Consider the following 144,179-nt stretch of genomic DNA (forward strand, 5'->3'; position numbering starts at 1 on the left):
AAAATTGTTATGATCAAGGACACTATTCCGGCCACCTTTCCTGGCGCTGACTTTGCCTGCCCCCCTCCTAATGCCCTCTCCCTCACTCACCTCCCTCCTCTAGATTCTAAATCTCTGGCCACATTGGCCGGGTTAAATCCGGCTCTCCGGACGATTGCTGTCCACCCTCCATATTACGGGACATCTGTCTCCGTCTTCCTGATAATATTCTTCCTCTGCTGAACTCTTCTCTTTCTTCCGGCTCGGTACCCAACTCCTTTAAGGCAGCCGTCCTGGTGCCCTTACTGAAGAAACCTGGAGTGGACCCCGCGGTTTTGGCGAATTATCGGCCTATCTCCCTCCTGCCCTATTTCGCCAAAATTCTGGAAGCCCACGTCACCGCCTGTCTCTCTCAGTTCATCGAGAGCTCCAACTTCCTCGAAGCCAACCAGGCCGGTTTTAGACCCAGCCACTCTACGGAGGTTGTAATCTTGGCCGTACTGGATGCTCTTCGAGCCGGCGTCGACAGGGGCACCCCTCAGGCCCTGGTTCTTTTAGATCTGTCGGCCGCCTTCGACACGGTGGATCATAACATCCTTCTCCACTGTGTCGAGCAGGCCGGCATCCAGGGCCTGGCGCTGACCTGGGTCAAATCCATCCTGACTGGGAGGTCTCAGACTCTTAGCCTGGGCCCTTTCAGGGCACCTAAGGAGCGCTCACTCTGCGGGGTCCCTCAGGGCTCTTCCTTATCTCCTCTTCTTTTCAATCTGTATCTTCAACCTCTTCTCTTCTCTCTGAGGCAGTGGGACGTCACCGTATTTAACTATGCTGACGACCTGCAACTCATCTTTCCTCTTGACTCTTCTTCTGCTATTTCTAACTTTCAGGCGGTTATGTCCCACATTCTTCAGTGGATGAGCCAGAACCAGCTTAAATTAAACCCCGGGAAGACGGAGCTCCTTCTCCCCGGTAAGAGCTCGACTTACTGGGGCCCGCACTTTTGGCCGGGAGACCTCGGCCCTCCTCCCACCCCGTGGCCTCAGTAAAGAGTCTCGGGGTCATTATTGACTCCGAGCTATCTCTTAAACCCCAAATAGGGTCGGTGGTCTCTTCCTGCATGTACTAGCTGCGCAGGATTAGAACGGTGGCTTTCCTCCTGACGCCCGAAGCCCTGACTCTAGTCATCATGGCTCTTGTCCTCTCCCGCTTGGATTTCTCGAACTCAATCTACCATGGTCTGCCTAAGGTCCTTATTTCGACACTGCAGATCGTTCAGAACCAAGCGGCGAGACTGGCCTGCGGGATTCCGAAATGGCAATCTGCCAAGCCTCTCCTTACCAAACTTCACTGGCTCCCTATTTCTTCGAGGGCAGCCTTCAAGATCGGCTGCCTCACTTTTAAATCTCTTACCGGCACCTGTCCTGCCTTCTTGAAATCCCTCATCAGTCCCTATTGCCCCTCACGTAATCTCAGATCCTCTACCCTTCGCCTTCTGGTCGTTCCTTCTTTCAAACTCTGCAGAATTGGTGGCCGGAGATTTGTTCTCCTTGCCCCCACACTCTGGAATTCTCTTCCTTCCTCACTCAAATTCTCTAACTCGCTCATCCAATTCCGCAAATCTTTAAAAACTTGGCTTTTTCCACAATCTGGTTAACTCTCTCTCCCTTTCGCAGTGTCAGACCAGCGCCAGGAAACCCACGGTGACAGAGCGCTTTAAAAGCTCCCCTTAACATAACATAACATAACATAACATAACATAACATAACCTATCCTGCCCTTTTCTGCAGTTCTCTTGCCTCTTTCTGTACCTCTGTTGCTTTTTTCTGCAGTTCTCTTGCCTCTTTCTACACCTCGGTTGCTTTTTTCTGCACTTATCGTGCTTCTTTATGCACTGATCTTGCTTCATTCTGCACTGCTCATGCCTCTTTATGTACCCTTTTCTGCACCTGTCTTGCCAGTTACTGCACCTCTCTGCATCTTATTCTTTCTGCAAATCTCTTACCTCTTTTTGCACCTCTGTTACTTCTTTCTAGATTTTTCTTGCCTCTTTCTGCAACCCTTGTCCCTCTATCTCCATGTGCTGCCTCTTTCTGCACCTCTCTTGACTCATTCTGCACTTCTCTTGCCTCTTAATGCACCTCTGTTGCTTCTTTCTACACTTCTCTTGCCTCTTTCTGCACCCTTCTTCCCTCCATATACACATGTGTTTCCTCTTTATGCACCACTCTAGCCTCATTCTGCACTTCTCTTGCCTCTCTCTGCACTTCTGTTGCTTCTTTCTGCATCTCTCTTGCTTCTCTATATAACCCTCTTGCCTCTTTCTGCACCATTCTTCCCTCTTACTGCACATGTCCTGCCTTGTTCTGCACATCCTTTGCTTGCTTCTGCATTTCTCCTGCACTTCTCTTGCATCTTATTCTTTCTGCAAATCTATTACCTCTTTTGCACCTCTGTTGCTTCTTTCTGGACTAATCTTGCCTCTTTCTGCAAACATTGTCCCTCTATTTCCATGTGTTGCCTTTTACTGCACCTCTCTTGCCTCATTCTGCTCTTCTCTTGCCTCATTATGCACTTCGCTTGCCTCTTTCTGCACCTCTGTTGCTTCTTGCTGCACTTCTCTTGCTTCTATCTCCACCTCTATTGCTTCTATTTGCAGTACTCTTGCCTCTATCAGCAACTCTGTTGAGTCTTTCTGCACCTCTCTTGCCTCTTTTTGCAGTTCTCTTGCCTATTTCTGTACCTGTTCCTTCTTTCTGAACTTAGTGTGCTTCTTCATGCACCTTTTGCTTCATTCTGCACTTCTCTTGCCTCTTAATGCACCTCTCTTGTTTCTTTCTGCCCTTTTCTTGCCTTTTTCTGCACCCCTCTTCCCCTATATACACATGTGTTTCCTCTTTCTGCACCTCTCATGCCTCATTCTGCACTTCTCATGCCTCTTTCTGCACCTCTGTTGCTTCTTGATGCACTTCTCTAGCTTCTATCTCCACCTCTATTGCTTCTTTCTGCAGTACTCTTCGCTCTTTCTGCACCTCTCTTGCCACATCTTGCTTCTTTCTGCAGTTCTCTTGACTCTTTCTGCACCCCACTTCCCTCTTTCTGCAATTGTCTTGAGTCTTCCCGCACCTCTCTTCCCTCTTTGTGCAGTTCTCTTGCCTCTTTCTGTACCTATGTTGCTTCTTTCTGCACTTATCATGCTTCTTTATGCATCGCTCCTGCTTCATTCTGTACTTCTCTTGTCTCTTTCTGTACCCCTCTTCCTGCACCTGTCAGTTCCTGCTCCTTGCTTGCATATTTCTGCAAATCTCTTGCCTCTTCCTGCACCTCTGTTGCTTCTCTCCGGACTTCTCTTGCCTCTTTCTTCACCCCTCGTCCTTCTAGCTGCACATGTGTTGCATCTTTCTGCAGCTCTCTTGCCTCATTTTGCACTTCTATTGCCTCTTTCTGCACCTCCGTTGCTTCGTTCTGCACTTCTCCTGCTTCTATCTCCACCTCTCTTGCTTCTTTCTGCAGTTCTCTTGATTCGGTCTGCACTCCTCCTCCCTCTTCCTGCACCTGTCTTGAGTCTTTCTGCACTAAGCATGGGCGTAAAATCCGTTCCGCTCGCGGATTTTGCGGATTTTCGGCAAATTCGCAATCCGTGAACTCTCGCGAATTTGCCAAAAATCCGTGAAGTCGCACGCGCCGGATTTTTTGCTTGGTGATACAATATTGCGGCGCGCGGCGTGGTGCACGGCGTTCACTTTCCGTCATTCAGCGTTTGCCGAGTTGTTTTTGTCGATCATATTTTGCGAGTGCTGCGCCATTTTGGATCTTGCTGCGGGATCCCGCGGGAGTTTGGCGCCCGCGAATAGGTAATCGCGGCTTGCCACCTTGCAGAGCACGCCTCGCGAGAGTTCGCAATTGCGAACACGTAGTTGCGGCGGACAGGAACAATCTCGCACTCGCGAAATAGAGATTTTGCAATTCTGCACAAGAAATCCACCAGCAAACAGCATAAACCTTCAGAAAATGATGATTTTTATCAGAATCACTCCTCAGGTTGACATTTGCATGCCCTTTTTTTTTGCAAGGAGTCCATTTTTGGGGGGGGGGGAAGGAAGTTCCCCACAGTCTCCAACTTCCTGTTCCTGTCCACCAGGCTCCTCCCAGTGCTTTCTTCATGTGCTGGTCACTTTCATTTGGACCTTGACCTGGAAGGATTACTTTTTGTGGGTGCTGCTGGATATTTGGATTTGAGGCCTTTTTGACTTTCTTTGGATCACTTTTGGATTAGAAATCAACTTTCACAAGTAAGTTTGTTTGGGGCATTACAGTTGCTGCAACTACAATTTTGGAACTTTTTCAGAACATTAAATAAAATATATTGTGGGTAGTCAGCCACAGTATCCAGAAGGACCAGGGTTGGTTATGGGTGTGTTCTCATCCTTTATCTCAAGACCTTCATTCCAGGTGGCAATCACACCTAGGACTTTCCCATGAAAATGAACAATGGACAACTTTACTGGAAAATGTAGTTAAAGGTGCAGAGAGACTTGTTTAAAATGTTGTATATTTAAAATACTTCATGACTGGCACTGGTCTCCGGTGAAATTACATAAAGCAGACCTACTATCGCATACTAATTGTTGGAGATGTAATGCCTCTGGTTGTGACATTGTACATATCTAGGCTATCTGGTTTTAGGTTTAAACCTATAATGACTGATAAAACCCAACCGAAAGGAAAATAGCCATCACCGGTGTAAACATATAAACACTGAAGAAACACCTTTGTAACCACAAACTAAGTGCCATTCATGAAAAGGAAAAGATGAATAAAAGAGTCATTTTTATTGCTTCCTGAAGGGGCCAATACAATGCAACTTTGTCATACAAGATAGCATCAAGAAAGACTGGGCTAACATTATTCTGCTTGAGTTTTGTTGTTCAGGGATGTAACTAACACATTGTCTCTTCGTCCTTCTGCTTTTTCAGTTTTGTGGTCTTTGCTCTAAAGATGCAGTGTTTAGAAGCATGTTTTAGGTCCTATTTAGTTATTTTATAAACTGTAGAGAATCAGGAAATACAGAAATCAGATTTGAAATGTTGGCTACATTTAATTTCACTAATAGGTAAAATGTCTGGTTTCATAAGAATCTTTCCTAATATGTACATCACATTTACCCGCAGACAGAGAATGGGTAAAATCCTTTGATACATCAGCCCCCTTTTCTAGTGAGTCAGTATTGATTGTAAGTGAATTGCCAAACACCCAAGTCTTTAAACATTCAATGCAAGATGTAGTGACAGGTATATGTGAAAAGAATGTTGTCACCAAGCATCTGAGATAGTGGTGAAAACATCACACCAGGTGTTTGGTAAACATGGAATGCAGTGTCACTTTGAATGCTGCTGAAAAAAATTCCATCCAAGTTCAATAAATATTGGAGTGATATAGTTTGAACTTGCAGTAATACAGCTACGTATAGGAAAAAGTTGTATGATGGTCTGTCAAAATTGATACCTGAGCTGAATGGCTTCCCTGTAAGAGATCCTTGTCACTTGCTAGATGGTATGCTGATAACATCTTTACAATCTTCAGAGTTAATGAAGAATGCTATTAACTTTGTAGTCTGGTGCAGTAAAAATGTATTTGGACCTCATATACCCTGTGCATATGCTACCTATACACATTCACTATCAGCGCAGAAAGCAAGCAATAATTAAAATTCCATAAACACCGGAAAAACACTGTTTCTGTTTCCTTTAATGGCACGAAAATGTGTAACCTCTGATAAACACTTTTTTTTAAGGTATTGAAAAAAACTCCACCAGAATTTACCAAAAACGGAAACTGAAAACAGGAAAGCCTATACATATCATATGTAAATGTACCATGGTGGAAATGTACTGGTTATATATAGGTCGATTACTGTGTTACACCGTCCCCTTACATTTACCACTCTCACCAGCAACAATTTTACTGCATGATTTACAAGATTGCCCTACCCTCTCCAAACCGCAATGTCGTCTAGTCCAGACTGCATTAGCTACTGCTAAAAATTGTATGTTAAGACAATGGAAATCCTCATCTCCGCCATCACAGGAGACATGGCTAGCATCAATGATCCAATCTGCCTCACATGAGAGAGTCATTTATAACATTCAAGATCAAAGTGAATTGTTTTTACAAGTATGGGACCCTTTCCTACAGGTAAAAGATATATCTGTTGCTCACCTTACTTCTTAGATTACTACGTTCATTACACTGAATTGATCTGTGGGTACTGATAGTTTAATGACTTATGACTATGCTGCATTCTATTCAATTAGTCAACTTTTTAATATTATATTTATACATACTACCAGTGTGATTCTGTATTCTTTATAATGCATTCCCTTTTAATATTTCAAATCAATTCTTTTAATGAAATATATAACTTATGTTTTACTAGCTTAACATTCTATCTTTTTCAGTTTTTAATGATGTGTTGTCAAATTTATGGTTTAATGCTTTAATATTTTATATTCACTATTTAACATTTAATGATATCTGTATTTATTTTATAAAATATGTTTTGCCCCTAATTTCCGCTGTTCTATGGATTTTGATACATTTACTTTTATATTTATAATTGTATTCATTATTCTTTCACTACTATTACGTATTTTAAGATATGCAATGTTATCATATATTTCTTGTACCATATTTATGAAATGCTAATAAAAAATTATAATACAAAATAAAAGGGTTGTTGCATATGAATAAATAAACCTCTGAGGCCTGGGGTGACCGACCAGCCCGTGTTGGCTCCTGGGCTAGGCAGTTCTTGGTAGTGAGTGGGGGGCTTAAGTAGGACACATTTGCAATTTTAATTGTCACCACATACCCCCAAACCTGTTGGTTGTGGGCTGGGCAGTATTTGATAGTTGTGACATCTTCAAGGGTTGAGTGTTAGCAGATGTGGCTTGTTTTTAGGTAAGGTAATACATGTTGATCTGATTTGCGCACTTGTAAATTGTCAGTAAGTGGTTGAAAGGCATGCATTAACTGATCATTGTGTTGTGTGTGGATGAGCTGTAGTTGCTGGATGTCCATTGAACAATACTTGTTGGCTAGGACTGTGAACAGGCCGGTGCGGTGGATAGCACTTGGTGGCTTTGGGTTGGTAACCAATACAGTTTGGCAGCATTTGTCTGTAAGTCGGGAAGTATTAGTTACTTGGGCACACAGTAAATGATGAATAACACTTTTTGGTTATCATAATTATAAATGGGGGGGAGGCCGGCAGAAGGTGTTCGGTGTTGCTGGTGTAGTCCGAGTACTGTTTGTAGGATGGGCTTTAGGAGAAGGAGACTAAACTGCAGGGGCTGGTGGTCGTACTTGTGAAGTGTGTTGGGCAGTTGTGAGACAACCAGAACTTTTACTGTCAGTGTCTGGTGGCAGCGCTCTGGTTTTGTGCAATTAGCAGCAGTGTAAGTCTTTGTACTCACGCTCTTGTCCAGCTCTATCTTGACTTTCTTCTGTGCCATGCACTTCTGGATCCTCCTACTAAAACCTGCGCTCCCTGCAACGCGACAGCAGTGTTCTCCTCGCTCCTCCCACAGACAACAAATCTGCCCCCTCCAGAACCAGGGGCAGTGTTGTGTCCTGCGAGACACGTTCTATGGGAGTGGGCACACTGACACCCCACACGCATCCCTCACAGGCGTCACATTTGGCGATGAGCGGGTCTATCCTGCGTGTGGGTGAAGGGGGAATGTGCATCCCTTTGGAGAGGGCAGACCCTGAAGCAGGTGATCACGTTATTGAATCCTCAGCGGGGCGCGTGAAGGGTCCGATGGTGAAGTTGAGGTAGCGGGAGCCCACCCCGCGTAAAACTAGCCTGCTGCCCCTAAGTTTGACGAGCATGCAGCTCCTACCACGGGCGTGAGGTAAAGTCCTGTGAACGCAGAATGAGTGCGGGCGAGGACGGACTGCTGAGGAATAAGTGAGCCAATCCTGCGATCGGGCCCCGGTGAGCCCGGGATGGCGACACGTGCTGGGCTGTCATGGAGCCTCGCAAAGTAAGGGGAATCCGCCGTTGCTGACCCGAGAAACACTGGTGTACAGCAGTGTCCAGCAAGGACTGCAGGGATGAAATCCGGCCGCTGTGCAAACAAGAGGAGCGGGAGTCCATCCCACGTCTGACCCGCCTGCAAAGCCCGTGGGCATAAAATGAGCCCTGGCGGCGGGACATCGGGGGCAGTGAAGAGAGCGTAATGAGGGGAGATTAGGAAGTGGAGCAGTGGGCCGCTCCGTCACCCCCTCGAAGAAGACAATGAATGCCCCACACCGGCAGCACCACCAACCCGCCTGTGAACTGCAAGGCTGTGGCGGTGGCAGGGGTGGAGTGAGGAAGAGACCGTGTCCCGCCAGGGGACGATAGGAGCACCGCAAGTGCAAACTCAGTCCAGACGGCCTTCAATGAAAACTGCCGAAGCACACGAGGGCTGCCGGGCGCGAGAATGATTGCAGCTGAGGTGCCCAATGCAAATGTGGAAAAGAGAAACCAAACCGCAGTATGCAGGGTGGCCGTGGAGCCACGAGGAGCGCTGGTGCAGTGCACCGAGGCCCGGGGACATCCAGGTGTGGCTGCAGCTCGGTGGGCATCAGGGCTGTAAAGAAGGCAGCACCCACCACAAGTTGCCTGCCCACCATGCCACTGCCCCATCGAAGCCAGTGAGTACAGGACAAGCAGCAGCATCACGAAACCCAGCATAGTTCCAAAAGGAAGGACAAGGACTGCACACAGCTATAATTTGCCCTGCAGTGCCATCTAGTGGCCGTTTCGCGCTACTGTGGCTAGAATAAAGAATCATATGGACAAGCATACAAGAAAAGGGAACACATTGCTGCAGCATGCAATAAGTACCAGCCAAGAACGTTATCCATGCGTTATAAAATATAATAAGTTAGAGAAAACAACCAGTGCCAGCAGCAGCACAGAACTGGTTCTTGCAGCACAACACAATTGAGGGACAATGTTGCACTAAAAAAGAAAAGAAAGGCAACACTGGACAAGTACACAGTGAGGACTGACAAGTGCACAAAGTGTGTGCGCAGGAAAACCGCAATGCCAGAGTGACGCCAAGCCACTACACAGCTTTAAGGATGAAGAGATAATGGACAGCTAGGCACCAGGAGTTCAGGATCACAGCGCCATGCACGTGCGCAGCAACACAGTGAGTGCATGAAGTAACACAACACTGCACCTAAAACAGCAAGCGCCCACACCTACTGTACTGGTAACTGCGCAGCCCAAACACAAGGAGAGGACAGGGCGGGAGACACTGAGCAATGGTCAAGACGTCACATTAATAGACGGATCAGAATAGTGCCACCTGCCCCATGGACTGCATATCAGGTTGACATAGAGAAACTGCTCACTCTACAGAAAGCCTGCCCAGGCACCGTCACCTTACATCCAGCCAAAGATGAGAGGCTAAAAGTCCACAGCAGCCACGCTGACAAGAATCAGTCTCAGCAAGGTGTTCACTGTTCGAGCAACAGGTCAAGGGACGCTACTCCCGCCAAAATTGCAAGAAAAGAAAATTCACAGAAACACGCCAGAAGTTCAGGGCACAACAGTTGAAAGTTTGCAAGTAGCCCAAAACTGCCTCAGCTACGAAAGACACTGCCAAGAAGCCCAGAGAAGCATCAAGGGGCCAAGTAAGGTCCAGTGAAGGTGATAGGACCGAGAAGCACTTAAGCTCCATGAAGGCACAAGGGAAACATTTGCAGAGCGCACAACCCCAAGTGGCTGGGTGCCCAAGAAAAATACAGGCATGCTCAGTTCAAGGTGCCTGACAAATGCACCCAGAAGCGCGTAAGCATGAGTGAATGCCCAGGAGGAAAAAAGACCCCTCCAAAAGAAAGAAGCACTGCTGGAGACAGCAAAGAGATCCTTTACATCTCCACAGCCGCACAGACCCCAGAAGGGGCCAAACGCAGCACAGTGTCCTCCCTCACACTGCCTCAAGCAGGAAATGTCAGTGACCGAAGGCAGACGTGAGGAGAATCGCCCACCACAAGTGGCCAGCTGAGATCACAGACCTCTACTGCCCATGGAAGCCATTCCCTGGAGTAGGAGCGTCAAGAAGCTGCCTGAAGAAGGAGCACCCAAGAGGAGTGGCTGCTCGCCATGCAGCCGAGAAGAGCAACTGAAGTTTCGCCTGGATGGTCAAGAGACCATTGAAGTTGATAGGCCCATTGGCCTTGTTAGAACAAGGTGCATGTGACTCCACCTGGAGAAGAAGAGTGGATATTGTGTCACCCAGAAGATCTGGAAAAACGCAGGTGTGTCAAAGACAACGAGAGAAGAAGCACGAGAACTCGTAGCTCCACCAGTCAAGAACACCTCCAAAGACACCAGACAGCCACAAAGACAGACCGACGGCCCTGGGAACAGCACCAAGGAAGAACCACACATGAGCAGCAGCAAGCGCAAACCACGTTGCTCCCATCGCTTCGCAGTGTGACCATCCAGCCCGAGTGTCAGCAGTTTGAGTCAAACGGCATCCCTGGCCCTGACCGCAAATGCCAGAGGTGCAAGGGAAGAGTCAGAAGAGGTGGTCACGTAGCTACGATATCTATTCCGAGACTTCCTCTCCTAGTTAATCATCGCCACCTGTCATCCAAGCCCCATGGCTGCGACGTCATCAGTGCCATGTGCATGACACCGCACTCAGCAAGAAACATGGAAATGTTACTGGAGGGTCTACACCAAGAATCGGACAACCGGCTGAGGTCAGAAGAGGAAGTCGTGAGTGGCAGGGCCAGACAATGAAGAAAACCCAAGCTACAACAAGAGTGAGTCCTGACACAGTGACAGCAAGGGAAGAGGGGGATAACCCAAGAAGGAACTGGCAACCGTACAGCGAGAGTCCAATAGTAAGCCACACAGCCTGCGCAAACTGAGTCTCAAGTCGTACGTTCCTCAGCATGTTTATCACTCCTCCGTCATCAAAGTCCCAACAGGCCAAGAAGTCAAAGTACATGAATGCAAGTGCCTCCCCAGAGACCATGGAAGTACTAGGCCTCTCCCTGCCTAAGGTGATCGACTCCAGACTAGACGCCTGCATCCATCAAGGCAAGTCATCACCCACCATTATACCGATTCAGTACACGACTGGCGATGCTACCATGCCAGCCCTCATCAAGTGCGTCTACCGACACCGTCTCAAAGACACATGGATTGGAGTCCTTCACTAGTACCAAACCAGCCATCAAGAAAACTCAGAGGCTAACTCCTAACCAGAACTGTGGCAGAGAGAGCATGTCCTGACCAAGACCCATACACCCTTGAGGTTTGTGCGAGAGACTGGCTACTGGCTCATCAGCGGTTTGCAGCTGCCCCCAGACGGCACATACGCAGCCCCAATCACAGCCTATCGGCAGTCCCCTGGCAAGCCCGAAGAAGGCCCTCCCCAGGCGGGAGAGCTGGAAGAGACATTGCCCCACTGACAGGTCACCGGACAAAGCAAGACAGCCTAAGAGAGACTTCAGGTGATCCAGAAATAATCCAGTGAGCTTTCACCATGGACTCCAACAATGATCTTGACGCACCCAGTTAATGAACTGGTATTAATCACCACATACCATCCTCAAGGTCCGCAAAAGGAAGCCAACTGGGACCAAAGGGCATACATCCTCCAGCATGTTACAAGAGTGCAACGGACATCTCCAAGCAAGCGTTTGTGTCCTGAATTACTCAGGTTAAATGATGAAGGCTCGCTGAGATCATCCTGCTACCGTCTGAGTCACCCGTCCTGGTCTGCTGTCTTCTGGATGCCTGACCAGAGAAACTGATGAACCTTGTGGTGTATATTTCATTGTTATGTCTCCCTACAGGTTGAACTATTGAGCTTTTGTTTTCATTAAACGTTGGGAGGAATGTTCTGTCCTGCGAGACACATTCTAGTGTCTCGACAGACACAGAGTTAGTAGCCACTCCCCTATGGGAGTGGGTACATTGGCACTCAACACGCATCCCTCACAGGTGTCTCGAGTGACATGAGCCTGCTAATAAAAGGGCCCGAGTGCACGTGCTCGAGGCCAGTTGATGAGCGATAGCCAAGGTGTCTGCGTCAGTAATTAATCAGCATGTGGGCCTAGGCCCACAACATAACAGGCAGGGAGTTCGGTACCCGCAGCATGCACCTCCGTCTTGTCGCTGCCATCCTCAGCCACCGAAGCAGGAAATCCATTTATATTTCAACGTGATTTAGCAAGATGCACATCTGCAAACTGAGCAGAGCACAGAACTCATTCGCATACAATAGGTGACTGGGATGCCAGTCTGCTAACGGTTCTGCACCGTAGCACCCTTCTCTCGCTGCGGCTCTGTTTTTGAGAAGTTGCTTCGGAGCAACGTCACTGCACCTACCAAGACACTGGTGTCCATAGAAATGCATCGTGAGTACCAGGAAGCAGAGGGACAGCCAGCCGTAGACATTAAAAAGAGGCTAACAGTTCTAACATTACTGTTTCAAATTTCTGTTTGCGGCTGAAGAGAGTAGATGGAGACTGAGGGGTTCAAGCGCTTTATGGATTAACCCAATAGTATGTTTTTATTAAGGTTCTTTTACAAAAGACAATATTGATATGTATAAACGTTCCAGTTAAAGTAGGAAAAAATGTTTCGTTCCTACATGTTGCCATATTTTTTACGGCTTGTGGAAAGGTATATCAATTGTATGCCTTTCTTTCACCCAGACCGTTTCCGACCGAAGGCAGGAAGGAGCAGTTGGACCGGAGGTAGTATCGGTTAACCCGACGTACGGAACAATCGGAAGCGAAGGAGTATCTTCAGCAGAAGGTGCTGAGACCACTCTACTACCTACTGAGCGGCCCACATCAGGGGACTAGCTGCTAGAATCATTTCCGCCCTCTGCTGTTGTTGTTCTGATGGTTTGTTGCTGCCTTGCTGCCCTGTGTCATCGTGTTGCCACGGGTGGGGGTCCGCAGAGGCTCTTGTTGTCCACCGGCTTCCATGCTGCATTCACCATGCTTCTGAGGGGGGACTACATACCCCGGAAGCCTCTGGTGGCGCTGAACCAGCGCGTCATCGATTAGCACCAGGAGGCGCTTAAATCCACCGGAGCCTCCACGCAGTGCGGGGCTCTTTTCTCTGTTTTCACCCAGAAGATGGATTGTTGCTGCGTTGCTGCCCTGTGTCATCGTGTTGCCGCGGGTGGGGGTCCGCAGAGACTCTTGTTGCCCACCGGCTTCCTTGCTGCATTCCTGGCGCTTCTGAGGGGGGGACTACATACCCCAGAAGCCTGTGGTGGTGCTGGACCAGCGCATCATCGATTAGCGCCAGGAGGCGCTTAAATACACCGGAGCCTCCATGCAGCGCGGGGCGCTTTTCTATGTTTTCACCCAGCAGATGGTTTATTGCTGCCTTGCTGCCCTGTGTCATCGTGTTACCGTGGGTGGGGGTCCGCAGAGGCTCTTGTTGCCCACCGGCTTCCTTGCTGCATTCGCTGCGCTTCTGAGGGGGGACTACATACCCCAGAAGCCTGTGGTGGCGCTGGACCAGCGCGTCATCGATTAGCACCAGGAGGCGCTTAAATCCAGCGGAGCCTCCACGCAGTGCGGGGTGCTTTTCTCTGTTTTCACCCAGCAGATGGTTTATTGCTGCCTTGCTGCCCTGTGTCATCGTGTTGCCGTAGGTGGGGGTCCGCAGAGGCTCTTGTTGCCCACCGGCTTCCTTGCTGCATTCGCGGTGCTTCTGAGGGGGGACTACATTCCCCAGAAGCCTCTGGTGGTGATGGACCAGCGCGTCATCGATTAGCGCCAGGAGGCGCTTAAATCCACCGGATCCTCTACGCACGTGGGACGCGCACGGGCGGGCCTGGGCACTGCCCGGGCAAAGGCAGGCCCGTCCGCGGCCGTCAACGGCAGGCAGAGGCAGGGCTGGGCCACCCCCCTTACATCCTCATCTTGGACACGAAGTAAGCTGGCTGGCTAACTTTGACATCAAACATAAGGGGGATTCTGTTGCTATTGTATTGTATTGTGCGATAAGAAACTTCAAACTGCTCCAGCCAGCAGGACACTTTAGTGAACTCTCCAATTCATTTTAAACATTGTCTCCAAGGACTGTGGCTAAGTGTGGCTTAGTATTAAGTATTTCCAGCATGAACAAAGATAAAGGCAGGACCGTGGTGGGGACACTTGATGCCTTCTTGGTGAGGGCTGAATCTGTCCTTGTTTGTGAAATTCAACTTACCAAGCGTAGGTTGTCATTAGAACCGTCACGCCCTCATAGCAGACTCTCCCTGACTCCTAATCTTATGGCACCGAGCACAGACTCTAATAATGTGTCTCTCTTATCCCCCGAAACTATTGCTTGTCCCCCACCATTAACCGTAACAAATTCACCTGAGAACCCCGTTTCCCTAATATATCCGGAACATAGCCCGATTAGACACACTGTCACAACGAGAGGCCAACAGGCTAAATGTAAAAGTCAACACACACAATTCGGAACTTCCTTCTACTTCTGCTAAGGCCAAAAGGAAAAATACCCCTAAGCAGAGCAAGAATGCTATCTGCTCAAAGGGGAAGAAAAGGAAACTGGCAGAGGGTGTATGTGAGTTGGGCAGTCCAATTAAGCAGAAAGAAACAGCTAACACTTCAAATTTATTAGAGGACGATGCATTCTGGTGTAAATTGAATTATATCCTGGTATCTGCCTTGGAACCCATCCATCTAAAAATTTCCAACATAGAATCTCGGTTTTCAAAGTTAAAGGAGCTGGCACAAGGCACCCACCAACTGGTACTGGTCTCCTCTAAACCAGTAGTTTACACATCACCCGGCATAGGGAAAGAGCCTACTGTGGGCTCATCTTTTAATGTGGCAAGTTCAGAGCTAACAAGGAATAAGACCGCAAACTCTATTATAACCACCAATCACCCTGACTGCCATGAGAGTACGGTAATTGCAGGGGGGAAGGAAGGGGGAGGCACTGATGTTGCCATCACTGACAAATATCAGCAGGGATATTACGAGATTCCTTATGACTCCTCACAAAACTTAAATCTACCCCCAGAAGCATCCCCGTACACGGTGATTTGACCAATGTCCCCCAATTGGCTACCAATGCGTTCGAACACTGGTCAACCTTAAGGAACAAGGCCCTCCATTTTTTGAGTTCGAGGACAGGCTTGAAGGAATGCCTCTTCTCGGAATTCAAAATGGTCCTCAGGATTGGCTGTGTGGGCCCCTCCCCTAAATTGCTAAGAGGAGACTGCGTAGTTATAACCTTTAGGGCCCTACACCTGGTACGCACCATTTTAGAGAGGGGGCGGAACGGGTCGGTTACTTCACGCGATATAAATATTCTACCTTTAGGATATTTCTATCGCCCCTTAGAACCTGCATTGAATTCTGGCCTCAATCGTTCTCCAGAGAGACACTGGGAAATAAGACAGCCTAGTCACTACCTACCAACTTATAATCGTTTTGAGGTATTTAGTGGCCTGGAGGATAACGATTGACTTAACCATGCGCCCTGTGTTAAATCTAAGGAATAGTGTGGAAATGGTGATTTACAGAGTCTGCATGACAAGAAGGTCATATTGACCCTGGCCACGAGCTTGTACATAGTAAACACAACAGTTGTAATAATCCAGTCCAATTTGTACATGTTACCATGACTTCAACTGAGGACGCAATCCCCCTTGTATCACTTGCACTAGCTGATGAGCACCAGGAATTGTATCTTGGAACATTGCTGGTATTGGTTCTAAATTAAATGTCCAGTTATGGTGGGACTTTGTTCGACGCTATGAAGTCCTCTGTTTTCAGGAGACCTGGGTTGAGGAAGCCATTCATTTAAACGGGTACAGGACGTACCATATTCCTGCTGTTGAATCTCGGAGTGGTAGAGCAAAGGGTGGTTTGTGTGTGTATGTGTCAAACACTTTAAGCCTGAAATCGATCACTGAGCTTGCTAGTGATCCTTATCATCAATTGCTCGTCCTTGACTTTGACTCAACATTTTCTTTAGCTTTGGTGAAATTTTATAATAATATTCCTTCAGGCTTACAGCGCACCGTATTCGAGAATATGCATAAATCATTGAGTTTGTTAAGTACAAGTAATAGGAAAGATATCATGCTACTTTTGGTGGGGGGGTTTAATTGTACTGTGTGTGTTAATGCTGGAACTAATCTTTGTGGGGCTCTATGTAAAGATGGTGTTTGCTCTCTACATTTTAATCATTCTGTTCTAGGGGACTCACTGAATGAATTTATTTACAGTTCTGATCTTGGTTTTGTTAACGAATTATGCTCACCACCTGTCCCCATGACAACAACTTTTAGCGGTCGGGGCTGTTGCTCTACTATTGATTTTATGCTGGCCTCTAGTAGTCATGCTTCTAGACTTCACTCCTTCCATGTCTCTGATAATTTTCTTAGTTATCATTTCCTGCTCTGTCTAACAGTCACATTGCCATCTAAGAATGTTGTAGCTATTAATAGCAGAGACCGAATGTTAGAGAATCTATCTATTGCCAGCACTAACGGTTACTCTCTGCGCTGGGCAATTGTGAACCAGACAGAGATGCTCAAACAAATTATAGTCAAATCTTTTACAGATATAGAGACATGCCTTAATGAAGACACTACTTCCACGGTACTATTAATGTCTTTTCAGAAGATAACCAAGGTAATTAGGGAATATCTTAGCAGACAACACAAGGCTAAGAGGGCACGGGGGGTGGTTCGAATCAAAGTGTACCAAGCTACACTTGTTGCTAAAAAAAGTAATTCATAAGAAACCAAGGATTGCCTCAGAAGTTAAGAGAGCTAGACAAGCCTATAATCAAGTCCTGAAAGATAGGAAGAATATACTTAGGAATGAGGCCTGGGTGGCTCTTCATCTAGCCTCAGTAAACAATGACAGTGCAGGCTTTTGGAAGGTAATCAGAACACCCTTTTTATCCAGCGATATTAACCCTACTATAGAGTCAGCTATCCCGGAAACCCGATGGATTGAGCACTTTACCCAGGTATATGGAGGATCTGAAGCTCCAGTAGGGATTCAAGTTTTAAGTGATCCTCTTCATTCTATGTCCTTAGCTTTTACCCTGAAGGAGGTCCAAAGGGCCTTACATGCCAGTCTGGGCGGAAAGGCTCCTGGACCAGACGGATCCCCATTGATTTGTTCAAATCAATTACATCTGTGTGGGGGCCTCTTCTTGTCCAGGTCCTCAATGCGAGTTGTAGCGCTGGACTCCTACCGACCAGGGTTGAGTCTGTAATCGTTCCTATATTTAAACAAGCATTTGCAATGCAATAGGGCTCGCATTAGTAAAGTTTGAGGGATTATTATTGTAAATGACAAAATTGTTTTTTTTTAATTTTAACTTGTGGAAAATTCTAACTTTGGCATTTACAATGCTAATAGTGTTAATTAGTGGAAATGTGACAACTTCTGTTTGGACTTGAGCACACATTGCTTCCTATTAAAGATGGCAGTAAATGCACTGTTTTTTATTTAGCTATCTTTGAACAGTACACCGAAGGCTGCAAAAACTTGCACTTATGGTTGAGCGCTACGTTCGCGCGTTTCCTGCCTTTTCATATTTTTGGAGTGATAGTGATGCTGAGTGGGTGAGTGGAGCTGCGTGTCTGAGTGGAGCTGCATGGGTGATATTTGCGTTGCGTGGGTGAGATTGAAGTTGCGTGGGTAAGTGGCGTTGCATGGGTGAGTGACGTTGAGTGGGTAATTTGCGTTAACTTGCTGGGCGTTGCGTGGGTGAGTGGTGTTGCATGGGTGTGAGTTGCACTGCGTGGGTGGGAGTTGCGAGGCATATGTTAGAGTGGCGCTGCATGGGTGACTGTGGGGACTTGCTGGTGTGATAAGGGCACGTACGTGTGTATGTGAGTTGTGCACGAGAGTCACGTTAGAGGGAGCAGAGCGTGATGGGAGTTGGCGTCTGTATTGAGAGATGAAAAAAATGAGAGACCGAGTTAAGGGGGGACAGAAATCATTTAAAAAATATCATTGAATCGAAGGAAAATTACATTTAAGTTGAATAATGGTCAAGGAAAGACGACCTTTTAAAAAATTACGTAAAAATCTAATAAGAAATGGGATTAAGGAAGGAAATTTTCACGGCGTGCGAATGTGAAGGGGGGATGTGTTTTAAGGTGTGGTAAGTGTCTTTGCGCGCAGTACATCAAATGTACCAAAATAATGAAACTTTCCTCTTAGATTTTGATGCAAGTACGTAAACAGCAAAGACCAAGTCGGGAAAGAACATTTACAACGTCTGATGTGACTGTGGAAGTTCCGTAATTTCTTGTCCATGAGTTCCTATTTGCAATTCACAGGGGATGTCCGGCAAGAGATAAGAATCTTTATAGCTCAACTTGAAGCACGCCAGTATCCTGGTGTGGTTTCGTGACCGACGTCCCCATGCCTCCCTTAAAAACATGATGTCCCACCCACACATTTGCAGCTGATGTTTGCATCTCACAGAGGATGCCCGCCAACAGATAAGAATCTAAATGGCTGAACTGAAAACACTCCAGTCTCCTGCTGTGGTTTTGTCAACACACTCCCCCAGGCCTCCCTTTGAAAAAAAAAACATGATGGACCACACAATTGTAGATTTATTTTGTGTTTGTTTGTTACAAATGTTCAGTGGTTAAGAGGACATAGTGAGTAGGTCTAATTTTTTTTTTTAAAGAATATTAAGAACACACTGTGAATGTTTTGTGCATCAGAGTAGGGATGTGGATGTGGCTGTGGGTAGTGTGTGAAACGAGACAAAGTGTGATGCCAGGGAATGCTAGGGGGAGAAAGTCTGCGAGTCAGACAGATGGCCGTGAAGTGTGACATGAAACGACTGCAGCAGGGCCTGTAAAAATAGAGGTTGCTTGCCAACTCTGCTATTCCAATTCCAATTCCAATTCCAAAAATTCTTTATTTCGGCCACATGGGCCATAAAAGATGCAGTAAAAATACATATAGATAAAACACAATATATACAATAAAAATCCTACTGGACCTGCAATGTTAGAAAATACAAGGTAATATGAATTAACCAGACATTTTCTTCCTTATTATCCATGCTGCCATTAAGAATTTGGAAACCGCAAACACAATGTGGCCCAGGGTGTTAGTTTTCATAACCCTGTAGGCCTGTAAATACTTCCTGAAGCCCAGGTTCCGACATAGAGGAGCTAACCAGCGCCTCCTCGGGCTCCGGTAGGCATGGCAACAAAACATTATGTGCAAATCGTCTTCATCATTAGCTTTACAGCATGGGCAGAGCTTGTCACCCCCTAGCGTCCATTTATAGGTAAAAACTTTAGTAGGGAGCGTGCCAAACCTCCATTGCAGGAACAGCTTCCTCGCCAAAAGAGGATAAATTAAATCCATAAAAGGTTCAAACACAAAGGAATTTTTGGATACTATAAAACGTCCCGTCAAGGTGCCACTATCATAAGCATTGTCCATATCAGCAAGGCTTTTGTTCTTGTAGAGCTGTGCGAGGGTTTTACGCGAAATCTTTCGGCAGCCCTGAGCTGGATCATCCCATAAATCTGGCAAATTCAGGCTAGACAGTTCCGACTTAATAAATGCCAGCCAAGGGATCTTGCCGTTAACATCCAGCCTCATGACGTGTATAAGGTCCTGCCTATAGTGATACAGTTCCTCGGTGGTCCATATCCGGTGCCAGGACTTCACAGGTTTCGACCGTAGGTCCTCTGCAATTGACGGAAGGCCCAGGTCGAGTCTTAGGGGGAGGAGTGGTGTGCCTTGCGGGAGAGCAAGTAAGCGTCTGAGAAAACAATTTTCCACCCCTGCCATGACCTTCCCAGCTTTATGTCCCCACAGCTCACTGCCGTAGGTGGCTGCTGCCTTCGCCTGGGTCCTATACGTTTCCAAGGCCGGACTAACAGGCTTGAAGGTGGACTTATTGGACACCCTCAAGAGTGCGCCCGATAGCTGGGAAAGTTTCAACCTAGATCTTGCTACCTGGGAGTCCCATGTCAGATTTTCTTGGAGTGATACCCCCAGATAAATAAAGGTCGAGACCCTTTCAAGGCTAGTTTCCCCCAGTTTTGGATTGGGTCTGGTTTTGGTGGGGGGGTTGAAGATCATGAACTTAGTTTTTTCCGTGTTCACCTCCAACCCATGTTGTCGACAGAAATGGCCAAAACCGTCCACAATCCTCTGGATCCCCATGGGGGATTTGGAAAGAAGGAGGGTATCGTCGGCAAACATAATTGCCGGGACCCTCCTTCCTGCCAGAACCGGTGCATCATTGTCCCCAACAGCGTCAAGATGTTGAATGACGCTGTTAATGTACAGACAGAACAGTGTCGGAGCCAAAACACAGCCCTGTCTGACACCTCGGCGGACCGGGAATTTGCCCGAGGGCTTACCATCCCTCCCACACCTCACTTGCGCAAAGTTGTTCTCATGCAGCCTAATGATGATACTGAGGAGGTGGGGGGGAACTCCTAGCTTCTGCAGAACCTCCCATAACTTCCCCCTGGGGACCAGGTCAAAGGCTGACCTCAGGTCCACGAAGACCATGTACAGTCGACCTCCCTCTAGCGTGACCGTCTTCCAATACAGCAGAAGGAGGCGAAAAATTTGGTCCATGGTCGACGTGTTCTTCCTGAAGCCAGCCTGGAGGGGGCTCATGATGTCATTATCCTCGACCCAGTCTAGGAGATGGTCTAAGATGAGGCGCGCAAAGAGCTTTTGGGGCACATCTATAAGGCTTATAGGCCTGTAGTTGGCGGGGAGCAGAGTAGAACCCTTCTTATGGATGGGCACAATCTCTGCCCCCAGCCACGACCCAGGGATCGCCATACCTCCAAGAATGGCATTGAAGAGAATGAGAAGGTATGGGCCCCAGATGTCCGGGTGATGCCTAAATAGATCCCCGGGTAACCTATCCAGTCCTGGCGCCTTCCCCACTGATAAGCGTTCTAGGGCAAGCTCCACTTCCCCCAGGGATAGTTCCATTCCAAAATCCTGAGTACCCAAGGGCAGTTGCAACTCTGCGTCCGGGCAGGAACTAGTATCTTGGTAAAGAGCCCCAAAGTGGGCCTCCCAGACCGCAGGGGCTATATTGGGCTCGATTGCTTTACTAAATTCCCCTGTCCCATTGTTTACAAGGGCCCAGAATTTCCGGGAGTCCCTAGCTTTTAGGGCATCATGAAGATCCTGCCAGTGGTTCCAGTCCCACTCGGTCCTTGCAGTCGCCAGCACTGATTTATAGTGCTTCCTAAGGTCACGTACATTGGCCTTATCTGACCCCTCTTTTATTGCTGCAATGAGCTCAGATTTTGCTGCCCTGCAATCTGAGGTGTACCAAGAGGGAACAAGGGTCCTTTTCTTTCTGGTTGGGACCTCCGGATGGAATACCTCAGCCAAATCCCTCACTAAATCCTGGTGTATGTTTCCCAGTTTCTCGTAGTAATCTGGGGTTCTTAGTTCATTCAGGAGAGCATCCACCTCCATGAAGCAGGGGAGTGCCAGCTCATATAATTTCTTAATGGACTCTTCCGAGCTCACCAACTTTCCCCACTTGACCCGGCGCCTATTTGTTGTGAGGAACAAATCCCCCGGATCTTCCCCTTGGCCAACTGGGGATGAATCCGACATAGGCAGGGGGCACAGGATATTTAGGCAAAGGGCATTGTGATCACTATCAGACCTCTTAATTACCCTGAAGTCAAGCACTTTAGGCCAGAGTGTAATGTCCACCATGATGTAATCTAGCCTCGACTCATGGCCCCTCCTGTTGAAAGTACACACTGAGGGGGCATCGGAAGGGGTACGACCATTACACGCCCTCAGTGCGCAATTCAGGGTAAGGGACATGAGTTGTAATGCTAGAGGGGACCAGGCTTTAGGGTGAGGAGAAGATGAGGGTGGAACCCCCCAGTGGTCATCCTCGGCCGTAGGGGCACCATCCAGTAGACCTTCCAAAGGTTCAAAGTGGCAATTGAAGTCTCCTCCAAGCACCACCTTGAGGTCACCCGGAAGTTGGCCCAAGAAGGAGGCCAAATCATTTAGGGTTGGTGATTCGTTTGGCGAGGCCACTGGTCGCGAGTAGACGTTGACAATGGCCCACGGAGTTTTACCAGGCCATGTGAGCCGCACACACTGGATGTCCTGCGAACACGTGTAAACCTGCTCCGCCTGGCACCCAGTGTGACTCGCAATCCAGATTGCCAAGCCACCTGATGGCCTCCCCCTCCCAGCCCATTTGGCAGGGATTTCGAATACATCAAACCCTCTCCTAGACTGGGTGGCCCTCGCCCAAGTCTCCTGGAAGAGGAGTATATCACATCCACCTACCAGGAAATCCCATTCTGGAGAGCCTTCCTTGTTTGCGATTCCTGCCAAATTCCAGGAGAGAATTCTCAAACCTGGGTCAGGTGGCAGGTTGCCCTGGGCTTCAATAAGAGGTTGCGGAGTGACCATGGATAAACCAGTGTCTAGGGAGCCACTTCCGCAGACCGCGATGGCGGCAGGCCCGGCCAGCTCCGATGCCCCTGTTTGCAGAATATGGGCAGACCCGGTATTAGGTGAGGGTCCCACTTGGCACAGACTGTTGTCCGTGTCAGCCCCTCGCTCATTCGCGGTATGCAGCCGGGTTAGTTCCGTCGTAGGGACTATACCCGATCCTACACGTCTTTGCACGTCATCCACCATCTTCCCATTACCACACAGGATTGCCCTGGTTTGTGGTCAATCGACCTGATCCAAACAGGAAAACCTGTTATGATGTATGAAATTTGCCTGGGCAGTTGATAAGGAGTGTCTTGGTCTGTAGCGGGAGCCATCTACAGCAAAGCCCACCCTAGTCCACCCCTTCTCACTCCCTCCCACCGTGTTGCTACCACTAGGATAGAAATATGAGAGGGGTACAAGTTCTATTTTGGACTTATCAGGCCTTACAAGCCAGTTGCAGATATAGTTTGCAACGTGTGGGCTCTTGAAACTTAGAACGATACAGTCCCCTGCCCTGTTCTTTATAGTAGGGCCAATCCATGGAATCCTCCTTACCATCAGAACCTCACCTTTCAAGTTTGGGGGCAGCGGCCTATTGATGCTGAGCCTGCTTATAACCTTATTGCGTAGGGAGTCTTGAGTCTCCCGAACACCACCAGTTAGCTCAGGAACTCCCACCATGATTGCCGTATATGGAACAGCTTCTGGGGGCAGGTTAACCATCCTGCGCCTATCAGGGGGGGGGGCAAGACCATCACTCGGGGCATTTATAGGACCCACTGTCGCCCTTGACTGCGGCGCGAATTGCGGCGCAGGGGGTAACTTGGATCTCCTGGGAGCCGGAACAGGGGGCCTAGGTGCTGGAGGTAACAAAGTGCGCGTCTGAGAAACAGACGCACCATTTGTACTCAGCGATACCCTACTGGAGACCTGGGGCAATGTGGAGGGAAGTGAACTATTCCCAGGTGGTTCCCCGGTAGCTATAGGAGCTTTTGTAGCTATACCAGGGCTTTTCCTAGTATGGTTATTTTCCCGGGACTGGAGTAGATTCTCTATAGCCTCTAGTCTAGCTGAGATGGGGGTTAACAGATTCTTAATAATAACTGCGAGCGAATTAATTATTATATCTGTACTATTGGAGGATACCCCACCAAAGATAAATGGACCCGCCGCTGCTGATGATAGCACAGGAGCTGGCGAGGCCACAAAATCCGGCCCAGACCCAGATAGAATAAGCTCAGGTATTATATTTTTAAATCCCACAAGTGGGTAGTGTAAAGCTGTACTGCATTGACATTTATGCCATTTCTTCATGTCGTGTGCTCTACTACTGTGGGCTCACTAAAGCACAACTATGCGAATTAATTTGACAAAAGGAGGAGAACACATGCAGAGTGGGAGGGCTGGGTGGCATGCTCTCACATCTTAAGTGCCAAAATTGCGAGCAATAATAAAAAGTGGCGTTGCGTGGGTGAGAGTGAAGCTGCATGGGTGAGTTGCGCTTCATGGGTGAGTGTGGCACTGCGCGGCTGAGTAGAGCTGCGTGGGTGAGATTGGCGTTGCGTGGCTGAGTGGACTTGCGTGGGTGAGTGGACTTGCGTGGGTGTGATTTGCGCTGCGTAGGTGAGAACTGGGCTGCATGGGTGAGAGTTGCGCTGTATGAGTTGCATTGCGTGAGTGAGTGGTGTTTTGTGAATGAGTGGCGTTGCGTGGCTGAGTGGTGTTGCGTGGGTGAGTGGTGTTGAGTGGGTGAGAGTGAAGCTGCATGGGTGAGTAGCGCTTCATGGGTGAGTGTGGCGCTGCGTGGGTGAGTAGAGCTGCGTGGGTGAGATTGGCGTTGCATGGATGAGTTGCGTTGCGTGGGTAACTGGACTTGCGTGGGTGTGATTTGCGCTGCGTAGGTGAGAATTGGGCTGCGTGGGTGAGAGTTGCGCTGTATGAGTTGCGTTTTGTGAATGAGTGGCGTTGCGTGGGTGAGTGGCGTTGCGTGTGTGAGTGGCGTTGCGTGGGTGAGTGGGGTTGCAAATTTGCATGTGTGTGTGATCGTTAAAGAGTACACAGATATGCTGGGGTCCAGCTGGACGGAGTACACAGACATGCTTGTGGTTAAGAGTGGCACTGCGTGGCTGAGTGGCGCTGCGTGGGTGAGTAGAGCTGCATGGGTGTGATTGGCGTTGCGTGGCTGAGTGGCGTTGCGTGGCTGAGTGGCATTGCGTGGGTGAGTGGACTTGCGTGGGTGTGATTTGCGCTGCGTAGGTGAGAATTGTGCTGCGTGGGTGAGAGTTGCGCTGTATGAGTTGGGTTGTGTGAGTGAGTGGCGTTTTGTAAATGAGTGGCGTTGCGTGGCTGAGTGAGGTTGCGTGGGTGAGAGTGAAGCTGCATGGGTGAGTAGCGCTTCATGGGTGAGTGTGGCGCTGCGTGGGTGAGTAGAGGTGCGTGGGTGAGATTGGCGTTGCATGGCTGAGTGGCGTTTGTTCATATTAGCCCTTTTTTAACAAGAAATACTTTATTTAGGTGCTTGAAGCAAATGGAGGACAAAGAACTAACTGTGACTCTCAAGGTGCATTTCATTAGTGCGCACTGTGGTTACAGCAGAGCCGGTAAGCGAGGCAGGGCCTGCGGCCCTGAATAAGTGACGGGAGTCCAGTAGCATGTGGTTACAGCAGAGCCGGGAAGCGAGGCAATAAAAGGGTGCACGGATTAAGCGAGGCAGGGCCTGCGGCCCTGAATAAGTGACAGGCGTCCAGTAGCATGTGGTTACAGCAGAGCCGGGAAGCGAGGCAGGGCCTGCGGCCCTGAATAAGTGGCGGCAGGGGGCAGGGCAGAGGAAGCCTTTGATCGTAGCTTCAATTGTGGATGTGGCAGCGAAGCCTTTGATGTGCCAAATGCTGCTGGCAGGGGGAAGGATCGTGCAAGGTCGTCCACGAGGAGCTTGTCACGTGATTCTATTTCTCGTGAACTGTTGGGAATCCGTCTTGAAGAGAGCCAATCAGCTGCCTGAATAGAGCCTTTGGGGAAAGAAGCAGATCAGCGACATAAGGGCTCACCCCTGTTTTCTATTTCTGCGAAATAGAAAAGGGGCGGGCCCTAAAAAGGAGATAGGAAGGAACGACCCGGGCCATTACAGACCAATCTCCCTTCTGGATTCCATCACAAAGGTTGCAGGTCGGGTTGTACTAGAGCGTTTACTCGACTGGGCTGATGATAATTCGATCCTATCTGACCTGCAATATGGATTCAGAGCTGGACGAGGGACAGTAAAACAGGGTCTGAACCTCTCCTTATTGGTGGGTAAATACACAAGGGTTAAGAAAGGGAACTTGTTTTTAGCCTTTGTGGACCTTTCAGCCGCATTTGACTGCGTGGTCTACTCGAAATTATGGAAATTGTTGGAGGATCTGGGGGTTGATGTAAATATTATTTATTTTCTTAAAAGTTTTTATTCCGACGCCATGGCACACGTACGCTATGGGGTAAAGGGCGGGTGTACAGCTGCATTCCTGATTAAGAGTGATGTCAGGCAGGGCTGTGTCCTGGCCCCTTTTATTTTTAATTTGTATATAAATGGGCTTGAAGAAGCTCTATGTAAAGATAACCAGTACTTCCCTCAGATTAATGGTCACCCAATACCAGCCCTATTATATGCCAACGACGCTGTTTTAATGTCACGTACTCAGGTGGGATTGCAACGAGTCGTGAACAGCTTTACCCTTTTAATGAAAGATCTGGGCGTAAGGGTTAATTCTACAAAAACCTTTATAATGCGTTGTGGCACTGGCTTTAGGATTAACAAAGACAATTTTATTGAAGGTAAAAGGATCGAGGATACAAAAAAATTCTCCTATCTGGGCATCCTTTTTCCCCAGAGTGACTCCTGGGTACAAGCTGTGGCTGCTAAAAAACTAGCCCTTTTACTTTCTACATCTGCACTTATCATCTTCGCCAGGAAGCTTGGTAAGCGACCACCAGCAGAACTAATTAAAGTATACAAGGCCAAATGTGTTTCTGCTGTACTTTATGGGAGTGGAATATGGGGGTTTGCAGATCTTTCCCCTATACAGATAGTCGAAAACTCCTTTTTAAAATATATTTTAGCTGTACTGAAAAGTACTTCAGGATGTGTCTGTCATGCCGAACTGGGCATTCAGTTTATGTCTGACTCTATCAGGATAGCGCCTCTGCTTTTATGGCACAGGCTGTGGACAAAACCCCAGACTAACTTAAACAGGGACATTCTCTCAGACATACTGAAATTGGAAGTGGCCATGAAGATTCCCTGGCTGAGTTACGTGCATAATTTTCTTAAAGATATGGGCCAGTTACATTACTACACGAATCCCTCTTCTATTGAAGCAGCATCCAGAAAGGACTTGAGAAGAGAGTGTTTACCGCTGCTTGATACCCAGAGAATGACGGTAGAGATTCTAAAGCCCTCTGTCCTTCATCATCAATTAATTTTAACAACTTTTAATAGTCAACCCTAAACTGTCCTTCGTCTCAGGAGCCTACGATAGATTCTTATTAACTCGCTTTAGGGTGGGAATCTTCCATAGTCTAGTTACTTTCCCTGTGATGAATGACTGGTCACATGATCTCCAACTTTGCCCTTGTGACTCTATTTTCCCCAATCCACGATTAAGGTCATTTTATTTTGCAAGCTTTATTCCAGTGATAGGCAGATGTTACTAGTCCCTTTCTTGAGGAGATCTGGATTACGAAAATGTCGCCCGGCACTGTTAATCCTATAGTTATTAGCCGATGCAAATTGTATTCTGAGAATGTTATCCTTTCTGAAAAAAGTGCTCCACCAAAGGAAATCTATTCTCATCTGAATGCTTATTTTGCACAGTACGATGTTTAAAATTTTAGGATTTACATTGTAATTCCTTTTTAACTTCATTATGAATAATGATTATTACTATGGTTTTTATTGAATTAGTCATGTATACATTGTTTTGTATGTTTTTATGATTGCCTCTACAATCCAATAAAGCTTTCTTGAACTGAACTGTATGCCTATCTACAATATAGTTTTAGATCTCTTTGAAATTGCGCTGTCCACGGTTGAAGATTTACCACTGCATGATGGCCGTTAAACGTATGCCCAAAAAAACTGGCATTGACAGTTTGTAGTTCCGAAGTGGTGGAAAACAACTATGTTAGCAAAAAGGCGAGAGAGCGACTCTCCATCTGTTAAATCTGCAGTAGAAAAATAAGCATTTGCAATGCAATAGGACTCATATTTACTCAAGACCTATTGCATTGCAAACTGGAGTGTGGGCGAGAGGGCACGAATGAGGGGGCGGGAAGGCACGAACAACGGGAGTGGGGGAGAAGGCACAGGAAGAAAATAGTGCTGTGCAACACTCAAAGTAAAGGGGCCCTTAGCCTTGGAAGGATACAAATGACAACATGGCCATCATACGTAGGGACTAACAAGCCTATAAACCAACAGGAAGGCAGCATTTAGGAATCACAAACACACGAGCCAATGAAAAATATGGGAGGGGGAGTGAGCATGGCTTCTTCCCCGTACTCTACTACCAAGGCTCAACCCCAGAGAGGTGCTTGCAAGCTGGCTCAGGGCTCAACCTAAAAGGGACACCCTAGATGCAACCATGAGACCAGACAGAGGACTATCGTCCCCCCTGTCAACTGAAGACATTTAAATATTAAGACTGTTACATGAGTGATCAGCTGCAGGGCTGCACTACAGACACTACACTTGTACCTTTTGTCCTAGTACATCCCACCACTTCCAGAAACATTTGGCAGTGTAGCCAGTGAGTCAAGGTTCAGCGTACCTTCCAAATAAAGATATATTCTATGAAGCTGTGACCAATGAAATATTGAACCTCATACACAGGGTACCGAAAAGAAAGAACATGACAAAAGATCAGTGGGAAGCAATTTCAAAACTGTCTGAGAAAGGCAAGAATATTACCTTAATGAGCGAGAACATATATATATACAAAGGGCCTCATTTATGAGGCCGTGCGTGAGTTTGGCACTTCCGATGCGTCACTTTTTGTGACGCATCGGCGACGTAAAACATGCCTCCTGATACGCACTATTTACAAAGTGATGCATCGAAGCAGATGCGTCACTTTGTAAACCCCTGCGCTACATTATACCTGCGTCAGGTATAATTTATGCAGAGGGGGCGTTCACCCGCAAAAAGCCTCGTAATAGTGATGCAGTGAAATCTATGAGAATTCACTGCGTCACTTTTAGGACGCTGTTGCGTCAAAATCTTGCGCCTGCCTCACAGCAGGCGTAAGACTGACGCACGCCCTTTCACATGGGGCTTTCCCCATGTGAAAGGAAGAATTGCTGGAGTTGCGTCACTTTTGTGACACACTCCAGCAATGCGTCACTTTTGCGCCTACAGATACGTCAGAAATACTGACGTATCTGTAACTCCTTGTGACATGATGCGTCATATTACAAATATGACACATCAATCATGACGCAGGGAGAGTGCAGTGAAAAGTGACGCATCGGTGTTTTCACGCAGCGATGCGTCACTTTTCATAAATGAAGCCCAAAGCACATAGGCAGCTGCGCAACACCATCTGTCATGAGAGGGTTGACAGGGCTACAAAGGAGATATTTTGAAAAACTACAGGGTGTGGTATGATAACCAACATTTAAGTTTGTACTATCAATAGTGCCTTGAAAATACACTACACCTACTATATACCTACTCCCCCAAATCCATAAAAACATGATGAATCCACCAGGATACTTCATAGTGTCCTCAAAAAATAGCCTATTAGAACATATATCGATTTATTTAAATTACTTGCTATTTTCATATGTGAAAGACCTGAACTCATATGTGAGAGACACAAAAGGACACAGCTTTACAGCAAATATTGTTGCCTACTTCAGGAATGCGTTAATTTTGAGAAAAGTTTGCTTTTCTCACAACATTTGTGGCTTTGAAATTTGAATATGTTATTTACATCTTAGCAGACACAGAAGCTTGGACATTTTTTTTACTATGTCAAAGCCTAGTATTTTGAACTGAAAGGTATACGTTAAGTACAAATCTAATGATATGGGCCTCACAAGCACCTTCCCAAGGGTGTACATGTGGCGTAAACAGCCTAAATTGCTCCAGCTTGGAGGGAGAGAGCACGGTGCCATATCACAGCAGATAAAACAGTACCCTGCTGTCTTCAGCCCATAGAATACAGTTAAGCATCTTTGGTTGCTGCAATGGATTTTATGAGATACTTCAACCTCTACCTCTTTCTTCTTTTATGTTTGTTTATGGTTATTAATAAATCACAAACTGCTGCGCTAGAAGGAATATCCAGGCACTGGTAAAAAAAACACTAAGGAAATAAAATGACTTTCCTACAGAACCTTAGCTTATGTTGATGGAGGGAAAATATAGATTTAAAGCCCTTTTCTTAAACTGAGAAGTTTATCTTTTACCAAAGGTGGACAGGTAGCTTATTCCTACTTATTACTGTGACCAGGGAGAAAGAACAGCTTCCAACTTGAGGAAAGCTGAAATCGGGGTACTTCCAGAAGAGACAGAATGGGAGGTGTGAAATTGCCACATAGACAAAAACAAAATTAAGGATTTCTGACAATAGACCCATTAGTAGAGCACACAGCATTTGTGATTTGAAGATATTGTGTTTCTTTACCGGTAAGCACTGAAATGAGGCAGCAGTCTATGAAATGTGGTCTCTGTCTCTGAATCCCAGATCCAATCTAGCTACATAATTTAGGACCATCTCAAGTCTGTGGATCAGAGATAAGGACAGTTGTCCAAATGGATTATTATATACACATTTAAAACCATCATTTTCATGGTAAAGATGGACCAGCCAATAATTTCTTAGACAATGTCCTTGCACACAGAAAGCTGCAAATACATCACCAAGCTCGGTCTTGGATACTAATATCTTTTAAACTATCTAAGATAATTAGTTGTATCAAAGAATGTAAGTGATATAGCAAAATCAGAGCAGTGGGAGCTTGGCACCTGTCCATTGATGTACATCATCCATGGCTGAATTCTACCACTTCCTCTCTGCTGCAACCAGGGCACAAAGTGATGTGTAAAGGGTGCAGCAATGTATTGCCTTCAACAAAGGCAACTGTGTGAATTGAAACCAGTCTCACCAAACAGCCAAGAAAGCCAAGTGTGCGATCTCCCTGTGGAAGGCTTCATTAGTAGAGGACTTTGTCAACAAATGAATCATAGAAGTGAGTCTGAAATCAGCAGGAACCCTTCCATGCAGCTGTAGAGAAAGCACGTTCCATTAAAAGCATATCCCTAACAATCCTAGCAGAAAAGGGATCTGTGGGGGATGCAGAAGGTTTACTCTCATTCATCAGTTTGAAAAAAATCATTTGTACGTCTCCTACTCCCTTGGATACAAGTGAAGTTTCAAAACACCTATGGAAGGGCCCTATAAAAATTCTGACCTTCTCTGACGTCAGTAAAGATGCACACGTACCTGCTTCACTTGGGGCTGCTGCCATATCTGGGCCGGTTGTAAGTGAATGATTGCGTTCTTATCCCTTTACATATAGGTGAATCGAGCTCAGTCGTTATATTTTCACGTAGAGGAAATGCTGCAAAAAGTTGTGACTAGCCACACAAGTGTTGAACTGGACCAGTGCTCGAGAGAAACTGGGAGATTCTGGCTGTGGCCTCTATGAGCAATACAGAAAGTAAGTGAAACTAGTTCCTCTCCAGAGCTCCATGGTGATGGCATTGTCCAACACAACTAACCACAGGAGGGAGGGCGCCTAGACAACGGTGGTCAAAGGTAATCAACAAAGAGCTTGATTTGTTGTGTTTGTTCCCGCACTTGAAGAAAAGATGTGGGATGTGCAGCCTGGTTTCAAACGTACAACTTCTGTCACTGTGATCTTCTGTTTCTGTGTATATTTTACCAGAAGAAAAGCTTGACTTCATATTTTATGACTGCACATGTAGTTCAATTTGATTTACAGTAAGAAAAATGTATTATTTTAACATCTATAACAAGGCTAATTCATGTAAAAACTTAACAAAATGTATTCACTTTTGGCGTTAAATGGAAGAGAGCAAGATCTTACCGTGTAGTCATTGAATCGCACAATTTAAAAGCAGAAAATTTGGGCTCAAATTCTGGCTCCCCATTTGATCTCCATGAGTTGTCTCAACGACTGCCCCTCCACCCGTATACTCTATCATGGCCTCTTGCTCATGGAGCATTCTGAAAACCAGGCTTGAGCGTTTGGATCGCAATAGTTTTATAATTATTTATCCACCTATGCTAACAAAAAATGCATCAAAATTCCTCAAACACAGTCTCCTTAAATCCGATCCAGAAACCCTAATCTTGACCCATACATCTGTTTGAAAAAAGGATCTACTATAACCAATCGTATCTTATACACTAAAAGAAGAGCTCAGTGGAGGAAAGCTTTCTACTCACTACTCAGGCTATGTTCAGCTAAGAAATTCCCATTTAGCCTATGACTCTCTGCTGCTCCTTTCCCCACATACAGAGCGGCTGCTACCATCTCCATTTAAAACAATGAGACTATCCTCATACAAGCCTCAGACCGTAATCTATGTGTCTTTGATTACATTTTCTCTGTCATTAAGAATTTCTTTAGTAACAATGACTCTTACAAATCAACTAGGGATTCTAGCCCGGCTCCCATTCCACATGTTTCCCAAGAAGTCTCCTTACATAGCCCCATTCATTACAAACGCTGCCATGAACAGCAAACATACTCCCATTGCGACATGGCTTCCAGGAAGATCTGACTCTCCCACCGGGACCCAACAACCCAGACAGCAACACAACAATTCCTGTGATAACAGGGGACACAGACATACTTAGCAATGGATACTTTTCTACCACCCCATCCCTATCCATATTCTTAATAAGTACTGGCTTAGATACAGCTAATTTGCCTATCACTCTCCCCAAGGATCACTCATTGACTACCTTGAAGCCCACACTCTCAATCCCTAATAACAACAATATGCCACATTACCCTGTGCTACCTCAGTTCCAGCGCCTGACTTCCGTGATGCCCAAGCTTATACACACTCAAACTCATCCTCACCTCCACTGGTTCCATCTGGCCAGCATCTCACGAACAACACCTTCAGGGCCGACATGTCTCCCTCTTGGCCCCAGACCTACTCCACAACTACTTATAACCACCCATGTCGCGCTTCCAGAATTGAGGAGCTCACCTGGGATCTCCTCAATTCGGAGGACCACATCTGGGACCATATCTTAGAACAGTGGACCACAAAAGATCCCAACTAAAAAAACAGATACACTGGAAAAGATCGGTGCAAAATGCAATATCCCATATTAATATGTCCTTGTTGCCTCTTATTATCATGTCTGACGTCCATGACCTCACTGAGCATTGCAACGGTTCCATGTTAAAATTTCTTGATGCAATTGCCCCCTTACAACTGAAGAGAAAGCCCAACAAAGACTCCAAACCATGGTTCAATGGTAGCTCAAGCTCAGAAAGACGCAACTTGAGACTAGCCAAACGATCAAGGAGAACGGATCACTGACAGAATATCGAAATCAAAAAAATCGACATACAAAAATATCGAGTCAAAAATATCGAAGTACAAAATATCGACAGCCTATCTTCAAACAGGTAAGTACCAAAATATCGACTCCAAAATATCGACTTACAAAAATATAGACTGTAAAAATATCGATTTTTTTAAATGTCTTAAAATTAAGTTAAAAATAATATATATAAATATGTTTAATATAAACTTAGAAATAATTATTAAATAAATGTAATATTAATAAATAATTAATATAAATAAAACAATTATATCACCAAAAATAATACATTACCTACTGGCGGTCGCCAGTAGGTATATATAGTTAGGATTTTTTCTCTATGGGATTTTTGAAAATTCTATGTCTAATAACTTTGGCGTTTGTGGACGGAATTGGCTGAAATTTTCAGGAAAATGGCACATTTTGTTTCTGAGCAGCCCTTGAAAATTTGAGGGGGGGGGTTCGTCAAGGGGGGGCCGAGAAAAAAGGGGGGTCCCAAAACGTGTTTTTAACATTGAGTTTTCCATAGGGCGGTTGGCCTCACTTTTAGCCCGAACGGCTGAATGGATTTGCACGAAACTTGGCAAAATTGTAGGGACTGGTAGCCCGATGTGCCTTTTGTAGGTCTCTATATATGTGCTACAGTGGATTTTGAGAAATTAACGTTTAAAAAAAGATATATATCTGTAACAGCGGACCGGGCAGCGCTCCAGTACGCGTACTTTTCGCGCAACGGAGCTTTGTGAAGCGAAGCTGATTGGTTCTCCGGCGTCTGTAAACATTCCAAACAGTCCGTAGCGGCCGCCATCTTGTCTCTCGGTAGGATCGAGAGAGAAGAGGAGGCCAAAGCGAAGGGGCAAATGACCATAAGGGGGCATAGTAGATCCTCGCTGACCCCCTAGGTTTGATGTGGAGGTTTTAAAAGGGCCCCGCGGGGCAAAAAAAAATAATAATAATAATAATCGAACGGCTGAATGGATTTGCACGAAACTTGGTAAAATATTAGGGACTGGTAGCCCGATGTGCCTTTGCTAGGTCTCAATATATGTGCTCCAGTGGATTTTGAGAAATTAACGTTCAAAAAAAGATATATATCTGTAACAGCGCTCCGCTTCGCGTAACGGAGGTTTGCGAAGCTGATTGGTCATTCTGTCACTGGGCTATAGTTGGGCTACATCTGGCTGATATTTGGGCTACATTTGTTTTTTTTGTCTCTGGCGGCCATCTTTGGGCTACATTGGGCTACATTGGGCTTCATTGGGCTTCATTGGGCTACATTGGGCTACATTTGGGCTCCAACATATATATAGGCCAATGTAGCCCAATATATATTTTTCAAAGTTAATTTTCGTAAAAACCACTGGAGCATATATCTTGAGACATAGCAAAGGCACATAGGGCTACCAGTCCCTACAATTTTGCCAAGTTTCGTGGAAATCCATTCAGCCGTTCGAGCTAAAAGTGAGTCCAACCGCCCTATGGAAATGAAGGAAATGAATGGGTAATTTGTAATTAGCAAATAGCTCATCGCAAACTAGGAATGGTAAAGAATCGCTATTTATTCCTTAAAGTTCGCTATTTAGGAAATGCAAAAAACTTTGATGATACATATGGCGGTTCATCTCTAACAAGATAAGAAGCATAGGGATAGATTTATGATGACTGGCGCATCACCAGGGATGTGTTAGTCATTCTGTGCCGCTGTTCCGTCACCTATGGTGTGCTGCATTTACAATGCGGCGCATCATGGGGCAAAAACAGCACAGATGCGTGATGTATCTGTGCCGTAAAGGTGGCGCATTGCTGGAGTTGTATCGCAAGTGTGATGAAGCTCCAGCAAGGGTCGGGGGTGCCCCTGTCGCAGGGTTTCTGTTCTCACACAGAACTGTGGACAGAGGATTGGAACCTCGGCGAATTAGGGTGTCCCAAAACTCACCTTAGTAATCAAAAACCCTTAGCAAGCTAGGTACAGTGTCACATTGGATATAACAAACTCTCAATGTTTAGACAATCCAGAATATGAACTTATAGTACCTCAGGATACGTGGAACTCATGAACAGTCGGTCGTTATATATTTCTTAGAAACCAGAACATGGAGTTAAGAAGAACACATGTGTATTTGAAATGTTTATTTACTAATGCCGTCTTCTCAGGCGTAGTATCTTAGATAATACAAGTACACATATTATCAGTAGCAAAATTACCAGCATAGTTACTAGTACATAAAAAGCGAATGGTGACAGTATGTTAACATGCTGTAAATGAATAAGAGTTAGCAACACTTATAAGCAGCCGCGGGCCGTGGAGGGAGTTAAGGTGGGGCAGGGAGGCGGGGAGGGGGAGGGGCAGGGTGGAGAGGGCTCCACCCAGCCCCTCCCCCTCCCCGCCTCCCTGCCCCACCGTAACTCCCTCCACGGCCCGCGGCTGCTTATATCTCACCCTCCCTAATACACATATTATATTATTTGCTAAGAAGGTCTCTTTGTGTTGGTTTAGGGCGTGCCCATACTTTAGTGTCTTAGATTTGAAGGAATCACATCAGCATACACCAGCTCTCTCTTCATGTGAACCGCATCAACTGTTGTGTATGTGTGTTCGGCAAAGCAATATAAAACCCGCCTCATGCCCAGAATTGGCAGAACTTGCACTTATGTTATGAGTATGAAGTCGTGGAGATCAGACCTCATAACAATTCTGTATCGTGTTGTTCTTGAAACTTCAGCACTCACTGTACAGATATAGTTTAACAAGCAAAGCAGATAGTAGAGCAATAACATATTATTCTCATGTAAACCACGATGAACTACTAGGTTGAAAGCTAAAGCAACAACTAAGTGTTGTGTGCAGAAGTTGCAAAAAAGGAAAAATGGCGTTTAAACCGGTAATGAGCCCATGCTAACTTAACACGGTGTAAAGATATCCAGGACCTAGATGACACCTCCCCATGATCCGGAAACGAACTGAATAAGATAATAGAAGTGCCATCTCATGAGAGCAGTTTGCAAGTTTATATGTGGACGGTCCGCAAGGTAAAGCATTAAAAACTAGGAAAATTTAATGCTAAAGAAAAATAAAACAGCCAAGTACTTTATCGAGTCTTAAGCCAATAGGCAAGCTAAATAATAAAAACTTGACAAATAAGTCAATGAATTGTCAATGAAATGCTAGTACTCAGCATATCAAACATGAAAAAGGTCTATGACATAACTGTGTATGCAAAATAAGCTGCAACAGCCTCCAATAGGAAGTCACCGTCTTCATCCGAAAAGAGTTCAGCCATCCAATTTAAAAGCGGAAAAGAACATACGTGCTCTCCCAGCACCGGATCCTCTATCACCATCAGAGGACAGCTCGGTGGGTTTTCAAGAAAGCTTTGTTCCAAGAAAGACTGTGTTGCCGCCAGTAAATTCCAGGGACCAATTAGTCCATGCATCAATGCCACAGCCATAATCCTTTCGCCAGGACAAACCAACTCGTGAGTAATGATAGGAGTCATCAGCTGATTAAAGTCGACGTCAGGAGAAACCGGTCCGCAGAGACACAAATCAATGGCCCAATCGAAATCACAGGTCAGGCAGTGAAATACAGGCTGGACACAGGTGAAGTAGGAGAATCGAAAAGATAATCCATATGCCGTGCTTAATATCGCCAACGGCATTGTACCATAATATTCTAGCATGCGATTGAGGAACAGTGTCAGCAGCTGCAGGGTGGGAGCTTGCACAGGAGGGACATCCATATTTAAAAATGTAAAAAAGCACAAGAGCGTCCGCTGGTAATGCAAGTAAAAATGGGAATCCACGAAGCAGAGTGGAAAAAATAGAATGAAAGAAAGCAGGGATGACTCTAAAGATTTTCTCAAATGAAGTCACGAGACCACTGGTAACAACTTTAAAAAAGTGCGCCAGGGCCTTTGTGGAGGACGCGTTAAAGATAGTCCGAACCATCTTGCTGAAATGGAAAGGCAAATCTGTATTGAAAAGGGTCTGCACCTCTGTACGGGTGTTCGCTATGTGAAGCACGAAAGTTTCACGGGCCGAACTCAAGGCCACCTCTCTCTGAGACAAAAGAGCTCTTATTCTTGCCATGCCGTTGAAATCTGCTCCCAAGGTTGGTATTTGTGGCGAGATTGAAAACTCCCTATGTTCATGTGTGGGAGGAAATAGAACATTTCTGCAGCAAATAACCCGTTCACTTACTGTTACGATAAAAGGAATACTTTTAATTAACCCAGAACAATCTTCATTATTGAGCATCAAATAACTACCATTTTCCAACAACTTGAACGTGGGGATGATAGCAGGAACTGGCGTGCCTTGCAACACGCAAGCCATATTTGGTCGGTGTTTGTTGCATGAACCGTGTAACTGTATGTGCCTACACATTAGTGAATGATGTGGCGTCTCAGTGCATTCCTCTCCATTCAGATAAACTTCTTGATCATCTTTGAAACATCTGTATGTGTATGGAAGCGACCAGACCTCATGAAGAAAAGCACTACCTAAAGGTTCATAACGACCTATTGGTATATATTTCATACAATTTGAAAACTTATATAAAGCAAAAGGCAGCGTTATTAAACCGTGGATAAGGCACGTTGCCAAAAAACCCGCAATCCTCTGCTGATGATGTCACTGAGCATGTCATGAATGATGTAATATGTGACATCATCAGCAGTGGATTACGGGTAATAGTATCTCTAGTTTACTCCCTTATAGCTGTCTTTCTTTTAACATAAGTGTCTGTTTCCTTCGCTTAAACGTACTGTTCTTTTTAAAAAAAAAAATTTTTGGTTCACTTCCGGTTCGCGTACCGGCGAGCGAACTGGGAAGCGAACTACGAGAAATAGAGGTTGGCACAGTTCCAAATATTGTACCAATTTTTTAATAACGGGGAGGTAGTTCTGAAAAGAACTTTTTTTTTTATTGTTTTTGTTGTTTTATATTTTTTTTATTATTTTTCTGAACATTTTTTTACTTTTTTTGAATTTTTCTGAACAGTTTTATATTTTTTTGGGTTTTTCTTGGAGGGGGCAATGAAAACGATTCATTGTAAAGGGCTCAACAGGAGCAACAAAACAAAAAAAAAGTATTTATTATTTTGGGCGTTTCGTACAAACTTGCATATGATAGTTAATAGCTCTGTTGATCAGAGTGATGCTTCTTTCTCCGTAGCAAATGAATCCACTGCAATGTACGCAGACGTGTTTTACTTCACCAAATCTCATTTGTATATTTGGCACCATCTCCATGCCCTCTGGTCCCGTTACTTCCGGTACAACAGATCTTCTGGCCATAATAGGGAGATTATCTAGGTCGTTCCGAAACTGTGCAGCACTGTAGTTGTTAGGATGCCACCTAGTCATATGGCGATGCATTGTGTAGTTTCCGAAACTGTATTTTTTCTCGGTCCCTCTGGACAGTCTATCTTGACATATAAGGCAAGTTACGTATCTTGCATTTACTTTTTTCTGACCTTTGGGAATTTAAAAAAATTGCCAAATGAAGTTTTCTTTCCGGTGAGACGTCCTGGGCTCCTCAGGCAAAAACTGCCTCTCTTCGTGCTCGTCGTCCTGTTCCTCTTCTTCCTCTTCTTGTTGAATTATAACTTGAGCAGGTGGTCCACTCTTCCTTGGATGTGGTGGAGGTGGTGGGGAAGCACCAGCTGAAGCTACTAAAGAAGCCATTGCTCACTGGTAACAAAGGGTCTTTCTCTCACAATGATGAAAGTCAGAGTGAGGAAAGAAGGAGGGATTTTCATCATTTGGGAAAAACAAGAGTTCTCAACCAATGAAAAGTGTTCATTTTAGATTATATGACCTAGTCTTACATCATTAGGAAACCAAAAGTGAAATGAACCAATGAAAAGTGTTATTACCAAGTCACATGACCTGCTGTGTTTACGTTAAGCGCTTTGCAGGGCCTCCCGGTTTGCTTCCAGAAACCTGCGCTTTGCGACTCGCTTCGCGTACCAGTTCGCTAACGTAGCACGTCATATGACGTATCACGCGACAACGTGAAACGTCATGCGGACGGGAGGCGTCACGATGTTGTTTTCTAACGCGGCAGTTGCGGTAAAGAAACGTTTACCGGCTCGCGGTCTATTTCGCGGCATCAAGGTCAGCTAACGGGAAGCTTCCCGATTCGCGAAGCGGGAACGAAGAAAAAAAAATATTAAAAAAAAAATTATTCATAAACATATAAAATATATTTTTGGATTTAAAGAAGAATACATTTTACAGCTACAGATATTAGCTGTTAAAAAACCAATGAAATTCACTGAAAAAACCATAGGTTATAGACCATATATAGTTAGGAATTAGCATTTACAAAACCTTGAAAATTCACTGAAAAAACCATAGGTTATAGACCATATATAGTTAGGAATTAGCATTTACAAAACCTTATTTTACTCACACAAAACCATTGAAATTCCATATATAGTTAGTTGCACTAACTATATATCGCGCACCCGCAATCCACTGCTGATGATGTCACATATTACATCATTCATGACATGGTCAGTGACATCACTGATGACATCACTGATGACATCTCAAATGACATCACTGATGACATCACTGATGACATCTCATTTGACATCAATGACCACATCACTGATGATATCATTCATGTGACAATACAATGCATCTCCTCACATTTTAATATAACCTCTGTTTCACCCAGTGTTAAATACAGAGTATAATTTTTGAAACCATTGACACACCAATACTAGTTACTACATACGCACTCACTGATTCCTATGTCTACACACACATTCACTCATTCACCCATACAATCATTCATACATACAATCACTCATCTTTACAACACTATCATATGCACTCATACACCTATACAGACACTCACAGTCTGCCACTCATCCATGGAGTTACTCGAACACCTAGTCAGTCCTGTAAAGAATCAATGACACTTCCATTTTCTTGTCTATACAGTTAAACATAGAGCACCTTACATTTTCAAACATATACTAACACATACTTACCTTCTTATACAATCATTGATACAAGTACACATTGATCTGCACAGAGTCACACACCTCCCAGCCAGCCACACACACACTCAGTCTCCCATACAAATACTTGGACAATCAATCAGTAACCCATATAGTTAATCATATAGCTACTGATCAACACATGCAGCAGTTTACAGAACAACAGACATAATGATGCACAAATTAAGACAGTTTAGTCACTAACCCATGCACTCAGTGAGACACATTTAATCACTCACTCATACATTCAGTCATGCACCTACTAAATCCTTTGTCCAGACACTTATACTTCCACTCATTCTTCAATATGTAAGACACATTTTAACTTTACAGAAACATACAGTCACTGGATGTTGTCATCAGTGATGTCATCAGTGATGTCATCAGTGATGTCATTTGAGATGTCATCAGTGATGTCATCAGTGATGTCACTGACCATGTCATGAATGATGTAATATGTGACATCATCAGCAGTGGATTGCGGGTGCGCGATATATAGTTAGTGCAACTAACTATATATGGAATTTCAATGGTTTTGTGTGAGTAAAATAAGGTTTTGTAAATGCTAATTCCTAACTATATATGGTCTATAACCTATGGTTTTTTCAGTGAATATATATATATATATATATATATATATATATATATATATTACCTACTGGCGGTCGCCAGTAGGTATATATAGTTAGGATTTTTTCCCTATGGGATTTTTGAAAATTCTATGTCTAATAACTTTGGTGTTCGTGGACGGAATTGGCTGAAATTTTCTGGAAAATGGAACATTTTGTTTCTGAGCAGCCCCTGGAAATTTGGGGGGGGTTCGTCAAGGGGGTGCCGAGAAAAAAGGGGGGTTCCAAAACGTGTTTTTAACATTGAGTTTTCCATAGGGCGGTTGGCCTCACTTTTAGCCCGAACGGCTGAATGGATTTTCACGAAACTTGGCAAAATTGTAGGGACTGGTAGCCCGATGTGCCTTTGCTAGGTCTCAATATATGTGCTTCAGTGGATTTTGAGAAATTAACGTTCAAAAAAAGATATATATCTGTAACAGCGGACCGGGCAGCACTCCGGTTCGCGGACTTTACGCGTAATGGAACTTCGCGTAGCGAAGCTGATTGGCTCTCCGGTGTCTGTCAACATTCTAAACAGTCCGGAGCGGCCGCCATCTTGTCTCTCGGTAGGATTGAGAGATAAGAGGAGGCCAAAACAAAGGGGGAAATGACCATAAGGGGGCATTGTAGATCCTCCCTAACCCCCTAGGTTTAATGTGGAGGCTTTAAAAGGGCCCCGCGGGTCAAAAAAAAATAATTTTTTTTTTGTTTTTTTGCGTGGGTAGCGCCCGGTTCGCGAACCGGGAAGCGTTCTGGGCAGCGTACTATAAGGAAAAAAGAATGATAGACTTTTCAAATACTGTATGTTAATTGATTGTTGGTTTTGTTGATTATTTTTTATTTTTTTTATTTTTTAAGCAATTATTTATTATTGTGATTGTGTTTGAAAATGGAATAACATTTCTAACATTTAGTTTATGAATTACATATAAAAATGATTAAAGACTCAAACAATTTTTTAATATTACATACAATTTTATTTTTCAGATTGTTTTTCAAAATTTAATAGAACGTCTAGCATTTGACTGTCCGATATGTCCTCTTGTTGAGTGAACATAAGTTCCCACATTTGACCGTCATCATAATGAAGTAAATGATCCACAGATTCTACACATTGAACTAATTCATGGTCCCGTGATTCATCCATGAAATCTGAGTCATCATTGTCCTCAATATCTTTTTCTGTGTTGTTCTCCAGAACAATTTCGAAGGAAACATGCTGCTCACCTTCCATTTTATTGCTGTAATTTGCATAAAAAATAAATATATCAGTAGAGATAGGGCACTGTTGGGTTTAAGTTCAGACAGGTACTTGTGAGTTTATAACAGAGAATTAATCTATGGGCACTGTATGGTTTCAGGCGTGAAGTAGTACTATTAAAAAGTACCTGTGAAGAAGCCTAAGTAAATTCATAATTATACCACAGAAACCTAAATCAATCCATAATTATAATAAAGAAGCCTTTCTCAATGTCTAACTCTTACAGAGGGATAGTATATAACTATCTGAAAATGTTTTCAAATTTATAAAATAATATCTCACCTTCTAAAAACAAGTTTAAGTTGTGAGTGAAAATGATCTTGCAATGTAGTTCTGGAAGTAGTAGTCAAAATGGCTGTGTTTCTCTCTCTTCCTTTATATATATTCAGGTACATAGCCAATCAAATGTCAGGTAAAAAAAGTAGAAAATGAAAGTAACATTTTAATTGGTTGTCAATTCCAACACTTCAGATGTGTTTTGTGAAGTAATTTACCTCAGGGTATTTAGAGAGGTCTACAGGCTAAATGGTTAAATGGAATTTCAATCAAATTTGTGAAAATGGTAGGCATTGGTATGTAGTATGAGCTAATCTATATTTGGTGAAATTGTCTCCAGTCGCTTTTCTGTAAACTACTTTCCCACCTTTTTTGATGGTGCGCTTCCCAGGGAGCGACCCGGTACGCGAACTGGCGAGCGCCCCGGTTCGCGAACCTTAAGCGTCACGGGAGTCCACCATTTTGTGTTTCGGTCGAATTAAGATACAAGATGGAGGGCAAATAATGTTCAGAATGGGTAGAAGGGGGCACGGTAGACTTATCTTGACCCCCTAGGTTTTCTGAGGGTGGCTGAGGAGGCCCATATGTGCGAAAAAAAAACATTTTTTTAAACATTTAGCGAGGTTAGCTCCCGGTTCGCGTACCGGGTAGCGCCCCAGGGAGCGTACTTTGTTGAAAATTTGTGAAAAATGTTAGAGTAAAATAATAATTGTGAGTGATCAGATGTAGGGTAGCTCTGAGAAGAGCTTTTGGGTTTATGGTACATTTAGGTACTTATAAGTAGGTACCAATGCACAGTCTTAAATTCAGAACGAAAATTCTGTTGCCCTCATCTGAGAAGTGAACTCCATCTCCTCTGTAGATATCTTGCATGTAGTAACGCAAGTTATTGTTGTACAGGGAGCCCATTCCAAGGTCTCTCATGTAAGCTGAAACAGATTTGTTTACATGCTTCCTCGACTTCTCAATTTGTGGACAAAATTGGTTTGACCACCTCCATTTCTGTCTTTGGCATATATTTGAATATACCAAGGCAGTCTGAGGAAAAAGTGCCATTAATTGCTCAAAGGTGTCCTTTAAAAGCATTTCCAGACCTACCCCAGTCAAAGTGCCCAAATCATTACCTCCACAGTGCACAATTAACAGGTCAGGTTTTGGCAAATGCATAAAGGTTTTCACCAATGGTATCAATTGGTGACATTTTAATCCTCTGTGGCCAAACCACTTAATTTCCACATCTTGTAAATTGAGGTTAGGTAAATTCCTGTTCTCAGCATACCTCTGAGCCCAATAGATGTAACTATGTCCAACAATCCAGACAGAAAACATGGTGAGAGAAGGTTCTCCTGCAGTCAGATGAAGTGTGGCAATGAAATGGCAGTTGAAAAAATAAGAGTTTAAAATGAAAAAAACTGTGGAGTTTCTGTGTTAATGAAGCAGTAACAGTGATTGGTGGATTTTGATTGCTGAAAACAGAAAGTTAGGGTGTATGGATGAGTTCTTTGAAAGATGTATTTTGAGTGGTTAAGAAAAAATCATTAAATGAAAGAATGCACTGGGTATGAGGTGCACTGAGAGTTCAGAGTTCAATTGCAACATTGTTGTGTGAACTTGCAAACACCAGAGGCCTTCAAGGAGGTGGTTGCTATGCAAAAAAGGCAGAAAGGGCAGAGGGGGGAAGGGTTTTGATTTGAAAAAAAGTGAGGGAAGAGTTTTGATTGGGTGACATGAGAGATATGTGTGAAGAATTACAGCATTTCTGTGCTTTTGATAGCTGCAGACTCTGGAGTGCATACCTTTTGCTCTGCTGAAGACAAATTGGTGTGTTTCTGAGACTGTTTTGAAACTCTAAGTATTTGCTAAGGTGAGAAAAGATTTCTTTAATTTAGATAGAGAATAGTGTGCTTTAAGGAGAAAATTATGAAGAAAGTTGTGTTTTTCAAATGTTGCTTTGTCTCAAGTGTTTTACAAATAGATTTTGTTTCTTTGAGAAAATGTAATTGGAGAAAATGTGAAGTATTAGTACTGACAGGGTGTTATTGTGCATAGGAGCTGTGGAGTCTTTTCAAATTATGACTTGAAAATCGTTTTTGAGGAAAATGAATGGTTATAATATTTATGACAAGGACATAATGGTGTATGCTTCTTTATAAGGCAATTGAGTGTCTCTGATGTTATTTTTCCCATTTTAATGTAAGACCTTTCTCTGTGGAGCAAATTGCTTGTAAATATGCTCCCACCTGTGCATGGCAAATTTAGATTTTGAATTTTTGCGTTACATAGCCATGTTAAAAGTGACACAACCATGCTGGAAAGGCAATCAAAAAACGCTTTCATGTGTCTTAAGGACATTTTAAGTCATTTCTCCATGTGCAGTGTTTTGAAATTATGATTTGAAAATCGTTTTTGGGGAAAAGGAATGGTTTTTAAATTTATGACAAGGACATAATGGTGTATGCTTCTTTATAAGGCATTTCAGTGTCTCTGATGTCATTTTTCCCATATTACATTAAAAGACCTTTCCCCGTGGGGCACATTCCTTGTAAATATGCTCCCACCTGTGCATGGCAAATTTAGATTTTGAATGTTTGTGTTACATAGCCATGTTAAAAGTGACCCAACCATGCTGGAAAGGCAATCAAAAAACGCTTTCATGTGTCTTAAGGACATTTTAAGTCATTTCCCCATGTGCAGTGTTTTCAAATTATGATTTGAAAATCGTTTTTGGGGAAAAGGAATGGTTTGTAAATTTATGACAAGGATATAATGGTGTATGCTTCTTTATAAGGCATTTCAGTGTCTCTGATGTCATTTTTCCCATATTACATTAAAAGACCTTTCCCCGTGGGGCACATTCCTTGTAAATATGGTCCCACCTGTGCATGGTAAATTTAGATTTTGACTGTTTGAGTTACATAGCCATGGTAAAAGTGACCCAAAAACTTGCAAAGGCTTTAAAAAAACACTTTCATGTGTCTTAAGGACATTTTAAGTCATTTCCCCGTGGGCAGTGTTTTCAAATTATGACTTGAAAATCGTTTTTGAGGTAAAGGAATGTTGTTAAAATTTATGTGAGACATATGCCCCCAAATTTCTTTTTCAGGGGTGCAGCAGGGTGTTCTTGAGACACCCCTGCACCTTTGGAAAAATTCCTAATTTGCGATGAGCTAATTGCTAATCGCAAATTGCACCTTCATTCCTATGGGCCTCCTGGCCCATGGAAATGAATGGGTAATTTGCAATTAGCAATTTGCTCATCGCAAATTAGGAATGGTAAAGAATCGCTATTTATTCCTTAAAATTCGCTATTTTGGAAATGCAAAATAGTTTGATGATACATATGGCGGTTCATCTCTAACAAGATAAGAAGCTTAGGGATACATTTATGATGACTGGCGCAATGAAGTGGACATCACTTACTTCATTGGTAGAGCTTTACATGTATTATCTCCTCTGTATTCTTCATCAAGCGTAACTTTCATCTGCAATCCTGAGTAGGCCTCACCTTAAACAAACCTCTGGATAGGGCACACCTTATCGTCATCCTGAATTAATCATTTAAAATGCTAGGGACAGATTTATGATAGGTGTATGCCTCTTTTGCGCCACTGTGCGTCACTTTTGTGATGCAGCGGCGGTGCAAAAGATTTGCTATGAGGCGACAAAATTACAAATTGATGCATTTAGGCAGATGTGTCATGGTGTAAAAAACACCGTGCCACATGAAACCGATGCAGCAGTGATGCAAAAGATGCACCATGTTGCAAGACAGGCCTCACTTGGGGCCATATGTATGAAGTTAATTAGCATTTGCAAAGGCCGAAGTTCTGTGAATTTCGGCCTTTGCGAATGCTAATTAGACAAATGGTATGTATCAAACAAGTTTGATGCAAAATAAGGAATAGCAAAATTTGCTATTCTTTATTTTGCGATTGCACTGAAGGATTTGCAAATTTTGCGATTCCTTAAATGCAATGTATCAAACAAAAAATATGCAAAAAATGCCATTAAGGATTTGCAAATTACCACCAACTTCTAGTTGGTGGTAATTTGCGAATTCTTTTCAAAAAGCTTTTTTTCCAAAAAACAAAAGGTGACATATGACGCCCATACATGCCCTTAGGGCATGTATGTGCGCCATATGCCCCCAAATTTCTTTTTCAGGGGGTGCAGCAGGGTGTTCTTGAGACACCCATGCACCCTTGGAAAAATTCCTAATTTGCGATTAGCTAATTGCTAATCGCAAATTGCACCTTCATTCCTATGGGCCTCCTGGCCCATGGAAATGAATGAGTAATTTGCAATTAGCAATTTGCTCATTGCAAATTAGGAATGGTAAAGAATCGCTATTTATTCCTTAAAATTCGCTATTTAGGAAATGCAAAATAGTTTGATGATACATATGGCAGTTCATCTCTAACAAGATAAGAAGCATAGGGATAGATTTATGATGACTGGCACAATGAAGTGGACATAACTTACTTCATTGGTAGGCCTTTACATGTATTATCTCCTCTGTATTGTTCATCAAGTGTAACTTTGATCTGCAATCCTGAGTAGGCCTCACCTTAAACAAACCTCTAGATAGGCCACACCTTATCGTCATCCTGAATTAATCATTTAAAATGCTAGGGACAGATTTATGATAGGTGTATGCCTCTTTTGCGCCACTGTGCGTCACTTTTCTGATGCAGCGGCGGTGCAAAAGATTTGCTATGAGGCGACAAAATTACAAATTGATGCATTTAGGCAGATGTGTCATGGTGTAAAAAACACCGTGCCACATGAAACTGATGCAGCAGTGATGCAAAAGATGTACCATGTTGCAAGACAGGCCTCACTTGGGGCCATATGCATGAAGCTAATTAGCATTTGCAAAGGCCGAAGTTCTGTGAATTTCGGCCTTTGCGAATGCTAATTAGACAAATGGTATGTATCAAACAAGTTTGATGCAAAATAAGGAATAGCAAAATTTGCTTTTCTTTATTTTGCGATTGCACTGAAGGATTTGCAAATTTTGTGATTTCTTAAATGCAATGTATCAAACAAAAAATATGCAAAAAATGCCATTAAGGATTTGCAAATTACCACCAACTTCTATTTGGTGGTAACTTGCGAATTCTTTTCAAAAAGCTTTTTTTCCAAAAAACAAAAGGTGACATATGACGCCCATACATGCCCTTAGGGCATGTATGTGCGCCATATGCCCCCAAATTTCTTTTTTAGGGGGTGCAGCAGGGTGTTCTTGAGACACCCATGCACCCTTGGAAAAATTCCTAATTTGCAATGAGCTAATTGCTAATCGCAAATTGCAATTTCATTCCTATGGGCCTCCTGGCCCATGGAAATGAATGAGTAATTTGCAATTAGCAATTTGCTCATTGCAAATTAGGAATGGTAAAGAATCGCTATTTATTCCTTAAAATTCGCTATTTAGGAAATGCAAAATAGTTTGATGATACATATGGCGGTTCATCTCTAACAAGATAAGAAGCTTAGGGATAGATTTATGATGGCTGGCGCATCACCAGGGATGTGCCAGTCATCCTGCGCTGCTGTTCTGCCACCCATGGTGTGCTGCATTTACAATGCGGCGCAGCATGGGGCAAAAATGGCACAGATGCGTGACGCATCTGTGCCGTAAAGGTGGCGCATTGCTGGAGTTGTATCGCAAGTGTGATGCAGCTCTAGCAAGGCTCAGGGGTGCCCCATCTCTACAATGTTGCGTCAAGACCTATGCCTGCTTCAAGCAGGCGCAGGGTTTTGACTTAGCTTTCTCCTATCTGATTGTAAATGCGGCACACCATGGGTGGCAGAGCAGCGGTGCACGTTAACTGGTGCATGCCTGGGGATGTGCCATTTAACATAAATCTGCCCCTTTACATTTAAGTATGTGCAGGGAACACAGAGTCGGTGAGGCTTATCCAAGGTTAAGAAGAGATGAGTCCTGTTCACTGAAAAATTAGACATAGGCTTCACCTGCTCAGCATCGCTGGACATGGCTATATAATAGCTGCAAAATGTTACTCTTGTTAAACAATTTTACTATTATAATCTCTGAGATTTGTCTCTTACTCTGCAACATCTCATTGTTGTTATCTTTCTTTAAAGATAAAGACAACATCAACATGAGCGACAATCAGCAATCAGTTGATTTTGACCTCATCATTGAACTCGTAATTGAAACATCAGTCGATGTTGATCCCTTGGATGATTTAAATCCTGAGGATGAAGAAGAACGTGATGAGGATGCAGATTTGTCCGAATTATATGACATAGGATGGGAAGCTGACGTGCTTGAGCCTATGGAACTATAAACATTTATTTTAAAAATTTATAATAAATAAAAAGTAAAAATGTAAACCGTTTAATTTAAAAATAAAGACACCTTCAAAAACAGGTTATGTGTAGTGTCTTCAATAAAATATTAAAATATGCTCATAAAATTAGATCAGATTCACATATAAAATAGCACAGGTAACATGAATATAAATTCCATTTCTTTTCTGCTATTTCTGTATTCTAAATTTGCCAAGCACTAAAAAATCTTCTATGTAAAAATGTCAAGTAGTGTTTTAAGTTTTTGATTACTGTTATTGATTTACTGTTGGGTAATAGTGGTTAATAACATTTTTTAATATATTTTACCACAGATTCAACTGCAGATCATTTCAAGATTTCACCATGCCAACAAAAGAAAGACTGAGAAAGGCTGCAAAACGTCAAAGACAGCAGGTGAATGAAAAAAAGCAGCAGTCCTCTAATAAAAAGATTTGTCAAGTCACCAAGAAAGCACCGGGTAAGAGTACAAAAACATTCATAAGAAATATTTGTAGTAAAAAAAATATTACTACAGAAAATGTTTCAGTCCAGAAAAAGAGAAGCAATTCAAACGGAAAGGAAAGGCCAATGAAAAATGTTACTGCTAGAGCAAGAGATAACTCTGTGCATGATATTAGAAGGAAACAACAGTTTAGGGACATTCGTAAACGAATGTTCCGCAACAGGATAATTGGCAATTTGTTAAAAAATATTAAGAAAGGTCAACAGAAAGTGGTTTTTTATAAGAGAAAAAAAAAAGTTGAGAAAGTTATTGATCAGGCATTTGAAATTAAACGTAAGTTATTTATTTTGATAATCAATAGAATTAGGAAGCTAAACAAGGCAATTTATGATTTCAAAAGAAATAGTAGATGGAAGAGAATAGTTAATCGTAGTAATTTTTGTGACGTTTTTTCTGGAGAATGGATGCATAGTTCAAGCTGTGAGGCATTTTTTAATGAGGAGAGTTATTTCCAGGATAATGATTTGGTGCATGCAGTTGACACCAGTGGTCGTGCTTATGAAGTGAAAGATGGTTGTCCAGTTGAAAAATAAAAACTTGTGACAACAGAGGCAGAAGAGGTGTTAGGTAATGAGGTTTTAGGAAGACGTGCTAAGGGTCCTGTATACACCTGGAAGTGTAGTAGTATTTGCAGTGTGCGACAGGATTCCATCAATTTGCTTTGTGATTTTGTACGGTCATTTAATAAGAAAAGTTTGAAGCAGAAAATGAGGTTGTTGCAAGAATTAGATCCTTGCAGAGTGAGAGAAGTGACAGGTTTGCATGGTCATTCACTGGCTTGTCTTTCCAGGAGAGTATGCCAGAGTGTTTTTCATCATTTCAGGATGCTAGCAGTGCATCATAATAAAGTGAGGAAATTAGTTAGAATGTTGTATTATGCTAAGAGTCCAGCAATTATGCTTAAACAATTATGCGCTGCTCTTTTGCATGGTTCTGAAATAGATGTGAAGAATATATGTGAAGAAATTGAGTTTTGTTACTTTGGAAGTAAAGAGGAGAATGTTGAAATTGACCAAGAAGAAGCGGGTAATGTGGAAGATAGTGTACAGGTTTCCAGTACAGATAATTTCCAGAGGGAAATTGCGACGTTTCAGGTCAAATCAAGTGAGAGGCCAAATTTCACTTGTGTGTGTTGTCGACGCACTTATTATAAGAATCAGACTAAGTTAGTGGATTTATATGCAAAAAGTGAAAGGGAAAATAATAGTGAATGGAAGGATTTCACAACATACTTCATGGCAGAAAATTGTTTTGATTTGGGATTGGATCAACGTGTGTGTACTTATTGTTGTTGCAAATTAAATCAAAACCAGATGCCTGCTAGAGCAGTTCATAATAATCTGGAATTGGTTGAGATTCCTTCTGAATTGAAGGATTTAAATACTTATGAATCTATTTTGATTCAAAGTATCCATCCCTTTCAGGCTATTGTAAGAATGGAGCCAAAGACAGGGAAATTGCCTCCATCAGATTTACAGAGAGGATTAAAGGGAAGAGTTGTTTATTTGCCTCTAGATTTGAAGAAAAACATTAACACAATTGGAGTAGAAAAAGTGGAAGAGGAACCTCTGGTTATCTTAGTTAATGGGGTTCCGACAAAGAATAAGAAAATATGGCAAGATTTAGTGGATGTTAGGAAAGTTAAAAAGGCAACATTGTATTTGAAAAAAAATAATAAATACTATAAGAATGTATATGTTGCAGAAGAGGAAGTAAGTGAGGAAGAGGATAGCGATTTGTGTGCTGGTCAAATTGAGAAAGTAGAACCCTCTACTAGTGAAGAAATATATGAACATTATAGTGTTCATCCTTTGCATTCCAAGGAAGTCATGGGGAATGCTATTGAGTTGTTTCAAATGAAACAAGCCAAAGGGAGTCCCATTAGTGTTTGGGAGGAAAGTTTGGAAGCTCGGTGTTTCCCACAGCTTTTTCCAACAGGTCAGGGAGGAAGATATGATGAGCGACCTCATCAAATTCCTGCTTCTGAATACCGGACTTTGCGATTGTATGCAGGAGATGCTAGGTTTCGACAATGCATTCCTTATTTGTTTCATCTCCTGTTTGAAAGCGATCTGTCTGGACTGTCATATGCAGTGAACCACATCTTGAAAAGTGGTATACACATGCAAAACATCTCGGCAAGTGACTTTATGGATAAAGTTAATGTCCAAGACAGTATTTTGGATTCTCACCTGATTAATCTCATGGCGTGTCAGCGTGGTACTAATGAGTACTGGTACCGTCGTCATGGTGATTTAAAATGTATGCTGAGGAACTTAGGAACTCCCACATGGTTCCTCACTCTGAGCTGTGCCGAGTATGGCTGGGAAGACTTACTTGAATTTCTACGAGAGGCAAATGCTAACGTAGAAAACATCGAATTCAAGACACCCGGAGAACTGTGCTCTTTGGATCCAGTCAATGTATGTAGGTACTTCAATCATAGATTTGAAGCTATGATGTCTTTCATCATGAATAAGAAGAATCCACCTCTTGGAGAGGTGTTGGATTTCTTCTGGAGAAAGGAGTACCAAGCAAGAGGTGCTCCTCATATACATATGTTGCTGTGGATCAAGGATGCACCTAAATTTGGAACGGATCCAGAAGACTCAGTGATGAGTTTTATACAACAGTATTCTACGTGTGCTGTTCCAAACGCAAAGGAGAAGAAAATCCTAAGAGAAAAAGTTCTGCGTTTCCAAAGCCATCGATGTGGAAAGTACTGTTGTCGTAAATTCCGAAACAAGGACAAGTTCTACACCAAATGTCGTTTCGGCTTTCCATGACCGGTGATTTCTAAAGGAAGAGTAAACAGTTTGATGTCTTCGCTGCGACATAATGTGATGAAGAAATCACCTAAAAACACATACAATTTGAAGAGGAACGAAGAGTCCAAGTACATCAACGACTACAACCCGGTGATTTTGTCCATGTGGAATGCTAACATGGATATACAGTTTGTGGCTGATAACTGTATGGCTGTGGCTCGGTATGTGACATCTTACATCACCAAAAAAGAGAAGACAGAATTGAAGGATATGTGGGAGGACATTTCCCATGAAAAGAGCCTCAGCAAGAAGTTGTACAGTTTCAGTCTGAAGATGTTGTCGCATCGAGAAATCGGAGCGTACGAATGTTCTGACCGGTTGTCTTCAGCAAGTCTCTATGCCAAGTCCAGGAGTATTGTTTGGGCGAGTCTTGGTCTTGCTGCAACGCGTAATCGAGTTCTCAAACCTGTGCAGGAAATTGAGTATTTGGCGGAAAAGGAGCCAAACAGTACCGACATTTGGAAGACCAACATGTTGGATACATATTATCCAAATCGAAGCATTCACCTCGAGAATGTTTGTCTGTATGAGGTTCTTCAAAATTACATATTCAAGAGGAACATCAAAGAAGATACTGAGAAAGGAGTGTATGCTGTAATAGGAAGTGAGGGATGTCTGGTCAAGCAAAGAAAATGCCACTTGGTAAACCATCGAAAATTGAGTGGCAAATCTCCTGAAAAAAAGGAGTTTTTCTATTTAGCACTTTTGCAACTTTTCAAGCCTTGGCGTGCAGAAGAGGAACTGCTTGGAGATTTTCTCTGTTACGAAGACTCTTTCAATGCCGCCAAGGAGACCATAGAATGTCCTGCTTTTCCCAAATATGTAGAAATGTTGAATGCGGAAATTGAGCAGGAAGCAATGATTGCAGCCGAGATTGCCAGAGACAGTTCTCAGGACAGTCAGAGTTCTGCTTCATTGAGTCAGGATCCACTAGGAGGACCTGTTATCGAAAATGAAGCTGCCACTGCTATGAATGAAGTGGAAAGAGCCATGGCACATGCTCAGGAGGATGCGGTTAACTTAGAAGAGTTGTAAAGACAACTCAACGTTGAGCAGAGGAAAATATATGACGAAGTTACCATGCAAATTGATCCTGGATTAAGTCATGACAAGAAAGAGTGCTCATGTATGTCGTTGAAGCCTGTCCGACTGTACGTGAGTGGAGAAGCGGGAACTGGAAAAAGTTTCCTTATTAAAGCAATTTCATGTTATTTGCAGGAAAGGACAGAGTCATCGCTGTCTTGTGTTGTCACCGCTCCAACTGGACTGGCAGCACATAACATTAAAGGGATTACTTTACATCGTTTACTGATGCTGCCAGTGGAGCATGACAACAAATTACAATATCACAAGCTATCTGGAGATGCTTGTTTTGAAGTTTCAAGAATCTTTAGGAAAATGAAACTTCTTATCATTGACGAAGTAAGCATGGTTTCCAATGTCATGCTTGCCTTTGTGCATTTGAGAATGCAAGAAGTTCTCAAAACAGAGTATGATGTGTTATTTGGTGGCAAACACATCATTGTTTTCGGAGATCTTCTGCAGCTGACACCAGTGAAAAGGCAACCTGTGTTCAAAATGCTCACGCATGAAGATACCAGGAAGTGCCTAGGCAGCATTGGCAACGTCAATATATGGTTAAACTTCAATTATGCTGAACTGCATGAAAATATGCGTCAGGCGAAGGATGAAGTTTACAAGACTATTCTACAAGATGTTAGAATTGGAAAAGTGACCGAGCATGGGAAAGAAGCTTTACATGCACGATTACTGTCAAATTTATATGCACAACAAGATGTTGTGCCTGAGAATATTTTTCAGAAAATTACTGAGAAGAAATCTGGAATATGTTTGATGCCAACTCTTGCAGAATGTGCCAAATTCAACAACAAAATGTTGCATTTAGAAAAGCAAGAGATTGTGAAACTGGAAGCTATTGACAGAGTAGAGCATATGGGATCAACAATTATTTTGTCTGAGAATCTGAAAACAAAATTGGATTCATTAGAGAAGAGTATATCTAAAACTGCAGGTTTTGAAAAGACTCTGAATGTGTGCTTGAACTGCCGTATAATTTTAAGAAGGAATTTACATGTTGAAAGAGGTCTGGTAAATGGATCAATGGGTAATGTTGTTGATTTTGTAAAATACAGAAATAGAGATGGAATTGAATTTTTAAAAATTAAATTTGATGGCATTGAGGAAGTACAGCTAATTGGTCGTTGTTCTGCTAGATTTTTGCTTGTAAAAGACTTATATGTTCGCCGTAAGCAGTTTCCTGTTTGCTTGGCATATGCGGTGACAATCCATAAATCGCAAGGTTTAAGTGTAGACAGTGCATTGGTGAATATTGGCAGTTCTGTGTTCAAGGAGGGTATGGCATATGTGGCATTGTCAAGAGTTAGAACTGTATCGGGATTGTACTTGATTGAGTGTGATGTCACAAGCATTTGTGCGGATCTAGATTGTGTTAAGGAATACAATAGGTTAAGAAGAGAGTATGCGCCACATTTGCCTCAATATCCTTTGTTTGAGAAACGTGTGGTAGGCCGGAAACGAAGAAATGTGACCAATACTGGGGAGGTTGTAGCAAAAAGACGAAAAGTCGATGAACCTGAAATTATAAGCAGAAACAAAAAGGATTCTGTTGAAGATGTTGTTGGTTTTCAATTTGAAAACAGTTCTGGTGTCAACTGCTATGCTAATGTAGTGGTTAATGTTTTGTTTTCTCTAGAAAACTTAAAAGAAGAGATTGTGGTCAATTCTGATCAAAGATTTTGCAGTTTGTTAAATTCTGTCTTAGAAAAATGTAGCACTGATAGAACAAACATAGAAAGTGTGTCTGAAATTTGAAATCTGTTAGACAGATGTTCAGGCCAAACACAATTCTCTCAAAATATTCAGCAAGATTGTCAGGAGTTTTTAATGTATATGCTTGATGTATTGCATGCTGAAGGTGTAGATGTAGATCAGCTGTTTGGGCTTTCTTATCAATGGCAGCATGACTGCGAGAACTGTAGGGTATCAAGTACTACTAGTGTAGACTCAGAAAGATTTATATATTTAACTTTGCCAGACAGTAAATCAGTCTCCTTTAATAAGCTAGTAAAAGCAGCTGATCACAACATGGAGTGTAGCCAATGTAAATCTGAAATGATGTCCACATTATTTATACGAACATATGGCCAGTATGTCATTTTAATGTTCCAACGATGTAGGCCTGATGGAACAAAATTGACAACTTTAATTAAAAATGTTGTGGCTTCACAGTTGTCAATATCAGGAAGGACTTTTGTAACTGCAGCAATTATATATCATGACGGTCCTTCAATAACATCAGGACATTACACAGCTTATTTAAAGTCTAGAAATGGCTGGTCATTCTGCAATGATTCTGTTTTAATTTTCACAAAAAAATTGCCGTATGACCTTAAAAACTCTTACCTGGTGTTTTTAAAACCAAAATTTTAGGGAAAGAATGTCGGGATGTGCTCTGAGGAATTTCAAGAAGTTCTAATGGCTCCTACACGATTTGGCCTTGAGGATAAGTGTAGTTCAGAGACATAACTTCTAACTATAAGACTGGACGTCATGGAGAAATAAGTGCACTTTGAATGAGTTCAGAAAAACTGTTTCTTTTTATAAGCTAATTGAAGCAGCCAATCAAAACATAGAGTAGAGGGAATGTAAGTCTGCAATGCTGTCTACTGTTTTACATTGCTTTGTGATTAAAAGTGATGTAGAGAATTAAATAATTGTAGTAGTCATAGAGGTAGTGTAAGTCTGCTTCATAGTAAGCAGTATCAGTGTCATAGGAAATGTAGAACATGACTGAGCAAGAAGGGGAAGATATTACTAGTCCAGGATTGTGAAAATGATCTTCAACATTTTAATTGTGAAAGTTGCGGAAATACAACATGACGGGATTGGCTTACAAGAATTCCAAGAGTTATAAATGGCTCTGACACGATTTGGCCTTGTGGAAACGTGTGGTAGAGAGCGAGAAGTCATTTATTGTATGTAACATGTTTTTCAAAACTGTGGTAAATAAATAATTTATTACCGGATCTATTTTTCAGAATAATCAATAAACAGGTAGCTCAATAAATAAGAGTCAAGATTCGAGGTAGCTTGAGTTTACAGGCTTTAATCAGGCATAAAGGACAGGAACAGGACAGCCTGTACGGGAATAGGATGGCAGCTGCCGGGGGCAGGAATAGGCATAAATGCGCTAACTTTTAATAACAGTGCACAATATATATAGTTAAACAAAATACATTACATTCAATACAGTAGGCGTAGCAGTAGGCGTGGTTTCGTAACAGTCGTGAAAGATAAGGACAAAATGAAGTAACAAGAAGGCGTGTACAGGGCGTATACATAGACATGTGATGTAAACGTAACAGAATATGTCATAAACGGGGCGGAAACATGGAGGGGGCTACCTAAGCAGCTGGGACCTCTAACCTAGTGGTGCGCGCAAACGGGCAATGACGTGTTACCAGGGAGAACTGGGGGCTATGACTTCTGCGCTAGAAGAGGAGACTAAAGTCTGGAGTGTCAGAGCAACATGTACCCAGGCATATCTAGTATCTGGTGTTTAGAGTACATGTTGATAGAATCCAAAAGTTATCAGGGCAAAGGCTAATAGACATTAAGACTGGTGCATGCATAATTCTATATGTATTGTGTGTGCGAGGAATATTCTATGAATATTAATACAGTATTTCTCTTGCATGGAGACGTAAAGGCTAGACTATGACGGAAACTATTGATGCGATTCAGTAGCTTAGGAATGCAGAGAAGGAGGGCTGAACTCATAACTAGAAACATAACATATTCTTGGCAGACTGGGAGGCAGAGCCAGGCCCGGCCGGGCACTGCGAGGCATGAAGTAAGCTAAGGGTCAGGGATACAGGTGGGGGCTGTATCGCTCCTCGGAGAGGGTTCAGGAGACAGGAGCTGAATCTGAGTCCGGGCCCTTTTGAGGCCTAGAAACGGGGACAATTCAATGAATTAACGTGCACACTGTAAAATGTGGCAACGTAGGTTTACATAGGCCTGATATTCGTTGTTTTCACGAAGACTGGAAACTGGCATACTAGAGATGGACACAACTGTAATTGCGTCTTTAATCGATCAGAGGGGAATACGTGCATATCGATCATGCACATATAGCATAAGATGGGGAACACGTAGGCACATATAACATGGCAAAATTTACTTTTCCACATTCCCTCCTTGTGCCCTACGTTTCCATCAGGAAACATCAATATTCATGATACCATCTATCATTTCATATAGCATCATTTGCTCGTCTCGAATTGTCTTGGAACGGGATTTAGGACTAGGAATACAAGAGGTAGCACACATGCCGCAAATCGCAGGGCCACATTGTATACAGAGGCAGCAACTGAATATGATCATTACTGCAATACCCAGGAATGACAATACTTTCCATCCCCAGGCAGATATAATACTCCAGAGCCAACCGGACCATGTCCAGGTGCCTGGATTCTGGTGTAACTGATGGGCAATTTTATGAAGACTGGTTATAGCTGAATAAACAGACGGCGCGTTATTAGGAATGAAAATGCAACAACTAGATCCGATGACTCTACATGGTCCTCCTCTATCGGCCAGTATGACGTCAAGAACAAGACGATTTTGGAGCACAACAAATCTCATAGCAGATTGCTCTTCGGTTAAGTTACCTAGGGCAGAAGTAGTCTCATTCACTACTGCTTCAAGGGTTCTGGTTAACCTACGTATTAACTTACTATTCTGGACAGGTCCTATAAAGAAGAAGAAACCTTTATTAAAGTCTTGATACTGTTCTAGAGTAGTTTCAGTTTGATCGACAATTGGGGACTCGATCTCCCTTCTATGTCTGACGTGTACTAGATGTGTATTTCTGTGATAATCAGATGGGGCTAGAAAAACTGGTGGCAGTAGGAAAGCAATGTAACATGTTCCATCCCAATCGAGGGGCAGACGAACATATGCGGTCTGACCACAAACAAAATAAGAATGACGTGAGGCTTTGAAAATAGATTTTCCACTGTCACCATACTCGACAGTAGTAGTACAATCACTATGTCCTACATGTGCGGAACCATTCTTTCTGACACATAATTCGCCTTTGACTGGTAGTACTGAAATAGCAGGCAAATCTGGAGTAGTATCAGACTGAACATTCAGGACCATGAAATTCGAGGAATAATTACCTAAATCATATACTTCATTTTCTAGATCTAACCCTGTTCTATGGGGGAGACCTTGCTTGTCTGGAAAACATGTTCTATTCAGAAGGGACATATCATTTGAGGATGACGTTAACGTGGACCATGCTCCACACGAACCATTATGTGAAAACGGATAAGGAAAGAGTGGCAGAACTCCCTTCGGAGTCTGGAAAGGGGGGAGTCGACCACACACCCAACAATTAGTGGCATTGCTGGTCTGGTGTGAATAATGTAACATCCTAATGAATGTATTATTTCGCATAGCAAGATGATAGGATAGCTCGTGAGGAGGCAGATCACTAAATGTGTGCTCTACTGTAGCATTATAAAACTTATTTACATGTGAACTTGGAAAACATAAATGTAATGCATAACTTGTGCAGGTAACCATTAAACTTAAAAACAATAAGAAACTTAGAACAATGATACATCGTATAGAGTTTTGACTAACTCTCTCACTGTGGGGGTCTATCTCATACATGTCAGGAACCTGTCTAACCGTTTCACCCGAGAGGGACTTAGACAATTAAACTGGCTGACTTATTTTACTAGACCTGAGTTTTAATTTATACTCCTGTTGCGGAGTTTTCTCTAACAGAGGAACTTTATGTTCAGAATCAAGTTCGGAGTCTGTTTTTAGGCATTCTTTAGAAATTTGGCAGTCCTTAGCAAAAGATTTTTCACGAAGTCCATGGAATTTTTTGACGTGGGACAGGTGGACCCATCCTTTCCTGCCCTCTAATTTCACTGCTGTCCTTGTAGTTAATAAGACTAGGCGAGGCTCCTTCCAACGGGGTTCCAGCGGACTTGAACGATCAAAATTCCGCACCAACACGAGGCTTCCTGGAATGACTTCATGCGGTTTCACCTCGGTGTTGTCTGGAAATGCAGCGGCAACCTGTGAACGACAAGAGTGTAGGGCAGACATCAAGGAAGCTAGGTAATCTGTCAGCATATTACTGGAAACATCGGTAATACTGCGGGGCCTAGGTGTACCCCACATGTTTGGGGGGCGGCCGAATACGACCTCATACGGGGACAGACCTGATCTGGAATGTGCAACCATCCTCATGTAGAATAGAGCAACTGGCAGGGCAACTAGCCAGTCTACACCTTTCTCTTTACATATTTTGGCAATGTGAATTTTCAGGGTTTGATTATGTCTCTCTACGAGACCGGCTGCTTCAGGATGGCACACACAATGGAACTTCCACTGGTACCCTAACAGAAGGGAAACATGTTTCATGAGTTCAGATGAGAATGGCTGGCCGTTATCAGAATACACGACCCTAGGGAGTCCATAGCGGGGAAAGAATTCACGAACCAACTGCCTGGCAGTGGTCGCGGCTGTGTAATCTGGAACTGGATATGCTTCTGTCCACCTGGACAAAGCGCATACAACTACGAGGACATACTTGAAACCTCGACATCGCTCCATCTGAATATAATCTATCTGGAGGACTTCAAAAGGGTGGTCAGGAGGTTGGAATCCACCTTGTTCCACCGGGACACTTTTACCTGGATTGAACTGACAACATATCATACAGGTACGGACTTTCTGCTTGGCTGCAGCTCGTAAATGCTTGTTGAACCAAAGGTTCTGAATACTGTCTAACATAGCTTTTTCTCCTAGATGTGCTGGACTATGTGCGCTATTGATAATGACTTGAACCATAGAGTCGGGGAGAAACCATGTGGCTTTTCCCTTCGTCAACCATCCCTGATCTGTCTGGACCCCTCCTTGTTCGGACCATTTCTTGATTTCTTCGGGAGTGGCATGTAACTGTATGTCTATGACATCTTGTGTAGGGTCCTTAACTGTCATACATGTAGTCGGATCTGGAGTGAGTGTCTGTGTCGGAATGTCTGGGGTCTGAGCTGTAAGTTTGGCTGTTCGATCTGCTAGATCGTTACCTTGGGAAATGATGTCAGTGACTTTCGTATGTGCCTTGCACTTCATGATAGCGATAGCTGTCGGTAAATGTATTGCATCTAACAGAGCTTGAATGAGGAGACCATGCTGAATCTTGGTTCCATGAGAAGTCATGAAACCTCGTTCCTGCCAGAGCACTCCAAAGTCGTGTACAACTCCGAATGCGTAACGTGAATCTGTATATATGTTTACTTTCAGGTTCTTAGCACGTATGCAGGCTTGGGTCAGAGCGACTAGCTCTGCTGCTTGAGCAGACAGGATGTCAATACGGTGTGTTTCTATAACTTCAGTTTCAGTAGTCACTGCATACGCGGCTACTAGTTCTCCTGTACTTGTTCTCATACATGAACCATCCACATAAAGTGTCAGGTCGGGATTAGGTAATGCAATGTCTGTCAGGACTTGTCTTGGCTTGGTCATAGTGTTAACAACTTCCACACAGTCATGTGTGGCAGGATTTGAAGTAACTGACGGTAACAGTGTAGCTGGATTTAGAACGTTGCAGCGTCTGATTTCTATGTGTGGTTGGAACAGTGTCAGTTCATAACCTGTTAAACGTGCAATGGTCAAGTGCTGAGTCTGTGTTCGGTTTAAAAGAACTTCCACGGAATGTGGAACTTGTACTGTCAGGGAGTGTCCTAACACTATGGAATCACTTTGTCTGATAGCTAGAGCTGTGGCTGCAACTGACTTGAGGCACGCAGGCAGAGCCTGGGCTACTGGATCTAATGTGCTTGAAAAATAAGCACAGGGCTTGTACTGTCCTGCTTGATCTTGTGTGAGAACAGATAATGCAGTACCATCACGTTCTGTGACAAAAAGTGTAAAAGGCTTACTGTAGTTCGGTGTAGCTAGAACAGGTGCTTGGCATAAGGCTTTCTTTAATTCATTAAAAACAAGTGTATGTTCAGATGTCCAAGGGAGGACAGTCGATACAGCTGCCTCCTGTGTCGTTAACTGTATCAGTGGCTTGGCTAGAAATGCATACTGAGGAATCCATTGTCTGCAATAAGAAGTGAGGCCAATAAAAGCTCGTACCTCCTTCTGTGTCTTGGGCTGTGGAAGACTCGCTATTAACTGGATACGGTCTGGTGTCAACTGCCTACCCCACTTGGACAGTAAGTGGCCTAAGTAGATCACTTGCTGGACACAGAATTGTAATTTAGAAGGGGACACCTTGTGCCCCTGCTCGGCCAGGAAATACAGAACTGTAAGCGACGCACGCTCGCAGTCACGTTCAGAACGGGCTGTGATCAGTAGATCATCGACATACTGGAGCAGGGCAGTGTCAGTTGGCATGTGAATATTGTCTAGTTGTCTCTTAAGTGCTTGACTGTAAATACTAGGACTTTCTGTGAAACCTTGAGGAGCTTGTGTGAATTTATAGCTTCTTCCATTTAAACAAAAACCGAAAAGGTACTGGCTATCTGGATGAATCGGGACACTGAAAAATGCATTCTTGAGATCGATAACTGTGAAAAATGTAGCTTCAGAATCAATGGCTGTCAATAGGGAAGAAATATCTGGGACTACTGGATACTGGGGTATGATACATTTATTAAGCTCTCGAAGGTCAATCACTAATCGATATACTGGAGGTGCATTGGGATCAGTACGTTTCAGGACCGGAATGATAGGAGAATTACATACATTGGAGTCAGTTTCTACAACCACTCCTTGAACAATAAGCTCGTCAATAATTTTGGATAAGGCTGCTACAGCCTCAGGTGGCAATCTGTACTGTCTGATTCGTGGCAAGACTATTCCTTGTTTGAGAGTCACACGATGGGGTGTGATGTGCATACATCCTACATCAGTTGGACCTTGCGCCCATAAATGCTGTGGAACATTCAGTAATCTTGGATCAAAATCACGTAATACATAGTGACCTTTAAAGTCACGTAAAAACAATCGGACCCCTTCTGGGGAGCAGCAAATTACTGCACCTAATTCTTTCAGTGTTTTAATGCCTAACAAATTTTCTGGACATGACTTCGTAAGTAACAAATCAGTAGTTCGGGACAATGGACCAACTTCTAGGGAAACTGGTTTCGAAATTTCATTAACAATAGGCTTTCCTGAAAATCCAAGGGAAACATTTTTAGAGCCTGAGAGCGGAGCCCCTGGAACCTCGTCATGACTGATAGTAGTCCTACTTGCCCCTGTATCAATCAGAAACTTTCTGTCTTTCCCTAATACTTGACTGTGTACATAGGGACCCTCTTGATCTACAGGTATCTCGATGAGAGGCAAGCCTACCTCCCTCTCTAGGCTGTTTCATGAATATGGCTGATACTCTGGATACTCTGACTGAGCATACTGGTACATTTGCTGTGTAACATGCTGTGTTGCAGCGATAGGCTGCGGTGCTGGAACTGTCTGTTGTGCATTCTGTGGTGACTGAGAAGTCTGTGAAACTTGTTCTTGTCTAGGCGGACGTGGTCTTTCTTTAGTTTTACCAGTGGCTATGTTGTGTTTCAGAACTGCACACTCGTTTATAAAATGACCTGGCTGTTTACAATAATTGCAAGTCCCTTTAACGGGAGCTGCAGGATGACTGGCTTGAGTCGGACCCCTCTTCTGACTGTCTTGTGGAACAGATTGTGCAACTAATACTTTCATTTTCGTGTCTTTCATACGTCTCCTTTCATGTTCTTGCTCTTCCCTGATTCTGTTCTGGTGATACTGGAGCATCTGAAGCATTTGTGACGGGGTATTAGCTTGCCAGGTACTTTCGACTTTCAAAAATCGATTTTTAACTTGTGGACTTGAATTCTCGACTAGTTTAGTAACAAAAAGATGAGGGTATGACTCGCTACTTGTCTTCAAACCACTGTTAATTATAAAACATTTTTCAAATCTAGAATAAAAATCACTAGTGTCTTCATCCTGTTTCTGTTTACATGCTGAGATTGCATCCCAATCTTCCTTTTTCGTGGCTAGTAACCTTGGCAAAACCTGTATCAATAACTCGGGCAATTCTTTACATTTGTCCCCAAGACCAGTACCTGGTACTCGTATATTATCTTCAGCTTCTAGAGCTGTCCAATCAATCTTTTTCTCTCCCACCTCCCATTCTTTTTCCTCGAGTTTTTCATATACCCCTGCGGGCAACAGGACCTTTAACATTTTAATGATATCTGGATACGTCTATTCTCCCATTCGGAGCATGTCTTTTAATTCTCGATGGAACCCTGCTGGATCTTTGTCGTGACAGGGAATTAACTTCTTCATCTCTAGGAGTTCCATCTTGGTGATAGGGGTGTAAACAAATACTCGTTGCATTTCACCACCCGCTGTCCTAACTGGGTGTACTTCTCGTAACGGATGCTGTCTATCTATGTAAAATGGTTTACTTTCTGGAGGTGAGATGTGAACAAAATGCGGATTCAAAAACGTTCTATATTTGTGGCGCTGTTCTAGAATGACACTAATTAAATCGGTACCTAAACCTCTCCATCTATATTGGAGTAGCTCGTTCAGAACATCATGTAACGGACCTGGATCAGAATGTTGTCCCTCATACAGTGTAATGAGGTGCTGGATCATATACATACCCACCAGTCGCTGCTCGGCTGGGGGCAGTTTCAGAAACATTTGTGCCACTATTTCGTCTGGAAAAGTGGTAGAATCAGTAGTCCATCGGACTGCTGATCGGGCTAGTTCTTGTTCATGCATGGTACTAAGTTCACTGTAACCGATTCGTGATTTCAGAATGTGATCGGTAGCTTGAAATACTTGTTCAAGAGAACCTTGTTCTGGTGCTGGAGGAGGAAAAACTTTCTTGTGTTCTAGGCGTGAATGTCGGTCGGGAAGTCTAGTTTTACCTACATACGCTATTCTGGTGGGATTCTCGTCGTCTACCTCTTCAGTAGAAGAGTTGTCTTCTTTCTCGCTTACTTGTGCTGCTTTGCGTTTCTCGTGTAACTTTATTATTTCCCTACGAATTTTCTTGTACATACTCTCTATACAACCTAGTGTCTTGTGTCTTCCCTCGGCTATATGATCACTCCACCTTGTCAGGACTTTCATTTCGGTCGGATCTTTAGTTGGATAATCTTGTTCCCTTATTAAACAATTAATTAGAAACTTTAATAGCATGAGCTGAGTCTCGGCTTTCCTTTGAGACATGGCTTCGCCAATACTTTCTGGATCTACTCCGGTACGGACGAAACGATATATTCTGTCTAGATCTTCTTTCATATTCGGTAGGGTGTCCAAATATTCGGTCACCCGTCTTACACGCAATGAATACAGGACCATATCATCATCGCCTGGGACTGGATCATAACGGCATTCGGTAAGAGCTCGCTTGATATCTGCAACTGACTGATGTTTGGGCGAACGCTGTAACGCTCGGGCATGTAGCTCGAGTAATGTCACACGTTTGTGTTGAGGCGGGGTTCCAGGAGGACTTCCCCCCGAGGCCCCTAGACTAGAATCGTCGGTGGGTACTGTACGTGCTGGGAGAGTGACTGACGTAGCGGGTACATGTACTGTAGGCTGGACCGGGGGTGCCGTAACAGGTGCTGTAACGGGTGCCCCGGTGGCTGGAGGAACAGGAATTACATTATTTACAGGAGCTGGCGGAACAGTATTTTCATATTCTGGGACTGTGTCGTCCAAATAGGACGAGAGAAAAATATCAGCTGCGGTCGGTTTATGACGTAGCTTAATCGGAACTAATGACGGCGGAAAATTACATGGTGCTTCCGGGTTTGCCTTTGGCAAGCCCTCGGCAAGAAGAGGATACATACCCTTAATGAGGGCATTTCTCTGTCTGTCTGACTGTTCGGCTTTAACTCGTTCACCTACTTCGATTAATTCCCTTTCTTGGGCTCTTTCTGAGGATTCCCTACTTAATTCTGTCTTTCTGATTTCTTTTTCGGTTCTTCTGTGAGATTCTTTGCGCCATAACTCGATGGCATCTTTCTGGGACTGTCTGGATTTCTTTTTCCATAATGCTTCTTCTACTCGCATGATACACTCGGGATCCCATGTACCTGACACGGGCCATCTATATTTCTCTTCTAATTCCTTGGTGTACTCCACCCATAAGTCTAGATATAATATGGCACTTATGCCATGCTTATGATACATAAAATGACCTGGACTGTCCCTAGGCGGGACAGGAACTGCTTCCTCGAGCAGACCTTTTCTAGTTTTTAACTGACGTAACCTCGAAAATAGAGGCATAATTTAGGCTGGAGTCTGGACACAATACAATACACGATAAACACAATAATAACTGAAAAACGAATCACTCATACCACGACATTGAAAACACATGGAATAACATTTATAATAACAGTTCGGACAGAATATTACCTGGTATACTGAGAACAGAACACGTGAATTTCTCGAGAACAGAACTTACTAGAATTTACTAGATGCACTGCTAAAACAGCACGAAACTTACCAGTCCCATAAAGAGACACGTCAGGACCCGCGTCCACCTAGGTGAACACTTCGTGTTGGATCTGCGTACCCAAACCCACGGACCAGAGACAAATTAATTGACCCTGTCTAGATACTACCCCAGCAACGGTACTCACCGGGCAGCAAGAACGGAAGGCCTCGGACTGGACTGGACTGCTACGACGACGGACGGACGAACTTCGGACTTCAGTTACAGGTGGGCCTCTGGATACCTCGGACCTTGGACTCTCGGCTTGGGCTCTGGTCGGGACTCGCCGCGTTCCTCACCGCCTCGTCTGGACGCTGGACCGCAACCTCCGTCTCCTCCGTGGGCCTGAGGGATACTTGAAGCAGAAATATCTGCACGTGCACGGTATGGTTCCGTCACGGCTGCAGAGGATCAGGGGGCCTGCGTGGCTTCTCCGGCGCGTGGGGAAAGGGCAAGTCCCTATTCGGGCGCCAATCTGCAGGTACATGTACTGTAGGCTTGACCGGGGGTGCCGTAACAGGTGCTGTAACGGGTGCCCCGGTGGCTGGAGGAACAGGAATTACATTATTTACAGGAGCTGGCGGAACAGTATTTGCATTCTCTGGGACTGTGTCGTCCAAATAGGACGAGAGAAAAATATCAGCTGCGGTCGGTTTATGACGTAGCTTAATCGGAACTAATGACGGCGGAAAATTACATGGTGCTTCCGGGTTTGCCTTTGGCAAGCCCTCGGCAAGAAGACGATACATACCCTTAATGAGGGCATTTCTCTGTCTGTCTGACTGTTCGGCTTTAACTCGTTCACCTACTTCGATTAATTCCCTTTCTTGGGCTCTTTCTGAAGATTCCCTACTTAATTCTGTCTTTCTGATTTCTTTTTCGGTTCTTCTGTGAGATTCTTTGCGCCATAACTCGATGGCATCTTTCTGGGACTGTCTGGATTTCTTTTTCCATAATGCTTCTTCTACTCGCATGATACACTCGGCATCCCATGTACCTGACACGGGCCATCTATATTTCTCTTCTAATTCCTTGGTGTACTCCACCCATAAGTCTAGATATAATATGGCACTTATGCCATGCTTATGATACATAAAATTACCTGGACTGTCCCTAGGCGGGACAGGAACTGCTTCCTCGAGCAGACCTTTTCTAGTTTTTAACTGACGTAACCTCGAAAATAGAGGCATAATTTAGGCTGTAGTCTGGACACAATACAATACACGATAAACACAATAATAACTGAAAAACGAATCACTCATACCACGACATTGAAAACACATGGAATAACATTTATAATAACAGTTCGGACAGAATATTACCTGGTATACTGAGAACAGAACACGTTAATTTCTCGCGAACAGAACTTACTACAATTTACTAGATGCACTGCTAAAACAGCACGAAACTTACCGGTCCCATAAAGAGACACGTCAGGACCCGCGTCCACCTAGGTGAACACTTCGTGTTGGATCTGCGTACCCAAACCCACGGACCAGAGACAAATTAATTGACCCTGTCTAGATACTACCCCAGCAACGGTACTCACCGGGCAGCAAGAACGGAAGGCCTCGGACTGGACTGGACTGCTACGACGACGGACGGACGAACTTCGGACTTCAGTTACAGGTGGGCCTCTGGATACCTCGGACCTTGGACTCTCGGCTTGGGCTCTGGTCGGGACTCGCCGCGTTCCTCACCGCCTCGTCTGGACGCTGGACCGCAACCTCCGTCTCCTCCGTGGGCCTGAGGGATACTTGAAGCAGAAATATCTGCATGTGCACGGTATGGTTCCGTCACGGCTGCAGAGGATCAGGGGGCCTGCGTGGCTTCTCCGGCGCGTGGGGAAAGGGCAAGTCCCTATTCGGGCGCCACGTTTACATCACATGTCTATGTATACGCCCTGTACACGCCTTCTTGTTACTTCATTTTGTCCTTATCTTTCGCGACTGTTACGAAACCACGCCTAATGCTACGCCTACTGTATTGAATGTAATGTATTTTGTTTAACTATATATATTGTGCACTGTTATTAAAAGTTAGCGCATTTATGCCTATTCCTGCCCCCGGCAGCTGCCATCCTGTTCCCGTACAGGCTGTCCTGTTCCTGTCCTTTATGCCTGATTACTGTTTGGTCTCATTGAGGAAGGGCACGGATCCTTGAAATCTAAAATACCTCACCATGTCTGCAGGCCTTCTAGCCAAACCTCAGATGAGGGGCCTTCTGGCCAAACGTCTCCGAAATCACATAATGGCGCCCAAATAGGGACTTGCCCTTTCCCCACGCACCGGAGAAGCCACGCAGGCCCCCTGATCCTCTGCAGCCGTGACGGAACCATACCGTGCACGTGCAGATATTTCTGCTTCAAGTATCCCTCAGGCCCACGGAGGAGACGGAGGTTGCGGTCCAGCGTCCAGACGAGGCGGTGAGGAACGCGGCGAGTCCCGACCAGAGCCCAAGCCGAGAGTCCAAGGTCCGAGGTATCCAGAGGCCCACCTGTAACTGAAGTCCGAAGTTCGTCCGTCCGTCGTCGTAGCAGTCCAGTCCAGTCCGAGGCCTTCCATTCTTGCTGCCCGGTGAGTACCGTTGCTGGGGTAGTATCTAGACAGGGTCAATTAATTTGTCTCTGGTCCGTGGGTTTGGGTACGCAGATCCAACACGAAGTGTTCACCTAGGTGGACGCGGGTCCTGACGTGTCTCTTTATGGGACCGGTAAGTTTCGTGCTGTTTTAGCAGTGCATCTAGTAAATTCTAGTAAGTTCTGTTCTCGAGAAATTCACGTGTTCTGTTCTCAGTATACCAGGTAATATTCTGTCCGAACTGTTATTATAAATGTTATTCCATGTGTTTTCAATGTCGTGGTATGAGTGATTCGTTTTTCAGTTATTATTGTGTTTATCGTGTATTGTATTGTGTCCAGACTCCAGCCTAAATTATGCCTCTATTTTCGAGGTTACGTCAGTTAAAAACTAGAAAAGGTCTGCTCGAGGAAGCAGTTCCTGTCCCGCCTAGGGACAGTCCAGGTCATTTTATGTATCATAAGCATGGCATAAGTGCCATATTATATCTAGACTTATGGGTGGAGTACACCAAGGAATTAGAAGAGAAATATAGATGGCCCGTGTCAGGTACATGGGATGCCGAGTGTATCATGCGAGTAGAAGAAGCATTATGGAAAAAGAAATCCAGACAGTCCCAGAAAGATGCCATCGAGTTATGGCGCAAAGAATCTCACAGAAGAACCGAAAAAGAAATCAGAAAGACAGAATTAAGTAGGGAATCCTCAGAAAGAGCCCAAGAAAGGGAATTAATCGAAGTAGGTGAACGAGTTAAAGCCGAACAGTCAGACAGACAGAGAAATGCCCTCATTAACCACTTCGACGCTAATGACAAAGCCAGCTCGTCATGGGCGTTACCTGCCCTGCGCTCATGACGAGCTGGCTTTGTCACAAACAAGCCATTTACTACTTTTTCAGCGCACAGCAGGTAAACGCGGTAGCGCTGAAGCAGTTAAGGGTATGTATCCTCTTCTTGCCGAGGGCTTGCCAAAGGCAAACCCGGAAGCACCATGTAATTTTCCGCCGTCATTAGTTCCGATTAAGCTACGTCATAAACCGACCGCAGCTGATATTTTTCTCTCGTCCTATTTGGATGACACAGTCCCAGAATATGCAAATACTGTTCCGCCAGCTCCTGTAAATAATGTAATTCCTGTTCCTCCAGCCACCGGGGCACCCGTTACAGCACCTGTTACGGCACCCCCGGTCCAGCCTACAGTACATGTACCCGCTACGTCAGTCACTCTCCCAGCACGTACAGTACCCACCGACGATTCTAGTCTAGGGGCCTCGGGGGGAAGTCCTCCTGGAACCCCGCCTCAACACAAACGTGTGACATTACTCGAGCTACATGCCCGAGCGTTACAGCATTCGCCCAAACATCAGTCAGTTGCAGATATCAAGCGAGCTCTTACCGAATGCCGTTATGATCCAGTCCCATGCGATGATGATATGGTCCTGTATTCATTGCGTGTAAGACGGGTGACCGAATATTTGGACACCCTACCGAATATGAAAGAAGATCTAGACAGAATATATTGTTTCGTCCGTACCGGAGTAGATCCAGAAAGTATTGGCGAAGCCATGTCTCAAAGGAAAGCCGAGACTCAGCTCATGCTATTAAAGTTTCTAATTAATTGTTTAATAAGGGAACAAGATTATCCAACTAAAGATCCGACCGAAATGAAAGTCCTGACAAGGTGGAGTGATCATATAGCCGAGGGAAGACACAAGACACTAGGTTGTATAGAGAGTATGTACAAGAAAATTCGTAGGGAAATAATAAAGTTACACGAGAAATGCAAAGCAGCACAAGTAAGCGAGAAAGAAGACAACTCTTCTACTGAAGAGGTAGACGACGAGAATCCCACCAGAATAGCGTATGTAGGTAAAACTAGACTTCCCGACCGACATTCACGCCTAGAACACAAGAAAGTTTTTCCTCCTCCAGCACCAGAACAAGGTTCTCTTGAACAAGTATTTCAAGCTACCGATCACATTCTGAAATCACGAATCGGTTACAGTGAACTTAGTACCATGCATGAACAAGAACTAGCCCGATCAGCAGTCCGATGGACTACTGATTCTACCACTTTTCCAGACGAAATAGTGGCACAAATGTTTCTGAAACTGTCCCCAGCCGAGCAGCGACTGGTGGGTATGTATATGATCCAGCACCTCATTACACTGTATGAGGGACAACATTCTGATCCAGGTCCGTTACATGATGTTCTGAACGAGCTACTCCAATATAGATGGAGAGGTTTAGGTACCGATTTAATTAGTGTCATTCTAGAACAGCGCCACAAATATAGAACGTTTTTGAATCCGCATTTTGTTCACATCTCACCTCCAGAAAGTAAACCATTTTACATAGATAGACAGCATCCGTTACGAGAAGTACACCCAGTTAGGACAGCGGGTGGTGAAATGCAACGAGTATTTGTTTACACCCCTATCACCAAGATGGAACTCCTAGAGATGAAGAAGTTAATTCCCTGTCACGACAAAGATCCAGCAGGGTTCCATCGAGAATTAAAAGACATGCTCCGTATGGGAGAATACACGTATCCAGATATCATTAAAATGTTAAAGGTCCTGTTGCCCGCAGGGGTATATGAAAAACTCGAGGAAAAAGAATGGGAGGTGGGAGAGAAAAAGATTGATTGGACAGCTCTAGAAGCTGAAGATAATATACGAGTACCAGGTACTGGTCTTGGGGACAAATGTAAAGAATTGCCCGAGTTATTGATACAGGTTTTGCCAAGGTTACTAGCCACGAAAAAGGAAGATTGGGATGCAATCTCAGCATGTAAACAGAAACAGGATGAAGACACTAGTGATTTTTATTCTAGATTTGAAAAATGTTTTATAATTAACAGTGGTTTGAAGACAAGTAGCGAGTCATACCCTCATCTTTTTGTTACTAAACTAGTCGAGAATTCAAGTCCACAAGTTAAAAATCGAGTTTTGAAAGTCGAAAGTACCTGGCAAGCTAATACCCCGTCACAAATGCTTCAGATGCTCCAGTATCACCAGAACAGAATCAGGGAAGAGCAAGAACATGAAAGGAGACGTATGAAAGACACGAAAATGAAAGTATTAGTTGCACAATCTGTTCCACAAGACAGTCAGAAGAGGGGTCCGACTCAAGCCAGTCATCCTGCAGCTCCCGTTAAAGGGACTTGCAATTATTGTAAACAGCCAGGTCATTTTATAAACGAGTGTGCAGTTCTGAAACACAACATAGCCACTGGTAAAACTAAAGAAAGACCACGTCCGCCTAGACAAGAACAAGTTTCACAGACTTCTCAGTCACCACAGAATGCACAACAGACAGTTCCAGCACCGCAGCCTATCGCTGCAACACAGCATGTTACACAGCAAATGTACCAGTATGCTCAGTCAGAGTATCCAGAGTATCAGCCATATTCATGAAACAGCCTAGAGAGGGAGGTAGGCTTGCCTCTCATCGAGATACCTGTAGATCAAGAGGGTCCCTATGTACACAGTCAAGTATTAGGGAAAGACAGAAAGTTTCTGATTGATACAGGGGCAAGTAGGACTACTATCAGTCATGACGAGGTTCCAGGGGCTCCGCTCTCAGGCTCTAAAAATGTTTCCCTTGGATTTTCAGGAAAGCCTATTGTTAATGAAATTTCGAAACCAGTTTCCCTAGAAGTTGGTCCATTGTCCCGAACTACTGATTTGTTACTTACGAAGTCATGTCCAGAAAATTTGTTAGGCATTAAAACACTGAAAGAATTAGGTGCAGTAATTTGCTGCTCCCCAGAAGGGGTCCGATTGTTTTTACGTGACTTTAAAGGTCACTATGTATTACGTGATTTTGATCCAAGATTACTGAATGTTCCACAGCATTTATGGGCGCAAGGTCCAACTGATGTAGGATGTATGCACATCACACCCCATCGTGTGACTCTCAAACAAGGAATAGTCTTGCCACGAATCAGACAGTACAGATTGCCACCTGAGGCTGTAGCAGCCTTATCCAAAATTATTGACAAACTTATTGTTCAAGGAGTGGTTGTAGAAAATGACTCCAATGTATGTAATTCTCCTATCATTCCGGTCCTGAAACGTACTGATCCCAATGCACCTCCAGTATATCGATTAGTGATTGACCTTCGAGAGCTTAATAAATGTATCATACCCCAGTATCCAGTAGTCCCAGATATTTCTTCCCTATTGACAGCCATTGATTCTGAAGCTACATTTTTCACAGTTATCGATCTCAAGAATGCATTTTTCAGTGTCCCGATTCATCCAGATAGCCAGTACCTTTTCGGTTTTTGTTTAAATGGAAGAAGCTATAAATTCACACGAGCTCCTCAAGGTTTCACAGAAAGTCCTAGTATTTACAGTCAAGAGACAACTAGACAATATTCACATGCCAACTGACACTGCCCTGCTCCAGTATGTCGATGATCTACTGATCACAGCCCGTTCTGAACGTGACTGCGAGCGTGCGTCGCTTACAGTTCTGTATTTCCTGGCCGAGCAGGGGCACAAGGTGTCCCCTTCTAAATTACAATTCTGTGTCCAGCAAGTGATCTACTTAGGCCACTTACTGTCCAAGTGGGGTAGGCAGTTGACACCAGACCGTATCCAGTTAATAGCGAGTCTTCCACAGCCCAAGACACAGAAGGAGGTACGAGCTTTTATTGGCCTCACTTCTTATTGCAGACAATGGATTCCTCAGTATGCATTTCTAGCCAAGCCACTGATACAGTTAACGACACAGGAGGCAGCTGTATCGACTGTCCTCCCTTGGACATCTGAACATACACTTGTTTTTAATGAATTAAAGAAAGCCTTATGCCAAGCACCTGTTCTAGCTACACCGAACTACAGTAAGCCTTTTACACTTTTTGTCACAGAACGTGATGGTACTGCATTATCTGTTCTCACACAAGATCAAGCAGGACAGTACAAGCCCTGTGCTTATTTTTCAAGCACATTAGATCCAGTAGCCCAGGCTCTGCCTGCGTGCCTCAAGTCAGTTGCAGCCACAGCTCTAGCTATCAGACAAAGTGATTCCATAGTGTTAGGACACTCCCTGACAGTACAAGTTCCACATTCCGTGGAAGTTCTTTTAAACCGAACACAGACTCAGCACTTGACCATAGCACGTTTAACAGGTTATGAACTGACACTGTTCCAACCACACATAGAAATCAGACGCTGCAACGTTCTAAATCCAGCTACACTGTTACCGTCAGTTACTTCAAATCCTGCCACACATGACTGTGTGGAAGTTGTTAACACTATGACCAAGCCAAGACAAGACCTGACAGACATTGCATTACCTAATCCCGACCTGACACTTTATGTGGATGGTTCATGTATGAGAACAAGTACAGGAGAACTAGTAGCCGCGTATGCAGTGACTACTGAAACTGAAGTTATAGAAACACACCGTATTGACATCCTGTCTGCTCAAGCAGCAGAGCTAGTCGCTCTGACCCAAGCCTGCATACGTGCTAAGAACCTGAAAGTAAACATATATACAGATTCACGTTACGCATTCGGAGTTGAACACGACTTTGGAGTGCTCTGGCAGGAACGAGGTTTCATGACTTCTCATGGAACCAAGATTCAGCATGGTCTCCTCATTCAAGCTCTGTTAGATGCAATACATTTACCGACAGCTATCGCTATCATGAAGTGCAAGGCACATACGAAAGTCACTGACATCATTTCCCAAGGTAACGATCTAGCAGATCGAACAGCCAAACTTACAGCTCAGACCCCAGACATTCCGACACAGACACTCACTCCAGATCCGACTACATGTATGACAGTTAAGGACCCTACACAAGATGTCATAGACATACAGTTACATGCCACTCCCGAAGAAATCAAGAAATGGTCCGAACAAGGAGGGGTCCAGACAGATCAGGGATGGTTGACGAAGGGAAAAGCCACATGGTTTCTCCCCGACTCTATGGTTCAAGTCATTATCAATACCGCACATAGTCCAGCACATCTAGGAGAAAAAGCTATGTTAGACAGTATTCAGAACCTTTGGTTCAACAAGCATTTACGAGCTGCAGCCAAGCAGAAAGTCCGTACCTGTATGATATGTTGTCAGTTCAATCCAGGTAAAAGTGTCCCGGTGGAACAAGGTGGATTCCAACCTCCTGACCACCCTTTTGAAGTCCTCCAGATGGATTATATTCAGATGGAGCGATGTCGAGGCGTGGTTTCGTAACAGTCGCGAAAGATAAGGACAAAATGAAGTAACAAGAAGGCGTGTACAGGGCGTATACATAGACATGTGATGTAAACGTAACAGAATATGTCATAAACGGGGCGGAAACATGGAGGGGGCTACCTAAGCAGCTGGGACCTCTAACCTAGTGGTGCGCGCAAACGGGCAATGACGTGTTACCAGGGAGAACTGGGGGCTATGACTTCTGCGCTAGAAGAGGAGACTAAAGTCTGGAGTGTCAGAGCAAGATGTACCCAGGCATATCTAGTATCTGGTGTTTAGAGTACATGTTGATAGAATCCAAAAGTTATCAGGGCAAAGGCTAATAGACATTAAGACTGGTGCATGCATAATTCTATATGTATTGTGTGTGCGAGGAATATTCTATGAATATTAATACAGTATTTCTCTTGCATGGAGACGTAAAGGCTAGACTATGACGGAAACTATTGATGCTATTCAGTAGCTTAGGAATGCAGAGAAGGAGGGCTGAACTGATAACTAGAAACATAACATATTCTTGGCAGACTGGGAGGCAGAGCCAGGCCGGGCCGGGCACTGCGAGGCATGAAGTAAGCTAAGGGTCAGGGATACAGGTGGGGGCTGTATCGCTCCTCGGAGAGGGTTCAGGAGACAGGAGCTGAATCTGAGTCCGGGCCCTTTTGAGGCCTAGAAACGGGGACAATTCAATGAATTAACGTGCACACTGTAAAATGTGGCAACGTAGCTTTACATAGGCCTGATATTCGTTGTTTTCACGAAGACTGGAAACTGGCATACTAGAGATGGACACAACTGTAATTGCGTCTTTAATCGATCAGAGGGTAATACGTGCATATCGATCATGCACATATAGCATAAGATGGGGAACACGTAGGCACATATAACATGGCAAAATTTACATGATGGCGCCCGAATAGGGACTTGCCCTTTCCCCACGCGCCGGAGAAGCCACGCAGGCCCCCTGATCCTCTGCAGCCGTGACGGAACCATACCGTGCACGTGCAGATATTTCTGCTTCAAGTATCCCTCAGGCCCACGGAGGAGACGGAGGTTGCGGTCCAGCGTCCAGACGAGGCGGTGAGGAACGCGGCGAGTCCCGACCAGAGCCCAAGCCGAGAGTCCAAGGTCCGAGGTATCCAGAGGCCCACCTGTAACTGAAGTCCGAAGTTCGTCCGTCCGTCGTCGTAGCAGTCCAGTCCAGTCCGAGGCCTTCCGTTCTTGCTGCCCGGTGAGTACCGTTGCTGGGGTAGTATCTAGACAGGGTCAATTAATTTGTCTCTGGTCCGTGGGTTTGGGTACGCAGATTCAACACGAAGTGTTCACCTAGGTGGACGCGGGTCCTGACGTGTCTCTTTATGGGACCGGTAAGTTTCGTGCTGTTTTAGCAGTGCATCTAGTAAATTCTAGTAAGTTCTGTTCTCGAGAAATTCACGTGTTCTGTTCTCAGTATACCAGGTAATATTCTGTCCGAACTGTTATTATAAATGTTATTCCATGTGTTTTCAATGTCGTGGTATGAGTGATTCGTTTTTCAGTTATTATTGTGTTTATCGTGTATTGTATTGTGTCCAGACTCCAGCCTAAATTATGCCTCTATTTTCGAGGTTACGTCAGTTAAAAACTAGAAAAGGTCTGCTCGAGGAAGCAGTTCCTGTCCCGCCTAGGGACAGTCCAGGTCATTTTATGTATCATAAGCATGGCATAAGTGCCATATTATATCTAGACTTATGGGTGGAGTACACCAAGGAATTAGAAGAGAAATATAGATGGCCCGTGTCAGGTACATGGGATGCCGAGTGTATCATGCGAGTAGAAGAAGCATTATGGAAAAAGAAATCCAGACAGTCCCAGAAAGATGCCATCGAGTTATGGCGCAAAGAATCTCACAGAAGAACCGAAAAAGAAATCAGAAAGACAGAATTAAGTAGGGAATCCTCAGAAAGAGCCCAAGAAAGGGAATTAATCGAAGTAGGTGAACGAGTTAAAGCCGAACAGTCAGACAGACAGAGAAATGCCCTCATTAAGGGTATGTATCCTCTTCTTGCCGAGGGCTTGCCAAAGGCAAACCCGGAAGCACCATGTAATTTTCCGCCGTCATTAGTTCCGATTAAGCTACGTCATAAACCGACCGCAGCTGATATTTTTCTCTCGTCCTATTTGGACGACACAGTCCCAGAATATGCAAATACTGTTCCGCCAGCTCCTGTAAATAATGTAATTCCTGTTCCTCCAGCCACCGGGGCACCCGTTACAGCACCTGTTACGGCACCCCCGGTCCAGCCTACAGTACATGTACCCGCTACGTCAGTCACTCTCCCAGCACGTACAGTACCCACCGACGATTCTAGTCTAGGGGCCTCAGGGGGAAGTCCTCCTGGAACCCCGCCTCAACACAAACGTGTGACATTACTCGAGCTACATGCCCGAGCGTTACAGCGTTCGCCCAAACATCAGTCAGTTGCAGATATCAAGCGAGCTCTTACCGAATGCCGTTATGATCCAGTCCCAGGCGATGATGATATGGTCCTGTATTCATTGCGTGTAAGACGGGTGACCGAATATTTGGACACCCTACCGAATAAGAAAGAAGATCTAGACAGAATATATCGTTTCGTCCGTACCGGAGTAGATCCAGAAAGTATTGGCGAAGCCATGTCTCAAAGGAAAGCCGAGACTCAGCTCATGCTATTAAAGTTTCTAATTAATTGTTTAATAAGGGAACAAGATTATCCAACTAAAGATCCGACCGAAATGAAAGTCCTGACAAGGTGGAGTGATCATATAGCCGAAGGAAGACACAAGACACTAGGTTGTATAGAGAGTATGTACAAGAAAATTCGTAGGGAAATAATAAAGTTACAAGAGAAACGCAAAGCAGCACAAGTAAGCGAGAAAGAAGACAACTCTTCTACTGAAGAGGTAGACGACGAGAATCCCACCAGAATAGCGTATGTAGGTAAAACTAGACTTCCCGACCGACATTCACGCCTAGAACACAAGAAAGTTTTTCCTCCTCCAGCACCAGAACAAGGTTCTCTTGAACAAGTATTTCAAGCTACCGATCACATTCTGAAATCACGAATCGGTTACAGTGAACTTAGTACCATGCATGAACAAGAACTAGCCCGATCAGCAGTCCGATGGACTACTGATTCTACCACTTTTCCAGACGAAATAGTGGCACAAATGTTTCTGAAACTGCCCCCAGCCGAGCAGCGACTGGTGGGTATGTATATGATCCAGCACCTCATTACACTGTATGAGGGACAACATTCTGATCCAGGTCCGTTACATGATGTTCTGAACGAGCTACTCCAATATAGATGGAGAGGTTTAGGTACCGATTTAATTAGTGTCATTCTAGAACAGCGCCACAAATATAGAACGTTTTTGAATCCGCATTTTGTTCACATCTCACCTCCAGAAAGTAAACCATTTTACATAGATAGACAGCATCCGTTACGAGAAGTACACCCAGTTAGGACAGCGGGTGGTGAAATGCAACAAGTATTTGTTTACACCCCTATCACCAAGATGGAACTCCTAGAGATGAAGAAGTTAATTCCCTGTCACGACAAAGATCCAGCAGGGTTCCATCGAGAATTAAAAGACATGCTCCGTATGGGAGAATACACGTATCCAGATATCATTAAAATGTTAAAGGTCCTGTTGCCCGCAGGGGTATATGAAAAACTCAAGGAAAAAGAATGGGAGGTGGGAGAGAAAAATATTGATTGGACAGCTCTAGAAGCTGAAGATAATATACGAGTACCAGGTACTGGTCTTGGGGACAAATGTAAAGAATTGCCCGAGTTATTGATACAGGTTTTGCCAAGGTTACTAGCCACGAAAAAGGAAGATTGGGATGCAATCTCAGCATGTAAACAGAAACAGGATGAAGACACTAGTGATTTTTATTCTAGATTTGAAAAATGTTTTATAATTAACAGTGGTTTGAAGACAAGTAGCGAGTCATACCCTCATCTTTTTGTTACTAAACTAGTCGAGAATTCAAGTCCACAAGTTAAAAATCGAGTTTTGAAAGTCGAAAGTACCTGGCAAGCTAATACCCCGTCACAAATGCTTCAGATGCTCCAGTATCACCAGAACAGAATCAGGGAAGAGCAAGAACATGAAAGGAGACGTATGAAAGACACGAAAATGAAAGTATTAGTTGCACAATCTGTTCCACAAGACAGTCAGAAGAGGGGTCCGACTCAAGCCAGTCATCCTGCAGCTCCCGTTAAAGGGACTTGCAATTATTGTAAACAGCCAGGTCATTTTATAAACGAGTGTGCAGTTCTGAAACACAACATAGCCACTGGTAAAACTAAAGAAAGACCACGTCCGCCTAGACAAGAACAAGTTTCACAGACTTCTCAGTCACCACAGAATGCACAACAGACAGTTCCAGCACCGCAGCCTATCGCTGCAACACAGCATGTTACACAGCAAATGTACCAGTATGCTCAGTCAGAGTATCCAGAGTATCAGCCATATTCATGAAACAGCCTAGAGAGGGAGGTAGGCTTGCCTCTCATCGAGATACCTGAAGATCAAGAGGGTCCCTATGTACACAGTCAAGTATTAGGGAAAGACAGAAAGTTTCTGATTGATACAGGGGCAAGTAGGACTACTATCAGTCATGACGAGGTTCCAGGGGCTCCGCTCTCAGGCTCTAAAAATGTTTCCCTTGGATTTTCAGGAAAGCCTATTGTTAATGAAATTTCGAAACCAGTTTCCCTAGAAGTTGGTCCATTGTCCCGAACTACTGATTTGTTACTTACGAAGTCATGTCCAGAAAATTTGTTAGGCATTAAAACACTGAAAGAATTAGGTGCAGTAATTTGCTGCTCCCCAGAAGGGGTCCGATTGTTTTTACGTGACTTTAAAGGTCACTATGTATTACGTGATTTTGATCCAAGATTACTGAATGTTCCACAGCATTTATGGGCGCAAGGTCCAACTGATGTAGGATGTATGCACATCACACCCCATCGTGTGACTCTCAAACAAGGAATAGTCTTGCCACGAATCAGACAGTACAGATTGCCACCTGAGGCTGTAGCAGCCTTATCCAAAATTATTGACGAGCTTATTGTTCAAGGAGTGGTTGTAGAAACTGACTCCAATGTATGTAATTCTCCTATCATTCCAGTCCTGAAACGTACTGATCCCAATGCACCTCCAGTATATCGATTAGTGATTGACCTTCGAGAGCTTAATAAATGTATCATACCCCAGTATCCAGTAGTCCCAGATATTTCTTCCCTATTGACAGCCATTGATTCTGAAGCTACATTTTTCACAGTTATCGATCTCAAGAATGCATTTTTCAGTGTCCCGATTCATCCAGATAGCCAGTACCTTTTCGGTTTTTGTTTAAATGGAAGAAGCTATAAATTCACACGAGCTCCTCAAGGTTTCACAGAAAGTCCTAGTATTTACAGTCAAGCACTTAAGAGACAACTAGACAATATTCACATGCCAACTGACACTGCCCTGCTCCAGTATGTCGATGATCTACTGATCACAGCCCGTTCTGAACGTGACTGCGAGCGTGCGTCGCTTACAGTTCTGTATTTCCTGGCCGAGCAGGGGCACAAGGTGTCCCCTTCTAAATTACAATTCTGTGTCCAGCAAGTGATCTACTTAGGCCACTTACTGTCCAAGTGGGGTAGGCAGTTGACACCAGACCGTATCCAGTTAATAGCGAGTCTTCCACAGCCCAAGACACAGAAGGAGGTACGAGCTTTTATTGGCCTCACTTCTTATTGCAGACAATGGATTCCTCAGTATGCATTTCTAGCCAAGCCACTGATACAGTTAACGACACAGGAGGCAGCTGTATCGACTGTCCTCCCTTGGACATCTGAACATACACTTGTTTTTAATGAATTAAAGAAAGCCTTATGCCAAGCACCTGTTCTAGCTACACCGAACTACAGTAAGCCTTTTACACTTTTTGTCACAGAACGTGATGGTACTGCATTATCTGTTCTCACACAAGATCAAGCAGGACAGTACAAGCCCTGTGCTTATTTTTCAAGCACATTAGATCCAGTAGCCCAGGCTCTGCCTGCGTGCCTCAAGTCAGTTGCAGCCACAGCTCTAGCTATCAGACAAAGTGATTCCATAGTGTTAGGACACTCCCTGACAGTACAAGTTCCACATTCCGTGGAAGTTCTTTTAAACCGAACACAGACTCAGCACTTGACCATTGCACGTTTAACAGGTTATGAACTGACACTGTTCCAACCACACATAGAAATCAGACGCTGCAACGTTCTAAATCCAGCTACACTGTTACCGTCAGTTACTTCAAATCCTGCCACACATGACTGTGTGGAAGTTGTTAACACTATGACCAAGCCAAGACAAGACCCGACAGACATTGCATTACCTAATCCCGACCTGACACTTTATGTGGATGGTTCATGTATGAGAACAAGTACAGGAGAACTAGTAGCCGCGTATGCAGTGACTACTGAAACTGAAGTTATAGAAACACACCGTATTGACATCCTGTCTGCTCAAGCAGCAGAGCTAGTCGCTCTGACCCAAGCCTGCATACGTGCTAAGAACCTGAAAGTAAACATATATACAGATTCACGTTACGCATTCGGAGTTGTACACGACTTTGGAGTGCTCTGGCAGGAACGAGGTTTCATGACTTCTCATGGAACCAAGATTCAGCATGGTCTCCTCATTCAAGCTCTGTTAGATGCAATACATTTACCGACAGCTATCGCTATCATGAAGTGCAAGGCACATACGAAAGTCACTGACATCATTTCCCAAGGTAACGATCTAGCAGATCGAACAGCCAAACTTACAGCTCAGACCCCAGACATTCCAACACAGACACTCACTCCAGATCCGACTACATGTATGACAGTTAAGGACCCTACACAAGATGTCATAGACATACAGTTACATGCCACTCCCGAAGAAATCAAGAAATGGTCCGAACAAGGAGGGGTCCAGACAGATCAGGGATGGTTGACGAAGGGAAAAGCCACATGGTTTCTCCCCGACTCTATGGTTCAAGTCATTATCAATACCGCACATAGTCCAGCACATCTAGGAGAAAAAGCTATGTTAGACAGTATTCAGAACCTTTGGTTCAACAAGCATTTACGAGCTGCAGCCAAGCAGAAAGTCCGTACCTGTATGATATGTTGTCAGTTCAATCCAGGTAAAAGTGTCCCGGTGGAACAAGGTGGATTCCAACCTCCTGACCACCCTTTTGAAGTCCTCCAGATGGATTATATTCAGATGGAGCGATGTCGAGGTTTCAAGTATGTCCTCCTAGTTGTATGCGCTTTGTCCAGGTGGACAGAAGCATATCCAGTTCCAGATTACACAGCCGCGACCACTGCCAGGCAGTTGGTTCGTGAATTCTTTCCCCGCTATGGACTCCCTAGGGTCGTGTATTCTGATAACGGCCAGCCATTCTCATCTGAACTCATGAAACATGTTTCCCTTCTGTTAGGGTACCAGTGGAAGTTCCATTGTGTGCGCCATCCTGAAGCAACCGGTCTCGTAGAGAGACATAATCAAACCCTGAAAATTCGCATTGCCAAAATATGTAAAGAGAAAGGTGTAGACTGGCTAGTTGCCCTGCCAGTTGCTCTATTCTACATGAGGATGGTTGCACATTCCAGATCAGGTCTGTCCCCGTATGAGGTCGTATTCGGCCGCCCCCCAAACATGTGGGGTACACCTAGGCCCCGCAGTATTACCGATGTTTCCAGTAATATGCTGACAGATTACCTAGCTTCCTTGATGTCTGCCCTACACTCTTGTCGTTCACAGGTTGCCGCCGCATTTCCAGACAACACCGAGGTGAAACCGCATGAAGTCATTCCAGGAAGCCTCGTGTTGGTGCGGAATTTTGATCGTTCAAGTCCGCTGGAACCCCGTTGGAAGGAGCCTCGCCTAGTCTTATTAACTACAAGGACAGCAGTGAAGTTAGAGGGCAGGAAAGGATGGGTCCACCTGTCCCACGTCAAAAAATTCCATGGACTTCGTGAAAAATCTTTTGCTAAGGACTGCCAAATTTCTAAAGACTGCCTAAAAACAGACTCCGAACTTGATTCTGAACATAAAGTTCCTCTGTTAGAGAAAACTCCGCAACAGGAGTATAAATTAAAACTCAGGTCTAGTAAAATAAGTCAGCCAGTTTAATTGTCTAAGTCCCTCTCGGGTGAAACGGTTAGACAGGTTCCTGATATGTATGAGATAGACCCCCACAGTGAGAGAGTTAGTCAAAACTCTATACGATGTATCATTGTTCTAAGTTTCTTATTGTTTTTAAGTTTAATGGTTACCTGCACAAGTTATGCATTACATTTATGTTTTCCAAGTTCACATGTAAATAAGTTTTATAATGCTACAGTAGAGCACACATTTAGTGATCTGCCTCCTCACGAGCTATCCTATCGTCTTGCTATGCGAAATAATACATTCATTAGGATGTTACATTATTCACACCAGACCAGCAATGCCACTAATTGTTGGGTGTGTGGTCGACTCCCCCCTTTCCAGACTCCGAAGGGAGTTCTGCCACTCTTTCCTTATCCGTTTTCACATAATGGTTCGTGTGGAGCATGGTCCACGTTAACGTCATCCTCAAATGATATGTCCCTTCTGAATAGAACATGTTTTCCAGACAAGCAAGGTCTCCCCCATAGAACAGGGTTAGATCTAGAAAATGAAGTATATGATTTAGGTAATTATTACTCGAATTTCATGGTCCTGAATGTTCAGTCTGATACTACTCCAGATTTGCCTGCTATTTCAGTACTACCAGTCAAAGGCGAATTATGTGTCAGAAAGAATGGTTCCGCACATGTAGGACATAGTGATTGTACTACTACTGTCGAGTATGGTGACAGTGGGAAATCTATTTTCAAAGCCTCACGTCATTCTTATTTTGTTTGTGGTCAGACCGCATATGTTCGTCTGCCCCTCGATTGGGATGGAACATGTTACTTTGCTTTCCTACTGCCACCAGTTTTTCTAGCCCCATCTGATTATCACAGAAATACACATCTAGTACACGTCAGACATGGAAGGGAGATCGAGTCCCCAATTGTCGATCAAACTGAAACTACTCTAGAACAGTATCAAGACTTTAATAAAGGTTTCTTCTTCTTTATAGGACCTGTCCAGAATAGTAAGTTAATACGTAGGTTAACCAGAACCATTGAAGCAGTAGTGAATGAGACTACTTCTGCCCTAGGTAACTTAACCGAAGAGCAATCTGCTATGAGATTTGTCGTGCTCCAAAATCGTCTCGTTCTTGACGTCATACTGGCCGATAGAGGAGGAGCATGTAGAGTCATCGGATCTAGTTGTTGCATTTTCATTCCTAATAACGCGCCGTCTGTTTATTCAGCTATAACCAGACTTCATAAAATTGCCCATCAGTTACACCAGAATCCAGGCACCTGGACATGGTCCGGTTGGCTCTGGAGTATTATATCTGCCTGGGGATGGAAAGTATTGTCATTCCTGGGTATTGCAGTAATGATCATATTCAGTTGCTGCCTCTGTATACAATGTGGCCCTGCGATTTGCGGCATGTGTGCTACCTCTTGTATTCCTAGTCCTAAATCCCGTTCCAAGACAATTCGAGACGAGCAAATGATGCTATATGAAATGATAGATGGTATCATGAATATTGATGTTTCCTGATGGAAACGTAGGGCACAAGGAGGGAATGTGGAAAAGTAAATTTTGCCATGTTATATGTGCCTACGTGTTCCCCATCTTATGCTATATGTGCATGATCGATATGCACGTATTCCCCTCTGATCGATTAAAGACGCAATTACAGTTGTGTCCATCTCTAGTATGCCAGTTTCCAGTCTTCGTGAAAACAACGAATATCAGGCCTATGTAAACCTACGTTGCCACATTTTACAGTGTGCACGTTAATTCATTGAATTGTCCCCGTTTCTAGGCCTCAAAAGGGCCCGGACTCAGATTCAGCTCCTGTCTCCTGAACCCTCTCCGAGGAGCGATACAGCCCCCACCTGTATCCCTGACCCTTAGCTTACTTCATGCCTCGCAGTGCCCGGCCCGTCCTGGCTCTGCCTCCCAGTCTGCCAAGAATATGTTATGTTTCTAGTTATCAGTTCAGCCCTCCTTCTCTGCATTCCTAAGCTACTGAATCGCATCAATAGTTTCCGTCATAGTCTAGCCTTTACGTCTCCATGCAAGAGAAATACTGTATTAATATTCATAGAATATTCCTCGCACACACAATACATATAGAATTATGCATGCACCAGTCTTAATGTCTATTAGCCTTTGCCCTGATAACTTTTGGATTCTATCAACATGTACTCTAAACACCAGATACTAGATATGCCTGGGTACATGTTGCTCTGACACTCCAGACTTTAGTCTCCTCTTCTAGCGCAGAAGTCATAGCCCCCAGTTCTCCCTGGTAACACGTCATTGCCCGTTTGCGCGCACCACTAGGTTAGAGGTCCCAGCTGCTTAGGTAGCCCCCTCCATGTTTCCGCCCCGTTTATGACATATTCTGTTACGTTTACATCACATGTCTATGTATACGCCCTGTACACGCCTTCTTGTTACTTCATTTTGTCCTTATCTTTCGCGACTGTTACGAAACCACGCCTACTGCTACGCCTACTGTATTGAATGTAATGTATTTTGTTTAACTATATATATTGTGCACTGTTATTAAAAGTTAGCGCATTTATGCCTATTCCTGCCCCCGGCAGCTGCCATCCTATTCCCGTACAGGCTGTCCTGTTCCTGTCCTTTATGCCTGATTAAAGCCTGTAAACTCAAGCTACCTCGAATCTTGACTCTTATTTATTGAGCTACCTGTTTATTGATTATTCTGAAAAATAGATCCGGTAATAAATTACCTCTCACGCTTATGTTACGCGCTGCGGAACGCGCCCCGGATCGCTTCCGGTTCGCTGCGCTTCGCGCCTCGGTTCGCGCTCCGGAGCACTTCCGGGTGCGCTAACGCGGCGCGTCATAAGATGCATTACGCGGCAACGCGATACGTCGCGCTTTCGCGACGCGCCGCGGATCGCTTCCGGGGAGCTGCGCTTCGCGTCTCAGTTCGCGTACCGGAGCACTTCCGGGTGCGCTAACGCGGCGCGTCATAAGACGCATTACGCGACGCGTCACGATGTTGATTTCTAACGCGGCAGTTGCGCTAATGGAACGTTTACCGGTTCGCGGACCGGGTCGCGGCATCAAATTGAGCTAACGGAAAGCTTCCCGGTTCGCGAACCGGGAGCGAAACAAAAAAAAAAATAAATAAATTATTAATAAACATATAAAATATATTTTTGGATTTAAAGAAGAATACATTTTACAGCTATAAATATCAGCTTTTAAAAAACCAATGAAATTCACTGAAAAAAGTCATTTGAAGTGATGTCATTTGAGATGTCATCAGTGATGTCATCAGTGATGTCATTTGAGATGTCATCAGTGATGTCATCAGTGATGTCACTGACCATGTCATGAATGATGTAATATGTGACATGATCAGCAGTGGATTGCGGGTGCGCGATATATAGTTAGTACAACTAACTATATATGGAATTTCAATGCTTTTGTGTGGGTAAAATAAGGTTTTTTAAATGCTAATTCCTAACTATATATGGTCTATAACCTATGGTTTATTCAGTGAATATATATATATATAAACATATTAATAAATAAACATATTAATGTAATATAATTTAATTTAATTTAATTTCATTAAATTAATTTAATTTAAATTTAATTTTACTTTATTTTTACACTGTACCCCTGTACCCCAAAAACCCAAAACTGACCCTGAACTCTAAAAATTCCCCTTTACCCAAAAACTAAAAACTGACCCTGAACCCTAAAAATACCCCTTTATCCAAAAACTAAAAACTGACCCTGAACCCTAAAAATACCCCTTTACCCAAAAACTAAAAACTGACCCTGAACCATAAAAATACCCCTTTACCCAAAAACCAAAAACTGACCCTGAACTCTAAAAATACCCCTTTACCCAAAAACTAAAAACTGACCCTGAACACTAAAAATACCCCTTTACCCAAAAACCCAAAACTGACCCTGAACACTAAAAATACCCCTTTACCCAAAAACCCAAAACCCAAAACTGACCCTGAACCCTAAAAATACCCCTTTACCGAAAAACCTAAAACTTAAATTGTAATTTCCAAAACCAATTACTTTTATTTACGAAGTAAATTTTATTTAATGTTCAATTATTAATTAATTAACATATTTAATTAATTAACATATTTAATTAGTTATTATTAAATTACTCCCCACCATATCCCCCTATAAACTCACATTATTATTTATTCTTTAAATATTTATAATTACCAATTATATTTTAATTATTTACCAAATAATAATTAATTAACAATTATTATTAATTTACATATTTAATTAATTAAATTTAAATTACTTCCCACCCTAATCCCCTATAAACCCACAACCCGCTAAAAAAAATATAGTAAAAAGTAATTATTCAATTATTATTAATTACCAATTATAATTTAATTAATTAACAATTATTAATTAATTAACAATTACTATTATATTACATATTTATATAATTATATTTAAATTACTTCCCACCCTAATCCCCTATAAACCCACAACCCGCTACAGATTTATATTACATAATTATTACAAATTATAAAACACTTAATTTAACTTATTTTTGTTGTCTATATTCTATCTACTCGATATTATGTCTAGTCTATATTTTTGATTCGATATTTTTGCTATTAATATCGATAGTAATCGATATTTTTGTAGTCGATAATATGTCTGGTCGATATTTTGTCTAGTCTATATTTTTGACTCGATATTTGTGTATGTCGATATTTTTGGAGTCGAAATTATGTCTGTGTACCAAGGAGAACATCCCCATCCATTGAACTCCTTAAGCTTTTGAGATTGAGAAGGAGTCTGTACATTAAACCACTCTGAAATGCAATAGCGACCTTCTGCTGAAGTCAATTGGACAAAGCCAGAAATTGCCCAAAAACAGTTTGAATTAATTAAACATAAATCAAATAACCTTCCCTTTCTATCTCCAACGGTTCCCAGTCCACAAGCAAATTGTGAGGTCTTTGCCTCCTTCTTCCTTGAAAAGTCATATGCGATCGAATCTGATCTAAGTTCTGCATTGAGGGAACTATCATTCTTACACTCAGCCCCATCTTGCAATTTGTCACACCCCCAAAAACAGTGCATATTGGAGTCAATTTACAACCTTCAACGATTCCTTCATATTCAACTTTTTTCAACCCTGAAACCCTCAAATACCTTCAACGATCCCCTTCCCTCTTTAATGAGCTGAAAAGGTCCATAGTCCCACTCTGGACCAAGATTGTAAATGCCTCCCCACCACAAGGTGAGATCCCAGGCTGCTTAAAGTCCAAGCAAGTTATGCCCATACCTACTGCAGATCAAGAGGACCTTAACAACTTCCCGCCGATCACAAACATCACAACTCTGGTGAAGCTCCTTCAGAAATGTGTACATGACCAACTATGTAACCACTTGATGAATACTAGCTTATTGATCGATTCCAATCTGCCTTCCGTAAGGGTCATGGTACAGAAACAATCATCACTCACATAGTTGATGATGCTCTTATATTGCTTGATTAGAACAAATTCTGTCTTCTAATCCTCCTCGACTTCTCATCAGCTTTTGATATTATAAAACATGACAATGTCCTGGACCTTCTGGAATGGGGCTCTTTGGCTAAGTGCTATAATGGTTTGCCTATTTTCTGCATAACATAACAGAACACAAAGAATTAAAGCCAATCAATCCCTCTCCAATGCCAGTCTTTTCACTCTTGGGGTACCTCAGGGGTCCTCTCTCTCACCCACACTTTTCAACTTATTCATGGAGTCTCTTACAGAAATCCTCAAAGTATCTAGCATCCATTATCACATGTATGGTGATGACACCCAAATGTACATGAATATCTCTTCACCTGAAGATTTTGACATACTCAACATAACACTGCACAGAACCCAAATTTGGCTAACCTCCAACCATCTCAAACATAACGTCCTCAAAACTGAATTTCTCCTAATCTACCCTCCCAAGCAAGCCCCCATTATGGTAAAATATTAGAAAAATCTAACTGCTCTCAACTACACACCACACATCATAGACTCTACAAGATCTCTGGGAATAATCCTGGATAAGAACTTGAACATGCAGGATCTAGTCAGCTCAACTACTAGAGGAACAAACTTCTAACTGAGCATCCTAAGGAAAAATAAAAACCCTTCCTTCCCCGATGACTTCAGGTCCATTTTGCAAGCATTAGTCATCTAAAGGTTGGAATAAAGCAGTGCAACCCTTTGCAGGCTAATTAGTTACAGAGTTGTACCTCTTAGGGGTTCTTTGAACTAAGTCTGGGTGGTGATCTCCGCTCCGCGGAGATCGTGGAGGTCTAAATAACTTCATCAACATCAAGTTGGCGACCGAGGAAAATCCACCTCCCAGTGAGATTTTTCCTCAGTTGTGCTTGTCAGCATCAAATTGGCAAGTGCAAGTGAGGGAAATAAACCTCCTTGCTCGTGTTGAGAAACCATCCGTTCGCGTTGAGAAAGCTGCAACTCAAGTACAAAACCTACTCGAGTGGCAGAAAGGAAGCAGCGCCTGCTTGCATCCACTTGCGCTGTGCCTGGTGCAGTTTCCGATAATTTCACAGCCCGCACAAACACCCGATGTTGAAAATTACTGCAATTGGCATTTTACTATCGCACTAGTGCGAAAGGTTTTTTTTGCACTTCGCAGAGTTCCGTGTAGTGGAAATCTGCGAATTTAATTTAAACGCTGCAGGCTCATAAAAGCAACCACATCTCTCCGGATTTGAAATCTCTAAATTGGCTCCCTTATGAGGCAAGGGTACAACAAAAAATTGCCTCCATGTCCCATACAGCCCTTCATTTCAACGCCCTCCGTGCCTCACTCAAAAGTTAGATCTCTCTGGCGGTGCTCGATCCTCCAGGAGCTCCAGTACCCTAAACATAAAAAAAAAAAAAAAATCAAACTTATAATCAGATCTTCTCGGGTATTGCCCCAAGAATCTGGAACTCTTTGCCTGCCGGATTGAATCCTTCAACAGTGTCCTTCAAAAAGGAAGTGAAAGCTTCACCAATGAGGGGGGGGTTGTTACAAGGACAGGGAGAGCAGAGATAAGCGGAGGCTTATTGGTGGGGGGGTTGGGTGGGAAATTAAAAAGAGGGAGGACGGTGTCAAGACTAAAGGGCAGGAAGGGCAGAGCAAGAATAAGTGGAGGCTTTTCAGGAGGGGGTTAGGAGGGGAGGGAATAAAAAACAACATCATGTGAGGAAGGTAGGGTGGGAAAGCACGTGACAGAAAAAGGAAGAGTAGGAAATGGAGAACAAGGTAGCAATACACATATATCATGCGTATGTTAGTCTAATGAACAGCAACGCAAAAATGTATTAAAAAATCCTTGCAAATCGCTTTAGCACCATGTTTAGGAAGATGATCTCACCCCGTCAGCACGGGTTTATACCAGGCAGAGGCACGGCCGAACATATTCGCAGAGTCTGTACTCTGTTCTGATGGTACCTTTGTCATGCATGATCCTATGGCGCTTATCCTCATGGACGCAGAGAAAGCATTAGAAAGGGTCTTGTAGGGCTATCTTTGGGCGGTAGGAAAGGGGTTATCAAGTCTTTACAGACACTATACAGGAATCCTATGATTCGACTCCGGTTGATGGGGGGGCAAAGCGACTCAATTGCTATCACGCGAGGGATGAGGCAAGGGTGTCACTGCTCTCCACTCCTATTTGCTTTTTATATCGACCATTTGAGAAAATTGAGGCAAATGGGGGTATCCTCCCTATTCTACTAAACAGATTTGAAACTAAGATTTTGGCATATGCAAGTGACCTGGCAATAACTGCCACAAATCCATCTGTGGCTTTAACAGAAATAAAGCATGAGATGGAATGCTTTGGGGTGGTCTCTGGTTATTGATTTAACCGTGGAAAGATGCAAATTGTAGTTAATGACAGGCTCTCTATCTCGGATCAAAGAGTGACTCAATCTGCCACCTATCTTGGGGTTATACAACATCAGAATTAAGTAAAGTCGTCGAAAAGAACCTTGTCCTTGTCCTTGTGATTCAAAAAACCAAGAGAGACTTTGATAGGCTGAATAATTTGCATCTTTTGATTGTGGGACAATGTGACATCATTAAAATATTATTCCTGCTGAAAATATTATGTCTATTCAGGCCGATACCCCTGAAATTTGAAAATCATTGGTTTAGGGAAAAGGAGAGAATGATTAACCAATTTTTTGGGGCTCAAGGGAAGACGAGAAGAGCACTTAGATATATGTCCCTGTGAGACTTGGCCCTTTCCCCAAAATTTTTCGCCTTTTTATTTCCCTTTTAAATCAGAATGCCCTCATGGTAACAACAATGTATAGGCCTTGTGTAGTGAGGAAAGCCCTGTGTACTGTGAAACTGATGTTAAGATGCAGGTGTCTTATACCCCTAACATGGCTGCCACTCTCTAGTGGCTAGGGCCTGGCTGGAACCCTCCAAACAATGTATCAACTTAGCCTGCCAGCCTGCCCACAGGTAGAATGGTGGAACCTCCTAGAACCCCCTGGAACAGGTGAGGTGACACCAACTGCCACTGCCAACTGTCAACTGGCACTGTATAAGGAAAGGAAGGTAAACTTTCCTGTCAGAGGGACTAAGGGGAGACCTGGGGAAGTACCTACGCAGGAGGATAGGCAGTGGGGGTCAGGGCAGGGTCTTATGATGCTGGAATGACAGGGCCTAGTGTGCTGCTTTACAAGTATTGAGGCATCCTGTACCCCCCCCCACTGACCTAACCCCGCGGCAGGGAACCCCCAGGGACCACTTGAAGGGATTGGCTGAGAAGAACTTGGAACACCAGCCACCAAACTATTCCCCCCTTCAAGGAACAAGAAACCAAGCAACAAAACTAAGGGCGTAAGGAACATCACGCCAACAAGAAACTACGCTTCTATTTACAAGGGCGCAAGAAACATCACGCCAACAAGAAACTAAGCCTCTATTTACAAGGGCGCAAGAAACCTAAAGCGCTAAGAAGAAATTAAATCATCACAGGACTTTTGAAGAAGCAAACAGGTATTGGCGCGGTACTGACCCTGCGTTTCCTGATGTCACCTGGGGTCTCCCTTGCTAACCTGCTACTGGGGTGTCACCTGTCCTGTATATCTACCGCTGCCCTTGCTGACCCTGTGAAGAGCGCTGAAGTAATGGAGGGGGTTGCTGCCTTCTGAAGCGCTATATTTGCCTGAACTGCAGCACCCTGAACTGAATGTTATTAGACCTGCTGGTCTTGCCCCACCTCGTGTGGGCCAAAGCGCTATAGCCCTTCACCCTGCTGTATGTGAAGCGCTAGAATCCTGGGCGTGATTCCTGCCTGAAGCGCTATATTCTGTGGTGCCCTTCAGCAGCGCTACCTGGAATGAACTGTCTGCCGAGCGCTACCTCTGCTGTGAATTGCCTGCTATATCGTAGCACTGTGAATCCTGAAAAGCGCTATCCCCCTGAAGCGCTGTGTCACCAAGAACTTCTGTGGCTCTAGAAGTTGCTGCCTTCTGAAGCGCTGACTCCCTGCTCCCCCAACGCTCCTTTGCTGTCCCTGTGAAGAGTGCTGAGGTACTGAAGGGGGTTGCTGCCTTGTGAAGTGCTGTACCTGCAGGGTGCTATTATCTAAACCTGATTGCCTGCTGAAGCGCTGTCCCCAGCATTGCCTGTGGCCAAGCGCTGTCATGTGAGGAACTGAGGTAGTGCCCAGGGAAGCGCTGTAATTTCACTCCAAGCGCTTTCTTGAATGTCCCATAGAAGCGCTGTAATTGTGCCTCCAAGCGCTCTCTTGTAGGCCCCAGAGAAATGCTGTATTTTTGACCTTAAGTGCCCACCTGTTGGCCCCTATGTGCCTCTAGTGATGTGGAGGCCATTAAGTTACTGTTTATGCCTGAGGACAGGCTTGCCATTCATTAACTGTTTGGGCCCTGGTTCCGGTGTAGGCCTAAAGACATACTGAGTTCACCTGCGATGGCTTAGCCCTGCATAGGGGAGTCCAAGGCATAGTAAAATGCTCATTGACAATGCTTTACTGAATTGCTTATTGAAATGTTCACCTTAATTAACAGAAATGTTTTACTAATCTAAAGCAAGGCCTGTGCTTGCTTAATGAGATGTTGCTCTCTAGCAATGAGTAATGTTCTATTTATAAGTTACTTAATGAAATGCCAATGCCTGATTCCTTCCCTGTAATGTTTACTCCTGATTAGGGGGATGTTACCTATGATTGGGGAAGAGTTTTGAAGTGGTTATTCCTGCTTGGAACCAGGATTATTCTGAACTATAGAAGTTTTATTACACCCCTGCCCCAGTGTTATAACCTCTACTTATTTACAGGATTACTCTTGGGTGCTGAAAGGTTTATGCCTGCTTAATGTAGGAATTAGAATGTTGATCCTGGCCTGGGGGTGGAAACGCCAACAGCTGCATAATGAACTGTGTCTGCTGACTAATGAAACATTTATTCATGTTGGTTGAAAGGTGGAGCACATGCCCACAGTTATGGAGTGAGGTGCTCCTTGCTTTAAAGAAATGTTTACATTTACTAAAAGGCTTTACATGCATAAACCAAGTCATCAGGCTTGCCTGTTGAAAATGGTTATCTCTGCCTTGAAGAGTTGTTAACTGTTGATTGCTGAGTAGGGGAACGTTAATGCTATAAGGATATAGTTACACTGCCTAATGAGATGTTTTATCCGCAGTGGCGTGTTTTTATTCCTGCCATAGGAGTTTCATTCCTGCCTAAGGAAATGGTTAATGAAATGTTTTACCTGTAAGCTCCTGATTAATAGGGGGAAGGCCCTGCCTGTTCAGGCATCAGGTAATAGGATGGTGTGTGATGCCTAAAGAAATACTTTATGCCTAATGAAAGGTGTTGACCTCATTTGAGGCAATGTTTACTCCTGCCCAGGGAAGGGTCTCATACCCCTGCTATAACAGAGATCTACTTACACCTGCTCAATGTAGGGATTTCTACTTCCCTGATGGAATGTTGGTGTAGCCCTGATACAGTTAAACCTGCACAAGGGGATGGTTACCTAGATTGCAATGTTTTCTCCTAGTTAGTGCTGGCTAATGCAATGGTTAGCTGGGCCCAATGAGAAGTTCTCCCAAAGGGATGCCCAACCTTGTTATATGGAATAATTATTCTTAATGAAATCTTTAATTCCTATTACAGGAGGAGAGTTACGTCCACATACTTTTGTGGCAAATGAAATGTTTCATATTTAAGGAAATGTTTGAACTACACTTAACAAATTGTTTATTCCTACAGCGGGGAGAAGTTTCTGTTATGGAACTGTCCCTTTGTTTACCTGAGGAAATGGATATTGATGCTTAATGCAGTGTTGTTCTTATGACTTTGAGATGTATTCCTTTCAGGTACTGACCAAGAAGCAAGGCGTAGGTCGGGCCTGTGTCCCACTAAAAATTTATTTAACTATTTATTGATCCAATATTTAATATTTATTGCAGAACGGATATTTATTAATCTAATATTGATCGCAAGTTTTGAGACACATGTATTTTAAATGAATTTATGATTTCCCTGATCCTGCTCTATCTATCTGATTATTTATCTTAATACAAATCACTTGTTTTTATACAAGCTCTGGAGTGGAGTCATTTATTGCGTGCCCAGGTTTCTTTCTCAGTGTGAGTGTGTGCTGCATGATCGCTTAACACATGTGCTTTCGGATGCCTACCCGCTCGTGCCATGCTACCCTAGGGGACTGGTGACCCCAGTTCCAACATATTGGTGTCGAGCGGTGGGATCCAGGACCTGTGACCATGCAGCACCCTCCATTGGGACAGGGTGCACAGCAATTGGGCTGCACAATTATTGTGTGTGCAAGCCTTAGGAATTGACCCCTCCACTGTCTAGCCTGTGAGTGTATCAGGGCCTGTTGGACCTCATTCTGTCGCCACATCCTAGAACCTTTTTCCTGAATTATCTGAGTCCTCACCTGGCACTGGAGTGTTGTGTCAGGGGATGGGGGTGCCTGTTGGGCGGAGGGAAGAAGGAACTCCGTACCACTTTGGGGCACGGGTAGGAGCCCACCCAGAGGGGAGAGGGGATGGGGACAGGAGGGGCAGGTCACACCCAGGGAGGCGGGCACACCAGAGAACCTTGGAAGGGGGTGTGTGTCGTCAGAGAGGTTAGAGCAGAAAAGGGAGAGTGTGAGCCTTGCAATGAAGGAAGGGAAGCTGGTGCACAGGCTTCAGCTAAACAGAGACAGAGCTGAAGACCTTGAAATCATGTGTGCCAGGTACTTCCATGGTGGCAGCGTACCCGAGGTTCGGGGTTTGGACCAGTCACGGGGTGTAGAACCTGGACTGGGGTTTCAGGTGCAGGGATTGCCTGACCTGGAGGGTGGGGTACCAGTAACTATGGACCCTACCAGTGTGACTTCCAGGGGTACCTATCCGGGGAGGAGGGTGCGGAACCCTGGAAGGGGGTGCAGAGGGAGGAAGGACTCTCCTCTGGCACTGGTCCAGCCACGGGGTTAAAGATCCTGGGTTGGGTGGCGAGGTTCAGGGGTTGCCTGACCTGGCGGGAGGAATCTCTGTATTCAGAGTTCCCCCGGTTGTGACTTCCAGGGGTACCTATCCGGGGAGGAGGGTGCGGAACCCTGGAAGGGGGTGCAGAGGGAGGAAGGACTCTCCTCTGGCACCGGTCCAGCCACGGGGTTAAAGATCCTGGGTTGGGTGGCCAGGTTCAGGGGTTGCCTGACCTGGCGGGAGGAATCTCTGTATTCAGAGTTCCCCCGGTTGTGACTCTCAGGGGTACTACTCCAGGTGGGAGGGTGCGGAACCCTGGGAGGGGGTGCAGGGAGAGGTAGGTCTCGCCCCTGTCACCAATTCAACTTAAGGGTTTAGACCCTAGGTTGAGGAGGAGAGTGGAAAAAGGTACCACGGGCCTGGGGCGACTGCCCCCCACTCTGAGAGAGAGTAAGGGCCAGAGACATCTGGATTGGAGGTCTGTCCTGGCCGCATCCCACTAGGAACACCAGTGGGGTGGTTGGATTAGCGAGAATGTCATGGTGGTATTGGGCCTGCGTCCACCTTTTTCCGCCCCAAGCAGGGAAGCCCATCAAGGGAATGATCGGTCTACCCTGGCTTTTGGCTGGGGGGGAGATGTGTGAGACTTGGCCCTTTCCCAAAAAAATTTCGCCTTTTTATTTCCCTTTTAAATCAGAATGCCCTCATGGTAACAACAATGTATAGGCCTTGTGTAGTGAGGAAAGCCCTGTGTACTGTGAAACTGATGTTAAGATGCAGGTGTCTTATACCCCTAACATGGCTGCCACTGACCACTGCTGCTGCAGCGGGGTTTAGTGGGCGCATTCTAGTGGCTAGGGCCTGGCTGGAACCCTCCAAACAATGTATCAACTTAGCCTGCCAGCCTGCCCACAGGTAGAATGGTGGAACCTCCTAGAACCCCCTGGAACCTTCTGGAACAGGTGAGGTGACACCAACTGCCACTGCCAACTGTCAACTGGCACTGTATAAGGAAAGGAAGGTAAACTTTCCTGTCAGAGGGACTAAGGGGAGACCTGGGGAAGTACCTACGCAGGAGGATAGGCAGTGGGGGTCAGGGCAGGGTCTTATGATGCTGGAATGACAGGGCCTAGTGTGCTGCTTTACAAGTATTGAGGCATCCTGTACCCCCCCCCCCACTGACCTAACCCCGCGGCAGGGAACCCCCAGGGACCACTTGAAGGGATTGGCTGAGAAGAACTTGGAACACCAGCCACCAAACTATTCCCCCCTTCAAGGAACAAGAAACCAAGCAACAAAACTAAGGGCGTAAGGAACATCACGCCAACAAGAAACTAAGCTTCTATTTACAAGGGCGCAAGAAACATCACGCCAACAAGAAACTAAGCCTCTATTTACAAGGGAGCAAGAAACCTAAAGCGCTAAGAAGAAATTAAATCATCACAGGACTTTTGAAGAAGCAAACAGGTATTGGCGCGGTACTGACCCTGCGTTTCCTGATGTCACCTGGGGTCTCCCTTGCTAACCTGCTACTGGGGTGTCACCTGTCCTGTATATCTACCGCTGCCCTTGCTGACCCTGTGAAGAGCGCTGAAGTATTGGAGGGGGTTGCTGCCTTCTGAAGCGCTATATTTGCCTGAACTGCAGCACCCTGAACTGAATGTTATTAGACCTGCTGGTCTTGCCCCCACCTCGTGTGGGCCAAAGCGCTATAGCCCTTCACCCTGCTGTATGTGAAGCGCTAGAATCCTGGGCGTGATTCCTGCCTGAAGCGCTATATTCTGTGGTGCCCTTCAGCAGCGCTACCTGGAATGAACTGTCTGCCGAGCGCTACCTCTGCTGTGAATTGCCTGCTATATCGTAGCACTGTGAATCCTGAAAAGCGCTATCCCCCTGAAGCGCTGTGTCACCAAGAACTTCTGTGGCTCTAGAAGTTGCTGCCTTCTGAAGCGCTGACTCCCTGCTCCCCCAACGCTCCTTTGCTGTCCCTGTGAAGAGTGCTGAGGTACTGAAGGGGGTTGCTGCCTTGTGAAGTGCTGTACCTGCAGGGTGCTATTATCTAAACCTGATTGCCTGCTGAAGCGCTGTCCCCAGCATTGCCTGTGGCCAAGCGCTGTCATGTGAGGAACTGAGGTAGTGCCCAGGGAAGCGCTGTAATTTCAATCCAAGCGCTTTCTTGAATGTCCCATAGAAGCGCTGTAATTGTGCCTCCAAGCGCTCTCTTGTAGGCCCCAGAGAAACGCTGTATTTTTGACCTTAAGTGCCCACCTGTTGGCCCCTATGTGCCTCTAGTGACGTGGAGGCCATTAAGTTACTGTTTATGCCTGAGGACAGGCTTGCCATTCATTAACTGTTTGGGCCCTGGTTCCGGTGTAGGCCTAAAGACATACTGAGTTCACCTGCGATGGCTTAGCCCTGCATAGGGGAGTCCAAGGCATAGTAAAATGCTCATTGACAATGCTTTACTGAATTGCTTATTGAAATGTTCACCTTAATTAACAGAAATGTTTTACTAATCTAAAGCAAGGCCTGTGCTTGCTTAATAAGATGTTGCTCTCTAGCAATGAGTAATGTTCTATTTATAAGTTACTTAATGAAATGCCTATGCCTGATTCCTTCCCTGTAATGTTTACTCCTGATTAGGGGGATGTTACCTATGATTGGGGAAGAGTTTTGAAGTGGTTATTCCTGCTTGGAACCAGGATTATTCTGAACTATAGAAGTTTTATTACACCCCTGCCCCAGTGTTATAACCTCTACTTATTTACAGGATTACTCTTGGGTGCTGAAAGGTTTATGCCTGCTTAATGTAGGAATTAGAATGTTGATCCTGGCCTGGGGGTGGAAACGCCAACAGCTGCATAATGAACTGTGTCTGCTGACTAATGAAACATTTATTCATGTTGGTTGAAAGGTGGAGCACATGCCCACAGTTATGGAGTGAGGTGCTCCTTGCTTTAAAGAAATGTTTACATTTACTAAAAGGCTTTACATGCATAAACCAAGTCATCAGGCTTGCCTGTTAAAAATGGTTATCTCTGCCTTGAAGAGTTGTTAACTGTTGATTGCTGAGTAGGGGAACGTTAATGCTATAAGGATATAGTTACACTGCCTAATGAGATGTTTTATCCGCAGTGGCATGTTTTTATTCTTGCCATAGGAGTTTCATTCCTGCCTAAGGAAATGGTTAATGAAATGTTTTACCTGTAAGCTCCTGATTAATAGGGGGAAGGCCCTGCCTGTGCAGGCATCAGGTAATAGGATGGTGTGTGATGCCTAAAGAAATACTTTATGCCTAATGAAAGGTGTTGACCTCATTTGAGGCAATGTTTACTCCTGCCCAGGGAAGGGTCTCATACCCCTGCTATAACAGAGATCTACTTACACCTGCTCAATGTAGGGATTTCTACTTCCCTGATGGAATGTTGGTGTAGCCCTGATACAGTTAAACCTGCACAAGGGGATGGTTACCTAGATTGCAATGTTTTCTCCTAGTTAGTGCTGGCTAATGCAATGGTTAGCTGGGCCCAATGAGAAGTTCTCCCAAAGGGATGCCCAACCTTGTTATATGGAATAATTATTCTTAATGAAATCTTTAATTCCTATTACAGGAGGAGAGTTACGTCCACATACTTTTGTGGCAAATGAAATGTTTCATATTTAAGGAAATGTTTGAACTACACTTAACAAATTGTTTATTCCTACAGCGGGGAGAAGTTTCTGTTATGGAACTGTCCCTTTGTTTACCTGAGGAAATGGATATTGATGCTTAATGCAGTGTTGTTCTTATGACTTTGAGATGTATTCCTTTCAGGTACTGACCAAGAAGCAAGGCGTAGGTCGGGCCTGTGTCCCACTAAAAATGTATTTAACTATTTATTGATCCAATATTTAATATTTATTGCAGAACGGATATTTATTCATCTAATATTGATCGCAAGTTTTGAGACACATGTATTTTAAATGAATTTATGATTTCCCTGATCCTGCTCTATCTATCTGATTATTTATCTTAATACAAATCACTTGTTTTTATACAAGCTCTGGAGTGGAGTCATTTATTGCGTGCCCAGGTTTCTTTCTCAGTGTGAGTGTGTGCTGCATGATCGCTTAACACATGTGCTTTCGGATGCCTACCCGCTCGTGCCATGCTACCCTAGGGGACTGGTGACCCCAGTTCCAACAGTCCCTATCTAATGAACTACTCTTAGAAAGAGAAGCCCCTAACTGGCTTTTGAGGTTCGGTGAAGCCAGTTATTACAAAAAAGTTAAATTCAAGAACCTTGGTGCAGCAGAAGCGGTCTGGACGGGCATCAGGAAAAAGCTGGGTTTAGGAAGAATGAATTACTACACTACTCTATTTGGGAACCCGTCCCTACCCGTGATCTTTCACAATGGAATTATGCGGCGGTGTGATGTTTTAGTGGTGAAGACGATGGGAGACCTCTTTGACTCAGATGGTGTAATCTCATTTGAGAAAGCCTAATTCCTTTTTAACCTTGATCGCAGGGAGTTTTTTTAACTCCTCCAGATTTGGTCCTCTAACTTAAGAAAGAAGGAGGGAGTGAGAGCTTTCTCTGGAGATCCAGTTATGGAAGGGGTCCAACACCCTGATGGGTGTACTATTGCATAGATTTATGGAGAGCTGAGTCAACTGCAGGGTGATGATTTAGAAAAACACTCTGATAAATGGCAGCGGAAGCTGAACGCTGAAGGGGCGAGTTTAGGGCATCGCTTGAGCTTGGCTACACTGTTTATATGAGTGGAGAGCCTCAAAGCACAACGCTGTAAAAAAAATTGCTTTTTACACCCCAGGTAAGATAGCTCAATGTGGTGGGACTGAGGGTATTCGCTGTACCCACTGCCAAAGTGTCCAAGCTGATATAGTTCACATGTTTGCCTCTTGCCCTGGCTTGGAACCTCTTAAGAGAGCTATAGAGGATTTTATGGGGCAATCTCTGAGGATCCAAATAAAACTGTCTGCTGAGCTGATTGTTTTAGGTGTGGCTAAAAACGGAGCACTGTGAACTTACCGGGTTTTTGTATTTCTTGCCATGGCTGTGGCTAGAATTTGTGTGATATCTGCATGGGTGGACCATAACCCCCCCACATTTCAACACTGGCTAACATGACTGGCTAACATGACAATTTGGAAACAGGTATGCATGAGAATGAAAGGGTGGAAGGCTAGGAAATTAGGGAAACGTATTGGGGCCCCTGTAATAGATAGGAAAATCAGCATGAATACACTCCAGGTATAAGCCAGGGATTTAAATATATTGGAGTAACCTTCTTTATTGCTTATGTCTTGACCCTTTTTTTTGGCAGCAGTGGTATATTCTGTAATCTATACTACTATAATAAAGGAAGAACTTTCAGCCTTTGAGGCGGGTAAACTCGGGAACCACAGCGCCAATCCACACACCCGATACACCGTTGGAATCATCAGGGTGTGTAGATGGTTATAGGCTATATAAATGTAAAAAAAAACGTGATTTAAAAAATGTACAGTAAAAATAAAAAGTAGTCCCTCCCAAGTAGTGCCGGCTGCGACGTGCGTGCTCACGTCAGGAGCGCGGGAAGGAGCGGCATCCAGGAGCGCGACAAGGAGCGGCGGACATGGCGCGGGGGAGGAGCAGTGACGTGAGGAGCAGCGGACAGGCCAGCGGCGGTGCGAGCAGCGGACAGGCGGGAGGAGCGGCGGCTCAGGTAAGGGGACCCATGTCGGGGCAGGCGGGGGTCGGGGCAGGCGGGGTTCGGGGCAGGTGGGGGACGGGCGGGGGTCCGGCTGCTGCACAATGTCGGGGTGGGCGGGGGTCGGGGAAGCCTGTTGCACCCGGACAAGGTTGGGACGGGCTGCTAGTTTAGATATAATGGTATTGTATTGTACATTTTTGTTAGCTTATAGGATATGCTTTCTTAAATGCTTTTTTTCTCTTCCTTTTCCTTGTTTAAGAATGCGTTATTCTTTACGGAATCTTTTGCAATGATGTACCTAAACTGATGATGGAATAAAAAAGAAATTAAAAAAAGAAAGCTTTATCAATGAATATTTTTCTGACTTAGACTTTAGCCATGGCCTACTGTCTTGTCAACCTGGCTCTGCCAGGAACTCCTAGCTCATGGGCTTCCTGGTTATTTTGCTGTATTCAACAGCCGATTTCTTTAGTATACTTATGATGTTTGTATTTTGGTTGTACTGACCTGTATATGTTTTGACCATTTTCCTGTTTTCTTGACTGTATGGATTTTGACCATTTTGATATTTTACCTCACTTATCTCCTCACATGTGCTACACATTCTCTGGAAAGCGCTAATAAACTCTCTCAGCGCACGTTCACGCTATATAAAAATGTTCAATAAATGAAATAGAATTGTGTGATTCAAGGCAAATTGCTTCACTTCAGTATTTATTTGTTAGTTTATAGTGTTTTATAAAGCGCGTACATGACTATTACAGTATCTTAGGGCTAAACACAGAGAGACCTGATGAGGGTTGCAGTGCAGTAGGAATACCTATTACTTATGATTCCCTTACATAGAGCTTGAAGATAATAAAATACAATATACATTCAGGTGAATGACATTTTCAAAAAGTTCTCTTATGTCACATGCTTTTCTAGCGGTAAGGCTTTAACTTCTGTTGCTTGAACATAAAATACATTTGAAAAACAGTAGACAAGAAACGTTTGGCAAAATAGGAACAGTTTGTTTAATTAAACATTAAGTCTGGTAGATCAAATGCAGGCATAGGGTCTGAGGTCTGTCTCAATTTACAATCCATTTGAGACATTATTTTATAGAGTTCGTTGTATGCCTTTAATGTATCCAGTGATTCTTGTATGGTACAGAATGCAAGTTGGTGCCTTTGGATTCATAAATTAATCGTTCAATAGATAATCCAGGTGGGCCTCGAACTTGCATGGACACAATGTGGCCAGTGAGTAACGTGTCATGATGTCCACAATGGGGAGTAGGTGATCACTGTGTGCACTCTGTGTTCTGTGCCCTGTGTCCGGATTGGCTATATGTTCCTAACTCATATAACATATTTGCCATGTGTGCTTTATTGGGGCCAATCTTCCCTGGACCATTGTGATGTCACTGTGTCTATCCTTGGGACTGGTCTGGGATTTCCTGTTCATGCTTTTGTCTGCCGGCTATGTGCTGCCCCACTTGTGACCTATCAATCAATAACCTGTGGCCTAGGGCTCAGTGCTTGCCTGACTACCTATTTGCGAGTAGATATTCATGTGGAGTACACAAAGGGTGCATTTGTTAATAAGGACGAGATTTCATTCACAAATGTATAATTTCTTGAATTCGCATCAGCTTATCTTACATTAACATTCTGCCCTTTAGTTGATTTGTCAACTATACTATCTACCCCAAACTCCGTGACAGTTTCTTTATTAAGGGCTTGTTGTTCTTTATGCTCCTTTTCAACAACCATTACTTTCCTAGTAACTTGCATTTTTCCCAGCTTGAGGACTGAGTTTTTACAGCAGCAAATCCCCAATTGCATGGATCCACACAAAAACAAAAACACAATAAAAACTGGCGAAAACAATGTGCACAGACAGAAGATCCATTAGGGGAGCCAGGAGCACCAATTCGAAACCCACTCCTGCTCAGGAGCACCTCCCTCTTCACACATGCCTCTTTGCAAGTGTTGCAGTGCTTGGATGGTAAGAGTCAATGTTCCATTGTCCATATCATTCCCTGGGATCAACATGCACCAGAACGCACCAATCTTGGCACACACCCCTCCCTCCATTGCAGTCATCCACTCAAAAACATTGATGATGCACTACCATGAGGAGGATTGCTTGCAGTTCTTCTTTGATTGAATTAAGTCTGAGCTCAGTTTTGTTCATCATTTTAGCACTTTCCACTTTGCTATTTGCAACCAGCAGAAGTTGGCTTTTGTCTGCGGAGTGAAGAAGGGTATATCCTACATGTAGGGAAAGTTCCACTTGGGATCTTCTCCTCCATATCCGATGCAATTTTCCACTATAGCAATGTCCTCTGGCTCAAAGGATCCTTCCTCCTGCCAAGGTCTATTGTATTGGTCCTCTCCTCAGTCCAGCAGGCTAATAGAAGCCAGAATGAGTGGGGAAAGGTCTCACCTTCCTCTTATACTTCTATCTCCCTCGGGTCAGCTTACCCTTACTGTGCACTCGGGTGGAGTAGAATACAGTCTCATCGCTGTTCCCCTTGTCTGCACTTAAAGGTGCATCTTACTTTTCCTACATCTTGGTTGGATCAGTGCCAGGCTGTCTTAGTCAATTAATTCCTGGTCAGACCTCTCCTATGTTGATTGATTGGTGAAGCTCTGATCCCTGCCAGAACCCTCTCATTTAATTCTGCCTCTGATTCCTCCCAGATCAGTGCCCTGCACCTACCCCTACTTCCCTTATATCGGGGGAGAGCACTGCTCTGGTTTCTCACTGTGTTTCCTGAGTGAGTGCTCTTTCTCTCTCTAACCTTAGCGCACACCTTTTTTCCTTGTTTAGCTCCTTCAATTTGAACTATGTGCTGTTCTTTTAGGCCAGACTTTGCCTTCAAACTCGCTCTCTGTGGTCTCCTCGGCTACCCGGGATACTCATGTGGCCTCACACTTGCCATCGGTTCCCGGGGAATTGGGGCTGCCTTCCTCACCCCCACTTGCTGTGTCACTATGTAGAACCACCACAAATCTCCCTAGCACTTGTGTATGTTTGTTCAAACCACTCCGGATGCAGGTTTTTCCTGCTGCTGAGGTGCTATGTGCTAAACATGGTATACAGGGTTCAAGGTTCTGGGGACTTTGTCAAAGAACTTGGGTTGCACCGAAATTTTCTAGGCATGCCGGCCTGTTTGTTTCTCGTGCTTGGGCCTAATCACTCATCTTTTGGTGGTGGGCCCGCCAGGTGTTACTTTTGGTGGATTAAAATATCCTAATGCAGGGGGAGCTGACTTAAGCACCTCCATATCTGCATATGATGGGAGAGGTGCTGATTTTTTACTTGCTATAGGTAGTGTAGGATTATCAATCTGTGCCTCCTCGAAGATGGCCCATAATTCTAATAATGCCTCTTTCCTGTCTTTCTTAGGACCTGTACATTTGGTTTGTGTGCTCTCATGTGTTCAATGGCGTTAGTTTCAAAAGTCCCCTCCTCCTAGGTCAGGGAAATGTATGTGCCTTTGTGTGTGCATGCCATTCCTGGCAAAGCTTATTACGTTTCTTAGCCTGAGTGGGGAACCTAGTTTGCATGTGTTTTAATGGGAAATCCATGAGAAGTTTGGTAGTTTTATTGGACTAAATACAATTTAGCTCCTTCAACCCTGTGTCATTTCATAAATACAGTGATGCACTGTATTCTCAATAATATGGCGCACCACATGTGTTTCCCCTTGATCTGGCACTCTAAAGAAAAGGCTGAGCATCACCACTGACATCCTTGCGCCATTATGCAAGGATGCCTGCGTTGGCGCACAGCAGTTCTTTTTGCACCAGCGCAGGGGTGTGCACAGGAGTCGCACATATACCAGTAAAAACAACAGTTGATGGACAGAATGCAGAACAATGTCATACATTCACCCCAGTACAGAGATGAGGCCTAAATCCATCGTTTGGCAGTTCGGGCTGGACTGTTCCCATGATGCACAGGGTCAAGACTGATTTGCATATGGCCATGTCTGAACTGGGGTGGCTTGGTGAGCAAAATAACGATGGATTAAACCCAGATCTGTGGCTGGGGGTGAATGTTTTGCCATTGTTCAAAATTCCGTCCATCATCTTGTTTGTTTTGCTGTTCACCCTATGTGGGAAGGGTATGCCCAGACGTGGGTCCCTTGCTCAAAAAGCCACTGGAGTCAAGTTATCCTGGCTGAAGACGGCTGATAGCCGAAACCAGTCCTAGGATGCTTGATTCCGGTCCAGGGAATACATGGCTTGGCAATTCGGGCTGGACTGTTCCCATAAGGCACAGGGTCAAGACTGATTTGCATATGGCCATGTCTGAACTGGGGTGGCTTGGTGAGCAAAGTAACGAGGAATTAAACCCAGATCTGTGACTGGGGGTGAATGTTTTGCCATTGTGCAACCTTCCGTCCATCATCTTGTTCGTTTTGCTGTTCAACCTATGTGGGAAGGGTATGCCCAGACGTGGGTCCCTTGCTCAACAAGCCACTGGAGTCAAGCTATCCTGGCTAAAGACGGCTGATAGCCAGAAACCGCTCCTAGGATGCTTGATTCCGGTCCAGGGAAGACATGGCTTGGCAGTTCGAGCTGGACTGTTCCCAGGAGGCACAGGGTCAAGACTGATTTGCATATGGCCATGTCTGAACTGGAGTGGCTTGGTGAGCAAAATAACGATGGATTAAACCCAGATCTGTGACTGGGGTGAATGTTTTGCCATTGTGCAACATTCCGTCCATCATCTTGTTTGTTTTGCTGTTCACATATACCAGTAAATACAGCCTATCCATTCATTTTTGCAATGACACAGCTCAGCGCAGCTGATTTGTTTTCATTGATACTGTGTGACATTTCATTGTAAATATGCCCCATGGTCCTCTGGTGTACATTACTTACATACACCCCCATATCCAGTCATATTTAGTTGATGAGAGGAGTTCAGATGGTCCCCACCATGGCAGCTGACACCAGTGTGCTCTGATACTGAATGCCAGGACAGCTGTGTACAATGTAGCTGGATCTAGGCGACTATGGACATGACTCTTGAAATGTCCCTATGTGTAGGTACTACGCGTGGCCCATGTTTCTTCTGGGGCATAGCTGCCTGCACTGCATGAAATTAAGTACTTCCCCATATTGCACCTTGTTGCAACTTACCCTGCTAACAGTTGTAATGTATTGTCCCGCAACTCCAACCACCGACTTTTTGGAGAAGATACTAGACACCTGCAACTACAAGGGATTCAGCTCCTCCTTGGGTGCTGGACTTTCAATCAATCACTCAATCAATCAATCAATCAACCAGGGAATTGTAAGCGTGCTAGTCACCCGTGAGGATCTCAAGACATGGAAGGGTCTGCAGTTCCGTTCAGTCCAAGATCCTGGTTTTGAGAGCCTTCTTGAAGGGGTTCAGAAGGGTGTGCATCTGATATCGATCGGGAGCTTGTTCCAGGTCTTGGCCTTGATGTAGGAGAAGGCTGTACTCCCTGTTCTGGCTCTGTAGGTGCATGGGGTTTCGGCAAGGGCGAGGTTGGCGGATTTGAGGTTTCTTTTTGGTATGTGGAAGGTGATTCTCTCATTGAGGTATTGGGGTCCAGTGTTTTGGAGGTATTTGAAGGTGTGGTCGAGTATCTTGAAAGTGACTCTCTTCTCAAAGGGGAGTCAGTGGAGGTTCCGTAGGTGTTGGCTGATGTGCTTGTGTCGAGGGATGCAGAGGACGAGTCTGGTAACAGTGTTCTGTATCGTCTGGAGCTTGCGGAGTAGAGACTTGTTGATGCCAGCATAGAGGGCGTTTCCATAGTCAAGTCTGCTGGTTATGAGTGCGTGGGTGACTGTCTTCCTTGACTCTGGGGGGATCCATTGAAAGTGTTTCGGAGGAGATGGAAGCGACGGCGTTGACCTGTCGGTTCATGGAGAGGGAGGAGTTGAGTACAATGCGGAGGTTTCTGGTGTGGTCCTTGGGGGTCGGAGGGCTGCAGAGGGCAGTGGGCCACCACCAGGTGATTTCCATGTTGATGGGGTGGTTCCGAGGATGAGGACTTCTGTTTTCTTGAGTTGAGCTTCAGTCAGCTGTTGCTCAACCAGGATGCAACAACCTGCATTCCTTCCTGGAAGTTGAGTCCGGTAGTGGTGTGGTCCATGGTAAGGGAGAGGATGAGGTGGGTGTCATCAGCGTAGAATACTATGCTAAGGCTGTGCTGTCTGACGATGGTGGTAAGGGGGGGTCATGTAGATGTTGAAGAGGGTTGGGCTGAGCAATGATCCCTGGGGTACTCCGCAGTTGATTTCCGTGGGTTCGTGGAGGAAGGGTGGAAGTCTGATCCTTTGGCTTCTGCAGGTGAGGAACGAGCGGATCCAGTTGAGGGCGGTTCCTTGTAGGCCGGTGTCATGTAGTCTGGTGGTGAGTGTGCAGTGGGAGACAGTGTCAGAACTGCTGACAGGTCGAGTAAAATCAGGTCTGCGGTGTGGCCTTGGTCAAGAAAGGTGAGGATGTCGTCTGTGGCGGCGAGAAGGGTGGTCTCACCTTACTGGAGAATATGGACCAGCCACAAATTCTTTAGACAATGTCCTTGCACACAGAAAGCTGCAAATACATCATTTAAGCACAGCCTTGGATAGTAAGATCTTTTAAACTATTTAAGATGATTAACCGTTTCAAAGACCGCAAGTGATATAGCAAAATCAGTTCTGCTGGTAGCTTGGTGCCAGAACATTGATGTAAAGTGCAGAAGACTACCATTACCTCTTTGCAGCCACTGGGACACAAAGTGATGTGTAAAGGTTGCTGAGGAATCCTGATTAAGAGGGGTCGAGGATGGAGCTGTCTTCGATGAACCTTGTTAGTTCTGCGTTGACAGTCTTCCTAGCGGCTTTTGCAGTGAAGGGGAGTAGTGAAATGGGCTGGTAGTCCTTGAGATCCATTGGATCTGCTGAGGACTTTGTGAGCAAGGGTCTGACTTCTGCACTTTTCCAGTCATCTGGGAAGTGCCTGTCTTGAAGGTGGCATTGATGGTGCATCGTAATTCTGGCACTATGGTGGTGGCAGCTCTGTAGTTGATGTGTGGGGGGCTTGGGTCTGTGGGGGCCCCTGAGTGGATGCCTCTCATGGTTGAGTTGGTCTCTTCAGATGTCACTGGTGTCCAGGAGGAGATGGTGGGATGGCTGGCATTGCCAGAGGGAAGGATTGATCCGCAGTCAGGTGTTTGGTCATTGAAGTTGTCATAGAGGTTTTTGATCTTCTGGTGGAAGTAGGATCCAAGATTGTTGGAAGGGGTGATATCCATGGCTTTGCTGGGGGGCTTGGTGAATTGCTGGATGACACCGAAGAGTTTGCTGGAGTTGCTGGAGTTGGCAAAGATTTTGTTGTGGATGAAGGTTCTTTTGGTTGTTCAGATGCGTGGTGGTATTCCAATATGGCGTTCTTGTAGGTGGTGTGGTTTTCAAGTGTCTTGCTGTTTCTCCAGTGCTTCTGGAGGCATCTGCAGGTGTGTCTGGCTTCCTGGAAGTTGGTGGTGAACCAGGTGGCTTTCCTGGGGCTCTGTCTGTTGGATTTGTGTAGTGGAGCGAGATTGTCTGCTAATTTGGAGATCCATGTGTGAAATTCCTTGGCTGGAAGGTTGGCGTTGTTTGCAGCAGTGGGGGTGTCGCGGTTGAGGGAGTTGAGCTGTTCCTCAACTGGGTTTGGGTGGCTTGGGTTTGTCGACGAGGAAGTGTACACAGTGGTGGTCAGTTCATGGAGGTTGTGTGGTGTGTTTGAAGTGGATGCTGTTTCCTCCTGTGAAGATGGGTCATGGGTGTGTCCTGCTTTGTGGGTCGGCATGGTGATGAGTAGTTTCAGTTCAATGTTGGTGAAGTTTTCCAGGAGGGTGGTGGAGTTGTGTTTTCTAGGGCTGTCAGGTGGAAGTTCAGGTCTCCGATGAGTATGTAGGCAATGGCGTAGGGTGTGAGGAGATCGGTGATGGTGGAGGCGAAGAGAGCGCGAGCCAGGGGGGTCTGTTGGCGAGAGTGTTGCAGAGTGTGGAGTTGGGGCTGGTCTGGACCTAGGAGTGCTGGTGTTCGGCAGGGGAGAAGGCATTGCTTGAGGTGGAGAGGCAGAGGGAGTTTTTGTGTGCAATGGTGAGTCCTCCGCCCGGGTGGTTGGGGTGGTCTTTCCTCTGGATCTTGTATCCCGGGATGGCGATGGCAATGTCGGTGGTGCAGGAGGCGTTGGTCCAATTTCTGTGAAGAAGGTGATGTCTGGTGAGAGGGTGTCAAGGAGATTCCAGATCTCTATGGCATGTCTGTGCATGGAGCGTACGTTGAGGAGGATGTGCCTCAGGGTGTTGGTGGTGTTGGTGGCGGGGGCAGTGGTGAAGGTGCGGCGGCAGCGGTGGCAGGAGAACTGGCGAGGAGGGCAGCTAAGTCGTAGCAGTGGATGGTCGGCGATCCAGGGTCCCTGGTGCTGGTCAAGGTCGGGTCACAGACGGTCTTGCCTTTGGTGCGCCTTTGGCGTGCCTGTGGCGCAGCCGCCAATAAATAGGGAAGGGGGAGGGAAAGCGCAGCTGGGAAATGGGAAGCGGCAAGGTGGAGGGGCCACGGGGGCAGTAGTACCGGCAGGAAAGGAAAAAACTTGAATGTAGAGACTATCTAACAGACAAAAATATAGAAGTACAAGGCAGGCAAAACAAATAGGGACACTACAATGAGGGCACATCAATACCGGTATCGGGAGACATGGGGTAGGCAGAAAGCGGGCTGAGAGCGGTCTCGAACCCTCCTCACACCAGGCAGCAACAGACCAGCGAAGCTGCGGGGATATACAGCGGATCTCTGGCCAGAAGGACTGTCACCTCCTGTCTGCATTGCTGCTGGAGATTTGTTGCCAGTTTCTCCTTTGTACTGCGCTTGCATGCAGCCAGGTCTTTGTGCAGCCACTCACTGTCATCTCAACTTCAGCAACGCTGTTCAACTTGTCCACTATGGTCTGCCATATGGTCTTTTTCCTCCCCAGTGACACTTTGGAGCTGATGAATAGCTGGTGTTGATGCTCCATCCCCTCCCTGATCAGGATCTCATTCTCATCCTGTCTGAACTTGCTCTTCCTCATCCTCCTTCCCTGGGACTCAGCTGATCAACCTGGCTGGCACTAGGGTTGCTGGAGTTTTTGTCCTGGCTGGGCTTACTCCTGGCTGCTCCATTGCTGCTTTCTGGTAAGTGTAATTTTTTTCGAACGGACTGGGGATTTTTTGCCCGTTGAGCACAAACAAGAGACACTAGGAAAGCAATAATCTATTATCTAGCTGTTAATTGGGCAAATGACACTTTTGGATCATTTGCATGAAATGTTGTTACAAGACAGTGCACACAACCCCGTCACTATTTGGGACCGCTGACTCTTCTTAATGCCATTGAGTGCCATATCGTAAATACAACGCTAACATGTCGTTTGAATAAGTTGTACTGCCATAGTAATTATTTTGGTGCACCCATGCGGAAAAACAGTGGTGCGCCAATTCATGTAAATATACCCACTAAACGTCCATACTGACAGGCAACGATGGTTACGTTTCACACACATCCAAAGGGAAGGATTTAACCATAATATCAAACATTCTTGGGGCAATTCTCTCTGTGGAAAACCATCAATCTTTTAAGAATTACCCTCACCCTCTAAATAGTGGCATGATTCATCATAGGAGCCCTGACACAACCTTGCGCAGACCAAGGCTCAGGGTGGATCGCAGTGTTTTTAAAGAAATTAAAAGTAGAAGAGGGATCCACTAGGCAGAATGAGTGTTAAAACTGCCTAAGAGGGTGCAAGTTTTACTTTAATTATGGGCTACTGCTGGTAGGATTAAAAGTAAAACTGGGGTGTACTCTGAAGACAAGCTTCGAGTCATCCTCTCTGCTTACAGTGACATGTTTCAGCATTTTACTTGCCCTGTTGCGTCATTGGCCTTCCTCAGGATATAGATCCTTTTTAAAACAGACCTCCTGGTCAATAAACACATGAAGACAAACAATGCATCTATACTTGCCAGTTGTAGAGACACTTCTGGAATACTCACGAGTTTCATTGTTATCAGTCTCAACCCAGGGTAAGAGTGGGAACGTTGTCCTATAGTCACACTTAATTCAAGGTATGACTTCTCTAACCAATCTCTCTCTGAGCCCGCTGACGAAAGAGAGTTGAGTGGCAGACACTCCAAGGGCTAGAAAAAAGGACCCAAAATTATCATTTATACCAGTTCCAGTGCAATGGACTGAGGTAATGGAAACCAAACACGAAGAAGCCAACATGGAACTAGTGCAATCACATTGCCTCCTTCCTCCTGAGTTTGTGACAAAGTGAAAGAAGGTAAGCCAAGATAGGAGCAGAGTCTCTGTTGCTTGAACATGAAATACCTCTCAAAAACAAGAGAGAAGAGGCGTTTAGCAAAACAGGAACAATTTGTTTAATTAAACATTATAGCTGGGAGATCTGTTTCAAGCATAGGGTCTCCACATTCTAGGAATAAAAGTTGGATCAAAACCTATAGAGCCTTGCATTCTCTCGACAAAAAATAAGGGGGATTATTAAAAGCCCTTTGCGCCGCTGGTGCGTCTCTTTTTGTGACGCACTGCTAGCGCAACCTGCTGCCCCCTATTTACAAAGACACTTAAAACCACCCTGTGCAACTTTTTGTGTCCTTGTAAATATGAACCCTTTACAGGAGTTCAACTTTTGGGAACAGACATCATCCTTCAAACGGCTCGAAGTGCACCACCACTCAAGTACGAGAATAACACTATCTCCTTCTTCCAGGATTTTACCGCAAAAATACAGAGACAATGACAGTCCTTCCTGGAGGTCAAAAAGGCACTTTGCGAGTGGGGCATAAAATACGCAATGCTCTTTCCGGCGAAATTAAGAGTTAAAGACAGTGAGAAAAGCTGGTACTTTGAGGAACCTTGCAAGGCCCGTGACTGGCTGGATGGATGGCGACATGTTGGAGATAAGAAGCAGCACAGAGGCGGAATGGGGAGATATCGTCAGCGGTAAATGACCGCAACGATATACCTCTGATGCTGAAAAATAGACCCAATTAGGTCATCATTTTTTCCTTAAAGGCCAAACACAAGCCTTGTTGTAAACAGACTACCCTATTTTTGCTAGATCTATTTTAGGAAAGTAGGCATACTATACTTTAGTGAGCTTATTGAGCACAGTAGGGATTAACAAAGGCCCTGATGAGTTTAGCAGTAGGGGACTGCTAACGAAACATGTCGACCAAGTAGTGCGCAATATATAGCCCTACCACAACCCCTTTTTAATATTTCCAGCTAGAGTAGCGAATACATAATTTTTTCTACTAGCCAGGAAATGTTTAATCTTTATATTTTGCACTTATATCCCTACACCCCCTACCACTTTCACATCTGTCACACAACCCATAGCCTACCTTCAAAACAAAAAGTGCTCCAGCGTAGTTCGTATGTCGCAGCACGCCCCGCCCCGTAGAGGGACGGAAAGACCCCAATGATGAAGCATGACACCATGGGAATCATAGTGTGTGAGGGGTATTTTAAAAACACATAGTGCTTGCCTTTGTAATCTACAAAGACCAGCAATTAGACACTAGACCTATTTCACATTAAATACTAAATACAAACAAAAATACAAGCACCAGCTGATAGAATCCTATTGTTTGATTTACTAGTTCAGGAGGTTGATTCTTTCATCTATACCTCCTCTCTCCCTAAATTGTTAAATTAATTAGGAGATAAGGGACACCCAGACCGGCAGGACAGACGAACCAGGGACAATACAGAAATGGCAAGACCCCACTCATGGAGACACTCTTCAGCACGCAAAAGGTGGCTTGTTACTTGGTTGGACTGGTTTCAAGGCCGCCATGCGGAGTTGTAGACATATTTTTGTCAAAAGAGAAGACAATGTGTTGGGCTCTTAAGAGGTCCAGCATACGTGCCCAAGTAGCAAGGTCAAGAAAGGAGTATGCAGTTCCTCAAGAGACTAAGAGTGACTAGGGGGAAGAGTGTAATCAGCTGACTACCAGGAAGGAGGATGGGGAATTCCTCTTTTCGGATTTAGGGCCCTCACACACCCAGCCAGCTGGGTGTCATGCTTCGTCATTGGGCATGCTCCTGGTCAGGTTGGCGCTACTAAGATATTTGATGTTGTGACAACCTGACCTGGGTTAGTCATGCTATTAGTAATTATTGTTTTTATGTATTTGTTCTCTCTCCTAGATTGACTACTGCACCTACGGACACCGGACACCAGTGGTGCTTTCAGACTGGTAATATTTAGGCTAATACACCGCATTATCAGCAACTTAGTGTAGATAACAACATTTCTCTAGGTCATGAAGAATTGCCAGCTGATCCCCTAGGGGACAATTTAAGGCAAGAAACATGTTGACCGTATGATATATTGAGCAACTGCCTATAACATCGCCATAGACAGTCGCCAACACCCCGTTTTTAACCAAAGGGGGAGACAGGATTATTATATTAGTTGCCCTGATTCTCCCTTTTCTTGTTTTAGCTCACTTCTTAAATACCAACTCACTACACGTCTACACTCTAGGGCCCCTTACACGCACTCACCTTAACAGCAAGGATTAAAAGCTCTCCGCCAAAGAGCCCCCACTGAGCGTGACCGTCAGGTATTGCTACGCCAACCTGACGAGGATCATGCCCAATGATGAAGCATGACACCCAGCTGGCTGGGTGTGTGAGGGCCCTAAATCCGAAAGGAGGTATTCCCCATCCTCCTTCCTGGTGGTACGTTGATTACACTCTTCCCCCTAGTCCCTCTTAGTCTCTTGGGTTGTAGACATACCCTGAGAGAAACAAGATACTGAGACATCTGGGGGTAGCATTTGGCGTGTTGCTTGAGGAATGTTCTTTTCCAGCACACAACATCCAGTGTAATCACTCTGAGACAGAGTGTGGTTCATACTGTGATGAACCGAATTGTGGTGACGGACAAGAGCAGCGAATGAGTACAGACTAACTTTATGCATTGTCACTTGTGACATACAATATGCCTGACTTTGGCAAGTGGGGGATGGGGAGGGTGGCTACCTCAACACCTCCAATATAGGGCGGGGTGGGCGACGGGCACTCTGTACTGTTGGGGAGGTGGGCCACGGGACGCCATCATGCAGGGAGGCAGGGAGGGGGGAGGGGGTGTGCAGGGGAGGAGGGTTATGTTCCAACTGTTTATGTTTTTATTTTAGGGTTTGTATTAGTTTTGTACAGCAATGCCATACTTCTATGACATCACCTGCTACAACTCACGCTCATAATGGGTAGTTAGATGATCCGAAATGGATGCCTCCATACACCATCGATGGGCGGTCATGCAGACCTGTTCACAGACCTGTCGCACGATCATGCGCATACAACACCAACAGGGTGAGCCCAATGGTGCAGACCCTTTGCTTTTGCTGAACACAAGTCACCTTTCCCCTTTCACAATATGGGACCATATGTAGAGCTTAAGTTCCTGACTTGGAACGTTAACGGCCTGGGGGACAAAATCAAATAGTGGATAGTCCTCCAATACCTGAAGAGACAGGTGCCAGACGTTGTACTCCTTCAGGAAACGCTCCTGGTTGGCAATTCCTGTAAGGCCCTGAACAGGTGGGGGTATCAGTTGATCGTACATGCTGGGTTCACATCAGGTTCAAGGGGGACTGGGGTGCTTTTGTGGAATGGTTTTCCCTATATGGTTCATAAGATCTGGGCTGATGGGCTAGGTAGATTTCCCACAGTATCTGGTACCTGGGATGGGAAGGCAATCAGTGTAATTTCCACATATGTCCCCCCCCGGGCCGCAGCACCTCACACAGCAAGACATTAAAAAGTTTCTCCTTGACCTCCCATTTGGCACGTTGGTGCCGGGGGGTGTCTTTAATCTCACAGTAGACGGCACACTGGATCTCCTGCCCCTGCGTAGAGACCCCACAGTGGGATCCCAGCTTGCTGAATTTCTATCTGCCATGGGCCTGGAAAACATATGGCGATGACTTAACGCCACGACTACACAATACACCTTTCACTCTGGGGCTCACAACAGCCAGTCACGTATCAACTACAAGTTTACACAAGCTCAGGACATTTATGAATTCTCTGACTCCCACTGCCTTGCATGGGGAATCTCAGACCACTCTCTCATTCACACCAGGGGGACACTTGGCTCCCAATCTCAATGCACTACCCTGATCATAAACCCCTAGGTGCTCAAGATACCACACATTAGGGAGGCGTTGATCAAGGATACCGAGCTATACTTTCAGGAGAACGCTGCCTCGGTCACCTCAGCTCAAATTCTGGGGGGCGCATTCGGTGCAGTGGTAAAGGGGAGAGCTCTCATTCTGATGGTGGGCTACAAGAGGGAACTAACAAAACGTATATTGTAACTAGAGGCAGATATCCTACAGAGAGAATTGACACTGGCATAACCCCCCGACTATGACGCGCAACAGCCATTGGTGATCAGGAGACTAGACTAATTAACGGAGGCGAACAAGGCAAAACACAAATCAACCTGTCATAGAATATACAAGCATGGGGAGAGAACAGGCAAGCTCCTTGCATGGCTGGAATAGAAGTGCATTTATCGTGATGGGTACACTGACTGCAAGGACCGAACGATGGGGAAATTTTTGATCCCCAGCCGATAGCATAGACATTTGCAACCTATTTTGAATCAGTATATACATCACCTGAGACAATCACACCGCTAGTGGCTGGGGACCGACTTTTGACTATCTTCTCCTGAAGAAAGAGACTCACTACACGTCTACACTCTAGGGCCCCTTACACGCACTCACCTTAACAGCAAGGATTAAAAGCTCTCCGCCAAAGAGCCCCCACTGAGCGTGACCGTCAGGTATTGCTACGCCAACCTGACGAGGATCATGCCCAATGATGAAGCATGACACCCAGCTGGCTGGGTGTGTGAGGGCCCTAAATCCGAAAGGAGGTATTCCCCATCCTCCTTCCTGGTGGTACGTTGATTACACTCTTCCCCCTAGTCCCTCTTAGTCTCTTGGGTTGTAGACATACCCTGAGAGAAACAAGATACTGAGATATCTGGGGGTAGCATTTGGCGTGTTGCTTGAGGAATGTTCTTTTCCAGCACACAACATCCAGTGTAATCACTCTGAGACAGAGTGTGGTCCATACTGTGATGAACCGAATTGTGGTGACGGACAAGAGCAGCGAATGAGTACAGACTAACTTTATGCATTGTCACTTGTGACATACAATATGCCTGACTTTGGCAAGTGGGGGATGGGGAGGGTGGCTACCTCAACACCTCCAATATAGGGCGGGGTGGGCGACGGGCACTCTGTACTGTTGGGGAGGTGGGCCACGGGACACCATCATGCAGGGAGGCAGGGAGGGGGGAGGGGGTGTGCAGGGGAGGAGGGTTATGTTCCAACTGTTTATGTTTTTATTTTAGGGTTTGTATTAGTTTTGTACAGCAATGCCATACTTCTATGACATCACCTGCTACAACTCACGCTCATAATGGGTAGTTAGATGATCTGAAATGGATGCCTCCATACACCATCGATGGGCGGTCATGCAGACCTGTTCACAGACCTGTCGCACGATCATGCGCATACAACACCAACAGGGTGAGCCCAATGGTGCAGACCCTTTGCTTTTGCTGAACACAAGTCACCTTTCCCCTTTCACAATATGGGACCATATGTAGAGCTTAAGTTCCTGACTTGGAACGTTAACGGCCTGGGGGACAAAATCAAATAGTGGATAGTCCTCCAATACCTGAAGAGACAGGTGCCAGACGTTGTACTCCTTCAGGAAACGCTCCTGGTTGGCAATTCCTGTAAGGCCCTGAACAGGTGGGGGTATCAGTTGATCGTACATGCTGGGTTCACATCAGGTTCAAGGGGGACTGCTTTTGTGGAATGGTTTTCCCTATATGGTTCATAAGATCTGGGCTGATGGGCTAGGTAGATTTCCCGCAGTATCTGGTACCTGGGATGGGAAGGCAATCAGTGTAATTTCCACATATGTCCCCCCCCGGGCCGCAGCACCTCACACAGCAAGACATTAAAAAGTTTCTCCTTGACCTCCCATTTGGCACGTTGGTGCCGGGGGGTGTCTTTAATCTCACAGTAGACGGCACACTGGATCTCCTGCCCCTGCGTAGAGACCCCACAGTGGGATCCCAGCTTGCTGAATTTCTATCTGCCATGGGCCTGGAAAACATATGGCGATGACTTAACGCCACGACTACACAATACACCTTTCACTCTGGGGCTCACAACAGCCAGTCACGTATCAACTACAAGTTTACACAAGCTCAGGACATTTATGAATTCTCTGACTCCCACTGCCTTGCATGGGGAATCTCAGACCACTCTCTCATTCACACCAGGGGGACACTTGGCTCCCAATCTCAATGCACTACCCTGATCATAAACCCCTAGGTGCTCAAGATACCACACATTAGGGAGGCGTTGATCAAGGATACCGAGCTATACTTTCAGGAGAACGCTGCCTCGGTCACCTCAGCTCAAATTCTGGGGGGCGCATTCGGTGCAGTGGTAAAGGGGAGAGCTCTCATTCTGATGGTGGGCTACAAGAGGGAACTAACAAAACGTATATTGTAACTAGAGGCAGATATCCTACAGAGAGAATTGACACTGGCATAACCCCCCGACTATGACGCGCAACAGCCATTGGTGCTAAGGAGATTAGACTAATTAACGTAGGCGAACAAGGCAAAACACAAATCAACCTGTCATAGAATATACAAGCATGGGGAGAGAACAGGCAAGCTCCTTGCCTGGCTGGAAAAGAAGTGCAGTTATTGAGATGGGTACACTGACTGCAAGGACCGAACGATGGGGAAATTTTTGATCCCCAGCCGATAGCATAGACATTTGCAACCTATTTTGAATCAGTATATACATCACCTGAGACAATCACACCGCTAGTGGCTGGGGACCGACTTTTGACTATCTTCTCCTGAAGAAAGAGACTCTTTTGAGAGAGATCCTACGCAGGAGGAAATCAGCTGGCGATTCGTGACGTCCAATCAGACAAGGCAATGGGACTTAATGGGCTCCTGATTAAATTGTTCAAAGTAATGGCCTCCAAATTGTACCCCTACTTGCGCCAAATGTACCACGAAAGTTTTGCAGGAGGGTTGCTGCCAAAAGACATCAGACTGGCCTCAATCGTGGTTATCCACAAACAGGGCAAGCAACCTGATGATTGCACGGTGTACAGACCTATTTCCCTTCTTACAGTGGAAGCCAAAATACTAGAAAAGCTACTGGCCAACAGGCTCATACCCCATGTCACTGGTCTGATACACCCAGACCAGGCTTTCTACCTGGACGGAACACTGCCCTGAATCTACAGCGACTAAACGGGGTGTTGGGCAGACAGAATTCGATCAGGGATGATGCAGCTACACTGTCCCTGGATGCCAAGATGGCATTTGATACCATTAAATGGAATTTCCTATTCGTAGTCCTGGAGAGGATAGGATTCAGACCCAAATTTGTGAAGTGGGTTCAACTGCTATATGCATGCCCAATCACCCAGGTTGTGGTGAACCAACATACTTCTAGACAGTTTCAACTGGGAAGGGGAATCTATTAAGGTTATCCCCTATAACCCCTAATCATTGCCTTGGTGCTGGAGCCACTAGTGGTCTGGGTGAGGGGAGATCCCCTGATCCGTGTACCTAAATGGACAGAGGACCACGAAGACCACATTTCGCTGTATGTGAACGACATACTGGTGTACATGGCCTCACCAACATCTGCCCTTTACCGTATCCTACACATTTTTCACATATTTGGCACTCACTCAGGATATGCAATTAATTGGTCTAAATCCCAGCTATTAATACTCTGGGGGTCACCGCTGCGTAATCCAAGAGGATATGACATCCCTGTTGCATGCTTTTGCTACCTAGGTATATATATCACAACCGACCCAGCCAAATTCTATGAAGTAGACCTGCAGAAACCCCTGAGACGCATGCGCACATATGTTAAATACTGGCGTTCCCTCCCCTTGACTCTTTTAGGTCGTGCAACCCTTTTTAAAATGTTGGAAAACACCCCCTATAGAATCCCTGACTCCTACTTCACTAACATTGATAAGGCTGTGTGCACTCTGCAGTGGAATGGCTGGGCACATTGGATCACCATGAATAAGCTATCGACGGGATGGTAAGAGGGGGGCATAGCTTAACCTGACATCAAATTATACTATCAAGCATATCAACTAGTCGTGATGAACAGATGGGTACACGGGAGTCGGGAGGACCCAAACTCCCACATGGACTGGTGGCTCATGGGGCACGGCGGGTATAACAGGGCACTATACACACCCTCTTGAAAATTAAACCTCACCGGTCTAACTGTGCATACAATCGAAACCAGGCATAGGGTTAACAAACAAATGGGCTGGCATAATAGAATCACACACGCTACTCCACTCTGGGAGCCCGAGTTCTTAGGTCGCCTGAGTGCCTGCCACGGATTCGATAAGTGGGACCTGATCGGCATCTCAATAGTGGGGAACATATGGAACTCTGGGAAGCTAGCCACTTTCACTGACCTCCAGATGAAATATGAGCTGGCAAGGACTGAAATATTTAGATACTTGCAAATCAGCCACGCACTCACAGCAGTGTTGCCAAGAGGTGAACCACTTCCCGAGGCCTAAACACTAGAGGACAGGTTGCTATTGGATCCCATAACCAAAAAGGCCATCACATACAAAAAATTTATCAACGACCGCCCGGACCCTTTAGCCTGCCTGCAGCAACGCTGGGAGTCGGACCTGGGTGTGCTCGAGTAAGGATGAATGGCGCAATGCCTTGGTCTGCCCTAGAGAGGTGGCCATCCCCTTGAGACTACATCTGGTCCAACTGAAGATCATACATCAAGTTTATCTAGCCACAGGTTTTCTATTCACAATGGGCGGATGGGCAGATAACTCTTGTATTAGACGATGTCGACATGCGGGGTCCTTTTTACACATTATCTGGGACTGCCAATGGCCCGATTACATTGGGACGCTGTCACCAAACAAATGGCGAGGGCAGGTGGTAAGACACGGACGGTCTGCCCAAAACTCCACCTATTGATTGTGTAGGATGCCACTGACCATACACAGACTGAGAAAGAATGGGCCTCATTGCAAAAGGCCAACGCAAAAAGCAACATCGCACAGAAATGGGGCACGGGAGTGATGCCTAGCATTCGAGATAGGGCAGTGGACATGGATAGAGCCATGATTTCCGAAAAAGATGTCTTTAAGCACCGGGGATGGCCTAAAAAATGAGACAGAGAGTGGGGTATGTGGAACAAATATAGGGGGGATATATGTGTGTCTCCAACAGTCGAACTACAATGGGATAGAATGAGACTTGATAAGGTACTTGTTACTGATTGGTCAGCCCAGAGCGGAGGATTGAGATGTTAATAATATAGTGATTAAACAGTTCATAATGTCTGTGTACCTAATGCATACCATGACCTTAATGCACTGCTGTACTGTTGGTTTTGTTTTCACCTATAAAACAGTTTATAAAAAATGAAGAAAACTGACATAGTTATGTTTTTTGGTATAGACAGCGGCGTAGACTGCACCCCAAGTGCAGTCACCTATTGTGGGAACCATTTTATGGGGTAAGCACATCGTCAACTTTCTGTGCTTGTCTTGTTGTCCAGTAAGGGGAAACACAACTTTATTTTGCCCGATTTTTTGGGTAATCCAAAAAGAAATTTCTTCATGGTATGTTGACATTTTCATTTGACCCATTATTGAATGCGCAGTTACAGGACTTCTGGTTGGCACAGTAGGCAACTGAGCCTGCCCCAACAGGCCGGCCCTTGCTGGGACAACAAACCCCTTGTGTGAAATATACTGAGTTAAGCATCTATATAGTTTAAATAGAACATTGTAGAATTGCTGTAGCTCATTTACATTGAGACCTTGTATATTGGGGTATGGTGTATAACCAGCTAATGCTGAGCAGGTGTTCCCTTCATTACTAAGGAGACACATGAGTACTGGTGCAAGTACATGTATATGAGGGCCTCCAACAAATTTACTTCCCAATGTGAAAGTGAATTTTCTTAGAGCAAATATGCTCTGTATTGTTGTGGTGGGTTAACATTAATGTATTCATGAAATGTGCCTGTATTAGCGGCCACAGCCAGAAAATTGACCCATGAGTAAAAGATTTCTAAGCGATAGCTATCGGGACTTCAATCACAAAGACAAAGTCACCGTTTGCAGCACGAAGGCCATGCAAATTTGCATGTGCAAAGACAGCAGGTCTGCAATTGGCATAGGCTGTGGCTGTGCCATTGGAAATTCAGTAATGCAAACAAAGTGCAAACATAAATATGGGTAATCCTTTTAAAGGATCAAGCTTAAACAACCAAACAAGATATTAGGTACTTCCTAAAAAGATTGCGGAGGGTATATCCCCGACACTACTGATGTCTCCTGTGGTAGATGTGAGAGTACTATGGGCACGCACAAGTACCACTCAGGAGATCTGCTGAATAAGTAACAGGCCATAATTGGTGGTGCAAAGTTGCATGGATGCTGCTGGGAAAAAGAACTGTGTCAGGGGAGAGGTGTGGCGCCGTGGCCAGGGCGACTGACGCTGGACGCTGGGATCACGGTTTGATCCCCAGCTCCGGTGGCAGGGGTCTGCCCAGCACCATTTAACTCTGGGCAATAGCTCGCTTAATCTTCCCAACGGCCCCAGCGCCAAGAGTTCCCTTCGGGGGTGATTTGTGCGCTATACAAGTGCTGGATTTACATTTACATTTTTCCAGAGGAATAGGTGATTTCAGCAAACCTAGAAGATAAACCTCTAGTCCCCGAGGGAACCATGGAAACAAATCATCAACTTTCGTTCTCTCTCACACATGTTCACAGTAACCAAAGAAAGACACAAGGAAGTTTAAAATGTGTTTATTAAAACTATTGTAGTCTATTTTGAAGCAAGTGTGCTGTTTTTAGCAGAAAAGGACAGCTGTGCAATGTAATCAACATTACTTGCAGGCTGTAAACACTGAACAAACGACCATGGCAACTAATATATCTATCTAGGCCTACCTTCACAATTTGAGCAGAGGGATATATTAGTGATCTCTGGGAATAGCATCAGACCCCATACCTGGTGTGTGTATTTAGGTGGTCCACATCATAGATGTAAACTCAGTTTACACAAGCCTGCTGCCTCCTGTCTGAAGGCTCCAAACACTTCGCAGGGGCAGTATCGATGCTTGTCCCAATCGCCCCTCCACCAATGCCTCCGCTTCCAAGAGCAAAGTACACAAGCCAAGGGGAAAAGGGGAAGTGGAAGAAAGAAGAGACACCTTGACTTCTGCTGCCACCCACACAGGCTGTAGACTTCTGGAGAGAACTTCTGTTGTCTGTTCGATGGGGGGGCCTAATACACAGAATGGGGAGAGAATAAACAACAAACCTACTTCCTCTTGACTCTCAATGGTAAATACAAAAGCTTATCCTACCAGCTGTTGTCAAGGCAGTTGCTACTCTTCATAATAAATTGGAAAATGTTCTGCAGGGACTTCTTTTCTGCAAAGGAAGGGAAACTAACATTACAGCTTGTCCTACATCCCTATGATTCCCTGTACTGCACCATTCGGATTATTAAATACCTGAGAAGCCTCCTGCTCAGATATTGTATTTGGTTTTCTTCACAAGTCTTTTAACGGTTCACGTTGTCGCCAAAATACAGTCTTTTGACCAATTGCATCCCTCTGAAGCGCGCAAATAGGTTCAAGGTAGGTAAAGAGGGGAAAGGATAAGATAGGGAAAGCGCAAGAAGGTAAAGTTCAGGTGGACAATTATGCTGCTTAAATTTGGATTGGCTACAGTCTTACTGTTGGTATTCCTGCTGCTTCATTCCCACACGAGTGCTGAAAACTTGACGTTGTGCGCAGGGAAGCTTCACATTCACTGAAGACTGACTGTCGACACTGAAACACTACAACAGCTCCTCGACGGCTCACACGAACTCGAGAGGAGTTCTCTGCTGACTGGACGGTTCACACGAACTCGAGAGGAGTTCTCTGCAGACTGTCTCTGCCGAATTTCCGGATGCAGAGAAACCCTTTTCTGTAAATACTGAAACTGACTCTCTCAAAACGGACTCCGCTAACTCCCGTCAGAATTATTCGACGCGGAGCGGCGGTACAAGAATGCTGCTTCTCTAACGAACAGCGTTGAAGTGCGCAGTTGGGAACTCGCGCTTTTCCCTCGAGCACTAGTATGTGTGGACACAATAGGATAAACTAATAGTCATCGTGGCGGCCATCTTAGGAGGGGGGAAAACTATATACATTACAAAGGGAGCTTAACGCTAAGTCAATGGGTTCTTTTTACAATTGAACAGAGATCATTTACAAGGGGCAAGGATACCAGATATTTGCCCGATTAAGTCTGGACAATACTTGAGTCTTTAATCGCCACTTGGGAGAACAGATGGTGGCGAGTCTGTGGATTCTGACAGTACCCCCTCTCAAGGACCGATTTATCAGTCCTGGTTTGAACGGTTTTCGTGTATGAAAACTTTTAAGCAGTTGTGGGGCATGAAGGTGAGATACTGGTTCCCAAGACCTGTCTACTGGGCCATATCCCTTCCAATCCACTAAGTAGTGAAGTTGACCTTTCTTGTATTTAGAATATAAGATGACTTTGACTTCATATTCTGAATGGCCTGGAATATTAAGAGGTTTTCGAGGTTTACTTAAATGCAGTTGTGGTTTAGTCTTTTTCAATAAGGACACATGAAAGACTGGGTGAATCCCTATTTTAGCTGGTAATTTCAGTTTTACTGTCACTGGTCCCATAACCTTTTCTACCTGATAAGGACCAACATACCTCGGTTGAAACTTCTTATTTCCTTTCAAATGAAGATTCTTTGTAGAAAGCCAAACCTGATCTCCCACCCGATATTGTGGAGCGGACTGTCTATGCCTGCCAATTTCTTGTAAGTGGTCTTGGCCTTAATTAAATTTTGCTCTGCTGATTTATGAAGGGAGACTAAATCAGTGATCAAATTCTTTACTGCAGGTACCTCTAAATCTTCCTGAGTTACAAAGAAATTAGGGTGACGACCGAAATTCAAGTAAAACGGAGAGTAGCCTGTAGAAGCACTCTTCGCATTATTACAAGCAAATTCAGACATCCACAATCGATCCGACCATTCACCACCCTGATCTATGAGGAATAAACGGAGATACTGTTCTAGTTCCTGATTGATTCTTTCCGTCTGACCGTCAGATTCAGGGTGGTAGCTAGTGGACAGTCTACTCTCAATTCCCAAGCCCTTAAGATAAGCCTGCCAAAAGTGAGAAATAAACTGAGGGCCTCGATCTGATACCACTATCTTGGGAACTCCATGTATCTTTACTATATTCTCACTGAAAGCTCGCGCCAACTCAGGAGCAGTAGGAGTACCAGACATTGGAATACAATGACTCATCTTAGTGAAGGTATCTACTATCACCAATATGGTATCTAGCCCCTTACTAACTGGCAAATCTACAATGAAATGCAGGGATATGGTATGCCAAGGATGGGTAGGAGAGGGGAGTGGTTGCAAAAACCCCTGCGGAGCCTGTCTACTAGGTTTGCTTCGAGCGCATAACTCACAGGATTGCACGTATTGTTTGACATGAGCGGACAACCCAGGCCACCAAAAATAACGTGGCACCAACTCCAGAGTCTTGGAAATTCCTTTATGTCCCGCTAATGGATGATCATGACAACTTTGTAGCGCCTTCTGCTGAAGAGTTAACGTAGGAAGATATAAGGCTTGCTTGTAATAAGGTAATTGCTGCTAAAAACGTCTTTCTCCTCCAAGCTGGATCCACTCTTGAATCTCTTCTGGAGACAAACTCTTACGGACCTCTTCTTGAAAGTTATCTAAAGAAAGAGTACAAATAAACTTTGCTTCAGGAATGATGGGTCTTGGTTCCACCGAATCTTCAGATTCTTCGGTATTCAAACGGGACAACGCATCTGCTTTCCCGTTCTTAGTGCCGGGACGATAGGTGATCACAAAATCAAAATCTGCAAAGTATAAAGACCAGCATAACTGCCGTGGGGTTGAGGTCTTGGCTGTCTTTAAAAACTGAAGGTTTTTATGATCAGTAAATACTGTAACGGTATGTTTGGCCCCCAGCAAGTAATGCCTCTAGTCTTCAAAGGCGTCCTTCACTGCCAACAGTTCCTTTTCAGTGATGGTGTAATTCAACTCTGCCGGATTCAATTTTCGAGAACGGTAGGCCACCGGATGAAGTTGTCCTGTTTTCAGATGACGCTGAGAAAGGACTCCGCCTATCGCTTGATCCGACGCACCTGCTTCCACAAAGAAGGGTTCTGCAGGGTCGGCATGTAACAGAATGGGAGCAGTTACAATTTTTTTCTTCAAATCAAGAAATGCTTGTTCTGCCTCAGTAGTCCACTCGAACTTGACCTCTTTCTCTAGCCCCTTCGATGCTCATGACGGAACGCTTCCGTGATGAGCGTCGGTTGGCCTGTGCTCATGACGGAACCGTTCCGTCATGAGCCGGTTGGCTCATTAGAACCTTCAGCACAGCGGGAAAATTCGCGCCGCGCTGAAGGTGTTAACAGACGAGTAATGGGAGCGATTAGCTGTGAAAATCCCTGAATGAAACGCCTGTAAAAATTGTCGAACCCCAAAAATCTTTGAATTTCCTTGATATTATGTGGCGCTGGCCAATTCTCCACTGCTTGCAGTTTTCCAGGATCCATTGTGATTCCTTGAGAGGAAATGACAAATCCTAAAAATTCCATCTTGGGCACATGAAACACGCATTTTTCCAATTCAACGAATAAATGGTGAGACTGTAATCATTCCAACACGAATCTGACGTGTTTGGGATGATCCTGTGTGTTCCTGGAGTAAATCAAAATGTCATCCAAATAAATTATTGCAATCGTGTCGATCAAGTCGCCCATGATATCATTAATGAAGTGTTGGAACACTGCAGGCGCATTGCACAACCCAAAGGGCATCACACAATATTCAAAGAGACCGAACTTGGTTCGGAAGGCGGTCTTCCATTAGTGCCCCTCTTTCATGCGAATAAGGTGATAAGCACCCCGCAGGTCGAGCTTGGTGAAAATCTGAGCTTCTTTAATTTGATCCAACAAAACTGAAATTAACGGTAATGGGTATCTGTTCTTGATGGTTACTTGATTCAGAGCGCGGTAATCTATACAGATTCTCAAACTTCCCTCTTGCTTCTTAGGTATAAAAAATAGTGGAGAGGAAAACCGGCGACTGAGATGGCCTGATGAATCCGTTAGCAAGATAACGATCCAAGTACTCATTTAGATGTTCATTTTCAGCTTCCGTCAGGGCATAGATCCAACTACAAGGAAGGACGGCCCGGGGCTCTAAATCAAGACAAGACATTAAAAAGTTTCTCCTTGACCTCCCATTTGGCACGTTGGTGCCGGGGGGTGTCTTTAATCTCACAGTAGACGGCACACTGGATCTCCTGCCCCTGCGTAGAGACCCCACAGTGGGATCCCAGCTTGCTGAATTTCTATCTGCCATGGGCCTGGAAAACATATGGCGATGACTTAACGCCACGACTACACAATACACCTTTCACTCTGGGGCTCACAGCAGCCAGTCACGTATCAACTACAAGTTTACACAAGCTCAGGACATTTATGAATTCTCTGACTCCCACTGCCTTGCATGGGGAATCTCAGACCACTCTCTCATTCACACCAGGGGGACACTTGGCTCCCAATCTCAATGCACTACCCTGATCATAAACCCCTAGGTGCTCAAGATACCACACATTAGGGAGGCGTTGATCAAGGATACCGAGCTATACTTTCAGGAGAACGCTGCCTCGGTCACCTCAGCTCAAATTCTGGGGGGCGCATTTGGTGCAGTGGTAAAGGGGAGAGCTCTCATTCTGATGGTGGGCTACAAGAGGGAACTAACAAAACGTATATTGTAACTAGAGGCAGATATCCTACAGAGAGAATTGACACTGGCATAACCCCCCGACTATGACGCGCAACAGCCATTGGTAATCAGGAGACTAGACTAATTAACGGAGGCGAACAAGGCAAAACACAAATCAACCTGTCATAGAATATACAAGCATGGGGAGAGAACAGGCAAGCTCCTTGCCTGGCTGGAAAAGAAGTACAGTTATCGAGATGGGTACACTGACTGCAAGGACCGAACGATGGGGAAATTATTGATCCCCAGCCGATAGCATAGACATTTGCAACCTATTTTGAATCAGTATATACATCACCTGAGACAATCACACCGCTAGTGGCTGGGGACCGACTTTTGACTATCTTCTCCCGAAGAAAGAGACTCTTTTGAGAGAGATCCTACGCAGGAGGAAATCAGCTGGCGATTCGTGACGTCCAATCAGACAAGGCAATGGGACTTAATGGGCTCCTGATTAAATTGTTCAAACTAATGGCCTCCAAATTGTACCCCTACTTGCGCCAAATGTACCACGAAAGTTTTGCAGGAGGGTTGCTGCCAAAGACATCAGACTGGCCTCAATCGTGGTTATCCACAAACAGGGCAAGCAACCTGATGATTGCACGGTGTACAGACCTATTTCCCTTCTTACAGTGGAAGCCAAAATACTAGAAAAGCTACTGGCCAACAGGCTCATACCCCATGTCACTGGTCTGATACACCCAGACCATTCAGGCTTTCTACCTGGACGGAACACTGCCCTGAATCTACAGCGACTAAACGGGGTGTTGGGCAGACAGAATTCGATCAGGGATGATGCAGCTACACTGTCCCTGGATGCCAAGATGGCATTTGATACCATTAAATGGAATTTCCTATTCGTAGTCCTGGAGAGGATAGGATTCAGACCCAAATTTGTGAAGTGGGTTCAACTGCTATATGCATGCCCAATCACCCAGGTCGTGGTGAACCAACATACTTCTAGACAGTTTCAACTGGGAAGGGGAATCTATTAAGGCTATCCCCTATAACCCCTAATCATTGCCTTGGTGCTGGAGCCACTAGTGGTCTGGGTGAGGGGAGATCCCCTGATCCGTGTACCTAAATGGACAGAGGACCACGAAGACCACATTTCGCTGTATGTGAACGACATACTGGTGTACATGGCCTCACCAACATCTGCCCTTTACCGTATCCTACACATTTTTCACATATTTGGCACTCACTCAGGATATGCAATTAATTGGTCTAAATCACAGCTATTAATACTCTCGGGGTCACCGCTGCGTAATCCAAGAGGATATGACATCCCTGTTGCATGCTTTTGCTACCTAGGTATATATATCACAACCGACCCAGCCAAATTCTATGAAGTAGACCTGCAGAAACCCCTGAGACGCATGCGCACATATGTTAAATACTGGCGTTCCCTCCCCCTGACTCTTTTAGGTCGTGCAACCCTTTTTAAAATGTTGGAAAACACCCCCTATAGAATCCCTGACTCCTACTTCACTAACATTGATAAGGCTGTGTGCACTCTGCAGTGGAATGGCTGGGCACATTGGATCACCATGAAAAAGCTATCGGCGGGATGGTAAGAGGGGGGCATAGCTTAACCTGACATCAAATTATACTATCAAGCATATCAACTAGTCGTGATGAACAGATGGGTACACGGGAGTCGGGAGGACCCAAACTCCCACATGGACTGGTGGCTCATGGGGCACGGCGGGTATAACAGGGCACTATACACACCCTCTTGAAAATTAAACCTCACCGGTCTAACTGTGCATACAATCGAAACCAGGCATAGGGTTAACAAACAAATGGGCTGGCATAATAGAATCACACACGCTACTCCACTCTGGGAGCCCGAGTTCTTAGGTCGCCTGAGTGCCTGCCACGGATTCGATAAGTGGGACCTGATCGGCATCTCAATAGTGGGGAACATATGGAACTCTGGGAAGCTAGCCACTTTCACTGACCTCCAGATGAAATATGAGCTGGCAAGGACTGAAATATTTAGATACTTGCAAATCAGCCACGCACTCACAGCAGTGTTGCCAAGAGGTGAACCACTTCCCGAGGCCTAAACACTAGAGGACAGGTTGCTATTGGATCCCATAACCAAAAAGGCCATCACATACAAAAAATTTATCAACGACCGCCCGGACCCTTTAGCCTGCCTGCAGCAACGCTGGGAGTCGGACCTGGGTGGGCTCGAGTAAGGATGAACGGCGCAATGCCTTGGTCTGCCCTAGAGAGGTGGCTATCCCCTTGAGACTACATCTGGTCCAACTGAAGATCATACATCAAGTTTATCTAGCCACAGGTTTTCTATTCACAATGGGCGGACGGGCAGATAACTCTTGTATTAGACGATGTCGACATGCGGGGTCCTTTTTACACATTATCTGGGACTGCCAATGGCCCGATTACATTGGGACGCTGTCACCAAATAAATGGCGAGGGCAGGTGGTAAGACACGGACGGTCTGCCCAAAACTCCACCTATTGATTGTGTAGGATGCCACTGACCATACACAGACTGAGAAAGAATGGGCCTCATTGCAAAAGGCCAACGCAAAAAGCAACATCGCACAGAAATGGGGCACGGGAGTGATGCCTAGCATTCGAGATAGGGCAGTGGACATGGATAGAGCCATGATTTCCGAAAAAGATGTCTTTAAGCACCGGGGATGGCCTAAAAAATGAGACAGAGAGTGGGGTATGTGGAACAAATATAGGGGGGATATATGTGTGTCTCCAACAGTCGAACTACAATGGGATAGAATGAGACTTGATAAGGTACTTGTTACTGATTGGTCAGCCCAGAGCGGAGGATTGAGATGTTAATAATATAGTGATTAAACAGTTCATAATGTCTGTGTACCTAATGCATACCATGACCTTAATGCACTGCTGTACTGTTGGTTTTGTTTTCACCTATAAAACAGTTTATAAAAAATGAAGAAAACTGACATAGTTATGTGTTTTGGTATAGACAGCGGCGTAGACTGCACCCCAAGTGCAGTCACCTATTGTGGGAACCATTTTATGGGGTAAGCACATCGTCAACTTTCTGTGCTTGTCTTGTTGTCCAGTAAGGGGAAACACACCTTTATTTTGCCCGATTTTTTGGGTAATCCAAAAAGAAATTTCTTCATGGTATGTTGACATTTTCATTTGACCCATTATTGAATGCGCAATTAAAGGACTTCTGGTTGGCACAGTAGGCAACTGAGCCTGCCCCAACAGGCCGGCCCTTGCTGGGACAACAAACCCCTTGTGTGAAATATACTGAGTTAAGCATCTATATAGTTTAAATAGAACATTGTAGAATTGCTGTAGCTCATTTACATTGAGACCTTGTATATTGGGGTATGGTGTATAACCAGCTAATGCTGAGCAGGTGTTCCCTTCATTACTAAGGAGACACATGAGTACTGGTGCAAGTACATGTATATGAGGGCCTCCAACAAATTTACTTCCCAATGTGAAAGTGAATTTTCTTAGAGCAAATATGCTCTGTATTGTTGTGGTGGGTTAACATTAATGTATTCATGAAATGTGCCTGTATTAGCGGCCACAGCCAGAAAATTGACCCATGAGTAAAAGATTTCTAAGCGATAGCTATCGGGACTTCAATCACAAAGACAAAGTCACCATTTGCAGCACGAAGGCCATGCAAATTTGCATGTGCAAAGACAGCAGGTCTGCAATTGGCATAGGCTGTGGCTGTGCCATTGGAAATTCAGTAATGCAAACAAAGTGCAAACATAAATATGGGTAATCCTTTTAAAGGATCAAGCTTAAACAACCAAACAAGATATTAGGTACTTCCTAAAAAGATTGCGGAGGGTATATCCCCGACACTACTGATGTCACCTGTGGTAGATGTGAGAGTACTATGGGCACGCACAAGTACCACTCAGGAGATCTGCTGAATAAGTAACAGGCCATAATTGGTGGTGCAAAGTTGCATGGATGCTGCTGGGAAAAAGAACTGTGTCAGGGGAGAGGTGTGGCGCCGTGGCCAGGGCGACTGACGCTGGACGCTTGGATCACGGTTTGATCCCCAGCTCCGGTGGCAGGGGACTGCCCAGCACCATTTAACTCTGGGCAATAGCTCGCTTAATCTTCCCAACGGCCCCAGCGCCAAGAGTTCCCTTCGGGGGTGATTTGTGCGCTATACAAGTGCTGGATTTACATTTACATTTTTCCAGAGGAATAGGTGATTTCAGCAATCCTAGAAGATAAACCTCTAGTCCCCGAGGGAACCATGGAAACAAATCATCAACTTTCGTTCTCTCTCACACATGTTCACAGTAACCAAAGAAAGACACAAGGAAGTTTAAAATGTGTTTATTAAAACTATTGTAGTCTATTTTGAAGCAAGTGTGCTGTTTTTAGCAGAAAAGGACAGCTGTGCAATGTAATCAACATTACTTGCAGGCTGTAAACACTGAACAAACGACCATGGCAACTAATATATCTATCTAGGCCTACCTTCACAATTTGAGCAGAGGGATATATTAGTGATCTCTGGGAATAGCATCAGACCCCATACCTGGTGTGTGTATTTAGGTGGTCCACATCATAGATGTAAACTCCACCAGTGCCTCCGCTTCCAAGAGCAAAGTACACAAGCCAAGGGGAAAAGGGGAAGTGGAAGAAAGAAGAGACACCTTGACTTCTGCTGCCACCCACACAGGCTGTAGACTTCTGGAGAGAACTTCTGTTGTCTGTTCGATGGGGGGGCCTAATACACAGAATGGGGAGAGAATAAACAACAAACCTACTTCCTCTTGACTCTCAATGGTAAATACAAAAGCTTATCCTACCAGCTGTTGTCAAGGCAGTTGCTACTCTTCATAATAAATTGGAAAATGTTCTGCAGGGACTTCTTTTCTGCAAAGGAAGGGAAACTAACATTACAGCTTGTCCTACATCCCTATGATTCCCTGTACTGCACCATTCGGATTATTAAATACCTGAGAAGCCTCCTGCTCAGATATTGTATTTGGTTTTCTTCACAAGTCTTTTAACGGTTCACGTTGTCGCCAAAATACAGTCTTTTGACCAATTGCATCCCTCTGAAGCGCGCAAATAGGTTCAAGGTAGGTAAAGAGGGGAAAAGGATAAGATAGGGAAAGCGCAAGAAGGGAAAGTTCAGGTGGACAATTATGCTGCTTAACTTTGGATTGGCTACAGTCTTACTGTTGGTATTCCTGCTGCTTCATTCCCACACGAGTGCTGAAAACTTGACGTTGTGCGCAGGGAAGCTTCACATTCACTGAAGGCTGACTGTCGACACTGAAACACTACAACAGCTCCTCGACGGCTCACACGAACTCGAGAGGAGTTCTCTGCTGACTGGACGGTTCACACGAACTCGAGAGGAGTTCTCTGCAGACTGGATTCTCTGCCGAATTTCCGGATGCAGGGAAACCCTTTTCTGTAAATACTGAAACTGACTCTCTCAAAACGGACTCCGCTAACTCCCGTCAGAATTATTCGATGCGGAGCGGCGGTACAAGAATGCTGCTTCTCTAACGAACAGCGTTGAAGTGCGCAGTTGGGAACTCGCGCTTTTCCCTGGAGCACTAATATGTGTGGACACAATAGGATAAACTAATAGTCATCGTGGCGGCCATCTTAGGAGGGGGGAAAACTATATACATTACAAAGGGAGCTTAACGCTAAGTCAATGGGTTCTTTTTACAATTGAACAGAGATCATTTACAAGGGGCAAGGATACCAGATATTTGCCCGATTAAGTCTGGACAATACTTGAGTCTTTAATCGCCACTTGGGAGAACAGATGGTGGCGAGTCTGTGGATTCTGACAGTACCCCCTCTCAAGGACCGATTTATCAGTCCTGGTTTGAACGGTTTTCGTGTATGAAAACTTTTAAGCAGTTGTGGGGCATGAAGGTGAGATACTGGTTCCCAAGACCTGTCTACTGGGCCATATCCCTTCCAATCCACTAAGTAGTGAAGTTGACCTTTCTTGTATTTAGAATATAAGATGACTTTGACTTCATATTCTGAATGGTCTGGAATATTAAGAGGTTTTCGAGGTTTACTTAAATGCAGTTGTGGTTTAGTCTTTTTCAAAAAGGACACATGAAAGAGTGGGTGAATCCCTATTTTAGCTGGTAATTTCAGTTTTACTGTCACTGGTCCCATAACCTTTTCTACCTGATAAGGACCAACATACCTCGGTTGAAACTTCTTATTTCCTTTCAAATGAAGATTCTTTGTAGAAAGCCAAACCTGATCTCCCACCCGATATTGTGGAGCGGACTGTCTGTGCCTGCCAATTTCTTGTAAGTGGTCTTGGCCTTAATTAAATTTTGCTCTGCTGATTTATGAAGGGAGACTAAATCAGTGATCAAATTCTTTACTGCAGGTACCTCTAAATCTTCCTGAGTTACAAAGAAATTAGGGTGACGACCGAAATTCAAGTAAAACGGAGAGTAGCCTGTAGAAGCACTCTTCGCATTATTACAAGCAAATTCAGCCATCCACAATCGATCCGACCATTCACCACCCTGATCTATGAGGAATAAACGGAGATACTGTTCTAGTTCCTGATTGATTCTTTCCGTCTGACCGTCAGATTCAGGGTGGTAGCTAGTGGACAGTCTACTCTCAATTCCCAAGCCCTTAAGATAAGCCTGCCAAAAGTGAGAAATAAACTGAGGGCCTCGATCTGATACCACTATCTTGGGAACTCCGTGTATCTTTACTATATTCTCACTGAAAGCTCGCGCCAACTCAGGAGCAGTAGGAGTACCAGACATTGGAATACAATGACTCATCTTAGTGAAGGTATCTACTATCACCAATATGGTATCTAGCCCCTTACTAACTGGCAAATCTACAATGAAATCCAGGGATATGGTATGCCAAGGATGGGTAGGAGTGGGGAGTGGTTGCAAAAACCCCTGCGGAGCCTGTCTACTAGGTTTGCTTCGAGCGCATAACTCACAGGATTGCACGTATTGTTTGACATGAGCGGACAACCCAGGCCACCAAAAATAACGTTGCACCAACTCCAGAGTCTTGGAAATTCCTTTATGTCCCGCTAATGGATGATCATGACAACTTTGTAGCGCCTTCTGCTGAAGAGTTAACGTAGGAAGATATAAGGCTTGCTTGTAATAAGGTAATTGCTGCTAAAAACGTCTTTCTCCTCCAAGCTGGATCCACTCTTGAATCTCTTCTGGAGACAAACTCTTACGGACCTCTTCTTGAAAGTTATCTAAAGAAAGAGTACAAATAAACTTTGCTTCAGGAATGATGGGTCTTGATTCCACCGAATGTTCAGATTCTTCGGTATTCAAACGGGACAACGCATCTGCTTTCCCGTTCTTAGTGCCGGGACGATAGGTGATCACAAAATCAAAATCTGCAAAGTATAAAGACCAGCGTAACTGCCGTGGGGTTAAGGTCTTGGCTGTCTTTAAAAACTGAAGGTTTTTATGATCAGTAAATACTGTAACGGTATGTTTGGCCCCCAGCAAGTAATGCCTCTAGTCTTCAAAGGCGTCCTTCACTGCCAACAGTTCCTTTTCAGTGATGGTGTAATTCAACTCTGCCGGATTCAATTTTCGAGAACGGTAGGCCACCGGATGAAGTTGTCCTGTTTTCAGATGACGCTGAGAAAGGACTCCGCCTATCGCTTGATCCGACGCACCTGCTTCCACAAAGAAGGGTTCTGCAGGGTCGGCATGTAACAGAATGGGAGCAGTTACAATTTTTTTCTTCAAATCAAGAAATGCTTGTTCTGCCTCAGTAGTCCACTCGAACTTGACCTCTTTCTCTAGCCCCTTCGATGCTCATGACGGAACGCTTCCGTGATGAGCGTCGGTTGGCCTGTGCTCATGACGGAACCGTTCCGTCATGAGCCGGTTGGCTCATTAGAACCTTCAGCACAGCGTGAAAATTCGCGCCGCGCTGAAGGTGTTAACAGACGAGTAATGGGAGCGATTAGCTGTGAAAATCCCTGAATGAAACGCCTGTAAAAATTGGCGAACCCCAAAAATCTTTGAATTTCCTTGATATTATGTGGTGCTGGCCAATTCTCCACTGCTTGCACTTTTCCAGGATCCATTGTGATTCCTTGAGAGGAAATGACAAATCATAAAAATTCCATCTTGGGCACATGAAACACGCATTTTTCCAATTCAACGAATAAATGGTGAGACTGTAATCATTCCAACACGAATCTGACGTGTTTGGGATGATCCTGTGTGTTCCTGGAGTAAATCAAAATGTCATCCAAATAAATTATTGCAATCGTGTCGATCAAGTCGCCCATGATATCATTAATGAAGTGTTGGAACACTGCAGGCGCATTGCACAACCCAAAGGGCATCACACAATATTCAAAGAGACCGAACTTGGTTCGGAAGGCGGTCTTCCATTCGTGCCCCTCTTTCATGCGAATAAGGTGATAAGCACCCCGCAGGTCGAGCTTGGTGAAAATCTGAGCTTCTTTAATTTGATCCAACAAAACTGAAATTAACGGTAATGGGTATCTGTTCTTGATGGTTACTTGATTCAGAGCGCGGTAATCTATACAGATTCTCAAACTTCCCTCTTGCTTCTTAGGTATAAAAAATAGTGGAGAGGATACCGGCGACTGAGATGGCCTGATGAATCCGTTAGCAAGATAACGATCCAAGTACTCTTTTAGATGTTCATTTTCAGCTTCCGTCAGGGCATAGATCCAACTACAAGGAAGGACGGCCCTGGGCTCTAAATCGATGGTACAATCGTATGAACGATGAGGTGGTAACAACTCTGCTTCTTGTTCACTGAATACTGCTTCAAGGTCTCGATACTCTGAAGGAATTTCGCCGGAAGTAATGACTCCAATGGACTGACCTCCAAAAAAAAGTAGAGATGCTTGAGAATGTCCTTCCGCACCTTCTTTAAAACCATAACAATGTTCCAAACAAAACTTAGGCTGCATACTGACTGTGCGATTTTCCCAATCAATGGTCGGATTGTGAGTTGTTAACCACGGTAACCCTAAAATCAATTGGAACTGTGGGAAGTCAATCAGGTTAAATTGCAAAATCTCCCAATGGCCATCAGACTGGATTAACTCTAATTCTTCCGTATGACTGGTGATGGGGCCTGAAGACAAATTTGTTCCGTCCACTGCACGTTCCGGTTCTTGCTTCTCTTTTCGGATAGCTCGTATTCCGATTCGACGAGCGTATTTTATGTCGCAAAAATTGCCAGTGGCCCCAGAGTCTAACATGATAGCCACTCCCAATATCTGGTGCTCACGGAACTTTAACGTCATGTGAAGAATCACATGTGGGATCATGGTCTGGAGAGTATTTAAAATCAGATGAGGTTCTGGAGTCGTCTTCTCATCCTTCACCACCAGAGCGACTCCGCCTACTGATGGCTCGCATCGTTTCCCTTAAACGGTGTCTTTGGTCGCTTGGTGCATTCCTTCACAAAATGTCCCGAGCCTCTGCAATATAGACATAACTTCTTCAATCGTCTCTGTTCCTTTTCTTCTTTACTCCATGGACCTCTAACTGCTCCGATTTGCATGGGCTCGGCGTCGTTTTTACTTCCTTTCTCAGTTCTTATCCGATCAAAACGAGGAAAGTTAACCTTCCAATCTTTCCTCCTCTCTCCTTTACGTTCTGAATTACGGAAATGCAATTCCAACACCAAATCTACCAATGCAGATAATTCAGTTGGGCGATTTGGGACTTGAGCTAGAGTATCCTTTATCTCATCTCTCAATCCACGGTAAAACAGGGCCGCTCTCTTCTCTTCGGGCCTATTTGTTTCAAGAATGAGTTTATTGAACTGAGTGAGGTAAGTAATTAGATCCTTGGATCCTTCACGCAGCTCCAGCAACTCATTATCAGTAGACTGGGAAATCCTTCTCCTGTCAAAATTTCTAAGAAATTCACTCTTGAACTTGGCAAAATCATAAAGCAGGGATCATCACCACTAACCAACGGCATAGCCCAATTGGCGGCATCCCCACCAAGATAAGATAAAATAAAAGCTACTCTGGACTGAGCTTCAGGGAACAGTGTCGGACGACACATAAAATGCAAAGAACACTGGGTTAAGGAAAGTTGTGCTTTTTGGGGATCTCCTGTAAACCTTTATGGGGCTGCTAGAAGAATAAAAGGAGAGACTGAATGAATCACCTGTGCCACGGTCTTGGGATCAGGACTGGGATTACTAGTACTAGGAGCGGGAGAGCTCTTAACAGGGTTTTCCATAGCTAACCCATCTACCTTCTGAGCTAACACTCTAGTCTCCTGACGAGAAGCCACTAGTTCCTGTTTTAAGTTTTTGTTCTTCTCACGAACTGCTCCTATCTCTCTTTGAATTCCCTCAAGCATGTCCCCCAGGGCCTTCAAATTCATTCCCTCAGCCATACTGCCCAGGCGAAGTAATTCCGTGGGCACTTTAATCTGTCAGAAGGCTCCAAACACTTCGCAGGGGCAGTATCGATGCTTGTCCCAATCGCCCCTCCACCAGTGCCTCTGCTTCCAAGATCAAAGTACACCAGCCGGGGGGAAAAGGGGAAGTGGAAGAAAGAAGAGACACCTTGACATCTGCTGCCACCCACACCGGCTGTAGACTTCCGGAGAGAACTTCTGTCGTCTGTTCAATGGGGGTGCCTAATACACAGAATGGGGAGAGAATAAAAAACAAACAAACTTCCTCTTGACTCTCAATGGTAAATACAAAAGCTTATCCTACCAGCTGTTGTCAAGGCAGTTGCTACTCTTCATAATAAATTGGAAAATGTTCTGCAGGGACTTCTTTTCTGCAAAGGAAGGGAAACTAACATTACAGCTTGTCCTACATCCCTATGATTCCCTGTACTGCACCATTCGGATTATGAAATACCTGAGAAGCCTCCTGCTCAGATATTGTGTTTGGTTTTCTTCACAAGTCTTTTAAGGGTTCACGTTGTCGCCAAAATACAGTCTTTTGACCAATTGCATCCCTTCTGAAGCGCGCAAATAGGTTCAAGGTAGGTAAAGAGGGGAAAAGGATAAGATAGGGAAAGCGCAAGAAGGGAAAGTTCAGGTGGACAATTATGCTGCTTAACTTTGGATTGGCTACAGTCTTAGTGTTGGTATTCCTGCTGCTTCATTCCCACACGAGTGCTGAAAACTTGACGTTGTGCGCAGGGAAGCTTCACATTCACTGAAGACTGACTGTCGACACTGAAACACTACAACAGCTCCTCGACGGCTCACACAAACTCGAGAGGAGTTCTCTGCTGACTGGACGAGCACTAGTATGTGCGGACACAAGAGGATAAACTAATAGTCATCGTGACGGCCATCTTAGGAGGGGGGAAAACTATATACATTACACAGGGAGCTTAACGCTAAGTCAATGAGTGCTTTTTACAATTGAACTGAGATCATTTACAAGGGGCAAGGATACCAGATATTTGCCCGATTAAGTCTGGAAAATACCCGAGTCTTTAATCGCCACTTGGGAGAACAGATGGTGGCGAGTCTGTGATTCCTGACACCTCCTTTCCAAAACAGGTCTCCCTGCTGGAATTCTCTCTGTCTCTCAAGGGGGCGAGACACAGTCTATATAATAAGAACTACTGTGTTAGAAAACTGCTGCTGTGCTACCATGTTATGTCTAAAACGTTAAAGATGTTTCTGACCTGGAAAACGAAAATAGTACACCATGGGGCATATTCTCAAGAACGTGTGTTAAAAATCGCAAATGTAGCTTATCGCATCTTTGCACATCGCAGTCTATCGGGGGAAAATAACACTGTGTCAATGTGGCATTCCCAACCCGGCGGCAGCAATGCGAAAGGCCCATGATAATGCGTCAACTGACCGTGTTAAAACCAACATGACGCCACAAAAATGCAAAACACCAACGCAAAAAAGCTGTGATGAGGCCAAGCACGGAACAAAAAGCTGTGAAAACCAGCGGCAGGACTGCAAATCCTACGTGTCTGGAAGGAAAATGCACAATAAAAGCATCAAAAAGTGAGGAGGAGCTTCACGCGCGTCTAATATGGCCACGTGAGCCCGGAGCTCTCGCGACCCCTACCACCGCCGGTGGGGGTCGCCCCAATGATGAAGCATGACACTATGGGAATCATAGTGTGTGAGAGGTATTTTAAAAACACATAGTGCTTGCCTTTGTAATCTACAAAGACCAGCAATTAGACACTAGACCTATTTCACATTAAATACTAAATACAAACAAAAATACAAGCACCAGTTGATAGAATCCTATTGTTTGATTAACTAGTTCAGGAGGTTAATTCTATCTTTGTATTTGTATTTGTAGACATACTTATAGAGCTCGACTGTCACCCAAGGGTATCCTGGCGCTTTGACCACAAACATTCCTACAGATGTCAATTACACTGCCCTTGGGAAAAGATAAGTTTTAAGATCCTTTTTAAAAGACGAGAGATCCTGCTTGCACCTTAGGGCCAGAGGTAGGGAGTTCCAGAGCTTGGTGGCCGTGAAGCTGAATGAGCGGCCGCCCATCCTCACCCTTTTTATCTTGGGAACTGTCACCAAGAAAGCCGAGGAGGATCTCAAAAGTCTGGCAGCAGAGTACCAGGAAAAAAGATCTCGCAGCACCACTGGGCCCAGCCCATGCAAGGCTCTAAAGACCAAGCAAGCAGATTTGAAACAGATCCGTTTTTGAACCGGTAGCCAGTGTAAGTCCGAAAGGGCAAGAAAAGACAAAGCAGATCATGGCCGCGAGAGCGCCAGTTTAGCTGCCATATTCTGTACCCGCTGTAGCTTCATAATTAGGGTACTGGGGGCCCCCAGAAGCAGTGCGTTACAGTAGTCTAATCTACTGAGGATGATACTACGCACCGCTTCTGTCCTCGCTGAATGAGGGAGTAGCGGAAGAATCTTCCGCAGCATATGTAACAGCAGCATGCAGGTTGCCGTGGTTTTGTTAACGAAGGCGTCCAGCTGGAGACTAGGCCCGAGAAGGACACCTAGGTTACGGACAGGATCTGCCGCTGCAACAGTGCCTAAGGTAGAAGAAGGCCAGAGCCCCTTTGGCAGAGGACGAGGCGTTCGGTCTACCAAGCAATAAAGAACTTCAGTCTTTGCCCCATTAAACTGTAACGAGTTCTGACGCAGCCAATCTGCCGCTGCGGCCATGCATTGGTGAAAGTATTCCAGGGAGACCACGTCCCTGCCCTCGATGGAAAAATAAGTTGAGTGTCATCGGCGTAATTGATGACAGACATGCCAAATGACTTGATCAAACTTATTAGAGGGCGAAGATATAAGTTAAAAAGGATCGGGCTAATTGCAGAACCCTGCGGCACTCCCTGTTTTACATCTCTCACCGCCGATCGGACCGGCGGCATGGCCACAGATTGCCGCCTGTTACAGAGGTATAATGCCAGCCAATCCAAGGCTAAGCCGGTTACCCCGGACTCCCGGAGCCTGCCTAGTAGAACCACATGGTCAACCGTGTCGAACGTGGCCGACATGTCAAGCAGCACCAAAAACGCTGCTCCTCCCATGTCGACACGTGAACGCAGGTCGTCCAAAACAGCCACCAAGGCAGACTCCGTACCGTGGGCTGGCCTGAAGCCGAATTGGGCCACGTCCAAGAGGTCCTTAGATTCAAAGAAGCTGGACAGGACCCTAGTGACCAGTTTCTCTAAGATTTTTACTGAGAAAGGCAAGAGTGAAATAGGCCTATAGTTGGTCGGACATAAAGGGTCCAAGGTGACCTTTTTTAGCAGTGGGGTAATCACTGCCAGTTTCCAGCTGTCCGGGACCATGGCCGTGGTCAGTGACTGGCAGCAGATGGAATGTAGTGGAGGAAAGAGCTCTGCCTGGAACACCTTCCAAAACTTGTGTGGCAAGGGGTCTAACGTGGAGCCAGATGACACGCCATTTGCCAGCAGACAGAATTCCTCCAGGGAAGGAGCGGGAAAGCAGGTCAGCCGAGGTTGTACTGCTTCCTCCACAGTCACCTCCCGAGCTGCTCCGCTGACCAATTCCAAGGAGCAAGAATCAGGATGGCTAAATAGGTTGGGGGCAGAGAGTCCAGTCAAGATGGTATTGATTTTTTCCTCAAAAGCCAAGGCTAATGAGTAGCATAGTTTCTGTGAGGCCGGAATGGCAGATGTAGCGCAGGCCGGATTGGAGAGATTTTTAACCAACTTATACAAGGTTTGCGACTTGTTACCTGCTTTAGCCAGTGTGGCCTCAAGAAACTTAGCTTTAGCCAACCTAATCTGAATTTTATACTCCTGGAGGTTTTTTTATAAAGCAGTCTATCAGTTTCTGAATAGTGTCTTCTCCAGACCCGCTCCGCCTGTTTACAACGAAGTCTCTGCTGGAGAAGGTCACTGGAAAACCAGGGAGTGACTTTTTGCGGTTTATCTTTCACCTTACGCATTGGAATCATCCTATCAAGCGATTCAAGGAGCTGATGACAGAGAGTTGAATAACTCTCCTCCACATTCTGACCCAAGGAAAAAGCCCTGGGCAGTAGTGTGGGTGTGCTGGAGCCCGTGAGTAGCCGAGCCCATTGTCTCCTGAGTTTAGGCTTGACCGGAACGCTATTACTCAGCGATCCAGCTGGTAGCAGAATAGAAAAATGGATCAGAGCATGATCTGTCCAGCATTGGGCCGCGACCTCCTTAATCGAGACCAGCGGCTCCGCTGCGAAGATCATATCCAAGACATGGCCTTTAACATGAGTCGGGGCGGACACAAGCTGCGTAAGGTGCAGATTATTGCAAGCTTGGTACAGATCACGATATGCAAGGTCATAAGGACCACTGGGCCAAAGATTAAAATCACCCAGGTTTAAGAATCTAGCATGGGTATTAGATAGATCATAAATTAGATCTATCAGATCTTGTAAAGATGATGTCACGCTGGTGGGAGGACGATAACAAAGTAGCCCCGCGACCAGTGTTCCACTCTGATCTTTCAGAGAAAAACACATGAGCTCAAATCCCTTGACTGATTTGACTTCGAGGTGAGAAAACGAGAGAGACTCCTTGAAAATAGAGCCCACTCCACCGCCTCTCCCATTAGTTCGTGGGATATGCCTGATAGAGTACCCTGGTGGGCAAGCCCATCCAAGCTCTACATTACTCTCCGCCCTGGTCCAGGTTTCAGTGAGAAACATGATATCGAGCTGCAATGAGTCAATGAGAAGAGCCGTCTCTGCATGATGTTTGCAGAGGGAGCGGACGTTCAATAGACCGCAATTTACGCTCACCAGGGGTCCAGCAGAGGGGCTGAGCATTCACCCGTACTGGGGAATTGGTTCACCAGGCAAAGTTCTTCCCTGGAGTATGTCAGGCATGCTGGAGCAGCGTGTCTAGCGCTAAGCACGTCCCGAGCGTGAACGGGCGCAAACGGGCTTACCTCTGGCGCACCTCCGGCGCCCCGCCGGCGAGCCCGCTGCACACTTGCCTAGACATCTCCTCTTATGGTATCCCGCGCGGGAGTCCTGGGAGTAAATCCACTGGACCCACTGAAAGATGGCGCCTAAAGTCGGCCCAAAACGAAAACACCCCCACCTAAGATGGCGGCCAAACACCACACGCAGCGCCCAGATGAAGCCCTAAGCACTAACTAAGCACCGCAAATGCGGGTGAAAACAACGATTATGGTGCAAGTAAGTCCCTGCTTAAAAGCCCCCTGGATGCCCCTCAGATACAGCCTCACACGCCCACAAATAAAAGCGTAAAGCGCAATAACGAGAGAAGATAATTTAAAAAGGCAGTTACAGCGCTGAGGAGCACGCGCGTAATAAATGCAAGTAGGTCTAACAAAATGAGAAAGGGAGTGGTTTAAATACCCTTTCCAGTGCGCGGGAGTCCTGGGAGTAAAGCCACCGGACCCACTGAAAGATGGCGCCTCAAGTCGGCCCAAAACGAAAACACCCCCACCTAAGATGGCGGCCAAACACCACACGCAGCGCCCAGAAGAAGCCCTAAGCACTAACTAAGCCCCGCAAATGCGGGTGAAAACAACGATTATGGTGCAAGTAAGTCCCTGCTTAAAAGCCCCCTGGATGCCCCTCAGATACAGCCACACACGCCCACAAATAAAAGCGCAAAGCGCAATAACGAAAGAAGATAATTTAAAAACGCAGTTACAGCGCTGAGGAGCACGCGCGTAATAAATGCAAGTATACCTCTACTCTCCCTCCTTTGTTAAATTAATTAGGAGATAAGGGATACCCAGACCGGCAGGACAGACAAACCAGGGACAATACAGAAAGGGCAAGACCCCACTCATGGAGACACTGTTCAGAACGCAAAAGGTGGCTTGTTACTTGGTTGGACTGGTTTCAAGGCCGCCATGCGGAGTTGTAGACATATTTTTGTCAAAAGAGGAGACAATGTGTTGGGCTTTTAAGAGGTCCAGCATACGTGCCCAAGTAGCAAGGTCAAGAAAGGAGTATGCAGTTCCTCAAGAGACTAAGACTGACTAGGGGGAAGAGTGTAATCAACTGACTACCAGGAAGGAGGATGGGGAATTCCTCTTTTCGGATTTAGGGCCCTCACACACCCAGCCAGCTGGGTGTCATGCTTCGTCATTGGGCATGCTCCTCGTCAGTTTGGCGCTACTAAGATATTTGATGTTGTGACAACCTGACCTTGGTTAGTCATGCTATTAGTAATTATTGTTTTTATGTATTTGTGCTCTCTCCTAGATTTACTACTGCACCTACGGACACCGGACACCAGTGGTGCTTTCAGACTGGTAATATTTAGGCTAATACACCGCATTATCAGCACCTTAGTGTAGATAACAACATTTCTCTAGGTCCTGAAGAATTGCCAGCTGATCCCCTAGGGGACAATTTAAGGCAAGAAACATGTTGACCGTATGATATATTGAGCAACTGCCTATAACATCGGCATATACAGTCGTCAACACCCCGTTTTTAACCAAGGGGGGAGACAGGATTATTAAATTAGTTGCCCTGATTCTTCCTTTCCTTGTTGTAGCTCACTTCTTAAATACCAACTCACTACACGTCTACACTCTAGGGCCCCTTACACGCACTCACCTTAACAGCAAGGATTAAAAGCTCTCCGCCAAAGAGCCCCCACTGAGGGTGACCGTCAGGTATTGCAACGCCAACCTGACGAGGATCATGCCCAATGATGAAGCATGACACCCAGCTGGCTGGGAGTGTGAGGGCCCTAAATCCGAAAGGAGGTATTCCCCATCCTCCTTCCTGGTGGTACGTTGATTACACTCTTTCCCCTAGTCCCTCTCAGTCTCTTGGGTTGTAGACATACCCTGAGAGAAACAAGATACTGAGACTCTGCGGGTAGCATTTGGCGTGCTGCTTGAGGAATGTTCTTTTTCCAGCACACAACATCCAGTGTAATCACTCTGAGACAGAGTGCGGTCCATACTGTGATGAACAGAATTGTGGTGACGGACAAGAGCAGCGAATGAGTACAGACTAACTTTATGCA

The sequence above is a fragment of the Lissotriton helveticus genome, chromosome 4_1 (assembly GCF_964261635.1).
Source record: "Lissotriton helveticus chromosome 4_1, aLisHel1.1, whole genome shotgun sequence".
Lineage (NCBI taxonomy): Eukaryota > Metazoa > Chordata > Amphibia > Caudata > Salamandridae > Lissotriton > Lissotriton helveticus.